This window comes from Polyodon spathula, chromosome 23 (genome assembly GCF_017654505.1).
Source record: "Polyodon spathula isolate WHYD16114869_AA chromosome 23, ASM1765450v1, whole genome shotgun sequence".
NCBI classification, from domain to species: domain Eukaryota; kingdom Metazoa; phylum Chordata; class Actinopteri; order Acipenseriformes; family Polyodontidae; genus Polyodon; species Polyodon spathula.
This window is the reverse complement of record NC_054556.1, coordinates 8,238,726-8,382,904: the sequence shown is the minus strand read 5'-3', so window position 1 is coordinate 8,382,904 and position 144,179 is coordinate 8,238,726. Positions and strand designations below refer to the sequence as shown.

The 144,179-nt window shown below is 35.2% G+C and overlaps 1 protein-coding gene across 14 annotated transcripts; it reads right to left on the bottom strand.

Moving 5' to 3' along the window:
• Nucleotides 1-60,237: 60,237 nt before the first annotated feature.
• On the bottom strand, nt 60,238-119,950 carry LOC121298204 (neural cell adhesion molecule L1-like protein). 14 transcript variants are annotated; one of them, XM_041225149.1, is made up of 31 exons: nt 119,790-119,950; nt 87,920-88,119; nt 86,728-86,745; nt 86,350-86,458; nt 85,401-85,591; nt 84,650-84,772; nt 83,819-83,989; nt 83,578-83,619; nt 82,955-83,066; nt 82,309-82,490; nt 81,600-81,731; nt 80,674-80,802; nt 79,269-79,380; nt 78,603-78,769; nt 77,685-77,850; nt 76,826-76,950; nt 76,174-76,275; nt 75,559-75,756; nt 75,129-75,199; nt 73,781-74,003; nt 72,838-72,953; nt 71,725-71,929; nt 71,288-71,410; nt 68,703-68,882; nt 67,545-67,586; nt 66,818-66,889; nt 65,028-65,141; nt 64,174-64,335; nt 63,164-63,295; nt 62,891-62,963; nt 60,238-62,036 (listed from the first exon to the last, which is right to left on the bottom strand). In XM_041225149.1, exons 2-31 carry the CDS (start codon nt 88,017-88,019, stop codon nt 61,820-61,822), a joined length of 3,909 nt encoding a protein of 1,302 aa, XP_041081083.1. In that variant the 5' UTR covers nt 88,020-88,119; nt 119,790-119,950; the 3' UTR covers nt 60,238-61,819. The 14 variants fall into 14 exon arrangements, with proteins under 14 accessions (XP_041081083.1, XP_041081085.1, XP_041081084.1 ...); XM_041225151.1 differs by having other exon boundaries at nt 67,560-67,586; XM_041225150.1 differs by lacking the exon at nt 119,790-119,950 and adding an exon at nt 98,435-98,521.
• Nucleotides 119,951-144,179: the final 24,229 nt, after the last annotated feature.

The following is a 144,179-nucleotide window of genomic DNA, read 5'->3' as shown; positions in this document are numbered from 1 at the left end:
GCATGAACATATTTGTTGCCTTGTGATTTTTGTAAAACAAGAACATTACTATGTTTCTGTCAAGTGTTATTCATGCAGACTCAATGTTGTTAATAAATTCATCTTTTCACCACAAAAGTGCATGTATTACTAACAGAACTGAATCACAGTTTACTGAGGCATATGCATAATACAGAACAGTTTCTGTACTATATGATGAAAAATCAGTGACCGACTATTAATCTGTGAAACTTTAAGCGAGCATTACAGAATTTGTCTGATATGTTTTTTCTGTCTTGGTATGAGGCCCTCATCATATAGCAGATTGACTGTATATTGGACCCTGGCACCTGTGTGTTGAAATACTACTGTTTAAGCAACGCAAGAAAATATATTTAATAGATGGATGAAAGGTGTATATAATTCACTGAAAAACAAACTCACCTTCCCATCTCAGGAAAACTGATTAAAATGTAATATCTGTATCATTATTTGTAACCAAACGCCTAGTCTTTTCTATAGACATTTCACTTAAACCAAGTCAAACAAACACAACACACCAGTCGTTTTATGCTTAAAGTCTTTTGGGTCTTAAGCATCATACAACATCTGTTGAAGATGACATTAACAAGAACATGTTGTCTTTACCTGACAATTGAGATGGAACTGAAATGACAAAGGTAACAAACATTATGGAAATCTCTGCCCCAAAGTTATTTGCAGCTGCTGCTATTACAAACGTCAGGAAGCCAGTGTACTTCTTCTTTCTTTTGGATACCAACAAAGTTAAATGCCAAACCTGGTTGGCACTGGAAAATTAATGTTGCACTTCTTTCTGTCTGAACTTGTTGTGTTCCAACTTTTTTTTATTTTTTTTAACAAACTCATTTTGCATTAGTGCACTATTTGTACCTTGTGCATTGAGTGAGAAACAAGACACAGAGTAACTTTGCCACAAGACACTTCTTAAAATCAGCCACTGTTTTGTAGTGAAGACAGTACTCTTATCTGTTCTTGTGACAGACTTGGTTACTGATTTAAGTCATCCATGTGCCTCAAAATTGTATGTAATCTATTTTTGTGTGTATTTCACCCCCTTCTACTCAAACACATATATAGTTTATATATTTAATCTCTAACTCTACAGGACACCTAGAACCCAATCAATACAGTGCTTATTAGCAGCATTGATTCATTTAATGGCATAGCCTGTCCTGCAACAATGTCTGATTAGATTTAAAATGTATTCTTTCATGATAGACCCTTTATGACAGATGTTCTCCTACCTCCCATTTTTTATATTGCACATTAGATCCTTGATTGTAAAAAAATAATAATAAAAAGACATAGATGCCGAAAGATACTAGCCAGCTCATCCCAGGTCTTCCCAGAGTAAGCAACTTCTCTGAAGAAAATCAATCTGACTTCCAACTATAAACTTGTAAAAAGCCCTGCTATACATATTATTCATATTCTGATTTTCTGTATGCATTAAAATACATGTCCAGGGAAATCTTAAACCTCCTACTTCTAAAATAATGCCACAGAAGATTTGATTTCATCCTAATGTTCAGTACACTGGAACTAATTTTAGTTGATGCTGTCTGCCAACTGGTAAACGTACATTATGTACAATGTACAAATGTACACTGCTGAGGAGCCTTCAGCCAATCAGATCCATGATATCAACCATATCATATTGAGTTTCTAGAGTTCTTTATTCTCAATATCGATGTGGGTGACATCACCTGCTTTAAGAAATCATATCTGAGGAACCTCTTAGAACTCAACTGTTCACAATTGACTAACTAAATATCGAATATTATTGCATGTAATATTATTCCGTGTCACAGTCATTCCACGGAATTATGCATATGAGCAATAAGCATTCCATTCACATTGGATCTGAAATGGCAAATGTTAATGCATATCGCACACTGAAGAAAAGTGTTTACTGATTAAAGAATGATTCCATCCATCATGCAACAAGTGTGAATAGAGTTTAAAAAAAAAAAAAAAGATTTCCTTTCATTAAGCTTGATTGAATGCCTCATTTTGCAGCTTTATCTCTGTGCTGTTGCCAATTCCTTGCTTGCAAATTAATGTAGGCCACTTACTTGGAAAGGTCAACATGCAATTATCACCAGATTCAATTCACTTTTAAAATATCCCATTTATCACTTAATTAGAAGAAGTCGGAACAGAGTAATTCAGCAAATGCATTCAGAGGCCACAACAATAAACAGTAGGAAGTAATTATAGTCATTTTATAACAACGTAGATGCACCCTTCTATATTTTCTTTAGCTGACTGGGGGTTCTGACAGCACCCAATAGGCATAGTAAAATCAAGTTAATTACATACAAGCTGAGTAAATAACAAAGATGATCAAGGAATGTTTCGAAACTATGGTCCATTTAATAATATCTTAAGAGTAAGAGAAATCTGTTATTAAAAAAAGGGAAAGTTAAGCATAAATCATGCTTGATCTCTAGTACAACCTTTGAACCTTTGCTTTGAAATGTATTTGTCTAACACACATGTTAAACAAATGAAAAGTTTCAACAGTATCATATGACACTAATTGAGCTTGGAACTGGAGCAGAGATTCTCACAATTTTAATGCAAGCAATGTGTTTTTAGTCAAGTTAGTAAGATCGAAGAATTGAACAAGTTACATCAAGCATCAGAGTTGTATTTTAAACAGAGAAGGGTGTTTAAAAATTGCACAGCATGTTTTGTTATGTATTAATTAAGACTCATAATGACCTCCTGCATGGAAGAAACAAACCAGAGACAGACAGACAAGAGAATATGAGTTTTAATTTGAACATTATCAATGGGTTGGAAATAATTCAAATTCTGGAATCCAAGAATTATGCAGATATGAACATACATGCTGTATTATAAATCACATATGAGAAATCAACACATCACTCTTAAGTAAAGTCCATAAGGCCCTCAAAATGTCAAATTATTTTAAAATCTGAAATCAATATATTTTGATTTAACAAAAGTGGAAGTGCGATAATTTTTCTACAAAATACCACCAGAGATGTTATTTTTTATGTGGTTTTAAAAAATACTGTTTGCAGTTCACCGAATAAAGGGTACTCAAGCACATCATCTTATACATAAAATGATGCATTACCCTGTCAAGTGTTGTTTTTCAAACATTACATTTGAAAGCAGTCAAATGCAGCTCAAGTGAATCTGCTGCAAGGAAGCTAAACCTGCCAGATCAGTAATTACCAAAAAGCTTTCAAACCAGGGGCATAGCTAGAAATGGAAATTTGGGTGGGCCCCAACTACGGGTGGATGGGCAAGTACCAAAGGTCTGACGCCAAAGGAAATAGTTTACATTACAAATATGATTTAAATCAATTAAATCTCACAATGCATCAAATATCTCCCAGGGGTTTGAGCAGAGTAAAGAGCCGAGACTGAAAATGTATGATGCTGAGTGAAGCAAGGCGAAAAAATTTCTGCAGCTTATAACAGTAGTTGCATGTATACACTATAAATACAAAGCACATATGCATACAACCTACAGAAACAAATACACTGTGCACAATAATTTCAAAAAACATTTGATTTGACAAAAAAAGTGCAAACAAACAAAAAAAATCCCCAAATAAAAAACTGTATTGCTTTTTTTCTAAGCTGTATTGTAGTCTCTTAGCTATATTGTAATAACTTGATCCCTCTGTAAGTCGCCTTGCATAAGGGTGTCTGTCAAACAAAAACTTAAAATCAGGCTAAGCTCCTGCTGCCTTCAAACCACAACTAAAATCTTAGCTGTGCTGAGAATACCTTGTTTCCAGGTAATTACGAAACAAATACCTTGTTTCGTTTTCACTGCATTTTCTCAGGTACAGCTAAACAAAGGTATTTCTTTGGCTGCAAAAAACGTAACAAGCAAGCAAAAACAGATTTTTTAAAACAACCTTGAGTGACAAATTTAGCAACATTTTCAAGTTCTGTAAACCATTTTAAATGATGTTTACACGCTAATGAAAAGGAACGTGCAATTTCCAAATCCATAGCAAACAACTGGAGAGGTGAATAAATAAATGTTTAGTCATGTAATATATTGAGCAGTTATGGATTAATTTGTGCTGGATCGCACCAGATCCCAGATCTGCTACTTTTTTGTCTGACAGGCTAGAATTATAGCTTTTTGAAATGAGGAACCCTAGGAAAACTAATGGTTTCCTGTTCCATGAATTGAATAACTGAAGTGTGTAAAATCTAGAGAATACGTAAAAAACAATTACAACCCAAATGGCAAAATGCCAAAAAAACAAGTGCTCTTAACAACAGCAGTGTCGTCACACCAGTTCATCAGATTAGAAACATATATGGGAGTGACTGTAAATCAAAGTCTGTACGTTAGGTCTACAAACAAAACCCTCTTCCTTAATTATAAGATAAGGTACCTTTTTGTTAACAAATTAACCCCTGTGAATGGTACTTTATAATAAAATATAAAAATGACAGATCAGTATGTTCACAGTGATGATTTATTTTCATCAAATGTACATTTCTATGACAATCTTTAGTCTATGTTGTAAAAAATGTCAGACGGATAGAAAATTGTAATTACAAATGATTACATTCTAGAAGGGAAGGTGAAGCTACACCAGTACATTTTGCCTAATTACACTTATATAGTACTGTACATAGAATCTAGAAACTAGTACATGACCTACAAAAATAATGTAAAAGGACAGGGGTAATTCTTTATGCAAATGACACAGTGCTACGAGGAGGGTGATATGAATAATGAGGTCTTCTTTTCCCAAACTGCTGATAGAGCGTACGAACTTCCAGCAGTGTGCTTAGAGCTTACAGTACATTATTGATAAATGGGGAGAAAACTAAGTTAATGATGTTTTAGTCAAGGTGGCAAACATAATTTATGAGAAGCCAATACATACTAAAATAATAATATAGTAGACACCTTTGAATGACTTAAAAACTCAATTATCAGACCATATTAATTGATTCCTCTGTGACTATGAAGTGACATAACACAAATTAACTTTTTAGAAAGCTTCATGCAATTGTGTTTATGTGTTCACTAAACCTGGTGATCATTGCATGTGGTCTTGCCTGGCTTAAAATTGCTTTCACATTGTGTATAGATTTAGGTCAGAGCAGGCATACAATGCTTTCAATAATGTATATGAAACCAGTGGAAAAGAGTTAAAAATGGCACCATTAGGTTTGGTACCTTCTGTATTAAAGAGAGTGTTTTTGACAATGTTGTCCTGTACTGTACAATGGGTGTATGGATTTGTGTGTGTTTGTTTATTTATTTATTTATGTATCTATGTACCTCTTGGGGTATATGCTTGAGCCGCAATCTTGCATTCATTAAAATCCAACAACGGAATAACCCTTTGGGAGGTTTTCGGTCATCAGCAACTGTATAGTACATGAATGTTTAGAGGATGCTCTGTATATATTATGTTTGCAAGGTAGGCAACACCTTTTATTTGTATAAAATGGCATATGACGACATAACGTATTTTGCAAAAAAAAAAAAAAAAAAAAAACATGTCCAGAGATCTATGTATAATATGAGCGTTGCAGCTGGTACTAGACAAATGAATCAGTGCCCCATGAATTATTCAATCGTCAGACAGATGGAGGAATCAACGCTAGGCCCTAAAGTTAAAATCAGCAGGCAATTCTACTTGACCTTGTAAACATGACCAATGGTAAGCACCGGAGGGCAAAAAGGCTAATTGCCTAAAAAATTAAAACCCTAATCGAGCTTTCTACTTGAAGAAATGTGTCTGTGCTTTCAGGGCTAAAGGCAGCTGTGACATGTCATGCCTACTGAAGGTGGTACAGTGCTGATTTATTTGAATAATTCATACTGCAGGAGAAAGAAAAAAAATGCCATCATCATAAACCTGAGCATTTACTGAACCCAGGTCTGCACATGGCTCATATTGAAAATATGAAAACAATATTCCTGGCATTTGGTCTGTGTAATATAAATTCTGCATTTCCCTGTTGCAAATCAGCCTTTGATAGAGTGCTGTGTATGTGATTGGTTAACAGGCTTGTCTGTATTCAGGTTTGCACTCAATACTAATGTTTCATGAGAAAGTCCCAGAAGTGATAACTCTATAGGCCTTTCTACAGAACAGAGATCTCTGTAGATTCCCAACCCAGCTTGCCTGAAGGAAAAATAGGAGGTTGTTATTGAAAAAAAAAAAAAAAAAACATGTTGGGATCTTGCTGCCATAAAACACAAACTTTCTCTTTGAAGTTAGATAAATGTCTTTATTCATTGTTTTAGACTTTTTAACTAGAATGATCTGATTAGGGTGGCCATTTTCTTTTGGGTTTATTGATTGGTTTCCACTTGTTCTCTCAAGACCTTATGCCTAGATCCAGATTCATATTTTATGGAAGTCTATTTTTTCTTCCACCTTACAACAGCAATACCACGTACTGCAGCAGAATTAACCTTAAAATGTAAAATAAAACACATTTCCTAACAAGTCTATAAAACAGAAACATTGAACACCTCAGCTTTTTTAATGTCTTAATCTGGTGTATGTTTCTTAAATCCTTGCATATTTAATGGGATAAGGGAGTTTTTGACAGTTGAAAAAGTCTGAAGATGAGCCTGAGGATGTTTTGATGTCAGTTTCAGGGTCATTCAAATGTACTAAGGGGTTTTGACAACACTAGACACTGGTACATCTAATATTACATCTGCTTTTTGTATCTATTTTAGTTGGAATTATTACCGACATTGCCTGAATTTGACAGAAAATCTCCACCAGAGTGACTATGCATGGTAAGCTGGAATGTTTTGGTCATATAATGTCTTTTTCTGTTGCATACTACCTGTTATAGAATAAACAATGGTTAGTGACATGTGTGCTATTAGTATTCAAGTGAAGTCTTTTCACAAGGAGGAGCCAGGCTTTCTTAAAGGATAAAAAATAACATTACACAAAACTGTTAAAATCAATAACCTGTCCAGGCTAAGTAAGACTTGATACTAAACTGTACCAATTAAATAATGATAATATGGCAGAACAAAAATATACATGTACTATGCCTTCTAGTAATTGCACTATACAAGGTGCTAGAAAGTGTCTTAATGGATGCTAATCCATTCAGTCAATAATATTTTACACACTTGGAACAAATAGGTAGGCAGAGGATCATGATGATGAAAGTGTCAATCAAGTTAATCCCAGACATACTCAATTGATTTGGGATACAGAGATTGTACTGGCCATGGAAGATGCCTGAAGTTGCATTATTCAGGCACAGAGCACATTCCACTGGGCAAACATGTTCTATTAAAGTGGCCAGGCATTGTATATAACTACTTTATTATATTTTCACAAATGTGTGTGTTTTTAATGGGTTAAATTCCAGGGCTGAGTTTATATATTCTTCTTCCTCAAGTGAAACAGCATTTGGGGATGATCTTAATGAATGCTCAAAGTAATGGTTATTGAATTGTTAAACTTTAATAGCAAGAGCCAGCTTCACCTCCCAAGACTCCAAATCCATCTTGAAGAAAATGTTTTAGTTTTTTTTTTTTTTCTCTTTCCTCAGCTTTGACAGGCCTCAGATATATCAAGGTAAAGCAAAATGATAACCATCACCTTGGGAAATGTGCCTCCTGTTGTTGTGAGGTTCTGGATCATTTCTAAGATGTTTACTCTTTTTGCTGGGTTCAACTGCAAATAGCTGAGAACTCAGCACACAAGTTTATGAACTATTTACAGCTGAATACTGCTTTATATATTTTGGTAACATGTTTATGTAGGAACACATGTTTTGTTTTTCATAAACTGTAATGGTTTCATGTCATCTTAGAGGTGCCTATGTTTTTTTTGTATTGTCCACATGTTATTTTTTACCTCCATTTTGTGAATCACCTTCTTTCACTTGAGCATGAACTTGGGGTTCATTCATTGTTAATGCTATGTATTCACACTTACTCGCTTGCTTGGATAAAAAGCATTAGGATGACAGTGCTGGTTCACTGTGTTATGTATGAAATATTTATAGCTGATGGGGATGTCCATGAATGGGTTTCCCTCCTTACAGATATGGTCTCTGCTACCTTTAATAGCAATGACACAACAAGCATTCAGAGTGCCAAAATATTGGTTCTGTTTTTATTGGGGTCACTTTGGGGGCCTCTTCACTGAGGGTAATATGGATCAGTTGGGAATGCAGTTATGTTTATTCCATATGCAATACAAGTTTTAAAACCTTCCATAGTGTAATCCAGCACTATACAGCTGACACTAGTTTTACAGACCTTTGTTATTATTAATCTTGGTTTACATGGTTAATTTCATGTTACATTTTTATATTCATGTCCTCTTTTTACAAACCATGTTTGTGTGGTAACACTTTTACAACCCATGATTAGCAAGTGAAATGAGGTAGAATATAAGATATCAGTACTGTCCTTTTGTACAATGGGCAGCAATAATGTACTTTTGTATTGGGATCAGAAGGTAACCAGGTGATGTCATGTCTCTGTATCTGGATGATGCAAACCAACAATCACGTTCTCCCCAATCAAGTAACCGATATTAGGCTATAAAGAGTTCAGAGCAGGCAGTTATATAGTCTAAATGAGCAGTAACATAACTTTTCACCTAAATTCTCAGTGCAAGGGTCAGAATCCGTGACAACAGCTCATCACACACTGTGACGCTTCCACCAGCACCGGGCCAGAATTTGCACCGGGCCAGAATTTGAATTTTTAATAGATGCCACATTCTCAGCATTCATCTCACAACTTTAATTTCTAAAGGGCTTAAAATGTGACATAACATTGATAACATTGTAAGGGTCATCTTCCTGAAATCTCACAGAGGACTTAATTGCTTTCTTTTGTCCACAACTGGCATTTAAAATACATGCTGTGGAAGTCCATCACTAGCATCCACGTTATTATCCTAACTTCTGATAAATCACTCTGACAGTTGTTATGAATTATTTATGTTAAAGAAGCTGTGATTGTCTTCCCAAGAGCTAGTCAGTGATGAGTGAAAAAGAGCTAAATTGATGTAAACAGTAGGAGAGTGACAGAAACATTGTGTGGGAGGTTAACTGGGACACCCTCACACAAAACTGATTTTTGTAGTTGTATTTTTTAGCAATTAAAGCAGATGGTGTGGCCTTAAATAGTTGACTTGTGTCCAGCCTTGAAATCCTTGTAAAGCAAGATGATTTTAACATATTTATCTAAAGCGACCCACTGTTTCACCCAGTACAGAATATCTCAACTGTTCTGCTTATTTAGGGTGTTACAGACTATTTATTAATATTTATTACTGCCATCCTAAAGTTTTAATGGGAGTTAACTGTAATATAAATTTTAATACACAGAGTGTTTAAGGGATTTGTAGAAATACATAACATACAGTAAAACATGATTTAAATGCTGGAATGATACCTGGATACATATACACAGTTAAATCATGTTTAGCACTGATAAACATGTATGGTATAGTACAATACATTTTAAATTAGAAATAAAAGGCAATTTGCACATCAGCAAGTGAAGCAGTAATGACTTACATGCAGTATAAGGTTATATTTACATTGAAATCCAAAACCTTTTTCTAGCAAGACTACCCAATAGGAATATGGTAAGGTTGGTAGCTGTCAAGGACACCATGAAAATATGTACATGTATTTATTTCTATACTGTATGTAGGCTATAAAACTGTCAAGGTTATTTCATTATCTCTGCCGTGACAATTTCTGATGTGTTTTATAAGACTTCGAGGGGAATCCATGACAATAAGACCATGCACTAATCATATATAATGTATAAAAAGCAGAACTGATGTGCATACTTAGAACCAAAAAAAATTAAAATAAATCTGATTTTGTGAACACTGATTTCATAAAAACTGATCCCTTTGGGCAAAATAATGCTTTGCATGAATGACCTATTTTACTGAGGCAACACACTGCTTTACATTCAACAGGAAATCAAATATAATGATGTCACGACACAGCTGTGCATGTAACAGAAATACATGTACAGTATTATTCAATACCTCACTCATAGTTATACCATGTTTGGATTGCATTATTTGAGAAAATAATGTGATCAATTAACTAAGATGAGTGTGTCTTCGAGGCACTATTTATAAATATAAACATTAATTAAGCGATGTTTAATAATGAGATAGTGTTAAGAAAATATATCATTAACTCTTATCTAGAGGCAGAACATTTTAATACTTGCCATTAATGTGCTTTGTTACACGGTATTTAAAAAAGTAATTAGTGTTTTTAAAAAACATGCTTACACAGTCTTAGGGCATCTATTAGCATGTATTATAATATTATCTTTGTAGAGCAAGTGATTGATCAATGTGAAGTTCAGATAAGACTTTGGTGCGTATTTCTCTATATACATCCTGCATCTAGTTGTAATTCTACACAAATGATAGAATATTGTTCTGCAACTTGATCAGTTTCCTCTTTTATTCATTATACTGTGGTTCTTTCAAAGAAACAACACCTCTATTCTGATAAAAAAGTAAGATTTCCCAAACATCTTATAAAGCACAACATGTTGTTTTTTTTACTTCACTCTCCCTTAAGTAATTAGAAACACTTGCTCTGAGGTAACAGATGTCTTTTCATTAACTCTGGTTACCAGCAAAATAGGCAAACAGCTGATTTAATAAACCAATAAAACTAACAACATTTTATTACTGAACCCCAAAGTGGTTTCTCTAGACGGGTTTGCAGGCATGAGACAACAAATAGTAACATGTGAGTAGAGATTTAAAGATACAATATTGATTGATTTTATATTATAAATTATAATGCTCTGTAAAATTATTTTTGTGACTACGGTGAATTGAGATTATACTGATGTCTGTTAACAAGCCTTTTCATGCATGCACAGAAAAACATGTGTGAACTTAAAACCTTAAAAAATATATATGTGTATATATCATTATCTCAACATATATCATTATCTACCACATTGCTACTTGACTGTTTGTTCTGTTACTTCAATGCATTCACTGTTTCTTAATTTCTTTAAGAGAAGCAGAACAAGTAACACAATGTGAGTTATACATTTGAACTTGGGTCCCTGTGAACATGGATCACTGCAGTATATCTGTACTTTAAGTGTAAAAAGTCAGGGCACATACACCTGGTATAATAACAAGACTCCCTACAGAATGAGGATTTATCTTTGCCATCCATTTAAGAACATAAAAATGTTAAAAACCAACAAACAATATCCCCATACATACAAACATTCAGGCATTCAAATATTACACTTAGCCGCTAGGAACATGTCCCTAGAAATCTACACTGGAGCTGATTCAAGAGCTGAACACTACCCAATGATAAACACTTTCTCAAGGGTGCACACATCCAGGTTTTATTGAACTGTATATTCCACATTAGGTATAGTAGCTGACACATCCAAGTTTCTACTATGCCAGTAGTTGTATATACATTATATATGTTCAGGGGTCAGCTTTTCAGAGATAGATTTTGCATCCATTATGGATAGAGATTGCATTTTTTCATTATATAGTTTCTTTTCCTAGTGTGTCCACGTGTGTCATGTAAATGGTTGAACCAACAGCTCAAAAGTATATGCACATGCAATTAATTGTTCTAACATATATAATTATGTAACTCAACAACATAATAAGCAAATTGTATTGAATGATTTAAAATGTCTTGGTCTTTTATGAGAAATTATTTTCACATGCATCAATAAGGATAATTGAAAATATGCTTTAACATCATACTGATAAATGGGAACAGTGGTATCCTGATTTCTTATTTTTGATCACAATGCTGATCCATATATGAATCTGTCTTTTCAAAGACAGCACATAATTTAATCATGAATGAATTAATGTTTTAGTGCAACTGACCTTAAGCATATCACAAAAAGGCCACCATCTGTGAATTGTCCATAATAAAAAAGGTCTTGACATTGCAAGATAATCAACATCAGCTGAAGGAAGCTGATACACACACGCACATGCACATACTATGTGAGTGGGAGGCAACTAGAGGTTTAGAACACTCAACTCAATACAGCTCCAAGGCATTGTGGCGTTGCCACTGGGTTTTAAATATGTAAGAGGAAGTATATCTAGTCAATGCAAATGTTTTAAACAAACTATTATTTAAACTACAAATTAGAGCTGTCATGATAACGAGGCAGGTCCAACATTTGCATTACTGTTATGTAAATTCTTGCAAATAAAAGCATATATGTGTTGTTGTGTTACAATTATTGTAAATACACACTCTGTATCCTGTTTTACTTTCTGTTGATATAATAATACCAAGATAATGAGGCATATGATTAAACAGCATTACAAAAAAAATACATTAAAAAAAAAAAAAATGTAGTGGGAGAAACAGAGCAAATTAACCCTTAGGCAAGTTGGTACAGTTACTGTTTTCATCTCATATATTCAAGTGTATAAAGCAAACACTTTTGTAATAGCATCACCTTAAATTTCTTTACATTATCAGACAACCACCAGTGTTAAAGGATAGTGGGAATTAAGCCAACTGTACCCTGTGCGTTGGGCACATCACTGAGCAGGTTCATTTAACAGCCCTTGTATAAGTGCATCATTTGTAAAACATGCTCTTCTCGTAAAATAGGCTTGACTGATATGCTGAAAGTACAGGTGAAAAAATAACATAACATTTGGTGCAGTAAAATGTAGTGTTCTGGATTCTGGTAATAGCCAATAAAACAAGTTTGCTAAGAGTGTAGTTCTGCGTAAATATGAATTATTTTAAGCCCTGTATTTTATAAATATTGCTGAAAATGAGTTTGATCTCTGTGAGAGACATTGCACCCATTTTATTCTCTACAATATTGTAGTTGGCACATGAATGTGTGACACTGTTAATACTGATAGCAAGGCATAAACAAAACGATAAACAATTCTTAAACTAAGTGGTGTTGGATTTATCCAGAAATGATTAGCTCAATACAACAGTCAGTCAGTTTAATATAATACTTTATTAAACATCAAACATCATTCTTCAAGAATTATTCATTTTGTAACTGTTTTCCAGTATAGTTGGCATCTTCTAATAAACACATTCACAATTCATGCATTCGATACAATACAATCTGAAAAAAATTATATAATACTACAACAGAAGAGTACAAGACCAGCAACCCCCATGTATCATCCCCAAATAAGGAATATGTCCTTAGCAGTAACTTTCCACAAGCTTGCCTTCACATTGCATGTAAGGCAATACACAGACAAAGCATGAAAACATATGGCATAGAAAAATATTACAAAAACAACAAAACCAATAAAACTGTCAACAAATATCCAGTGTGGGGGGGTGGGTGAGGTGTGGCATTCTAATATAATTACTGGGCAGTGGAAAGTGACTCCCATCTGTGCACAGAGAGATACTAACACTCACAATCTGTCATAAGAGTTTGGATTTCAACCTGACAAGCAGTTGGAATTCCGAATCAGGATACTGCGATGCGAAAGGGTCAATACAGTAACACACTAGCAGCTCTTCCCCTAAAAAAATGACCTTTTTTTAGTCAAGTAAACTATAAATCAGGTATTTATTAAATAAATATATCATTGGTCCCTAATCTTTTTAAAGTGTGGGCCAACTTGGTGTTTGCAGTTTCATTCAGACCAGTACCCACACGTATTTATAATGCAAACATATTGTTAAGACTAGAATGCTTCTAGAAAAAAAATAAAAGACCTACAATCTAGTCTGCGTAAGATATTTTAATGAGCAATTCATTTTTACCAAATCCAATCCAACCACTGGCTCATAAATACATTGGTATACATGACCATATAACCTTATAATTTCTGAAATTGTGACTGAATATGGCAAGATGGCTGCCTCTGACCTACCTTCTTATTAATTAGTAAATTAATCAATAAACCTTGGAGGTGAAAGACAATCAAGAAACCTTGAATTAGCTCATCCATTAAGAACTAAATGTCCTATTATATATAGAAGCTGTCATTTGGAGCTGTCCAGCAAGAGCAAACGGCTGCAAAGAATACAGCCATTTACTCTAGATATAATTGAAATCATGCGTTTTTACAATTGTGTGCTATTGCTCACTTTAGTTGGTGAGTTGGTGACCCTGTTACTCCCTGAAAGAAAGAACTGATCTATAGCTCCATTACCTTGACAAATAGACAGCAACTTGCTTCATTACTGCAAACAGAAGACACGAACCGTCAAATACAGAAATGTTTTTTTTTTTTTTTTTTTTTAACAGCATAACATCTCTCCTGTTGTTGATTTCAGTTCCAAGTGGTGCAAAGATGAACCTCATCTGTACAGATATAATCTGATGGGCTCAAGATCCAGACCGACCCAAGAAAATTAACTGTTAAATAAACCTTGGAAGGACCTTGATATGTGTGTCTGTTTTTTAAATCCATTGGTCATTGTGGCAAGGTGAAACAGGGCCTATAATTTTTGCATTCTTGTCTTATATGGTAAATGCCAAGCTGAGTCATAAAATATTGGAAGCGCCACAGGGCTTTAAATGGCCAGCCAGCTAGAGATTTTTTTCAACTCCTTAAAACATTTTAACTGACCGCTGGTGCCAGAGCGAACACCTCTTCTCAGCTTCTTAATACATTCTATTGGACAGCGTCTCTTTGTGCTGAAATAAGCAAAAAAAAAAAAAAAACATGGCTACACTTCATCCTTGGGAACCTCAACAAAAACATAACAAATATACCTGGAAAAGAATATACCTGGAGAAGAATATGCAAAAATAGGAAGACTCATTGTAGCACCAAAGGAGAAGGACCATGGGAACTAATATACAGGAGCAGTATTTCTTGAAAGAACTGGATTTCTTGAAAGAACTGAGAATTTCTGAAGACATTTAGGGAAATGGCAGAACCTGTTAGTACGAATGAACCATGTCTGGGGCTGATACCGATGTTGAAGGATTAGAGAAGCTGCATTTGTGTCACAGAAGGACCAACCTACAGTAAAGACACTGAAGGAAAATATGCTTAAGAAGCTGGATACAGGCTTAACAGTGACCCCAGAGCCAAAGATACAGCGGATATGATGAGGGAAGAGAAGATTTCTGTAGCCATCAAACCATCATAAGACAGCCAGGAAGAATCCTCATCTGGTAGTGAACAATCTAGTTACCAAGTCAACCCTTAACTATCAGTTGTATTTCTAAGATTTTAATTCAGAGCTAAGTTATGTCAGTAAATATATATATATATATATATATATATATATATATATATATATATATATATATATATATATCCCACCAAGGATTGTAATATCAAATTCAAGGTGTCAGTGCATGTGAATATTCTAAGAAATGCATAAGGGTCACTGTCAATCATTATTTTAAAGAAATGCATACGGTTCACGGCTAATCACTATTTAAAAGTAAGTAGCATCTGAAGAATGCTGAATAGTAGTATATACTGGAAAAAAAATAGTTGGTTTCTTGTAAGTTAAAAGTAATTAGAAAACATGTATCTAGGTTGCGCTGTTTATTTGTGCTGCATTATAACAGCTAAGTTGAAAAAGTCCACTGGAAATCTTGACTGGCAGCTTAGCTCATGCAGGAGACAAACAAGCACTTTTCAGACTGTGTAACTCACACATAATATGGTTGTGCCAGGTCAGCCACTTAGACCAATAGCAACAACGTCAGCATCAGAAGGATGTAGGCTGCATTAAAACTGAAGTAACCCAAACTATTAATTGTGATCATCTTCAATATCATTTATTATCCTCCACTAATACTTCAGTACGTTAATTCTCCTAATTGTCCCCTGAAGAAAGTTTTATTTCAAACAACATGGTCTCTGCAAGACAGGAAGACAGCTCAGCCAGAGCAAAAACAGGATTCGGGTTAACAAACATGTCACGATCAGCATAGCATTACAAGTTCAACCCAGCAGGCATTGTTACCCAAGGGCAGTGTACAGTAGAAAAACACCAAGAGAGCCAGAATGGAATTTTGAAGGACAGTCAAGGACACCACAGATAACTTCAGATATAAACAGTGGTCTGTTTGTTAAGCAGAAAAGAAACCCTCTGTGGGCTGTATTAGGCATACCAACACAAACCTCAAGACGGTCCCAGAAAAATGAAATATCTACCTTGTCAAAGGATGCATTGAAATCTAACAGGATAACAAGCCTAATAAACAATGTACAGAGCTTGCTTGATGTTTTAATTGCACTGTTTTTTGCTATATACAATCTAGATGCTATGAAACACAACAAGAAACAACTAATGGTTAGAAATAAACAATTCAAGTTATGTTCTATGTCTGTGGTTGTCTTTGGTGGTGTTATTTTTTTTATTTTTACGCACAAACAGAAAAAAAAGTCCTTTTGTTTTTTGAACTGATTAATTAGTGATACTTATTTCAATAGTTCTATAATTTGACAAGTCATTTAAAATTAGAATATAGTATTATGACAATGACGTATGAATGATTTAACCGTCATAAATGTAATACATGTATTTGGTAGAATAACACTACCAAGCCACTGAGCAATTTAATGCAAGTACAGAAAATAAAGCAAAGCATAATATTGACTTCAACATTATAATTTTATATTGCCTGAATTTATGAATTTATGATGAAAAGATTTTTTCATATTACTAGTTCTAAATCAGAAAGGGCATGCTACACTAACAATAATATATTTGCTTCAGATCTATTTAAATATTTAAGCACAAGGGCAGCTATGGACTTTTTAAGTATAAGGAGATGCAAATTGAATGACCAGGTCCATCTTTTTTTTTTTTTTTTTTTTTTTTTTTTAAAACAGAACATTTTACTTATTTACTCATGCAGACCTTAGGAACTCAAAAGAGAGCATGAATGATGCATCCTCCCCATCTGCAGATGTAATTAAGTGTAAGAAAAAAGAAAGACAAACTAGAGCATCTCATCAAAATATAGCCATTGTTTAAATCTTTAAAATATTGTGCCCAAGTCTCTTAATTGCATTTTTTTTTTTCTGAAAAAGTGGTACAATTCCAGAATTGGGAATATTTAAATATTTAAATGGTGAGGGTATTTCGATCCACTGAACTGATATTCACCAGTCTCCCTTTCTTTATTGATTATTAGCTGAAGTACCCTGTGTTGCCAGGGGAAATTCAATATTTCAATATTTCATGCATGACAAATTGGGGAATAGTAGCCTTATGGTTTCCTATAAGTTACTGATCTTGGGTGTTGCCCAGTGTCACTCTTTCCCTTTTTTTTCCCTTTTTTTTTTTTTTTTTGACTTTCAATTTAATAATTGTTTTGTTCTTTTTATTTATTTTGTTGGTTTTGTGGGTTTCTTTAATTTGAGATACATGGCTACTGTAATGATCCAGCAATGGGGTTACTAAATAAAGCACCCCGAGGGTCAAACCTTTGATTCGACCTTCGACCTTCCCCTGGTGAGGCCACGCGTTCAGTTCCTGCGGACTCCGAATGCTTAAAGGAACAGACAGACAAACAAACTTTCTTCTTTCTTTATTAAGATTCAGCTAGGTTAATGCTGGTGTCTTTGTTGATAATAGTCAATATATTAAAAATCATTATTGATACAAATTATTGAGGCTTGACGTTAGCTTAAATAAACTGGAATTAGTCTAATCAATTTTAATACATTTGCAAAGCTTATTCCCTTGAGTTCCAGTGTTTCACCATTTTTCATACAACTATTTAAAGAAAATGGGTTTCTGTTTGCCTTAGGACAGCGCTGTCATCCTGATTAGGTTCTCTAATATTAGAAAGTAGAAGAACAAATGAGATGTCAGCTTAACAACATTACATGCATGGGCTCCTATGTGAAGGCTTTCTTGTCTGGGGCCCTATACTTTTTTTTTTTTTTTTTAAATGACTGAATTACATTGATTAGAATCTTGCTGCTTTAAAAGGCCATTTTGAACGTATCAGCTCTGTTGATGTTTCATGTTTTATCAGTGTAGCATACAAGCCTTCAGTGGCTTCAGGGGAAAATGTTTGTATCTGCAGCTGAAATGTAGTATAATGGTGAATATAAAAATATAAGTATATATACAGCTGCACAGTTAAGGCAAGAAGCCCATACTACATTTGGGTGGTCTTTAGGACTCAGGGGAAGCCAAAACTGGGAATGAACTGCCCTCAACAATATTAGAAATTGTCACAGCAGGGCAACCATTTTGTCAGGTTGCTTAATTGGAGAACAAAGGACTAGCACCTGTTGACCCTTGTATGCCAATCCAAGGTCCCTGAACGAATTAAGCAAGAATAAAAGCCAGGACGCTGGGTATTTTGTTTTGAACAACTGAGAAGAAGATTGACAAAGAGAAATCGACAAGAAACACAAACGGTGTTTTGTATGTTGGGGAAAAAGTAGCTCCCCTCATTTATTTAGACAGATATGAAGTACATTAGTCAGATACTTCTGAGTTGGTTTGTTTTGGCTATCAGACCATTCATTCTCTTAAGGGCAACAATCCTGAAAATAAAAGTGTACCGCTGTGGCTGAAACTGAATATACAAGACTTATTTTTATTGTTTATTCTCTGAAAGAGCCAGTAACTGCATTCTTTACACTCACCAATGGGGGTGTGATATATATATACACACACACACACACACACACACACACACACAATTTAATTGTATAATGTCATTTTGTAAATCAGTTTGGACTCAAAGGCAGCTCTGCTTCCAAACTTGATTTGCCTCTGCCTAGGGCAGATTTGATAAAAGAGCACACAGGAAAATGACATCACACTGGGGCAACACTATTCTCTATTCCAACATAAGTGTGTCAAAATGCTAATATTGTGTTTTGTAGTCTTGGTATTTTTAAAGTCTAATTGTCAAAATATCAACTGCCAAATCATTTTAAAACACCACAAAGCCAAGACATATGCAGTTTTATATTCTACATCAAAATTAATAATAATAAAAAATAAGAATTCTATAAAGAAATACATCATTTATTTGGTTCATGGTGTAGTAACTAGAAGATGCTACAGATCACATCAGGTCCATTTTAATATTAGTTAAAATTTGGCAGCTTTTGAAACTCAAGAATTTCACAGACCAATAACCTGAAATCTGGGTCCCTTGGATTGGAACTGATGGCTTCTTAATAAAGGGGGTCAAGAACAGTCTAGCATTGAACAAGCAACCTGGCAGACAAAACAGTTAATCTTAGCATTATCAAAAGATTTATCTTATAAAGCTGCAGGGTAATAAAGCCTCAGAAACCTACTCAAAAAACTGTGAACTGCACAGTCAAAAAAAAAGGTCAGTATCATTTGTTGTTGGTTATGTTCCAGTTTGGTACAGTTTAAGGCTACAGTTAAAACGATTTGTCCAGAAAGAAAAAGGCCAGCATGTCTCATTTTAAATGGAAAAGCACCAAGTGTCTGTACTGTATACATAAAAAAAGACATACTATTACTGCATATGTGTAAGGAACATCAGTTGTGTATATTGTACCTGTCGTACAACACTATTCCCCCATCACGCTAATTGGGGAATGGGCCATTGTAAAAGAATCCATGTGTTTATGATTTTTTTTCTTGGTGGTGTTGGTACTGTGTAATTCTAGCCCTGCTTGTTTGTGTTCTGTGTCTCCCCTGTGACTTGGCTTCCTTCTTTTTTTATTTTCCTTTTCATGTTGGTTTCCTTAACTTCACTTCCTTCACTGATGTGACACTATATTACAATTACAAAAGTAGACCATGACATTTTCAATGATAAAAATAACTATAGGTGTAAATTAAGAATATTGTAAAATACTTCATTTGTCAACACACAGAACCAGTATACTTACAGATGTAATAAAGCACAACAATACAGTTAGATAGGGAAGATAAGGACGTGCTTCGCACATGACTGTGGGGAGGAAGAAAATAAGCAGCTTTAAAGTTTGCTAATATGGCTGTATTAGTAACAAACTCAAAAGTAATCAATTAAAACAAGGCAAAACCAAACTTTTGTTTTTTAAATATTTGTCCTAATAGTATTTAAAATTGATTACAGAGATTCCCTTGAGATACTAGTTATAGTTTAGGGTGTGTTACTCACTGCAGACAAAAAAACAGAATTAATTTATGAGCAAAAGTATTCATTTAAAGTTAATATTCTGTATGGTTGTAATTAAAAATGAATTTAGAGTGTATTAAAGCTGCAGCTCATTTACAAAATGGAATGGTATACAATGTTATTGTTATAACGTTTCAAAGGAGAGAAGTTCTGTGAGGTTAGACACTAGAAATCGGTCAGCAGCAAAATCCAGACTTGCGCTGCAGGTAAGTCTTTAACAGTGGACTACAAGGTTTACTTCAGAAAATTGTCACCTGATTGGTTCCCAATATGAACGAACAACAACTAACTATGATTGATATAATATATATATATATATATCTATATATACTATATAAACACGAGCTAAAATATATATATATAATATATTAATATATGCTGATATATATATATATATATATATATGTATAGATATATATATATATATAATATATATAATATAAATATATATATATATATATATATATATATATATTATATATATATAATATATATATATATATAGCGGGAATAATCAAAACAATAAATCACTTAAAGTCATAGCGGGAATAGTTCTTCCCTCACAGCTAAAAGTAATTTGCATCCACCTGCAATTATTTGTAACAATCACATATAATGAATTAATACTTAAACAATGACAGTAATTTGCATCTAATTACAATTAACAATGACATACCATTTCTCTTGTATTTACCATTGATGCAACATTGCAAGTACCGGGGCCTCTTACAACTCTAAAGCCTTCACTTGGATACCAAACCAGCAGAGCTATTCACAGCTTGGGTTTGTTAATTGTAAATCAACCTAAAACCTGCAGACAGTGCATTCCTCATTGTATGATGCTGTTGAGCAGTTACTTCAGCCTTGTCTGCAATTAAAGTTTTCACCCAAAGCTGGTCTTGATCCACCATCTGCAACAGTAAACAAGGCCTGATGTCTCACCTAAAAGAACTTGCCTAGTACAGACAGGTAAATAACTGCATTATTTTTTTCTAATCAGTGAAGTTCTGCCTTAAGTTTTAGAAATGCAATATCAGGCCATTTGTTTTAACAGATTTTGCCAGAGATTTATTTTGTCAAAAACAATTATTTTGTAGTTTTCAATGGAATTTTCAGTTAAAACTGTACTGGCATTCAAGTAATGTATTAGTGTTAATAAATTAACTTAGTGATGAAGAAAGTAAATTATAAAACATCATTTACTTTTTATGTTCTTAGGTACAATTTTCCAACAGCAATTGGTGTGGCTAATGTGTAAGAATTATGGTACGGCAGTGTTGTGATATGCTGAAATATTACAACGGCTTTGGCTGTTATGAGGCATGACACCTTAGGACCATTTGAATTTGGATGGTTCATTGCCACTGTTGAGTAATATTCTTTCTTCATGTCTCGCTTGTCAGTAACTTCTGATGGATACCTTATTTTTTGTGACCCATTACGGACATTATTTACTGTGTTTCAAGCCCAGCTTTGGTGAGAATATGGACAGCACTAGATCATATTGAATGGTTTGTAAACCCGTCACTTTGTTCAGCTTCGACGTCATGAACCAATGTAGTTTATACCCATTTGCTCCAATGAAAAGGTGACGTGGGAGGTGCCAAGGATGTAAATAAAAAGCATATTGGTTTTCAGGTACTTTTGATACAATACTGTATGTATTTTTGTAGTGAAAGTACAGGTTAGAGCAGATTATTAAAGTCCTCATACATCATTTTATTAATTTGTTTGTTTCTGTGTGGGAGTTTTGAGAGATATTTTTTTCATTTAATGTTAGTGTTGTATATGTTGTTCCTGACTGATCTGGTTGTTTTGATCGCAGTGGTTCATGGAGCCCCTATTTTCTTCAATTTTGTGATATCCTTATGTTTGCTTGTTAACAGATTAATATTTGCTAATTAATATTTTCTGATAAGTGTCCACCTGCGGTGATAGTGACATTCTTCAATGACCAATCAGAGAGGAGCATCTCTGCCTGCTGTTTTAGAATGCAGTCTATACACTCAGTAATGCAATTAAGGGCATGACCAAAATATGTTAAACGCTCTGCCAGCAATACGTTCAGTTTGGACTGGTGTTTAAACAGGTTTATGTACATACACAACTGTAAAAACAAAAGTAGTTTTTAATCTAAAGTGAAAGTAACATATGATTTCTCTTGTTTTGTGTGTCACTCGCAGCACAAAATCCAGGTTGAGTACACGCACACACTCACACAAATATAAATTCTTAGTAGTAAAACTTGTACTTAGAAATTATATTTCATATAAGTGTGTGTGTGTGTGTGTGTGTTGGAAAGATAACCAGACAAACAAGTAGCTAATGCACGGCATAATTCAGAATGTGTGCGACAACACGCAAATTCATTTCTGTTGTTAAATGTTTTTATCTTCATGGCAGTGCATGAAGCTCTCCTCATGATATTTAGAGTTGTTCTTTTTCTACTTAGTAAGCAGAAACTGTCATTTAAATGACTGTGAATTAAGTAATCTGCATTGGTACGGATGATTTTCTTTCTTAAATCAGAATTGCATAGCAATGCATTTCCTGAAAACAGGTTGTGAGGAAAACTCTCATGACTTAGGCTATGAACTGTGCATTATATGTAGAGTCACTTACACTAGGACATTGATTTAACATCTCATCCGCAGGATGGAGCACAAGGAGGTTAAGTGACTTGCTCAGGGTCTCATATTGTGTCAGTCAGTGGCAGAGGTGGGATTTGAACCAGTGACCTTCTGGTTATAAGTCCTGGACTTTAACCACTGGACCACACTGCCTCCTTGTACTAATAATTTAGTTTTTGTGACACAATAACAGTCTTGGTCTTGTGTAGGTAATTTGCAGTGCTATTGCACTGTACAACGCATAAAGGTCACTGTGTCCAAATGACTGTTTTATACTTCAATTTGTTATACTCATATTGCAGCAGCAGTGTATGTTGTAGAAGGCCATTGGTGTGGTCTACTTGTGAGTTTAATATAGCACAAAACTGAGGAGCTCCCAAATAGCAGTCCTATACAATGCCAAATACAATCCTCTATCCTTTCTGACTATGAGTAAGTGAATTCCACTCTCAGTCATGTGATAAATATTTCTAAATATCTATTCTTAAGGCATGTTGGATTGGCAGCTATAGATCTTGGAACATTATCTACAAGATGTTCTCTGTATTCCCCAGAACCTGCATTTAAACCTACAGTGCAGTTTCTTCTTCTGTACTTTATCCTGTGACAGGATAATAGCCCTAAGTATTCATTGAAGCTTTGCAAAGGCCGTCAAGGCAAGACGAGAAAGAAAAATGCTAACCTTAATGGAAGAGCGCTCCAGTCACCCATAGAAAATGCCTTGGACTTATTGCACCAAACCACCAGAGAAAGACATGCGTTTAAGAAAATTTGCAGTTACAACGTATGAAAGACAGCTAGGGCAAACCTAAAGGTGCTCCTTTCGTCAGCTTGTTAAAAAATAAAGCAAATACATATTGCAACACTGCATTATAATGTGTTACAAAAAAAAAAATATTTTTTGTTTATATTATTGAACAATACATAATGGAAAAGGTTTTCATTAAGTGTATCTTATAAATAATCAGTGATGTGTTATAAAGGTAGGCATGCACAATATTAAACATTATCAATAATAAAAAATAAGCTAAAGCAAAACCACGTTGTAAATACTGTAACTAATTATAAAAAAAACTGTATTATAACTTCATAACATGGCATTACACATTCTTAAATTCCAAATGACAATACACAGAACTACCAAACCACCATACACATTAGTACCATTTGCATATTTCTCCTTAAGTTGCATAATGTAACACCTTTTGAATAAAACACATTTTACAGTACTGACTTAACATCCAACAGTTGTATGCTTATGAAATATATGATTTGATGGAGGAAGCTGCTGAGAGTTTATTTGTGTAAACAAGGTTGTGTACTCTGTGATGGAATGTAAATCAATAACACAACAGAGTAGAGGTAACCCTACTCATCCTCTGAAAAGGTAGTACTTGTTAAGTCCTCTTGTCAGGTATATGTTAGAATAGTTTGACCTTTCTTCTGTTTCATTTTGTATTCACTGGGGTGGTACAGATGTCAGTTCTGCTAAACTGCAACACTAATCACATATTCACAGGGAGAACCATGTCTTTAATCATTCAAAACCCGGCAGTGCTTTAGCAGAGCACAACGACTGCTGTCACCTAATACATTACCATTACGCTCTTAAGTGGCAGCAACACATTTTCCCAATTTAGCAGGGTTTCCTCTATAATAAAATTACATCAGTGTGCCTGTGTGTGTGTGTGTCTATATATATATATATATATATATATATATGCACGTCTCCTGAACGGCACCTCCTTGCTCATTCCTGTAGGTAGGACTGTTTCATTTTTTTAGTTTTGTCACCTAGCTTGTGGGACTCTCTGCTCTGTTTTTCTTTCTGAGAGGGCATCAACCACTTATTGGTACACATGCCTATTACGCTGTTTCAGGCAATCGAGCTGGCTCAACACATCGAAGTCACTAACTTTAGTTATTAATGCCCGGGTTTCCTCCTTGCTCTAGTGGTTTTGAGTTGAGGGCAAGCACATGTTGTCTTTGGACATAGCTGGGATCGAAAAAAGGGAATTCAGTTACGGACATTTAGTAAGTAGCTCACTTGCTCTTCGTGTTTAACTTTAGCATAGTTTTTACAGCAAGGGTATTCTCAAACAGCTGCTTTAATACTATAACAAGTGTACACCGCAGTTCATGTTAAGTGGTTATATACAGAACTGTAAACCCACAAGAGATATACAACATGACAGGCCAGACACAGCAAAAAAAAAAAAAAAAAAAAAAAGAAAAAAGAAAAAGCCGTCCGCATTATCTTTAAGGTGAACTACATTACTGCTGCCCATCAGCCACTTGCTTGCTGCTGTCTTGGAATCCACAGTAATAACTGATTTGCTCCCTTGCAATATTTACAGTGATATCACTTAAGCATAAACAAGCTCACTAACATTTACATGTGAAATGCGGGTTTCCATGCAAAACTGAGCATGGATTTTCCTGTGTTTGTCATTTATACGAGTAAATGAGATTTACCCCATCCCTCTCTTTTTGGCCGTTTTTGTCCCAAAAGTAATTGTCCCAAACGTGCATGTGCATTGCAATTTCTCGTATAACACATTTCAAATAATTTGAAGCTTCTTACTCTTTAACCTATATTCTTAGGCAACAACAATTTTTTTTTTTTTTTTTTTTTTTTTATCAGCTCAAGCAATTTCTTTTCCTATCCATGCTCATCTTTTCCCAATTTTCCAGTGTCTGATTTCTACAATTCCAGCCAGAACGCCTACAGCCAAAAAAAAAAAAAAAAAAAAACCCTCTTCATCTGCTGTATTCTTTTCACAGCAAGAACAATGGTTTTATTGGGAAACTTCATAGTCAATCCGGACAATGTCATGTTCAATTTCTAGGTTGATTTGCTGCTGGCCCTGTGAAACTGATAAACAGCTTGACACACATACTCAAAAGAATTTAAGAAAAAACACAACAGAATGTTAAAAGTTTTGATGATCAAATAGAAATCCCCAGTCATCATTTTCTGAATTGTCAATTGTCTCTGAAACCGCATGTGCATAAAAAAAGATTCTCTAAACTATGCATGGAGCAGGGATGGCTCTTTTTAAGAGTAGAGAGGTGAAGTATCCCCTCAATAAGAAATCATAAACGCCTGCATTGTCAACAACACAGTACTCTAGTGTTGGCCGTGTTCTGGAAGTCGATGATCAGGTTGATAGCATAGTCAAAATAGTATCGTTAGCAAATTTAAATATATACGACTATGAAATTAAGGCCGCATAAAAGGCATCAAAGGGAAATATTACTTGGTTACATATAAATGAACAACGAATGTATAGGACTTGTTTTTATAAATATATATCTATATATATATATATGGTATATATATATATATATGTATAAATCATAAATTTTTGGTCGGAAAGCCTTTTTGACCATCTGGTCTCTATAACGTCACATTACTAAAAAGCAGTTCTGGTTTTTCATTTTAATAATATAAAAACAGTACTGAAAATCTGCATCCCCTTATTGAGCGTGTGCTGCCTTATATATTTGTGATAAAGCAAAGGGTCTGGTTATAGAGGGTAAATAAGTCAGGGCTGAGGTTTTGATAGCACTTTCTACCATCACAAAATTGCAGTGGGGAAAGGACTACAGGTCACAAAATGGCTACCCACAACACACTACAAATCCCACAATGCAAGGTGCCCAGGGTGTGGTAGCCACAACTGCACCAGGTTAGACATAATCATCCACCTATAAAAGGGCTGGGGTCGCAGCATGGAAGTGAGAGGAGTGCAAGGTGTGTGGGTGGGTGGGAGAGAGAAAAAAAAAAAAAAAGTAAGTGCTGATAAGAGTTTAATTTAACCTAAAAGGGAAAATAAAGAAGACAAAATTTCTGTGTATGATTTGGACTGTTTTGACCACCCTTCTGGTGGATTAATCTGGATTGTATGAGAACCTGAACTGTGTTTGAACCCTATGTTAAGTATCACCTAAAGCTTTGGATTATCTAATAAAAATCCAGGCACCGCCCTGGTAAATCAAACTGACAGCCTAGTGGTTACTGTGGATCTAGAGAGAGGAGTGGGAACGGACTGTGATGTAGTACAGCTACATATTTGATTCACAAAGCCTTACCCATGATTTACTAAAAGATGCAGAGATCAGTTTTTACATTATTTCTAGTCAATAGTTCAATGAATTGGTATTTGAAAAGACCAACAAATCGGAGCAAAATAATTGTGTTTCCCTTGGTTTGTGGAATAACATGCTCCCTATCTGACTTGCGTATTAAAAAATCATGAAAAAGTGACTGATCAGTAGCACATCTGTAAACACAGCCTAACCATGTGAAGTGTTTACAGTAATTTTACAGAACAATGTGTTTACTTGCTGGGGATGATATTGTGGCTGAACTGCGACATAAAATTGAATTTCAAAAACTATTCAGAACCCCAGCTGCTTATTTGTGGTACATTATTGGGTGCCCCTCTCATTTCTGTACTTATGGCAATGTGAAGTTCAAAGCTTTCAGAATCATCCCTATGTATTTAACCACTGGTCATTTTTTTTTTGGCCTTCAACAAGGATCGCTTCTTTATGACACCCTCTGTGATGACCTTTTCATTGCTTTTCTATGCTCTGATTAAAGGAATAGATATAAGTGTCTGAGAATGTCCCAGCTAGCAAGAAGGGCCCCTTAGTGTATCTCTCTATAAAACTGTAATGACAAGAAACTCTCCCTCATTATCTTATGAACAAGGACAGCAAAAATAAGAATTTATCAGAATATATTTATAGGAAATAAAAAGCATAATAAAATACAAATCGAGAGAGATACCTTGATGTTTCAGGGGGTAACCCATTTTACAGAGTTGCAAAGGTGAAACTTGATTAAACACCCCTTGTTCCATAAAGTGTAACCAAGGCAACGTATCAGACAATTGCTTTACAATCAGCAATCCTTTTCTTTTCACATTATTCTTCAATAGAAGTTCACATTTCTTCCATCTCCAGCAATAAACAACTTACAGTATTTTACAAATTTAAACACAGGGATAATATTAATACAGAAAGAAATTGGCATTTTTTTTTATTATTATTATTATTTCATGGAATCTCACAATACAATTCTGGATTTAATCAACTATACTTGACTGAGTTGAAGAGGGAGTGGATGTCATTGACTATCACTTCACTCCATTTAACTATAGGATTTTATTGAATAAATTATACAATGAGCTGTTTAACATTGTGGTTTTATTAGGATTTTCTGAGCCTTGCAGGTAACTGCTATCATAAAATATGAGGTAAAGCTGTGTGATAACAAAAAAAGGGTTTTGTTGTTGATAAGCATTGCTTTTTGGTGCCTTGGAGAACGTATATAACGTATATAAGAACGTAATTTTGAGAGTGGATCAAAGAATAATCCCTTGCAATATAAGAATAACATTCGGTTTTACCCACTAATGCTTTCAATTTAGTTTTGATTTCAGTTTGGATAAAATCATAAATCTGGTATCATTCAAAGGTTATTTTTATATTCTGAATGGCCTAAAAGTAAGACTAAATCAATTTAAATGAAAAGAAATTATTATTGTTTGACAATATCTTTGCTGTTATTTTTCCCTACAGCCATGTACAGCTATGGCCAAAAGTTTAGCATCGCCTAGAATTCTAAAATTGAGACATAACTAAAAAAATAATAATTTAGATCTTTTAAGTCATATTAGTTAATTGTATAGAGTGATGAAAAAATGTTGGTCATAGCTGTATATTATGTTGTCTTGTATTGTTGTACAGATACACAAATAGCAATTATGTCATGAAAGCAATTATGCAGTTGTATTGCTGCAAAAATTATGTTTTTTTTATAATGTTTCAATAAGGGTAGATTTTCAACAGATGCATGGTCTTTTTAAAAGGGTATGTTATGATACTGTGTCAATTTAGCAGGTCTAAATTCCACGCCAACATATACCATACAACACATCATAAACAGATACAGAAAGAGGCAATTTTAGATCAATAGCTTGTGGATTTGCTTCGTTATTTATGTCTTTAACGCATTGAAGAGAAAATTCATAGGCCTTTGAACAGGACTCAGAATATTGATGTTTTGGGATCTCACTTGCAAATCTGTATTCGTGCAAGCTACAGCCTGTCAAGTTAAAAACAGTAGGTTTCTAATATTGGCGAATATATCACAGTTGCTTTCTGCTGTTTCTTCATTGCACTGCCTCTGGGCTTTGCAGGCAACATGTATATTTATATAAAAAATGCAGATCAGTATTTCAGTAGTCTGTGGGGTTTCACAATTAAATTGCACATAGTCTCCAGGGTGTCTAGTATGATCTGCATATGCGAGTACTCTTATTAGCTTCCAATTAGTACTTTTGAGATGAGATTGCATTAATCAGCAGCACCTGGATGAGCACAACAGCCCTTTGGTACTCTTTGTATTTCGGCCGTAATGAGTTTTTTTTTTTTTTTTAACCTTATTTTGAGTTTCCGGTCTTGCTTTATCTCTTCTGTTTTGAAAGATGCCTTTCATAGACCATGTTTTGCATCTCTCATAGTGAAAGTCATCTCAGTCTTCTGTAGTTTGGGCTCTCCATTGCCTACTTGTAAATTCTGAAACACGACTGTATCTCCTGCATGCGTCTGTACCCAGAATGAACTTATCTCCAGCATCCTATTACCCAGAGGTTGCTTTGAACTCTGTGTATTGATCCCCCAAAGGTTGTTCTGACCTCTCCATCTAGATTTGTACGGTTGCAAATTGTATTGTGCAAGTCCTTTGACTCCAGTCAGCAGCCTCCTAGGGTTTTTGAATCCCTCAGATTCCTTGATAGTAAGGTTTTATTCACCTTTAATCTTGACACATCCAGGGGCTTATGGTTTGTATAGGAACAGGCTATGGAGCAATATTTTTTTGCATAACATTACTGCTTAATACATGTTCAAGTGCTGTGGTAAAGGCATGGAAAATTGTTAAGTATTCAGACTAAATTACCACTGCAGGAAAAAATTGGCCACTCATCAAAAATACCTTTAGAAGACTTAATTGGACAATGTATCATCAATTTCAGCCACAGATCTTCGGGATGTTTAAATGTGCTGGAATTTTTCTTTTTATAAACCTTTTTTCAAAGGGAGCCTGTATATCGGAGCAATACAGGAGGATATATGGCTGTACTGACAGTACACTGTATGTGTTTATTTTCATAGTTGCCTTCATTCATCTACCTAAGTACTGTATGTAACGTAATTTTTCCATAAGGAAATCAAAACTTGGTCCTGAAAATCAAGCAGGAGTTAGCTTTTGGTGTATTTCAGTTTACTTTGTAATAATTAAAATAAGTTAGAAAACATTTGTTCTCTGAGATCTCCTTTGGAGGCATTTGCATATAGAACACCTAATGATTGGAATGGTCTACCAGAAAGCATATGAAATGAGTACGACAAACACATTAAAAAGCACTTTATTGAAATATTTAAAAAACCACTTTGTTCGCAGTAAGTGTTGTTGTTTGATTTGCTGTTTTCATATTGCGAGTGACAATGCGTTTGTAATGTCTGCAGTGGCTGTTGTCTCCCTTGTTAACAAAATGTTGCATCTCTAAGGTTATATCCTGCAGAGCAAACTTTTTAAATGAATATATAAATATACTATAAAGCAAAAATAAAAGTAGAGAATGACTTCCCTCTGTGTGTGTTTTAGAAAGCAAGTGTATATAGGTTGGTGCATGTTACTTAATTCATAAATCAGCCAGTATATACATAGGACCAGGACTGCCATAAAAAGTAAAGGATCAAAACCAGAAAAAAAAGATTGTTATCGCCCAGTTATATGATATATTACTGTCACGTCTTGAAAAACAGAATGGTTATGATGGGAAGATGTGCCATATCAGATGCAAGCTGTGACCTTTACAATGCTGCAAGGTATGTGTCTTTTGTACCCAAGTCATTACTTGTCAGGATTAGCTCACCAGTTCCATTTGTAGCTGTCACTTGGAACCCCTGAATTAAGAAATACTGAAAAGATAAAGTTAATGTCTGCAATATTGTTGCTGTATTGATATAACTGAATAGCAGGCTGCAGTTTTGTGTGTAAGGATATCAGACCCTCATCAGAACAGCAACTTTTTAATGTCTATTACAATCATAGATCATCATAAACAACAAAACCTGTTTTAAAAAAAATAGCGTGACTTATCATCACTGAAGTTTAAACTGTGTGACTATATTGTGGGATATTTGTATTCTTTCTGGCAAAGAGGTTGCTCCTGTAAATTAGATTTCTAATCTCTGCAGGCTTTTCCTGTATCCATATGTTTTTGTTTCTTAAATGCAAATAATACATTATGATAAAGCAATCCAAAGCAATCGCTGGCCATTTACTTATTTGAGGAGGAGGGTGATTTTTTGTTACCAAATGACATTTTTTTTCAGTGCTAAGACCAGGTACTTTATTTTCTGCATGGTTAGTTTTTTGGATGTGTATAAGCGTTGGACTAGTTATTAGGTTATCCCACCATTTCTTCGACAGCTTGTAGAGTTCTGATAGAGCTATTTCTTTTTCCACTCTTTACAACAGAGGAGGTTGTATCATTTGACTTTTGAGTCACTCGCTTAACTTCAGAGTCCCAGAATAATCATGATCCATTCGACCAACTCTGTTTCTTTGCCTGGATGGAATTTGAATAGGCAATCTAGCAAACTACAACCCTGAGCTGCAATTGCTCTTAATTACTGTAAATTGTGTGGTGGTTTTTGACAGTGTTGCAGTTATAAACCAAAAAGTTTCTGTTTAGGGGATGTTGCATCTCAGTATGATTTAGATTTTTTAAATACAATAGTTGCGAAGCAATAGTTTAAAATGAGACTGCACTGTCAGTAACAATAAATCCTAATATTGTGGTTTATAACTTGTATTTGTGAGGCTGAAGCATTTTTTTCCTCCTGACCCAGGGCCTCCCTGGAAATGAGATTTATCATGTTAGATGGGTCATTCTCAGTACATATTCTTTACATATTGGGACATCAATTTTGAATGAAAATGTAAAAAAATAAATAGATTTCATGGTTTGGAATCTGATAATGCACGACATATTGAATGTTTAGACAAGCAAAGCATAATCCCAAACCAGTTCGTCATTAAGATTGTCTATGGTGCCAAAATTGTTTACAGGTAACTGAATATTGGTAGTGAAATTTAGACTGTTTGAGCTCTTTATTAACACTAGAACAGCCACGGTAGTAGTCTTGATGTTTTTCACTTTTAACATTTAAATTACTCTGCGTGTGTTAAAGAGCCGCAGTTGTCTGTTTTTGACTTGTCCTAAATACATGTATTAAATATCCTGACAGCGTTTGAAAGTCAGAATTGCAAAAATAAGTTTTATAAGCACTTCTACCTAGAACCGCCAAAAGTAGTCATTTTGACAGCATGTTACAACACATGCTTTTATTGTTAATATAACCTACAATACACTATTTTTTATATGTATACAAGCCAGTTTATCTCTACCTCTGCTGAGTTTACAGAAGTATGTATTTGAATAGAATGTTGCTCTTGAAGTGTAGATATGTGTTATCCAAATATCTATTGTAATCCTATCAATTCCTTGATAACTGCCGTCTTATAATATTACTATTACAAGAATTTTTTGAGTAATCTTGATATTTTTGCATTTTAATTTGAGAGCAACTACAGATATATTTGCCTTGGCATCATACATTTGGAAAGACAATTGAAAACAGCATTGGTTGTTTCAAGCTAAACATAAAACATTACATGGACAAGCAGCTGTTTCTGACAAAAGCATGGTGTCATTGGACAAACAAACCTGTCAAATTTTGGTTTCAAGTTTTGGCAGGTAGTGGACCCTACCCCTACCTGTGCAAAGATGAAACTCGCCCAGTTGGTCAGAGACTGGGTGACTGTGTTAGGCTGATGTATCCGTGTTAGGAAAAGGAATGAATGTTACCAAATACTTTTTTTATTTTGTATTTAACGGTAATTGGCAAAATAGTTGAAGGAAAAAAAAAAAAAACAGCCTGGTTGGAACAGTAAACAAAGCGAAACGAGGGTTTCCACGTAGCCTAGTTCTCTGTGAAAGCAATCACCGGTGTTCAGTTGCTGTATTTTACAATGTACTGGACATGGCAGCCATCAATTCCTTCATTCTGTACAATGAATGCACAGGGGAAAATATCAGTAGGAGAGATCTCTTATGATGCTAGCCACGGAACTTTGGCAGAAACATTTCGATCAGAAAGCTACAAAGCGTCAGAGAAATGCAGCTCAACCTGGATACAGTGTGCATCAATGCAATAAAAATAAAACTTCTGATATCTGTGCCCAGTGTGAAAGAGCAGTATGTGGTAAACACACACAAGTTGATAAGTGTTACATCTATGTGGATTGTGACAATATGGGGGCTACTTTGAAATATGTTTACCTGAATGCGCATTCCCAGTACAGTTTACAGCTGGTTACATTATTTTATTTTGAAATGTTTATTATAGTTTTTTTTTTCATTTTTTGAAGCAGTGCTATGCAGTAGACTAATGTGTAAAAAAGCCTTTTGTGTTATTTTATGTAAATAATTACTTAGTTTTTACAATTTTGTATGTACATATAACAGTTTACACAATATCTTCCTTTGAAATGTTTATTTCATAGTTTTTTCATTCTTTTAAGTCAGCCTTTATGTTTATTTTTTTTTATTTAAATCTGGTGTTTCTGCTATGTCAATGATAGATATGATGTTCATGAATAAAACTTTTCAGTTTTATCTTATAGTTTGTGTTTCATTTTCATATTGAAGCTGTTTAAAACGTACCCTTCAAAATGACTACTGCTGGCGGCTCAAGGCAACAGCATAAACCCGTCGGTTCTAGTGTTAATGGTGTATTATTTCCTAGATGTTTAATGGTTGTTTTGCTGTTCCATTAGAGTTACAGCTGCTGATTCTGCACCAGTAAGCTTCTAAATAATGCATATGCTGAATTTATAGTCACAAAGAGTGGTAAACTCTTTTATCGGGTTTGCTTTCGTTGCCGATTGATCACTACACAACGTACACACTATGTACATTCCCACTAGGAAGAAAAGTTTAAATAAATCAAACACAATTCTAGAGGAGTAATGGCTTTTATTTAAAATTACTTAGCCAGAAACCAACTAACTTCTCATTCAGTCTTGGAGTGCCTTCAGCAATATTACACAAACACAGCAAATATCTTTGAAAGCATACAAATGGCAATGGTGCTTTTAAAAAAGCCAAACACTTTAAACTTTAGTATGAAGAAAGACATTGTTGGTTCATAACTATTTACTACTATGGCTAAAAGAAGACCGCTGTTGATGTTTGGAAACTGTCATGATGCATCTCGTTCCCTGAATAAGGGTATTCTGTATGCTGAAGAGACAGGTAAAATATTTTTTTTTTATTCATAAACAGAGTCTGATGGTCTTTTGTATTGAAAACTGACTTAAATGAAAGTCGTCATCCATCAAGAAGTTTTGTGTGCGTCTCTGAAAAAGCTGCACTCTGCAATTTTTTAAAAGTTTTTAATGAAATGTTTCATTTTGAGACATACTGAAATCATATTCCTTTACACTTGTGAAGTTTCATTGTTCTGTAGTTATTTATTTATTTATTTTTTACACAACAGCAGCTCAAAGACGACTGTAAGTGAGTTTCACCTAGTATGTCACGTAACCCTCTAGTCACATTAGTATCAGAGACATCAGCTAACCAACTGCTATCCTTTTTAATGCCTTCTCTTACATGTGAAATGGACCAATTTGGTTTTATGCTGTGTGTTTCTTGGTATTGGCTATTGGGGAATGTGTTATCCAGGTAGGTGGTTAATCCTTTTGGCTTTGTTACCTTGAGGGGTAATTTCGATCTTGCTGCCCAGTTTCTGTTTTAAAATGTGGAACAGTATTTGTTAATGGTGTTGCTAAAAGTGTTAACTATGCATCACAACCACTTGGACGTGAACATCACAAGAACATGAGCAAACAGTCACTGTTGACTCAACAAACTCATTAGCACTTGATCACCTCACAGTGTATTAGAGTTCTCGTAATACATCAGGTTTTTACAGCACTTGTATAGCACTTTTTTTTTTGCTATCTTGCTTAACAGCTTTTTTTGAAAGATAACTTGCACATGGATATGCAATGTAAATGCAACATGAATACATGCTTTTTTACGAATATTTCCTCATGTGTTTTATTGACCAGTGAAATTAATTCTGGATTTTTTTTATATTACTTTGGATGTTGAAGTCATACAGTGTACAATATGTAAGACAAACAAGCTCCTGTTCTTTACATAACATTGTGCACCTCATGCGTGGATGAACCAGACTTTGATTAAAATATCAAACAGTTACAGCTTGAAAACAATCCATCTTTTGAAATGCTTCATCCTTTTGTAGAACAGTTTTGACATCTAGTTCATTTACACTATGCTTTACGCCAAGAACAATAATTACTAAAAACAATTCAGTAAAAATAATACTCTAATATTAAAAGACACATCTGTTAAATGTATGAGAAATGTGAAATAATGCAATCTGTTTGGTGCATAATTTCACAGTTCTGTTTATATTACAAAGCCTTGTTTCTTAAAAAAAGAACTGACAAAATGAAGAGAATAAAAACATGCAAGCAGTTATCCATGTTTCTTTCTTGGACCTTGATTATCAATTCCTTTTCCATCCTACAACTTTATAAGCTTTTTATGCAAGTCAACTAGCAATTGATTTTGCTTTTGAAATGCTGGAGAACTGCAAGAGCTGCATCTTCTTTGTTGGCCTGTAACCACGAGAACTGTGTTAGCTTTTCATTACACCTCTATCTGTTTTCTGCCAACTTCCTTTATGCATAGTGATTGTACACTGTTGTGACACCAACTCCCATCTTTGTTTCCTTGGTTACAAATACCCCATCTTTTCAAAAATCACTCAATAATGTCTGCTGCTTAATTTCAAACAAATATATATATATATATATATATATATATATATATATATATATATATATATATATATATATATATATATATATAATATATACACACACACACACACACAGCTCTGGAAAAAATTAAGAGACCACTGCAAAATTATCAGTTTCTCTGGTTTTACTATTTATAGGTATGTGTTTGGGTAAAATGAACATTTTTGTTTTATTCTATAAACTACTGACAACATTTCTCCCAAATTCCAAATAAAAATATTGTCATTTAGAGCATTTATTTGCAGAAAATGACAACTGGTCAAAATAACAAAAAAGATGCAGTGTTGTCAGACCTCAAATAATGCAAAGAAAATAAGTTCAGATTCATTTTTAAACAACACAATACTAATGTTTTAACTTAGGAGTTCAGAAATCAATATTTGGTGGAATAACCCTGATTTTCAAGCACAGCTTTCATGCGTCTTGGCATGCTCTCCACCAGTCTTTCACATTGATGTTGGGTGACTTTATGCCACTCCTGGCACACACATTCAAGCAGCTCGGCTTTGTTTGGCTTGTGACCAGCCATCTTCCTCTTGATCACATTCCAGAGGTTTTCAATGGGGTTCAGGTCTGGAGATTGGGCAAGTGGTCATTTAATTTTTTCCAGAGCTATACATATAATATATATAATTGGACCCCCCCCCCCCCCCCCCCCCCCCCCATGTGTTTTTTGTGCTGTGTGTTAATGTTGGTGTATAGTCATTGATAAACTGGTCTGTGTAACACAAGTGTTTAAAATGTATATTTGTAAATTAGGCACGAGGATTGCACAGCACTTCACGTGCAAGTAAAAAGTAATAATATGTGAGTATGGGGGAATTGCACTTTATTAATTCACATGCAGTTGTACCGCGACTCCAATTGAATGATTGATTAGCAATCGAGTCTCGGTAGAGCTGCATAAATGCAGCATGTTTTCACCCACTCGTGGTTGTGTGTTCGGTGAGTGGAGAATGAGGTAATAATTGTGATAATAATAATAATAGTAGTTAAATATCTGCTCACCGTGTTTGTCTGTATAGTCCAATTTGATTGTCTGTTTATTTTGGCCTCACGTGCCGTGTACTGTTTTTGTTACAACCTTTTTATTTACTGTCTGTTCATTCATTAAATGCTGAGCGAAGCCATTTGCTCAGCTCCACCAAACTCCACCTCCCTCTGTCGTTTATTTCCTGGTTCCTGGTTCTGGTCTGACGTCCCCCACTCTGGCTGTCTTTGTGATAATGCATTTGTTTCTCTTTCTCTGTACAGTGCATCTATAACTACACTAATTACCAGGTTATGCAATTAGAAATCATTAGGTTTTGTTTCAAGTCAGGAAATATAATTTAGCATTTTGTTATCGTGTCCCTGTTTTATTTTTATCTGTCATTTCTAATGGCTAGATGCTCCAGGCAGACTGAAACAAGCCCCTTAAAATAGTAACCAATACTTTCAATCAATCTTTATTTATCACAAAGCACTTTACAAGATTCAGTAAAAAAAAAAAAAAAAAAAAAAAAAAAAAAACAACAACATAATACATTAAATACTGAGAGAAAAAAAAAAGTCCAATACATTAAATACAAGGTTAGGATGTGCACATTCTAAAACATTGTGGATGTCATATAGAATCATAAGAAGATGCAGAAAAGATCAGAAGTAGCAGAAGACGCAACACTTTAAAACATGTTTTCTTATACCAAACGCCTTTCCATCTTTACAGCAGGTCTATTCAAAGCAGAAAGTCCAAACCTTGGTTTAGTCTAAAATATATCAAAGGGGTATCACAATCATTAAAACAATACACTGTAATTACTAATACTTTTACTAAATCACACAAGTAGTTACAACTTAGCAACTATGTGACTTTAGCTGCAATTAAAATGCATGTTGCCTAATTACAGATTTTGCCAACTCTGTACCAATTATTTTTAATTGGTGCATCATGTTTATCACTTATATTGGGCATTTTAATCAAGTCAGATGTCACAGGTATTTTGTTATCACCAGTGTGTTGTCCTTGTTTTGAATGGATTATTTTTAGGTTCATCATTTAGATATACTGTGTAAGGCTTACTGCATAAACGGAGTATTAAAAATATACAAGATATAAAAGGTTTAAAAGGAGAGAAAAAAAAGTGAGACATCCGAAAATGACAGATTTTAACCACATGGCATATAATTTAGATTGCCATAGCAATGCATATTTAGACAATTAAACTGTCCCTGGTGCAGCTGTAAAATCTTGATGAGATGTGAAGGGCACTCTATAGACATGCTTGTAAAGAACAAAGTCCTAGCAGCAAAGGGTAAACAGATTATTAAATCAATCATAAATCAAAATTACAGATGGCAGTCCACAATACTTCAGCAGATAAGTAAAGTAATGTTCTTCATAATGCTCTCTGTGCGGCCTATCTCTCTTTATACACCATTGCCTTTTCAATGAATTGGAACATGAATATTCTGGCATGTTTATATATTCCCCATTGCAACAGGCCAAGGCTAAATAATTCTGTTTTACGTAACACGCACTTAATCTAGCCTACATCCCACACTAGAATTATCTGGTTTTGTTTTTAACACATAATATTGATTGCTATATACATGTTATATACATGGTTTATTTATTTTATGTTGCATGAGTTTGCTGATGGATAAGGTGCTAAATTATGTTTTGGAAGTGGTTAAGCAGTACCTACAATTCCATTGTCTGTTTTGTAGCTTTTCACACACAGAGCATTTTAAACCAAAATCCTCAAGCAGTAGAAATGATGTTGCATGCCATGATGACACTAGAGACAATTACAACGGAGGCTACATCTGCTCAATCACCAGAACATTTTGGCTTGTGTTTCTTGAAGGTGGAGTCATTTTTTAGTGGTCTCAGTAAATTCTTAGCCATTAAAATGGCTAAGAATTAGACATTAGCCAAAAAAATTGTGAAATCCAGTCACATATGCGAATAATAACTTGTTCAAACTTCAGTGTGCAATATGTGGCCTGATTTAGAAACACTGCATGCTTGCATGCTTTTATTCAGCAATGTGAAACCCCAATAAAAAATGTTTTAATGAAATCTTGCAACCGAAAAAAAAAAAAAAACGCTATGTTGTGCCTGTAACAGTAAATGAATGAATGTCAAGTTATCGATCATACTTATTTTGTAATTCCTTTTGAATGTTTTAGCGGCATGCGCCAACTACTTAACTTTGTCTATTAAAGGTCTTGAACAAACTAAAGAGACTAATTAGAATGTATATATCTATAGGCAAGTCCTGAACTACAAAATTAACAATACTGTGAGTGAGTCTGCATATTTATACTTACTTTACATAATAAACATAACTCACTCAATATCAAATGTTTTGTATTTTAATCCACTTCTGGTAGTTTTGTCCAAGTGTCCATGTTATATTGTCAATGTCTGATACACAGCTATTGCCAGTCATGGAATTCTAACTAATTTAACAGCTTGTAATTAAAGTTATACATTGTATCATTGATGTTACTTTATGCCACTCCTAGCGCAAAAATTCAAGCAGCTCAGCTTTGTTTGATGGCTTGTGACCTTCTATCTTCCTCTTGATCACATTCCAGAGGTTTTCAATGAGGTTCAGGTCTGGAGATTGGGCTGGCCATGACAGGGTCTTGATCTGGTGGTCCTCCATCCACACCTTGATTGACCTGACTGTGTGGCATGGAGCATTTTGCTGCTGGAAAAACCAATCCTCAGAATTGGGGAACATTGTCAGAGCAGAAGGAAGCAAGTTTTCTTCCAGGACAACCTTGTACTTGGCTTGATTCATGCCAAAGCTGCCCGATTCCAGCCTTGCCGAAGCACCCCCAGATCATCACCTATCCTCCACCACATTTCACAGTAGGTGCGAGACACTGTGACTTGTAGACCTCTCCAGGTCTCTGTCTAACCATTAGATGACCAGGTGTTGGGCAAAGCTGAAAATTGGACTCATCTGGGGGTGCTTCAGCAAGGCTGGAATCGAGCAGATTTGTCTTTGTGAAGGACGTATGAATCAAGCCAAGTACAAGGTTGTCCTGGAAGAAAATTTGCTTCCTTCTGCTCTGACAATATTCCCCAATTCTGAGGATTGGTTTTTCCAGCAGGACAATGCTCCATGCCACACAGTCAGGTCAATCAAGGTGTGGATGGAGGACCACCAGATCAAGACCCTGTCATGGCCAGCCCAATCTCCAGACCTGAACCCCATTGAAAACCTCTGGAATGTGATCAAGAGGAAGATGAATGGTCACAAGCCATCAAACAAAGCTGAACTGCTTGAATTATTGCGCCAGGAGTGGCATAAAGTCACCCAACATCAATGTGAAAGACTGGTGGAGAGCATGCCAAGATGCAGGAAAGCTGTGATTGAAAATCAGGGTTATTCCACCAAATATTGATTTCTGAACTCTTCCTAAGTTAAAACATTAGTATTGTGTTGTTTAAAAATGAATCTGAACTTATTTTCTTTGCATTATTCGAGGTCTGACAACACTGCATCTTTTTTGTTATTTTGACCAGTTGTCATTTTTTGCAAATAAATGCTCTAAATGACAATATTTTTATTTGGAATTTGGGAGAAATGTTGTCAGTAGTTTATAGAATAAAACAAAAATGTTTTTTTTTTTTACCCAAACACATACCTAGAAATAGTAAAACCAGAGAAACTGATCGGGGAAAACGTCTCTTCATAGAGAATTAGAAAAGGTCTCGACACACACATACATTATCGATATATATATATATATAAATATTATATATCATATATTTAATATATATATATATATTATATATGATATCGAATAGGATACCCACTGAACCTTTAGGTCCTCTGAGCTTTTGTGGGAAATTACAGTGAGGAGGGGCAAATATTATTGGACATTGCAAATTGGGGAGAAATATTCAGGGTAAAATAATTGGGAAGTCTAAATAAAAAAATAATTATCATTTTTAAATACAAAAACACCATTTCCTCTTGAAGCTGCTATTTTGACATATATCACTTGAAGTGGGAGTAATGGGATATTCAAATGGGTACTACTTAATTACATTCTGAACTGAGTTAAAAATCACTGTAAACACCTGAAAACTTGTACCTTTTATCATGTGATAATTCAAAATGTGACTGAATGTCCAGGGGAGTAAATTAACATTAACATTACTGCACAGTCATGGTTCTGCCAAGACTCAGTGAAACAAACTGCTCCTGTTTAAATATCTCCATATCAGATGTAGCGACTGTAGTAAGATTCACTATAATGAATGGGAACACCAATAGTTGCCATTTGACACATTTGGAGAAAGCCGACGAGGACACTGATTTAAAAATAGGATATCAAGTAATATAGTTTTCATGGAAGGGGCTGGTTACTGAAAAATGTTGTGCAGATCTTCCACAATCCCAGGTGAAGGAAAAAAAAAAAAAGAAAAAAGAAAACTTGTGAAAAGCTTGATACATCACAATATGGAGAGGCTAGGCAGTCCCTTGCAATAAAACTCACAGGTTAGCTAAAACAGGATTGCAGGTCCAATATTGAAGACTGTGTATGCCTTTAATATCTTGGTGCAACAAAAGTTCAAAGTAAAATGCTGTCATAGTTAATGACCATATGTTTCTAATGAGATTTTTATTGGCCATGACTCAGTAAAGAGTAAAGAATGCCTAAATAATGTAACACATCATTGATCACACTAATTTATATCCTAAGATCATGCAATCACAAGAGTATAAGTATGCTATGTATACCTAAAGTAGGTCAAACAGTCATTTCACACAATGAAACATCAGTAACTAAGGTTACCCAGCAGACACATGCATAACCTTGCCCCACCCTTTTACGCCCACCCACAGCTTATACATTCAATTAGTGACATCCCATCATTTTAGCTCAACACATTGACCTCATTATGTTACAATCAAATTGAAATCAGGTCACTTTACCAGGTTTCTGGCTTATTTAAAAGGCACTGATGAGCCAAAATTTAATTAAAAACTGCCCAAGATAGAAGGTGATGGGCCTTACTGTTTGAATGGATGACAGTGAGAGGATTACTAAGATGGTAACAACTAGAGGGAGTACATAAATGTTTGATTTTACATCACCTTGACACAATTATAATACCAGCAGGCCAAAAGTAGTTTTTTGCTGAATGCTAATATTGTGTTTGAACTAAAATATTTCTGATGAATAAATTCAGATGTTTAGAAGTAGCTGTCACACTGTCAGACAGATCCCAGAATTGATAAGGACTGTTCTTGAGTGACATTTGAGAAAAGCATCTTTGGACTAGTAGACTGATTCCCAGAATACAGAGTCAGACTGTGACAATGCACAGAGATATGGAAACGAAGTGTGGGTCACTAATGTTGTGGAGTAGCAAACTCTTCTGTGGCAAAGAAAATAAATAACAATTCGACCTTGAACATGATGATAAGATCTAATGAACTGGTAATACAAAAGCCTGGCACCTATCCCTCGAATTCAAATATTAAAACATTTAAAACATGCAGAATTGTTTTATTATATATTTATTAACTATAATTCTACAGAAAAATGAAAACATACTACAATACAGTAGGGAGAGATTGAAACACAAATCTGAGATTTTATTCCACCATTGACATTTATATGCATTCCCACAATTAAAAAATAAAGACTTGCAACAGGCACAAGATTCACCTCATTAATGTATCTTTAACTATGGAGGTACACTTATAAAACATACTGCAATACGCTTGAGAGGCATGTAAATAAAAACTTGAGATTTTACTCCAGTAATATATGAATGTATTAATTTAATACAAGATGCTAGAACAGGATTTGGTTCAATATGATTATATTAAACAGCATGAAAGGGATGATCTATTGTATATACTGGTAATTATACAAACCTTATATTTTCAGAATTCCCGAGAAAGGAAATGGACATGAGGAAAAGGCAATCAAATGGCCCACATCTCTGCTATCAATCTTACATGAAACAAGAACTAATTTGTTCCGAAGTCCAGTCTACAAAGACAAGGTTCACAAATCAGATGTCTGTAAATTACTTCTGGGTAGCGATATGCACAGGAAATTATTAAATGCCCTATTTTAATCCTAGCAACACTTCTGTGGTTGTATAGCCACCAGAGATATGCTGCCGATGTTCAGATTAAAATAAGAATAACTGTCTCGGGAGCAGGTTTTTATTCTGTATCATACCAGTTTAATGTGAATCACATAATAGCATTGGCAAACATGGTAATCATACCAAGCCTTTATTTGTTTTCTTTATGTGAACTTTTTGCAGATTTATGTTATTGTTTGGTTTGAATAAATTGTTGCAATTACTTTTATTTGTGAAAGTTTAAGTACAAATGAACACAAATAACATGCTAATTATTACATTTTTTGAATATTACTAAGATAATCACCATAAAACTATTAAGGAATGGTCCCCTTCACTGCGCAAGAACACTTTTTAAATTTGTTTTATTTTTGAGAAACATCATCTCAAAGCGGGGGGGGGGGGGGGGGGGATTTTCTCCCCAACTTTCATTCACTATTAAAAAGGGGCTGTGTGGTCCATGTTTAAAGAAAAAGTGCTTGTAACCAGGGGGTTTCGGGTTAAAACCTGGCTCCCTCACTGTGTGACCCTGAGCAAGTCACTTAACCTCCTTGTGCTCCATCTCTCGGGTGAGACGTTGTTGTAAGTGACTCTGCAGCTGAAGCATTGTTTACACATCCTAGTCTCCTTAAGTCACCTTGGATAAAAGCGTCTGCTAAATAAACAAATAATGCTTATTAACTCTAATAATTTTCTACTATATCCCTGCAAGTATTTGCCTGAATTAATAATGTTACTGTGTATTTACAAGGGCCAGTACATACATAATTATGACAATGATAATGTATATTACTATAGTTTTAAGATATATATATATCCAATGAGATGTAACTAGTTCAAATGCTTGTTATGCTTTACAAAGACTAAAATACCCAGAAAGTATCAGGAAATAGTTCGCAAGCATAAACCAAAACAAACAAGTTTTTTAATCAATGAAGTCTGAACGAAAGAGAGAGAAAGAAAGAAAGATTCAGTGTTACCTTGTATCCATGAATATATGAGAGCTGAATAGTGAATCTAAATGATGTTAAGTTGAAATATGGTAATACAATAAGTCTTGTGTAGTACTGCCCCTTTTAAATACACCTGAACGCATGAAGACAAACCTTCTGACAAACCTCTTCACCATGTTCTTTTGGAAAGTTCTAAATATGGTATTAAGTTGGGTCTTATCCCTGCATCAACATTTGTCCCATGGTGTCAACACAAATCTTTCCATTATTCGCACTTAAACAAACCCTACATGTGTAACCACCTGCATGTAAGCAGTTTGTTGTTGGCACTTGTCCTCTAAAGACAAAATGGATGTGCCACATCTATAACTGTACCACAGTTTCTTTCACCAAAAAAGCTTTGGTTTGTAGTGATAATGGAGTTGTAGTCAGGTTTCAAATTTAAGTAAAGTCACTTGTTGACAATCTGATATGATCTCTGAAATTTGAATAGATTTTTGTTTGTTTAGCATAATTCCTTGCTTAGCAGCTGTCACAATGATTAGGGTATGCATCTGCCAAATAAATAATAAGAATGTGCTTGAAGGTTGGAGAGTTGTGGGTGTGTGTGTAGTAAGTATGCAATAAGTGACTGTTTCTATTACTTCATGATAGTAGCAGGGGGTTAGAAGGGGCTGTGGGGTCAACAATCCCCAGAGGATACTGTTTAAAACCCACAGTACATTTGGATCAAATATGTCCTTACCAAAGAAGTTTGTCTATGTGTAACTACAGGCTTTGACTGTAAACTTTTCAAAAGATTAAAAGCATGAAAAATGTGAGTGGGATGAAACAATATTATCATAAGATGCAAATTAACTTGTCTCTTGCTCTGAAAATCATGATATAGATTATAATGAAAGTTACATTATCTGTCTCATTACATTATCAATCTAGCTACGCCTCTGCAGAATATTATCTGTCTCGGCCAAGAGTGTCAAAAAAGGCAGCATGCTTCATACATTCGGGACACTAATAATAACTCAAACACAATGCCATGCTCCAGTGACGTGACAGCTCATGAAGATCTAGTTGAATTACAAGGCATATTGTTTTGACTTTAGGTGGGATGCTTGTTTATCATTAGTTGCTGGATGGTTTCCATTTTGCTTTACTGTTTAAACACCCTGACAGGATTAATAATCTCTGCATAATGGTGTGCCAGTAGTTAAAGTACAATCGGCTATCTAAATCTGTGTTGGCCACCTAAAAATGTGTTTTCAAGAATGTACAAGCTACAGCTAAGTCCTTACGAGCACAAACAGTCTATGCATTTATATAATGCAAAACAAATACATGTAACTCTGTTCTAAAACAAATTCATTGTTGGATCCAGAAATAATCTTGAAAAACAACATGATCATTTGTCTGTCTTGTCTTTATGCTTTTTTGGGGAGAACTATAATTACATGAATTAACTTTTTGACACAAACATGAAAACCAAGTACATTCTATAAAAATTGAACTACTGACATGTATGCCAAATAAGATTTAGACATACCGGTCAATTCATCATGTTCACTTTTATGTGCTTATATGATGTCCTAAATTATGACAAAATGGCAAATCTATTTGGTTCCTACTGCTGTTGAACTCTAGATCACATCATATAGCAGGCATCTATTTATGTAACCACAGAAAGATAACAGAAAATGAATAACGCATTACCAAGATAAAACTGCAGCCCACAATGTATTAAATGTGTTGCTTGTCCTTGTACCCTGTAGCATAACCTTCAGTTACAGTGTTTCACAATGCTGCTGCTTTAACTACAAAAGAATAATTGCGTATAAATTGCATATTCCATACATAGACTATTTATAACAATTAATAAATGCCCCTAACACAGCCTGCCCTCTTAAACACTATGTATAAATACATACATACCGATAAAATACATTTCGTCTACAATTTATCATAATCCCAACTGTGACTATATGGAAGCAATAATTGCTGAGCCATGAAAGGCATAGATAAAAGATAGCAGCTCAGAGCCACCTAAATTGACAGATCCTTCTAAAGGAATTATTGCTCGTTCACTTTTGTGGTCTGTTGGTGTCCCTTCATTTATTTGCACTAATAAAAGACCAAAACAATTGTCACATCTCATTGTGTAACCTGGATTCAATTTATTTTGTCTGTGGATTGATCTCCAAAGAGCCTTTTAATCACATATGTACAATGCTGGGATCCTGAGACCTATATAATCCAATATTGGTGTATATATTTTCAATCTATGGGTTACATAAATTAAGATACTTTCTGGATTTTTTGGGACATGTGTTTTTTTTTTAGTCTTTTGGGGGGTTTTTTGTATTGATTTTATATGTGCAATATACCTATACTGAATAATATGTATGTATGTGTTAGTCAAGTTTTAAATGAGGGGTGTAGCTAACTCTATCCCATGATGACTAGTTGGGTGTCAGTTCAGTACGTTGAGACAGTTAGGAGAATGTAGTATCAGTATTGGGGTTAAGTAAGTGAAGTTTTGTAAGCTAATTTAGGAGTGGCTATTGATCTACCGTACAGTATGTGGATGGCCAAAATTGTAATATTTACTATGTGAGTTGTTTCACCTTTTATGGAATTACCACAGGGTATTAATGAGCTTAAACTTGTCTATTCCCTTATTGTGCAGCCTACTTGTGCAATTGTACTCCATTTTTTTTCCTACTTCCCATCCATTTTTGTGAGTGCTATCTTTAAACAACGATCACTGTGAGGTATTATACATATTAAAAAAGGATATTGCTTAAAGACTATGGTTTCAATAAATGCTTGTCCTATGGCTGGGTAGTCTTTCGGTTAGTTGATAGGTGAAAACTGCAGTATATGGTATTTTTCAGATATCTAAAATATACAATTCAAACAGGTTTTAAAAATGTGTACAGTTCTTGACATTTGACTGAAATGCAGAGAAGTTTTGTAGCATACCTGTCCATCACTAGGTCTCCCAAGATACTCCATAGGGACGTATAACTTTCTCCCATGGAGGTTTGCTAACTCATTTCGACACATTGACACATTTCTCATAAATCATCCATTCAAATAGTATCCCAGTGATAATACTTTTAATAAGTCCATATGTTTGCAATACAGTGTGGATTAAACTGTGACTATGGCTCAGTGCCTACAAAATGTGTCTACAGAAATTCTTAAAAGAAACTTTTAAACTGACAAGTTTGTAAGTTACATCCCCATTTTGCCCTTACAACTTCAAATATTTTTAAAATGTATTTAAAAAAATGTACATTGTGCTTACCTTGGCCTTTTTATCAAAATTATAAACATAAAGCTTTATTTTAATGCATCCCCTAAATCGATTACAGTAGGAAATGATTCCAGTTATCAAACCACAGCTATTTTGCTCATTTTGTTGCAGATAACTACAATTTACAAAGCGTCGATGCTGGAAAAGCTGGTGCTAGAAAATAACAGGCTGCAGGATGCACAAAATGTTTCATAATGATTTAATTTATGGCACACTGTGATGGAAAGATGAGTTCTGGTGATGAATCTTCCTCCCGACCTGTGAGGGCGCTAAAGAACGGGAGGAGAAGTATCTGGAAGGGCTGGCCTGACAGTTCGTTTCCGGGTCAGGGAAGTGGGTCAGCCTGGAGAGAAGCGCGACTCTGTTGTAAGACCGTAGTGATTTGAAAGGTAAACGAGAGGCAGCTGCAAGTAATAAGGCAGCTGCAACCGTTTACCTCGATATCATGCAGGATTACATATAGGGGCCAGGGTAACGCTGATCTTCTCCTTCGTTTGGGTTAAAGTTAGGAGAGAAGGACTGAGAGAGGAGCTCTCAGAGAGTATTTGTGAAGAGTGTTGTACGTGCTGTGTGTTATTTTCTGTCTGTCTGTAATTGTTTGTCTTTGTCGCACTAACAGACAGTTAAAGCACATCTCCGGAGCTGTCGAAAGGAGAGCACTATCCGGAGCACCACTGCACTGAGCACCTGCACGTTTTCGATCACCCAGGACTGGTGACCGTACCGTTGTTTTTGTTTAGGACTGTGCCCTTGTTTTCATTATCCCTGTGCTTTACACATTGTGTATTGCTGGGGATTTATTATTTTTGACGGTCGCCAGACCTGGAAAAGAGCAATAAAGCACTTATTCACTGAATCACTGTTGTCTGTTCATCACTCCTGCACCGCATCACCGCGACATCTGTTCTCCTTACCAACCACTTTGCCACACGTGGTGTCAGATCCGGGATGGACCGCAACGCACTGGCGGAGCTGCTGCAGGCACTGGAGATCAGACGGGATGCAGAGGAGAGACGGAGGGAGGAGCGCTATACGACGCTCATTGAACGGGTAGGGCTGATCGTTGCTGCAGGAGCGACCCCTACCGGAACATCATTGATGTTGGCCCCGAAAGCACGGGCCATGAAAATGACGGCGGAGGATGATCCGGAGGCATTTTTGGTGGCGTTCGAGCAGCTGGCAACCGCGGTGGGATGGCCTCGGGAGTTCTGGGCAAGCCAGCTGGGACCTTGCCTGGTCGGGGAAGCGCAGGCAGCTTGCCAAGCCCTGAGCGACCAGTACGCCACTGACTATGACCTAGTCAAGCAGGCTATCCTCCGTCGTCTCAACATCACCGCAGAGACCCACCGGACGCGGTTCCACGAATACCGGAGAGCATGGACACATGGTCCATTGGCTGAACCCAGAGAAGAAGACCGCTCAACAAATGGGGGAAGCCATTGTGGTGGAACAATTCTGCCATGTGGTCGGCGCCGAAACTCAGGCGTGAGTACGGCGCCACAACCCTGACACCCTGGAGGAGGCGGTCAAATTGGCCGAACATTTTGAAGACTCTTTGACGTCAGCCCGGGTCGGGATCCTGTCAGCCCCTGCCCTGCTCAGGAACCAACCTCTCCCTCCTTCTCCTCCAACACCACCACCATCACCCTCGGTCCCGGGACCCAGACCTCCCAGACCGCCGACCCCGTTGGGCCCCCTTGCCTCCCCCCCCATGGAGACCGAGGATGGCCCCCAGCTGGGGTAGAGGTGTTGCCCCTGCCCCTTTGCCCTACCAGCAGCGGGACAGATATTTAACCTATGCCCCCTTTGTCCCCCCACTCTGTTTTAGGTGTAACCAGCCAGGACATAGGGCCAGGTCATGCCCCGCTGCTATGGAGTGTGACGTGGCTGCATGCAACTGGACACCTGGAACTGGTAAGCAGGGGGAAAACTGTTGGGAGGGGCCCTGTCTGATTGATGTGGTTTTAGGGAATGTGAAAACCCGCGCGTTGGTGGACACAGGGTGTGAGCAAACCTTGATCAGGACAGCTCTCTTGGGCGGTGTGTCGTGGCGGCCACAAGGTCAGGTGGCCATCTCCTGTATCCATGGAGACACGGCGGCATACCCCACCCTAAAAGTATATTTATCGGTAGGACCGATAAAACCACACCTTGTAGTCGGGGTGGCGGAAAGGTTGCCGCACCCAGTTATTCTGGGCCGAGACTGGCCAAAATTCAAAGAATTGGTGCAAATAATGGCAGTCTCAGCCACACACGTAAACGTGGCAGAAAAAGGGAAAAAGGAACGGATTGGTGATATGTTTCCTTTTCATACTGAAATGTTTTCCCCTCTGTTCCGTCCTAGAAAAACAAATAAGGAGAGACGGACCGCGAAATGGGAGGGAGCGTCTTTGAGACAAGGCTGGGGTCTGGTGGGAGAGTGCTGTAATGGTAACAAACGCCAGTCGAAGGGAGTGGGAACGCAGTGTGACCGAGAGGGCGAGGTTACTGGGCCGACTAGGGCAGAGGTTATTCCAGCCCCTCTCAATATACCGGACCCGTGGTACTCAAGCGCGGACCTAGTGAGGGCCAAAAGAACGACCCGTCACTGGTGCACGCTTGGGGCAGGTCCGGTCCATTGAAGGTAAGAATGTTGATGGCGCTGGGCTGCTAGTATATCCACATTTCAGTATAAAGGGGCAATTACTATATAGGGTAAACCTAGCCGCGGGCACAGGACAGCCTGTAACACAATTATTGGTTCCCCCGTCTTGTCGGACCGAGGTCATGAGGCTGGCGCATGATATCCCTTTTGCGGGGCACCTCGGAGCCGAGAAGACGAGGGAGCGAATATTGGCTCGATTCTATTGGCTCGGTCTTCATACTGATGTGTCGAAATATGTAGCCACATGCCCAGACTGCCAGCGAGTAGCGCCGGGTCGAGTGCGCCCCGCTCCTTTGATCCCACTGCCGATTATTTCCACTCCGTTCGAGCGCATTGCAATGGACATAATGGGCCCTTTGCTACCTTCTGACTCTGGGTATACGCATATATTAGTAGTGGTGGATTATGCAACGCGATACCCAGAGGCAGTTCCATTGAGGTCCACTAGTGCAGCTGCAATAGCCACCGAGTTAGCGCAGATTATGGCTAGAGTAGGGATCCCCAAGGAGATTTTGACTGATCACGGAACCAATTTTTTGTCCAATACGTTACAGCAGGTGTACAAAATATTAAAAATACGTCCCATCAGGACGTCCGTTTATCATCCACAATCGGACGGTTTGGTTGAACGTTTTAATCAGACCTTAAAGTCAATGCTGAGGCGATTTGTAACATAGGAGCAGAAACATTGGGCATCGCTTCTTCCCTACCTCCTTTTTGTGGTGGGAGAAGTGCCGCAGAGTTCAACGGGGTTCTCCCCCTTTGAGCTCCTGTACGGCCGGCAGCCTCGCGGCATTCTCGACCTGCTGAGGGAGGGGTGGGAGGAGCACAAAGGCTCGTCTAAAAATGTAGTGAAGTATGTGCTCCTACTACGAGATCGGCTGGATTTGGTCGGTCGTTTGGCCCAAGACAACCTCAGATCGGCTCAGCACCGACAACAGCAGCATTACAACAAAAATGCACGGATTCGAACCTTTCGACCAGGGGACAAGGTAATGCTGCTACTTCCCTCATCTGAATCGAAACTGTGTGCTAAATGGCAGGGGCTGTATGAGGTGATTCGGGCTATAGGGAAAGTAAATTATGAAATTAGACAGCCCGATCGCCGAAATGAACGTGAAATTTATCAATTTGTTAAAGCCCTGGCAGGCAAGGGAGGTCTTATTTATAGCCCCAGGCAATATGGAGGATGATTTAGGTCCCTGTCCAGAGACCCCGAGCACAAGAGCGATTTCTATGGGGGAACAATTGGTTCCGGATCAGCAAAGAGAGCTGCGTAAGCTTATTGAGGAGTTCAGCGATATTTTTTCTGACGTGCCCGGCAGAACAAACTTAGTTGAATATGACATTATCTCTCCACAAGGTGTCACAGTGCGAGAGAGACCGTACCGGATCCCGGAAAGTCGACGAAGTGGCGTTCGCAAAGAGGTATGGGATATGCTCGAGCTTGGGGTGATTGAGCCTTCCAGGAGTGAGTGGTGCAGTCTGATCGTCATAGTGGCTAAGAAAGACGGCACCAATCGCTTCTGTATGGATTTCAGAAAGGTGAACACTATTGCTAAGTTCGATGCATACCCCATGCCTCGGGTCGACGAACTTTTAGACAGACTGGAAAAAGCGAGGTTTATTTCCACTCTGGACCTGACGAAGGGATACTGGCAAATCCCTTTAACCCGCAGCTCCAGAGAGAAAACCGCATTTTCAACACCAGAAGGGCTGTTCCACTTTAAAACCATGCCGTTTGGGCAACATGGTGCGCCCGCTGCCTTTCAGAGACTGATGGACCAGGTTTTACGCCCACATCATGAATATGCAGCAGCGTATATTGATGACGTGGTGATATACAGCTCCACCTGGCGAGAGCATTTGGCTAGGGTTGCAGCCGTTCTTCAGTCTCTAAGGGCAGCCCAGCTGACAGCTAACTTGAGGAAACGTGCGTTTGCCAAAACAGAGACTCAATATTTGGGATTTTTAATGGGGGATGGAAGGGTGAGACCTGTAGTCACCAAAATCCAGGCTTTGGTTGATGCAGCGATCCCCAAAACCAAGACTCAGGTGAGGTCACTACTGGGCTTAGCCGGTTATTACCGCCGCTTCATCCCCGAGTACGCCACAGTGGTTAACCCGTTAGTCAACCTCACCAAAAAGAGTGATCCAAATTTAATTAAATGGTCAGCTGAGTGTCAGGGAGCGTTTGACACTATTAAGCGTACACTTTGCCAGGCCCCCACTCTTATCACACCGGATTTCACCAAGAGATTCATCCTCCACACCGACGCATCGGATGTAGGTTTGGGTGTAGTCGTGTCCCAAAAAGTAGCTGGAGTAGAACACCCGATATTATACCTCAGTAAAAAAATGTTACCTCAGGAACGCAACTACACCGTAGTCGAAAAAGAGTGTTTGGCCATTAAATGGTCTACTCACTCTTTACAATACTACCTGCTGGGACACTCATTTGATCTGGTCACAGACCACGCCCCACTCAAGTGGTTAAGCACAATGAAGGACAGCAATGCCTGGTTAACTCGGTGGTATCTGGCATTGCAGCCCTTCATGTACCACATGGTACACCGTGCGGGGAAAGACCACCAAAATGCGGATTATTTTTCCCGGGAGGGGGGAGTAATGGGGAAGGTAAATTTAGCCGAGTGTTCCTTCGGCTCCACTCTGAGCGGTGGGATATGTGATGGAAAGATGAGTTCTGGTGATGAACGGGAGGAGAACGGGAGGAGAAGTATCTGGAAGGTCTGGCCTGACAGTTCGTTTCCGGGTCAGGGAAGTGGGTCAGCCTGGAGAGAAGCGCGAATCTGTTGTAAGACCGTAGTGATTTGAAAGGTAAACGAGAGGCAGCTGCAAGTAATAAGGCAGCTGAAACTGTTTACCTCGATATCATGCGGAATTACATATAGGGGCCAGGGTAACGCTGATCTTCTCCTTCGTTTGGGTTAAAGTTAGGAGAGAAGGACTGAGAGAGGAGCTCTCAGAGAGTATTTGTGAAGAGTGTTGTACGTGCTGTGTGTTATTTTCTGTCTGTCTGTAATTGTCTGTCTTTGTCGCACTAATAGACAGTTAACGCACATCTCCGGAGCTGTCGAAAGGAGAACACTATCTGGAGCACCACTGCACTGAGCACCTACACGTTTTCGATCACCCAAGACTGGTGACCGTACCGTTGTTTTTGTTCGGGACTGTGCCCTTGTTTTCATTATCCCCGTGCTTTACACATTGTTGCGTATTGCCGGGGATTTATTATTTTTGACAGTCGCCAGACCTGGAAAAGAGCAATAAAGCACTTATTCACTGAATCACTGTTGTCTGTTCATCACTCCTGCACCGCATCACCGCGACATCTGTTCCCCTTACCAGCCACTTTGCCACACACACCCACACAGTATATATGAATCACTGAATAAGTTCAATTCGCTTAATAAAGTGAAAAATGACGGTACCGTGTGTATCTAGAGATAGATATGGGTTTAACAAAAAAACAGGTTATTGAACAGGTAATGCCTCCTATAAGGCTATTGTAATTACAGTAATCCGTCGCGTATCTGACTGCGGTGGGACCAGAGTAAGGATGGATACGTAAAAAGGCGGATAAATGAATCCTGTTTTAAATACCATTATACACAGATGTAACAATTACTATATTAACACAATTATTGTTTTAAGATTCAGCTTTTATTCATTAAATTCCCTAAATTCCTTGTTTAGAAAGATACAGGGTATTAATGTTTATGATAGAGTAACCGTTTTCCATGTGGGTGCGTGCATTCGCTGCTGAGTGATAGGCAGGAAATCAAGATGGAAGCTGAAGTTGATACGCCCCGCAGGCGAAAAGGATTTATTATTAACTAATCTATTCTGTTCAATAATAAACTAACGTTACTGAAGAGGAAGATCATGGTGGATGAATGGTTAGGGCGGAGATGCGATGGATTATTGTATAACTACACATATTGTTTTGGTGTCTATAAATGTGACTTATATAGACTAATATTTCAAGTTGTCGGTGATCAGGCATTTACCAGTTGCCACTGTACTCTTCTAATTTACGTGGTTAATAATAAATCATCACCTGACATTACCTTCATCTAGCACCAGCACTTGTAATTATGTTGGCTTCTTCACTGGGTCATTTATTGCTGAACAGAGAGCAGGGACACATGATTGACCCTTGAGGGTTGATCAGTATGTTATGCTCCTGTTCAGCATTACCAATTGGTTAGAGCCTTTTATGGTCCCAGTGTTAGAGCATAAAGAAGCATTCATGCAATTTGGCTTCAATGCTTCTCTATGCACTGCTCTAAGTGAAAAATTGAGGAGCATCAATTGGGAGTGCAATACACATGTAATCATTTAAAAACCTACACATTTGTCTGACTTAATTACTCAACATACAGTATTTAAACTATTTGTTGATTCACAGGGGTGGGGATAGAGGTGGGGGCATTATAATTATTGTTATGATATAAAAACCTCATTGTCTGTTTCCTTTGTTCAATCCAAAAAGATTTGTTTTATTTTTTAACCTAAATGCATGTTTTAGTTAGGATCGGTGCCCTCTAGTGGATTTAGCTAAATAGTTTGCATTTACACCAACACATAATTTTACACATGGTTTTTAGGTCTCATGACATGAACCAAATATATAGCCTAATTGTGGAGACTACTTTCTTTGATCTAGCCCTGTTTTAATGACATGAATTAACCAGCACATGGCTTTCTACTAGATTTAATTCACTTAAAATGCAAACTAATGCTATATTTAATCCTTGCAGTGCATCTATATACTGCATAGTTTGATTAATTTAATAATGCATACTTTTTTAATACCTGATATCTTGCTTGTTAAATCTGCTGGCTGATATCAGAACTGGTAATTAGATACATTCATTGAACACTTTTATATAGTCTAAACATTTTACATTTGAGTATAGTAGTTATATCCTTCTTAGACATACAGCAGTCAACAGAGTAATCTAAAATAGTCTAAGACATTGAATTGTGCATCTAAACACCATGTAGTTAAAATATTAAAATATTGAACACGTTGACAAACACATTAATATTGCCTTTCTTTATATAATCAAACTCTGCTGCATTTTTAGTTAAGTCTGGAACATGAAAAGCATAAGAAATGCGTTATTTCTTAAATCTGACTTTTGCTTTTGAACATTTTTTCACAAATACCACAGCAACAGAATGTAATTCTTTTCTTATGAAAACATGTTTTAGCAAGTACTCACTTACAGCTTTGTTCAATACTTATTCTTTAACACTCATCAAAGGAGTTGTTCCCTTCTCTAATGCTAATTTTCAACTTCTGTTTTGTACTACAATAGAATTATGTGGCTAGTTTGCAATTTGCTAAATGGCGTTATTTTGCTTGTAAACAGTATTTCCCAATTACAGTGCTTCATTGTTATTTCACATTTCAATGATTCACAAATTCACTAATGTGTTGAATTGCACTTGTAGTGTTTTACTTTACATGAGCCCCTCAACAATTGACTCTTGAATTTTTCACATGTTTGATATCTACAGTAAGATACTACACTGAAATAATGAGAGAGTACTGTATTAACAGTCAGCATGTCCATTTAAAGATGTACTATTCATATGCATGTCCAATTTTTTGTCTATTATATGTCAAAATAATATTTACATTCAATTGCAGATAATAGCAGCCCCTTGTTTTCCTTCAGTGAATCAACAGGAGAAACCGGATGGAGCATATTTAGAACATTACATTTTATATCCATTAGTGACCACTGAAATGTAAGGACATTATTTAATATTCACAGTCAATAACATATTCATCAAAAAATAAATAAGTAATGGCTGTCTTCCTTTATTGATGCTAAATCCTTCTGTTACCATACTCTATCCACTCAATAAAATTGCCCAACCTTCCATTATTACATTCTGCTGTGCACTGCATCAACCACAAGCATATTAATGGTCCTTTTAAATCATTCTGCAGACAAGAAAGCACCTCAGTCTAACCTATGTTTATTTTTTTAACTGATTTGAATAAGGCATTGTAGTAGACAAGATAGTTGAGTAAAGCACCAACAGGGAGGAATCATGTAAGCAGCTAACTCCTAAATAATTTATTAGTACTTGAAAGTGCCTTTACTTCATTATATTTGTAGCTGTAGGCAGTTATGCATCCTTCACAGCACTGCTCGGCAATGCTTACTACAAGGGGAAAAATACATGCAAGCTCCCAGCAGGACTTTTGAATTGCTTGTAAGTGCTAGAACATTTAAATCAAGAACTCCAGATTAATTTGAAAAGTGCATGTTTTAACATTGTGCAGTACAATAGACCTATTGTTTGTTGTTACATATTTCTCAGAATTTACAACTTGAATAATCAGCTGTAATGTACTTGACCATACAATGTCCCTTTTTCAGATAGTCATACATGGTACTGTAAGTTCCATTCTGATTTTAATGAGAGAGTAGGGCCTTGTGCAACCCAGTTCTCCTTCAGAGCTTGGAAAATAATTCAGTTGCAATGCATCTCTATGTCATAGCCTCGGCCGTGCAACCTTCTTCTATTCAGTCTTCATATTAACCAAACCAACAAAAAAAAATATTTGATTAGAGCATCCAAACCTGAAAGGCTCAGAAATGTGAAGTGCATGTTCCCTGCTTTTCCTTTCTTATAGATGGCTAACTTTTCCAGCAGTTGGTTCGTGGTCCAACACCTTTTTTTTGTCAGGATGCTGCACTTCAGGGTATCAAAATCATGCTTTTCATCTGTTACACTAATACAATGCATCAGAGTAGTTTGCAAGTTGTAAAAGCATGTCAATCATAATTCCAATCCAAATCTTTTGCAAAAATATATGTGTGACACATCAACCTTAATTAAGCAACATTAGCTGGTAACTCAATTGTGCTCTAAGATACATTTAGCTGTATAATGAACTCTACTACACTTTAGAAAGCAGCTAATTTGAAAAAAAAAACAAAACAAAAAAAACAGTATTTCTATGGCCTGCTCAATGTCCTTATCTTAATCAAATTGGACTACACGGAAAAGAAAATGAAAAACCACAAAAGTCTAATGGATGAGATGAAGAAACTCATTTTCCAGTGCTGAGATTATATCTAAATTTTTCAAAAGTATTTTGAATCCAATTCCACTGAGACTGATAGGTTAAAATATATAACCTATTAACCAACAGATAAACTTCATAAAAACACACATTTAAGAATCAAAACTTCTTGTTCAGCGTTTCTAATACTCTAATATAGTTTTCGTATTGGTTTGCATATTGTCAACCATAATGCTGAATCATAAGAAATAAGAGTGCTAGTTGTATGCTTACTGGATAAACAAGACCATTTTGTAACATATTAGCAGGTTCATACAAATAGGAAGTGTCAGATTCACATCTATACTGTCAAACTATCATGGGTCTGCAGGATTTTATGAATCAGTAACTTGCCTACTATTAATCAATAATTCCATAATACATAAGGGCACATATTGTATGAATCTAAAGCGTTTTTTTTTTCTCTCTGAAAAATGAAAACATTACATTGTAACGTGTTTTGGGTTTGAACCATCGAACTGTATTTTCTTTGTTAGCAAGTCAGTAGTATGTGAAGAACTTGTAGAGATTTCATAGCATGTTGACTTTCTGCTCCTTTAGGGGGGTCAAATACATCTCAAATTATTTCTTCTTGACTGGTTTTCAAGTTCATTTATAAAATATCTCATATCCATCTTCCACTACTCCACATCTATCTGCACTCTGAGGGATTCCTTACATCTTTGGCTAACAATATGTATCCTTTAGTGGCTTGTATTCCTGAGCCATGTTGTTCATTTTTAATGTAGCCAAGGAAACAAAGCTATAGTGAAAGAAATATGTAAGTTATCTGTGTTGGGGAGTTAATGGACCAATAAGATGCACAGAACTTATAACATATGGTACTGCTAAACTTAGAAAAATGGGTTAGAAGATCTATACAAACCAATGTTTCCTTCTCTCGAACCAAATTCGTTGATTTTAAGTTATTTAAAGGAACATTCTTACGAAGAACAAACAGTCATATAGAAGGGGTTAAATCTAGACTATAACTATAAGGTAATGGTGGTAATAATAATAATAATAATAAAAATAATAATAATAATAATAATAATAATAAAGGGGTTGCTTACCATTTTAAAATCTTGGATGCTGATCTTCCCAAGTGCATAAGGTACCAGTAACAAGAATTTAAAGATAGGTATTCTAAACCATATACATAATAGAAGACTAAAAAAAACATAAAACGAGCACCGGAAGCATTTACTCCTTAAATAAGGCGGTGGTGAATTAAGCTGTCATATAAAGTTTTAATTGAATGCACAAGAGGCTGCTTTTAAACCGCAGGCCAGAATTAGTAAGATTTACTTTTTAGTATCTGCACTTAAGCTGAGCGACCACCCACTGGAGATGTGGAAATACAGTTTGCATACAGAGTTTGCATATTGCATTTATTTTGAAGGTATCTTCAACTTGAAGTTGTTTTCTGCTATTGAGAGTTAAGAGACAAAGCTTTCTGCTTCTGAACCAGTTTGTCTCAACAGCACTAAATAGCTTAGTTTTGGAGGCCATGTACTGTATCAACATGTTGGACAACACAAATGTATCTTACAATTAATGGTTTACAGACCCAATATATGCATCTGGGAACTTTATTAATAAACTATTAAAATAACATAATACAATATGCAAAAAACACATATACAGGCTTGCAACCTATTGTCTATCAAGTCTGCTTCATGCTTATAACTATCATATTGTACTGGCTGCTGTAAATAGAAACTGGCAAACAAGTGGCAAATATGAATTGGGATGCTATTATTCACAACTATTGGATACCACGGTACAATATCAAACATATTCTTTTTTCATTTGCTGATTCCTTTAATACCAAGATATGCCAAAAATACCAAATTCTAAAAACAGGTCAATGTTAAACTTGATACAAGTAATGTAAGAAAAACGTATTGTACAAGTAGGATTAAAAAAAAAAAGGTTCAACAATAACCATTTTTTCCACTGATGTAAGGGTGTGCAATGTCATTTTTAACTACAAAACAGGTGCCTTGTACAGTTAATGAAACCTAATTCTGTTCTTTTGATTACTTGCCAGGACAGATCAAAGTATTATTTACTAAATCCAACCCACAAAAAGATTATTCCAAAATTTAATGTATGAAACTACCTCTGACTGGGGAAATGACTGAAAATGCATGACCAAGTTCAAACAGTATTCGAGGGGTGTCTTCAAAAAACCCACAATACCGGATTCAGCCCATTCTGATTAATACTATCATCAACATGTATTTTCTGGAGAATTAAAAAATAAATAAAAAAAAAAAAGGTGTAGTGGGGGGAAAAAAAAAAATAACAACAACCAATAAAACCTACAGATTTCTGAAAGGTGTATTTGGTTTTAAAAAGAAGCATGCAATTATTCATTTTAATGTTGATTGGCCAGCATCCAGTTTCAGTGCTTAATATAGATTCTAAACAGCAGGGACTAGCGTAATGTTTTGTAAAGGCAGCTTTCAAAAAATAGTAGGCTACTGCCACAATAAAATCAGATAATGTATTTTGTGTAAGCTAACACAAGCAATTTTGGTTATACAAGATAATGATTATATAACGACACACCATCTCAGATTTCACAAATTATCTGTCCTCTGCTACCCAAAATAACACTGTCCAGTTGTGTTGAATCTCAACTGCTTGCACACCCATACCATAGAGGGAGAAAAGAAACGGCACAACCCGGCAACATAGGATTCAGTATTTTAAGGGTTAGTCATTTAGAGAAGCTGTTTCTTGTCAAAATCTGTCAAGATAAACTTTTTCTAAAATGAATACATGACATCTGTAAATGCCAATTGGGTTTTCTGCAATGAATATCACAATTGACAAATTTACAAATTTTTTAAATCTGTCACACTTAACAAAAGATAAAGTAGTTGTACTTAAAACCAAGCTGTACATGTTCAACAAGTGCCATGCATTTTGATAAAGGCTTCACAGAATAGAAATATACACTGCACAGCTTGACCTGTTGAGCAGATTTGTTGAAATTTCATGCCCCTGAATGTCACAGCTTGTTTTCTTTTTACCAGCAGACACAAGCTAGGCAGCTGTTTCAACTTAACACAGAACCATAAAATATAATACACTCTCTATTTTCTGTGTATCCACTTTTTTATATTGAATGAGATTGCAGCCTTTTGAACAAGAATCTGTGTTTGCAAGTACATTAGGTCCCCGATTTTAGGGACGTGACAATACTAAAAACACAAATTAAAACCCTGGAAGCTTTCAGTGATTTGTTTTATGGCATAACTTTGAAATTAACCTGTGTGTGTGTGTGTGTGTGTGTGTGTGTGTGTGTATATGTATATATATATATATACACACAAACACACACACACACACACACATATATACACTTTTTTTTTTTCCAAAGGATGGGAACCAGGGCTGTGAGGGAGTGTTTTGCAACTTAGGATTCGGCCTCTAGAGCAGGGGAGAGACAGAGAGAGAGAAAAGGACGGGCAGACTCCAATCGAGAGAGCCCTCCCTATGGCCAGCCTCGATTCCATATCGGCCTCAGAGCCCCTGAAAACAGAGTCCTCAGACCTTCTCGGAGAGTCATTATAGGCCCGGCCTCGCGATCTGGGTCCCAGTTAGCGACCGGGTTCGACTCTCAGAGGACGGAACGGCTCATACGAAGCCTTGACATAAAGAAGAAAAGAGAATATGAAAGAACACAAATAATTGTTAGTTATGGGACTCGAGCACTAAGAGTATGAGAACCATGTCCCAGGAGGATAAAGAAGGAAGTAAGACCGAGCCTTCTTTCATGAGGCCAGAGAAAGCACATGAGCTGTGAAAGAATAGTGTGGTCCCTTCTGACTGCACGATGAACCTGTGAAGTTATGGGAACGCTAGGTCAGGGGAGTGAGAATCACTATCCCCCTAGAGGGGAGCAACACAGAGGCATATGAAAAAAGTGAGGAGGAGGAGGGAAAAATTAAAGCAGAAGAAAGAGCTGAGCTGGGATTGGTTTAAATCGGGAGTCAATGACGATAATTAGGAAATTACAAAGCCCTGGTTCCCGACCCCTGAATTTCACAAAAGTTACCATATATATTTTGATTTTCTTTTTTTTCTTTTTCTTTTTTTTTTTTTTAAACATACTGTTAGGGTTCAAATAAATATTATCTGCCTTTTGACACTAATACATTTGAGTAGCTTCTAAAGTCTAAACACTTGTAACTTTAAATAGTTAATATGAAATTACTTTTTCAATCAAAACATGAAATCTAGACTTCATTTCTGAACTACTGGCATGCATGTTTAAGTCTCAGATTTAAGGGGTTCTTTTAATTTTTCTTTTAGTTTTTTACTACAGTGCATGAGTTACAGTAGTATGTATCGTACACACAATTGCCAATAACACATTTCTTTATCTAATCAGGGTTCTTTTACATAATATTACATTTCTGCTGCAAGTGATCAATATTGTCTTCATATCTAGTGATGCACATGTAACTGCTATGTATAGGCATTGGATTATACATGTAGAGCTTCATAAAATATTCAGCTACATATAACATTGACAGTAGAAGGTTACACATGCATTTCTCACTTTAGTCATATGTCAACTGACAGAAGATAGCACAGTTTCTTTTAAGATCAAAATATGAAGTGTTGCGTTTTCAAAAACAGTGGAAGCAAAGTACTTTATATTTCATCAGACAATGTAGAAAACGAACCACAAATGTATAAATTTGAAAACAATTATGCCAAGTCTCATACAGTATGCAGGCACTTGCCATCCAGTGAACTTGAAATGGCAGTGTGACATACAATAGTACTATTCAAGATTTCTCATTCGAAATTGTGCTTCAGAGAATATGTTTTACCCTCCCGTTCACTATACTGTATTGTCTACAGTTGTGACACAAAATAATTGTTGTGTCCATTTCCTTATGCAGTAACTTGATGTAATCCTTTTGAGTTTCCATTCACCCCCACTGGCCCTTTGTTCGTGTGTGCAGCATACTCTCCAATAAAAGAGCCGTCTTCATTGAACTGGTCATGCTCTCCGTCTCCATAACCAGCAAGACTGTCACCACTCTCTGCAGCTTTTATTTCTCCATCCAGCGACTGAAGGCTTCCCTTTAGTGGTTTTTCATCATTGTCACTTAATGTATAAGTGCGAAAAACAATGAAGAGTGTTATTTTTCTAAGCATGATTTTTTTAAATCTTTTTTTTATTTCTAAGCCTTATTGTAATTTTACACTTCACACAATGTTTGTTTTCTTTTTACATCTCGGAAGATGTTGGCCCTTTTTTAGTATACAAAGATGCCAACAGTGTTTGGATTGTATCATATAGAAATATTATATCATGTGGTAAGTTTTTTTTTTTTTAAATAAGAAACCTACAGTAAAAACACAACTTGAATCTTGAATGAAATATTCACTCTGATGACACAGACTTTACTTTGACTCTGCCGGATTTGATAAACTAAAGCATAAGTTGACTCTTTGATCTACTGGCTGAGCTAAGAGAGAATGCTGCTCCCTGGAGGTCCACGACTACACATGTAAACTTATACCCATTTATGGTTTAATAAAATGACATTCGATATGATGACCCCTAAAAAATTCTCAAATGAACAATACATATTTACAGTACTAAGATGCAGCTGCTTGCCATTCAATGGTATAGATTTATACTAGCTAATATTGACTACAATACACACAATAACACACATGACAGCTTTACTGAAACATAAACAACAAGTTTATCATTATCAATTGTTGTTTACTACCTACAATCAACAGTTACCTAGATGATAATGTGGCTGGAGTATGGATGTGTGTGATTATCCTTATAAAACTCTTATGTAAGGTTTGCTTTCAAAATAACAGAAATATGTAAGAACACTATGCAACCAATTAACATGCATAAACAATGCATAGTGTTAATGTTACACAGAAAACACAATTCAAGGCTAAATAAAACTCAAGTTCAAGAAAATATAGATTTACCTGTATTCACAGAAAGTATCATCGTTAATTCCTTGGGATTCTAAGTCTGGATGTAAATCTTCTTTTTCTTTCACTGAAATAGAAAATGTTTTGTAATTTTGGCACACTTTCTTTTGAATTTGTGTTTAACCCTTAAAGTAAATTTTGGCACAGTTTTTCCAGCTGTATTACTGAGACAAAAATAACCTAAAGATATTCAAATAAATACTTTTTTTTCAGCATACTTGTCACAGTTTGCCATACAAAATACCAAATTGAAAAGTTTGCACATACCTGAATATTTCCCGCCTTTATTCCTCTGTACAAAGCAGGCAATGAGCATAGTTAGGGTAAGAAGAGCTACAGCACACATCACGCCAATGAACCATCCTTGTGTGGAAATCCCATCATAAATACCTGCATAAGCTGTTGGATGCAACATACCATGATTAATATTTCAACTTTATTAATAAATAATATGTATAACTTCTTTGTATTTGAATGCTGACAAAATATTGTAATTAAATGTCAACATGTGGTATAAAATAAATAGCATCCTCATATAATCAATAAGACAATTCATTCTTACTTGAGTTCTTTGTAACTATGAACTTCAACAACCTGGGTGGAAGCTTTAATGATAGCTTCTTTCTCATAAAAGTTATTATTATTATTATTATTATTATTATTATTATTATTATTATTATTATTTATTATTATTTTAAATAGTGTCACTCAAAGGGTTTCGCTGTATATATAAGCCAAGCCACCAAAGTGAAGACCATAAGCAAGTCATTGAAAAGTGGATTTTGGTTAGAATAAACATAAGCACCAGAACAGTGAAGGGAAAACAAAAAGATCACCATAACACCTAAAAAGAATTACGCAATGTAATGAAGTGTTTTCAGACAGTAGTGTGTCATAGTAAATCCAGCCAAAAAGCACCTACATAAACAACTCTGGCAAAAGGGATGTTGTTCTACAGCACAGTACAGAACTGGAATCTAGTCTATTTTGGCAAATTCGTTTTCAACTTGTCAGTATAAGGTTTACAAAAATGTAACCATGTTCCAGTCCAAGGTAAACTTTATACAATTAAAAGATTAATATTAATGGGGAAAATCAATTATCATTAATATACTACACTGTGTTTTTAAAATAAATAAATAAATAAATAAATAAGATAATCTTGTAAATGTTTATACTTCAAATATCTAGTATCTAGTTCATTGTTGTTTTTTTTTATTACTAAGGTACTGATCATTTCTCTAAAAATGCCTTTTTAAACGTGGTTAACTCCTCACCTTTCCCCCTGGTCTCGACCACATCTTCAAAAATACTAGTATTATCAACCCAGTTCTTAGTCATAAGACGGATTGTATATTCAGATCCAGGATCAAGCCCCTCAATGATGTGGAAATTTTGTGAAATATTTACTGCTTCTGAAATCTTCCAGTTACCTTTACCTACAGCATGAAAGGTGCATAACCAATTAAATAGTAAATAGTTGTTATTTTTGCATTGTTAAAGTTCAAAATCCAGCAAGCGTACTAACGGCCAAGGAAGCACTGAATGTTTAGTGATTATTACAGTATTCATATATGTTTTCTCATGCTCACATTATGTGCTTGTTTGCTAGATATTATGGTAATGGTACCAAACTTACAAACTCTTCCATTCCCTAGATGTTGTTTATCAGAAATAAATCAAATGGAGAGAGTTTCAAAGAGCATTGCTCTACCATTCAGTCAAGAAAGCCACAGTGTGAAAGTATGAAAACAAAGATGAGACTCTGTTTTAAAAACATACAAACACTATTGCTCCTTGCTCTGTAATATGACATTCCAAAAGATTTTATTATCATTATAATGAATTACTTTTTTGGCCACGAAAACTAAAATCCATTTGAGTGGCTAATAAATGTATTAATAGGATAAATGTTCAGTTTATTCAATACATCATACAATGGGTCATGCTTGATGCATGTCAGATTATTCCAGAATACTTTTACAAATACAACTGAGTGTATGTGTATATATATATATATATATATATATATATATATATTAATATATATAGATTATATATATATATATTATATATATCGAGAATAATAGGAAGTGGAAAGACAATGAAGTGGAAAGTAGCAGTGGCTTACGGTTATTCATATATGCAATGAAAAACTCAGATTCCTTTTGTGCCATTCCAGTAATCCAGCTAATGTTAGCTTTGGTGTCACTGACAGAAGAACTAATGTTCAGTAAGGTTGGTTCTAATGAACAAGAAGGAAAGAGGAGAATCGAAAGTGTTAATAGATTATCGTTAGTAGGAAAGTTAAGACAGTTATGGTTCAATTATGCAATGCGAACAGCAGGATCTTTAATTACCATACAATTATATAAAAGTTAGGAAATACATGCCTGCTGGTTCATAGAAAATTATAGTCAGATAGCAAGATTAAACAGGTTTAATGCAATATTATGTTAATAATTAGTGCTTTTTGATATTACGTCATAATAGAATACAAGCTGAAATATAAAGGTACTGTACTTCAGAAATAAATGATACATGCTTTAATTAACAGCATTTGTAGTGTTGTAATAGGTATATTCTGCCAAGCCCAAATGGAGTGGATTGGAAGACATGTTTTGAAATGATATGGACAAATGTCTGTTTTCATTGACCAATACCAGCAAATTGGTGATCATGACCAGTCTTTGAACTATGTATTGGAAATATTTACTCTTCAGTTGCTGTATTCAGGGAAAGACATAGATATTCCTATGCGATTCAAATCACTTCAGCATACGGATTGTGTTTTTCATACACATAATAATAATAATAATAATAATAATAATAATAATAATAATAATAATAATACTGTAATACTCATACTGTATGGTGTTGTTTACCAGTATTTTATATTAAATCACTTTACAGGTGCAGCACACAATGACATGAGATTTAAACTGAAAATATGCAGCCCTCAGCAAGTGTTTATCATCTTCCTGTTTTCGCTGATATTAAATCATGCTGAAAGCTGCTACTGCCATAGCAGGATGCTTTATCAGGAAGAGACATCAGAAAAGATGTTAGTTTTCAGAGCAAAGCAATCTGACAAGTAGGAGAGTTATATCTACTGTATCAACACAATCTTTTGAAGTCTCTACTTAAATGAGGTTTGCTCCTTTAAACAATAAAAATGGTATCATGTTCTTCAATGTTACCTTATATAGCATCAGAAAACACAAATACAAAGCTACTAAAACATAGCACTTTAGCACTGCAGTGAAATGGGGCCCTGTGGAACATGGAATGAACGTTTTTCTTTGTTGTTTGAGTATTTGTATTTGAATGTAGTGATTTTATTTTTTGCATTTGTTATAAAAAAAAAACAAAAATGTGTGTGGTGTGTGTGTGTATATATATAATTTAAGTTTGTAATTTACAAATGAAGTCCTTTAGTTTATGATAGCACTGCAGTATTGCCTATATAATCTAGGATATCCTTGTACTTGGTGGTGGTTCCTCAACCAAAACTACTTCATCTATGTATCAATTCTACCAAGTCGTATGTGACATTTGCAACATGAGAGCTCTAGTCTGAGGCTTCCCCACATGGGTTACTGATTTAGGGATTGTGTTTATAAATCTCAGGTCATTACCAGGTAACATACAAATCTTGACGTCAAATACAGCAAAACAGGTCATTACCAGCAGAGTGCATACACAGAATAATAAAGCATACTGGATGGCTGAACAAACAATTTGATCCTTGGCCTTGCAGTGTTTGATCTGATACAAACCCCTTTATTAGCTTACTTGAGCCAGTCAGTGTTAAAAAGGTAGTCATTTTACAACTATAGCCTGAATAAGCAGTATGGTATCTTTTTTTTTTTTTTTTCATCAGAACAAACAATTTAGGGAAGTTTGGAAATAATTGAATACCTATGGAAGACAGAGAGACATTGGCAACTGGGGAAAGAGTGGTAGTTGGAATTGAAAGAGTGGTGATGTGCCCTGAAAAAAAGCAGAGATAGACTTTTGAGCATATGCATTCAGTGTCAGGTTAGAAGGAATATTAGTACCCAAGGAAGCTACATCAGATAGTATTCATTAGTAGCTTTTTCTGTGCATACGAGCTCTATATTAGTGTTTTATACTGCAATACACTTAGAATTACTGTACACTCGCAAATAACACTGCATAAAATAATGTATTGCAACTTCATAAACAAAATAGTTTGAAGGACAAATGAATCATTATTATGCATATAATATTATGCATATGCTGTACTTATTACTAGTAGTGTGTGCTGTATAACATATGACCAGACTTAAACTCTGGTTAAAATATGTAATTGCCTATTGTACAGCTCATCTTTCATTTAGTGCTAGACAGCTACAGTCTTGTTTTGAAAGACACGTTTAAATTGAATATGGTTATTATGTTTTAATTATACCATCAGGCCTCTAATGATGATGATATTGCATTACACGGAGACACAGTTTGCTTTTTGGAGTTTTCTAGAGGATAATGGCTACTGCTTATATCATTATTATTGTCATGTTTGAAGCTTGAGGGTACTAACACAAAGAGGTTAGTTAACGCTAATATGTGAAAGTGGGAGTCATTTTGTTATTTTCTACTGCTAAAGAAACTGAAAACGACATACTGAAGTTTGTATCACCTGTCGCCGCTGCAGATGAAGTAAAATCTTTTAAAAGAAACAAAGGTAAGCGTAATACATTCTGATGTAAGCAGGTTGAAAGTTAATATTTGAGTTCATACCACCGCTACACTGTATACCATGCATTTATTGCAACAGGTTAAAAGAAAGAAATATGAAGTACAAGAAACATGCCGTAAAGAGAGATAATAGTGGCCTAAAATGATTAGCAAAACCCATCTGCTATATATGTTTAAACAAGATTACGATATTGTCTGCGAAAGGATTTTATCATTCAAAAAAGTATATTACTAAGGGTGTGAAGGGTATTACACTAGGGGTCAAATGTTTCAACATGCCTTTTTCTGAAAATAATAAAACTAAATGACTGCATTTTCAAGTACAGTACAAGTGGCAATCATTTAGCAATATCTAAATGAAAAATAATAATAAAAAAAAGATGGTGCAGTTTCAAAACCAGGATTATTCAACAAAAATAAATACATAAATACATAAATAAATGAATAGTTAATGTCTACGGACATCTTAAAAATAAACCAACGCATGTTTTGAGTTGTATCGACTGTACTGTACAGTGTGTGTATGGAACCTAAACGATTCCTGCTGAACAGTGTCACAAAGCAGAACCAACATTTCAGTTTATATTTAAGATTACTAACCCCAATGTAACCCCTAATCCTACAATGAATGCTGGCCCTGAACCTTAAACATCCTCAGTTTAATAAACTACAATGCAAGTCATCAAGCTTAACATAGTGTACACCAGTTAATGGATACAACAAATATTCGTTGCATTGCAGAAATTTAATATATAGGACAGAAATCAGGTGAGAAAAAGCTTGATATGCAATCTTTAAAAAAAGGTTTGAAAGCCCTCTTAATTTTGATACAGAACAAGGCAGCTGTAACATTGACAAAGCTTTCTTACATACAGTTATGAACTACAGTTTCTACTCGAAGTATGTGCTTTGTTCCAAACCGAGTATTTCTGCATTAAGTTTTCACTGTCAATTCAATACATAGTTGTACATTTATCAAAATGATAAATGGCACACCCAGCATGACATGCCTATGAATATAGTGGTACAATGATGGAAATATGACAAGCTTGGCAGCTTTTGTTCTTCCCTTCTTTCCTTTTACCTCCTTCCATGGTGGTTATCCCTTCTTCTGTAATTGGTTTTCCACAGCCCACCCTGGTACAGGCACTCATATAGAACTTGTACTTGCTGTTCGTCTCCAAGCCCCCAACCTTCCACCTGGTCACTGTGAGGTCTGAGATGGTGATATTGTGCAGGTTGCCTAGCTCTTCCATGTCATTAACTGAAATAAAGGAGAAAAGGAACATATTAGCACCCACTGTAGTTTTTTGTTGTTGTATTTTATATCATTGCATATTATGAAATCATTGGAAGAGGAGGCAGAAGAAGATGGCAATTAAGGAACATATCTAGACAAAGATTGCATTAGCAGCTATTGGTCAATTTTTGAGGAAAGTCATTATTTTGATTTGGTCTGTAAATTATTACAGGAATTAAGGACTCAGAGTGCAGGAAACCTTTGCACTGAGGTATAAAAAGATGTAAGACCCCAGTACCATCACTACCATTAACACATGATGTGGTTTAATGGGGATTCTTAACAGCAGTGCTAAGTAACCAAACTATGCTGTAGCTGTAGATGTTCAATAGCCAGTTGTTGATAAGTACTGAACACATCATATACTTTTTACTTTTCCCACAAGACAATAGAAGTGCATCTTAGAAACAATGCAGTTTTTATTATTTTTCCCATACCATATTTCCATTGTCTTTTAATATTTTCCAACTCTGATTAGTCTTTCATCAAGCACTTCATATGATGCTTGAAAATGATTATTTCACTAATGGAGCAGGGTGCTCGGACCATTACTGTTCTATATAGCTAGGACTTCCCAAGCAGTACGTCTTTACACCAAACCACTTGTTTTGTGTAAGGAAAGTTTAACTGACTGTTTTTATCTGGTAGGTGAATAGACTTCATTGTAGTTCACAGAACTGTGAAAATATGTTAAAATATGTTATGCTGTATATTTCATGTTTAAACTTATTTGATTTCATAGGGTTCATATAGCATAAAATAAACCTTGCCTGTAAGCTAGTTGTCCAGTAGGATTCAAGCATACTTCTGTCATTGACTATACGATTGTCAATAGCTAATTTAAGTGATGTAGCAAACTAATGCATGAGTCAGTTTTACTATGGTAAATGCGTAACAAAGTATTGTGAAATGATGGTAAATCATCAGCAAACATGGAAAATGACAGAAAAACACAAAGCACTGTAAAAATAAATAAGGTAAATGCAAATATGGTAAACTGTAAAATGCCCCAAACCAAAGAAGAATACAGGCAAAATAAATAACCATTAGCCACTATAGAAAAAAAAAGTAAACATGCAAACCTTTTGTTCACCTGTTTTATCAATGGAAACCTGAAGACAGAATTACCCCCTTCAGCTAACAACTCCTTGAAGTGTATTAACACTGCTTTTACACATAAAGATCTGTAAAGCATATACTACACAATCATGTGATTATATATTTTTCTACCACGCTTTTTTTCCCATGCTTTCAGCTGTTCGGTCTAGTCATTCAGCAGCTGGGAGTATCCATCAAATTCCTCTGGTGCACATAACATATGTCCTGCTTTATAAGCAGTTTAAATGTGCATATCTAACATACATTGGAATCCACAGAGTAACACTAGTTGGTGAAAGTACTAGCATAAATCAAAAAGGAATAGAAAAGGGTGTCTATGCAAAAAAATTGTAAACTAAGTACTGTAATTTACAAACAAATCTATTCATATAGAAGAAAAGAAAGCCAAACTGAATAAAATGGGTTTTTTTGTGTGTTTCCTTCTCTTCCAAGAGCGTCTGGTCTATGTCTATTTAACTAGTCTGTCCCATTCTAACAGGCTTATTGAAAAGAAAATCCAGAAACACTGCACGTGTGTGCCCTGTTATTTTTTAACATTCCCTGAAGCTGTGCTGATGCCATTGCTCTTGATCTCAAGGGACAGCCTCAGCATTTGGCATGCTGCCCTACAGGGTAGAACTGATGTGCTCATAGAGCCTGAAACAGCCTACTGTAGCTTGCTGCATATGATGCAGTTCTTGTTTTGATCAGAATCAGAAATTGACAAAACTTCAACTATTTCAGCTCTGTCTCACTGGTATCTATTTTTGCCTTGAAGACATTTCAAAAGAAATCTATATGAAATACACTCCTGGGAAACACAACAAAGTGTTGTTTTGTTTTATTTTTCAGTTTGTTTTTTTGCTGGAGTGGTATTTGGTCTGTTTCAGCCCATCTGCCCATCTGTAAGGATGGGCTTTTATTTGTATGGTCTATCGTTCAATTATGTTTATACTATGCGTTAATAAAACAATACTAATAATAAATATAATGTTACATTCCCAAAGTGGTTTATATTATGCTGGGAACAGCTGGTGGAAGGGAAGTCTCAAGAGATATCAGATGCTGTGGAGGTTAAAATCTGGGTTAATGACTGGGTTTAATCATCACACTACAATAAAAAGTAATACCCAAATACTTAGATTGGTTAATCCTGTCATCATTTTACTGCCTAATTCACCAGCGATGTAATACTGAGCAAACCATTTACTTATGTTAGTTAATCCCACCTTATACATAGACTGGATGTGAACATTTTAACTTGTACTTACTTAGTTGGTATTGCAATATGTGTCCTGTGAGGATGCCATTTGGTTCCAGTGGTGGTACCCATAACAGAGTTATTGAATCCTTATTGAAACTTGCAACTCTCAATAAAGCAGGATGTTCTGGAACTGGAACGCATTAAACAGATGTCTTTTAGAAACACGCTTGTAATCATGTAATGGGTAGATATAGTACAGTATGTGAAGGGGTTTTGTAACCCCTCAAAAATAGTTTCTATCCAGTTGCATCTTGCACACAGATGGTTATTGTTTCACATTTGTGTATGTGTGCATTTCTCCAATATATGCACACTAAATATATTATTATTTTTGTATGTATTAATGTATTTAATAGTGTTTTTTGTTTTTTTTTAATAATGTGTTCAACAATATATTATCTCAAGGTAATTTTTTGTTTATAGAATGTGAACATTTTTTCCTACCTCCTTCTGGGGTTTTAAATGTGAAGGGCTCACTTGCTGGTCCATTTCCTCTCCCATTAAAAGCCATAACGATTAGACTGTATTCAGAGAAAGGTTTCAGTCCTGGCACCATTCCATGGTTTCTGTCCCCAGGGAATATCAAAGAATGTTTTTCGCTATGCCCTCTCTTCACCTCCAGCAAGCTTCTCACCTTCCACCAGTGAACCTGTAACAAGATATGCTCAAAGTGTCCAGTATTTAGTTAAAAAAAAATGTCTTGCTACAAGCGGGTTAATGTGGAATGTTCAATAAGGGTGAGGAAAATGTTAATCTGAATAGGTTATACCTGTCTGTCCTAGTATCTATAGTATTTAAATAGGTGGTGCAATTTCCATTATAAATCATGGATGGTAGTTTGTTTTGCTGCTTGGACTTTACTTTTTCTAGGTCACACATATAACATCTACTAAATAGGTCAAACAAATATCATGAATGTATTCCCTGAGGGAAGTGACATGGGAAAGTGTCATAGTCCTGCAGCTGTCCACTCTCCCAAAATATGCAAGGACCATGCAATGCTCAAAACCAAAGGTTGATTATTATCGTCAGCTGTTGGTCATGTTTTGTTCACCAGGGGGCAACATTTTTCCACTACAAGTCATTGTTTTTTTTTTTTTTTATTAAACTCATAAGTAGTATCAATAAAACAGGTATTTCAAGATATTCCACAACTAAACATAATATTTATTAAAGCAGAAAAAAACAGTGCTGTCACATTAAAAATGTATAATTTTCTCTAGAGTTATTGCACAACAAATGGTTCTAAATATTTAAGCGATTACCTGAAAAACAGCAAATGCTAACTGGCTAAATATTTTTTATTTATTTATTTTTATGCCCACCTTTTAAAGACATTCTATTTTCACTGCCACCATTGGTGAAATATAAACAAATAAATAAATAACAAGAGACACGTGAACTGTTCTCTTCTTGTACTGGACAGAGCGATCTTTAGCAGTATTTCCGATCTTTAATGCAGCTGCTATCTTTTTCATTGACATTTTTAAGAAATCGTGCAGTGTGTTCAATCATTTACCAGTTAAGTAATTTAAAAAACAGAAAACTAAAACCCACCCTATATCCCCCAAGATGGCCACGGATATTCTCCTGTGGAACTCTTAACCAGTTGACCTTGATTACTGTGCTGTTGATGATCTCCACAGCTACATTTTGAGGAGCAGATTCTGGGACTGAAAAACAGCAGAATGAAAACGGTGATAGTCATTATCAGATGGTCTCATAAATCTTCAATACAATATCGAATATGTATTCTTCAGTGATCCTAATAGTTTCACCAGCTAAAGAAGTGAAAGTAGTGATACAAGGGATCTGCATTTCACAGTGTGATTAGGGGAGTGGTTGCATAAGCGATGCAAAGTGAATTTGTATATAATTGGCAGTGACGGCTCCATGCACATAAACAGGTAAACGTGAGCTAGTGGGAAGCCTGGAGCAAGCGGTCCTCACAGTCTACAGAAGAGTGTGAAATGTCGGCTGTAAAACCTAATTATTGTTAAAGGGGATGAATGCTACTTTAATTGTGGTTTATGTGTAGAGTATAATCTATAACTACTTAACATTACAGTGCTGAATTTAGAAATACAAAAATAAATTACAACTAAAATGTATGACATCGAAAAAATGCCATACATTTTTTTTTTTTTTTTCCTATACCATTTGGTTGTTGTGACTCAACATCCTCAGCATTGTTTACTGTCCTGTATTCCACTATATGATATGAGGGAATTGGTAAACTCATTTACTTTTGTTATTAAGATCATATACAGTACTGTTCAAATCGTTGTTCCTTGCTTACTCGATATCATGTTCTGATAAAATGAACCTGGGTTGCCATGATTATGGCAGTAAAAGAGGAATATTTCTGCAAGACCGTTCTTCAATCGGAAACATTTATAACACTTAAACAGATGACATTTCAATATCCTATGTGAAAACTATGTGGGTCATTCCACCTATTTACTACACTCTGAAATGATTACAATTCAAATACACTCACAATCCTCTCCTGAATATCCAGTCACCACTTTTGGCCTAGGACCAAAGCCAAGATGATTTACCGCTTGGATTTGAATCTCGTATGGTTCAAATGTCGGAGTGTTACGTATAAAGAAGGAATGCCTTTTTACTATTTCTTCATTCCAGTTATCCTCAACTCCTTTTCGTCTCCAGCTTACTTTGTACTCCAGTCCAGGACCATTCTGTTCAATGGGCTTCAGAGGCTGGAATGAGGTTAAAATGAACACTTAGACACAAACATAAAGGTCACACAACATTTACAAAATATTAGGACCGATTTCTGAACTTCTGCCCAGCTTTTCTCATTTAGAATCTGCATTAGGTTGTCTCTAAACCTTTCAGCACTCTTGAACCTTCTTGTTTTTACTTGGCTTCTACTTGCTCTTGCAGTTGATGCCAAATGTATGTTGCTGCTATGATCTATACAAATTTCTCCTGTAATCTCTTAAATGTGATTAAGATAAACATTTCAAAGTGTAGAAAAGCATTGTGAAGTGTTTTATGCTTGAGAGAAATATGTCAATTATAATGCAATTAACAGAAAACAATTCTATTAATTAAAATCCAATTAACGTCATCAAAACTAAAAGCAAACAAAAAAAATACTTTGAAGGTTGCTCTTATTTTGAGAACAGCAAACGGTATAATGTATGCAGCTGAGCCTTATTTAAAAACAACCAATTATTGTATTTTCCTTGTACCCTCAGTGACTGCATTAGATTTGAGTTGAAAAAATAAGTAGTTTTACTTGAATATATTGGATTGCACTATTGCATGGCAACCTGCTGAATTGAAAGCAAAATCTGACTCAAAAGAACTATATATATATAGTATGATCGTTTGGTGTGCTTCACACTGTGGGATACCTGAGAAAACAGCAGAAAATACAATTACAGGCCATAAAACTGGGGGCATTAATGATGACAGATTCAACATATTCTGTAACCTCTTTGATGTCACTGTAGGCTTTTAAGTTAGAAGAAACAGAACACATGTATGGTTACCCTTCTTTTGTTATTATTCTTTTATGAAATCACAGAAACTTTTACACACGCTCTTCTTACACAGGGTCTAATTATGCCACAACAGAACATACTTTTGAGTTTAATGGTATGAAAACACTTCAGTTACTGATTGCCATCACACACCATTTCTATACTTTGCTATTTATATTTTGAGAGTACTTTTCTTTTACTGTAGCTGTATTTATTATACTGCAATTTTTAATATTTCTACTGACTAAAAAGTGTGCACATACACATGTGTACCATGTTAGCAGACCCCCCCCCAAAAATGCATACATTAAGTGCATGTATATGCTTCCTTACCTCCCATTTAATATGAATTTCATTAGGCAAATTTCCTTCCATTACTATACCACCTGGATTGTTTTCTGGCGCTTTTAAAAAGAAACATTGCATTATTCGAACAGATCATCTATGCTTATTTACTGCAGAGTATTACTATTAAACAGATAATACACAAGCAAAAGAGGGTACAAATGTCAGGATTTGTCAATCCTCTTGAGGTGAATATATCAGAATAAAGAGATATAATATGAAAATAACTGTTATTTAAGGTTAAAACTAAAAGACCAACAAGGTGTACAGAAAGCACGATTACAACATCATGTTTCACCTTTTTAAATGAAATAAGTCATACCTTATCACTGCAGCACAGCATTGAGCACACTCATTGTGATGCAATGGTTCTAAATAGCATGCAGCTCAGACAATGACAGTATCCATTAAAACAAACCTCTGGGTAGAGTTTTGTATCTGTCTGAAGGGTCACTGGGTTGGCTTCTTCCAATTTCATTAACTGCTGAGACACGGAACTGGTAGTTTACATGGCCATGTAGCTTCAGAAGTGCTGAAGTGTGATTCCCAGGAACTCTGACCAATTCATGCCAATCCCTTGGCTTCCATCTGGATTCTTCATATTCAACAATAAACTCTATTTAAAGAGTGACACACACATTATGTTAGGTCCCCATAATTGTAACAAAAGCAAGGTTTGCAGACAGAATTAGAAAAAAAATGAAGCATGGTGACACCAGTGTAGCATATATTGTAGCAGTCCCCTGTATGATGCTGTTTAGAAGCTGTGAAGATATGCCTGGAACTGTGAAGAATTAGGTTATTACACTGATGTTGTCATTCTTGATTCTAAGCATGGATACATGTGGATTTGAGATTTTAGAGAGAGAGTGTAGTCTTAACAGTAGCACTACTGTGTTGAATCAACATAGTGCTCAAGAGTGAACTTAATTAGTGAGGATGTTATACACAGTAGGTGTTCTGTAATGCTTTTAATGTGTTCAGTAGCGGGTGTTGAGGAGCATGATGTGCACTTGTAATGGCCTTGATGTACCAATTATTGGCTTGTTATGACTGTTCCCAGGGGTCCAGTTCAGTCTCACACTTGTGTTTTTAGGTTCAGAGAGTTTCAGGTCTTCGGGTGGGTCAGGCACATCTAGAAATATAATAAAGTACACCTTGTTTTAAAAAAAAAGAAATTAAAATAAAAAAAAAGTAGAATATGCATTTATAATGTAATATAGAAACCAATGTTTAGCAATTAGTAATTTTCCTGAATATTGCAATAGTTATATTTAAATCCTGAATGTTCTGTGTAATGAATGTTTTATTCCTACTGTGCCTGTTCCTTCAATACTGCTACAAACAAGTTAAAGTAAGCAAATGTTTTACAATTTTTTTTTTATTCAATGCCTTTTTTTTCACATGGGAAGAATATAATATTTAAATGTAGCGGTACAGATAACAATATCATGATCTTTTTTAACCTGCACAGTAATATAAAATAAAAGTTCTGTGGACTGGGTTTTATCAACTACAATTAATTATTATTATTTTATTTTAAAATGTTTATTTATATCCACTTTATAATAGTGTGCTGTTGTGACTGGTGCAATGTTATACAGATACAACCCTATAACTACTTTCTGATCACACTATCACAACTACAAACTAATATCAAATGCTTGAAGTGTATAAAACCTTACCCAAGACAATAAGCACTGCTGTTTCCTGGGCTTGGTCTAAGGCAGTGCTAGCTACACAAGTGTAATTTCCTTCATCCTCAGTACTCACATTGATTATTTGCAACACACCATCTTCAACATAAAATCTGAATTTAAGAACAGAAAAACATATAAAACAAAGTATAACATATAGGACAATTAATGGTAACCATTCGTGTATTTCTTAATTGTATTATAAATAATTCTGTATGTATGTTTTAAAGACCTATTTTCAGCAATGAGAAAAAACATCAAAGAGTATCATTTCGTTACACCAGTGTGGCCCTGCTGTGCCAGGTGCAGACGAAGCAGCAGTGTGCTTCCTTTGAGACTAAGACCTGTCGTTTTCCACTCCTCTTCATTAAACAACCGAGCAGAAAGTGGCAAGAAATCTTTAATAACATCTTGATTTTGAATCTCTTCCCTGGAGAGCGGCCCATCAGCCCAGCTGAGGAACGTGTGAGCAGCTGCCATGTCTGATTGAAATCCACAAACTAGCTTTGTCTCAGCCGTGGAGAGCCTGGTTCAACACTGCAGCACACTGGTGTTCTGTGTCAACTCATAGTTTGGAAACGCAGTTGAAGTTTCACAAAAACATTAGGAATGAGCTGGAGAAAATGACACACTTTACATGTTCTTTTAATCAAAGCTCTAGCCCTATTTTAAAACCTGGTGCCTGTAGGTTTTCAAAGGGAAACATGCCTGATAGCTGAAGTACAGAATGTGTTTATAGACAAGAGAGAGGAATGTGCATTAAACATAAATATACTGTAAATAAACCACATGTACCACACAAATAATACCTGTAATTATGAGTTACATAAGCTGTGGTTGTTATTACCTGCTCTTGTCTGTGTGGATAAAAGTTATGTCCTTGTTATCTTTATTCCATGAAACCTGGAAGTCATTTGCAGAAGCAGAGTCATACTTTGCTCCACATGTGAATTGAGCTGTGCTTCCCCTTAGAACCTTTATATTTTCTGGAGGTTCCACAATTTGTGTAGCATCTAGAGAATACCAACAAGAAAACAAAAAAACAGCTTTATTATGCAGTTTTGTACTGCTTGTGAAAAGAAAGTTGATGATAATAATAATAATAATAATAATAATAATAATAATAATAATAATAATAATAATAATAATAATGAGGTTATCCTACAGTACAGTGCCATCATTGCCCACCCCCAGGCTGCTCCAGTAAGTGTTACTATTACAGTCATTGCTTTGTTATTCAATCATGTTTACCCACACAAAATGACGGCCACACTAATGCACATACATGCGTTAAAACAATAATTATCTTGTATTTTCTTCAGGTATACAACGCATGTCATAGCCAGACAATACACAATTGCAATATCTGAAATCCATTCAGAGATGTGTGTTCATTTGTAAATAAAAAAACCATCCCAACTCATGCTTAAAATAGTATTTGGGGAGTATAGGAAATTTACTAAAACACTTTTTTGCAAACACATTAGTATCTGTTATTAATATAACTGAGCTATTAAAAACTGTATCACTGTATAACATTACCTGAAGCTTAGTGTTATTATGTGTTTCTAATAAACTGTTATCCCTTGTTAATAATCAAGATTAAACCTATTTATAAGCACACATTTAGTTTGTTTTTTTTTTTTTTTTTACAAATGGATACTTAAACTAAAGTGAAACCTTCTTTAAAAAAAAAAAAAAAGTTTGCCATATTTCACCAATACTGGAAGAGTATAAAAACTTTTGTTGCCAAGATTCAAAATACCTCTTATATCTAATATGGCAGTGATTGCAGCTTTTCCTTCTGTGTTTCCAGTCAAACAGGTATACAGCCCAGAATCTTCCTTTACAGTATTCTTTATGTTCAAGGAACCATTTTCATATATTGAATACTTTGGACCTTGAACAGGGGAGGCTGAGTCTTCTCTGTCCCTGTTGATAAGCACATCAGAATAAACAATGTCAGGAGATGACTGTCAGATGTTAATTGAAGGATTATCCTTGGAATGCAGCAGATTATTTTAAAAGATTTCAGTTACAGTACAGATTTAAATGTAGATGTCAATGTAATATGATTCATAAAAAGGTGATAGCTACATTAATGTTGACAGAAATGTCTACAGCAAGTTGAGCTATATTAAAATAGCATGAGCAGCATACATAAACATAGCATAAATTTTGGCCCATTGACTAAGAACTGATATCACGTGTCACATACGATATTGCTGATGTTAAGGCATACAGTCATGCCTTGCAAGTTCAAGATACATTTCCTAGCCACTGACATATTTGTAGAGAAGCTTTAAAGAACTTATATAGTTTCCAGTATGTTTTTATGATCACCATTTTTGCCGTATCGTTAATTCTTCATCCTTATATTGCATACAGTATACAATAAGCCAACAAGCATAACAAGCACGCTATCCTTTACCATTCAACTACAGGGTGTGGTGATCCAAACACTTTGCAGTCCAGGAGAACATCTTTCCCTTCCACTGTTGCATATTCCAGATTATTATCAGTAAGTAACATTGGAGGAAGATCTGTGAAGAAAGTCAATACACTGAAAACAGCAGGTTGCATGTCACCCCACATTAGAATAGGGTAAATAATAATTCCTTAAAGAGGAGAAAATTATATACTGAGGTTGCTATTTTTTATTATTATTATTATTGCTATTATTATGATCCAGATTTTAACATAAGAATATAGCCTAGGGAATTGATAAGCTTCAGTATGCACACACGAACCCTGCAGGTTTATGGAAACAACTGATTGTTATTGAGTAAGATGTGTCCTCATGGTGGGAGAAGATAAACTGCAGGACTGACTGTGAATCCTATCTGGAAGTGGCAGAAAACCCACAAACAAAGTCACGCTGGCAGCTGTTACCAGCTTGAAGCACCACACGTTTACAATTAATATTTGTTTGTAAAGAAAACTGATCTATTGACATGTTCCCTGTCTCTGCAGAAGAAAACTGAATCTCCAGGGTAACCAAAAGGCTGTGTAAGCATACTGTGATTTTCCCTTTGGGGTAATATTAACTTTAAAGAAAGCTTTTATTTGCAGTAAACCCGATAAACAGCAGATATTTAAAATAATGAATACCTATTGTTTTGTCATTTTAAATAAAAGCAACAGATGTTCAACATCATTTAGACACAATGGGCAAGTTTTATTTTTTTTCATTAAGAGCCTAAACATCTGGACAGACAGAAGGACAAGCAATAAAAGCAGTGCTATAAAACTCTAAATAGATATACTGTAAGATGTTGACCTTGGTGTACCAAGAAGAACTGTCAAAGACTATGTAACTGTTATTTTGTAGCGGTACAATTTTGATAGGAGGCAAAGATCTGTTGGGGGCTGTTGGAGTGTTTCAGTAAGATGTTAAGTCCAGTCTGGAGCCTATTTTAAAAGGTTTAACCTTTTGGATTTCTATTACCACAACAACATGCTGGTGAAACTGGTCACAGGCTGTGCATAAACCATAGACTGCATACTCCTTAAGCAAGCATCTTAACCACTGTGAAGAAGAGCTAAGCTACTTTACAAGAGCAGTTACAAGGAATTTAACACCCAGTGCATTGCAAAATTGAAACCCCACTCCTCCCACAGCAGATTGGCTAGTTTGCAAAATGCACAGTTTCTGAGGGGCGTGATTGGCTGGGGGTGGAATGAATCAAGTTTTGTTGTTGTTGTTTTTGTTTTTTTGGCATCAGCAATTGTGCATCTGCCATTTATCAGTCTGAATCTTGGGAACTTCACATTGGGATTGATTTGCAATGGATACTTATTAAGATGTAGATATCTGTATAGTTTGGGATACTTACTCATTACCAGGATGTTAGCACTGGCAAGAATAGTGCCACGCTTGTTGGAAGCTTCACACTGATAAACTGCGCTGTCATTTATTTTTACATCCCTGCGCACAATTTGATTGTCAGTGGAGACCGGCATATCTTGAAAAAAAATATTTAAAGGAATTAATAGCAGAGTAATTCGATTCATGAAATATCCAGAGAATGGGCAAAGTTGATTAATTAGGAAACATTAGAAAACAGAACTGTACTGAAGAGTATTGATAATGGAGTAATATGGAGCACTTACAGTACAATTGGTAGGTAAAGATTATATTATTTAATATTAGAACTGGTAGGATAATAATAAACACCTATACAGTAATCCGTCACGTATCTGACTGGGATGGGACCAGAGTAAGGGTGGATATGTAAGAAGTCGGTTAAATGAATCCTGTTTTAAATACCATTATACACAGTTGTAACAATTGCTATATGCACACAATTATGGTTTTGAGATTCAGCTTTTGTTAGGGAGCTGCTCTAAATCCCTTGTTTAGAAAGATACAGGGTATTAATGCTTGTAACAGAGTAGCCGTCTGCCGTGTGGGTGCGTGCATTCCATGCTGAGTGACAGGCAGGAGATCGAGATGGAGGTTGAAGTTGATACGCCCCCTGCAGGCGAACAGGATTTATTTACATATCAACACACTGAACACTCACATGACACTACCAGCAATGGCAGCGCACAGAGCGCATACAACACAGTGTACGAAAAACTTTGGTAGGGTCTACAATCTTTGAACTAATCTTCTCTGTTCAATAATGAACTAACGTTGCTGATGAGATTGATCATGGCAGTGAGCGGTTAGGGCAAATGTGTGACGGGTGGATATGCGACGGATTAGTGTATTATCAATGGCAAGCATTTTGTTTATGTTTTGTGATGTACTTCTTACTTCTGAGAGGCACTCCATTAACTTTCCATTGTATTGTTGGCTCTGGCTTGCCAGCAGCTTTGCAATCTAATGTAACATCTGATCCAATTGTATATATCATACTTTCAGGCTTAGATAACCATCGAGGAGGCTCTGGAAGATGAAATGTATTATTAATACACCATTAAAACTGTACACCACTATACAAATGCTAAGGATACAATACTAAATCCATTAACATTATGAAGTCCATTATGAATTCTGCTAATTTAGCTCAGTAAACAAGTCACTTAAAAAAAATTGAAACATTTTGCTAATTAATATTTTTAACTACAATAACTGTATTTACTGAACTGCATGACATCATTATTCATGCAGCATTAATTTGACATTAATTTATAATGCATACATCTTCATAAATTGATGGCACATATTAGCATAGCTGAACCTGGTATTATTGATACTGATATTCAACACTCAGCAGCACAATGCAGAGGGAAAAAAAAAATGGTGCCTGTGTTGTCTTCCATTGCTCAGTGTTAAAGGAAGGTGATGCAGTAATAATAACATCCACTAGATGGAGCATTTCACTTTTAAATCATTCTCCTGTGTAATTATCAGTCAAACAACACAAAGAAATAACACCTACTAAAAATTGCAATACTTGGTGTTGATTGCATGTGAAATGTAAAGTGGCATTATTTAAATGTTGTGAACATTGCTTTGTTACCTTCAACTGTAACTTGGAAGTTATGTGGTACCTTCCCCAAAGCATTGGCAGCGTTGCACTGATATAAGCCATTTTCAGCTTCTGTGACTTCAGGTATTTCAAGTAGTTTTCCCAGGTTTTGAAACGCAGCTCTTTTTGGAAGGTCTCCATCCAGCCGGGTCCATTCGATTTTAGGAGTTGGGCTAGTAATACATAAAATAATCCAAAACAGAATGAATCATACTATTTCAATACAAGTGAGGCACATTTTCAGAAAAGAAAACTGTGGTTTTAAATTTTAAAAAATTCCCTGCAACTAAGTTGCTATTTTTAACAAATTAAGCTGCAGTGGTAATATTCATCAAAAACACTCAAATAGATTTTTTTAAAGAAATGAAGTCAAGTAAACACATTTTTCAGATAGTTATCATGATGCTGCTGATAAAGGCACTTGCCCAAGCAATTGTCTACTTTTACACATGTTTTGTAAATTGTCATTAACAGACTAAAGTGTCGAAGAACCATTACCGGCCCCACTGAAACACTGCTCCTAACGGATGTAAGAAATACGAAATACATCCAGAATCCCAGAGTAAACTGAAGAAGACTGTTGTGGCAGAGGGTGATGGTAAAGGGATATATTGTTATAGTAAAGAAATATACTGACAGTCCTTCTGCAATGCACTCCAGCTGAAGTGTGTCTCCTTTCACAATGCTTATTGTAGAATGACCACCAGAGGGTGTCAGAAGCTTGGGTCTTCTCTGCAGAATAGAGTTTGCTGTACAGAGAGGTAGTGTTCATATAAAAACTGTAATATGGAACCTTATTAGATCAGCAGCAGTCTTTAAATACATGATGAATTAAATACATAAAAAAAAAATATTTCTAGAAAATATAACTGTAACTATAACACCAGTTAACATTTACAAATTGCAATCAGTTAATTAAAACACAGAGATGGTATGACACAAACCTTAAACAGCAATGGTTACAATGTTCCTGATTGGCGAATTAATTAATTTTAAGATTAACAAAATAAAAAATACAACAGGTATGATAAATTCTGTATTATCCTGTCTGGCATTAGTATTATGATCCCTACAAGAATCATATAGCAATACAAGTATTATTTTATTATGTCCGGTAGGGTACTGCACGTGTATGTGCAATGCAAGCCTACACTATATATATATATATATATATATATATATATATATATATATATATATATATATATATATATATATATATATAATCATAAACATGGCCCAGCTTGATTAATCACTCACCCCCAGAGGTAACAGATGATTCTGTGTCACTGAAAGATTGAACTGAAATAAAAATATGGAAATGATAACGTGCAACAAAAAGTCAAAAAAACAAACAATATAACGATCATGAAAGCATGGTTCTATAAAAAAAATAAACAATACAAAAAATGAAAATAATATTTAATAAAGAATAAAAAAAATCAATTAAATGTATTTTGTTTATGAGTATACAATGCATATTCACCATAATAAAACTTACTTCTATTGACAATCAAGGTCATTGGTGTCTTCTGCACAATAGTTCGGATTCGTGGAAAAGCTGCAAAACAGCAATAGTCTCTCCGACTGTCCTTTTCCAGGACATTCGAGAAATACAGATCTCCATTGAGCCCCACAGAAACCCTTTCATCTTGATCAATATGCTGCAGACCTGTTCAGGACGGAGATATTTATACACACAAATCTATTTCTGATAACTCAAAAAGTCCAATATGGCCTACATTAGGAATCATCACTACATAGGTAAATAATACCTAATCCTTAAAACACGAATTGAAACAAAGTTGCATCTGAATATTAGGTCACATAATGCAAAACACACAAGGGTTTTTTCAGGGCCAAGGTTTTTTGAACGAGAATGGTGAAAGGGGTGCCAGAGAAACATGGAAGACATTTATAATAACTATGTAAAAAAGATGACACTAGTAATCACATTCTATCTCTGAAATATTCCAATCACAGATGGAAGCCACTGCAGACAATAGCCAGACTGCACTACATCTTAACCAGCACATGGCTTCTTTCACTGAAATGCATACTGTAAATTTGTTTCCCCAACAACCAGCTACTGATGTAGGGGTGCAGCAATCCAGAGTGGTTGCAGATTTGTAAGGACACAACACATACACTTTTTTAATACAAACATTAAATACTATATAGATGCATTATCTGTCCTTAAGGGTAAAATTACCACAGTATAATGAATTGTGTTGTTTTATGTTAGACGTTATTAATTTGGCTATGTTGTTTTGTAACCTAATGACACCTTCAAACACAATTTAGAAATAACAGTGTGAAAGGTAATATTTACCAATTGTCATCCAGTGTATTTTTAAGGGAGGGATTCCTTTAGGAGGGTTGCACTGCAGAACAACAGCATTTCCTTCTTCAACTGTTATTGGAGGATTTTTTTCTTTAGGAAACTTTGGGATGGCTGCAAAAGAAGCAATAATATGTTGTTTTAAATAGTGTGGTAATCATTTAAAAATTATTCAATCTATAAATATTAGGTCCGAGAATGCCAGAAGTCAGCAATTTGAAAAACATATTTACTTGAAATGCAGTGCAAACACACCACTAGGTGGAAGTTGCTTCATGTTGCTGAGCTGCAACATCTAACAACATGCAGAAAAAAGATAAGCAAGCCGGACCGCATTACATACTATGTAGGACTATCTATAAAGACATTATTTAGAAAATAAATCTGCATTTATGTGGAATATAAGCCTATATACATTTTTGGGAATAACATTACCAAAAGTGTGTGTGTGTGTGTGTGTGTGTGTGTGTCTATATATTTTCCCTTGGAAACAACTCCTGTATGTGTGGGTTTACAGTTCAATGAACACCAGCCTTTATAAGTAAAATCTGTCTACTGTGAGTCATGGAATGTAATATTATTTAGGGCACAGTTCAATTGGCCTAACAAAATAAAATACAAATACAAGTAATAAGCTGAGAAAATTTGGAGCAACTTTTATTTTGAATCAATTAACAGATGATAAATAATAATAATACTAATGTGACATTATTAGGAAAATACAGAAGTCCTTCTCACTTACTTGGTATTATGATTTCAATCTCTTCTGAAATGGCTGTTCCCAGTTTGTTCGTGGCTGAACAGCGATAAACACCCTGGAACTCTGATATGTTTCCATTGTTTCCGATTATAAATGTTCCTGAATTTTCAACTATAGTCACCCTTGGGTCATCTGAGGGATCGAAAGGTTGACCGTCCTTAGTCCATTTAAATCTAAATAAAAAAATAATACATTGTCGGACACCACTTGGGACTTTAGAAGCACATTTTAAGAATACATGGTGGTTACAAAACCATATAGCCTCTGCAGTGATGAGGAAACAAACAAAAAAAAAAACACACCATCCGTGATGGCAGCCCTCTTCAAGCATTGCAGACAGCAAAAAACAAAAATCTTTCTCTGTTAAAATGAAACTCGATGCTGTGGACAGAGTAAGAAAAGGTGAAACTCAAGTAATTTTTAAAATATATAAATGTTGTAGAATCTACATTGTGTGGATGGCTAAAAAACAAAGAAAAAATAAGATTTTTTTTGATGATTGACTCCAAAAAGGACTGCTCTAGGAAAAAAAATGTGCTGCGCTAGAGTGAGACAAGCTGTTGTGTGAATGAACCTCAAAATTTACAGTATAATCGTAAATCTCGAAAAACTACTCACTTCTAAATCTTTTGTAGTCATTTTTGTATTACTTTAGTATAAATACATGTTAATTTGGATTCATATGTTGTTTTTTTCTGACGAAAAGACACAAAAGCTCCCGTTTTCTCATTGGAAATAGTGATATTTCAAAATATCACTGTCCTGGTCACAAAAGCAAAGTTTGTGGGGAATAATAGCCATTTTCTATACTTTTGAGGCACAAGCAATTAGGAAATAACACTTACTACCCAGGAATAAAAATTGTGTTACATAGTGTCATCAGTCTGCATGACCAAAGTCATCCCCCAAGAAAGGTGACTTAAGAACTCACTCTGGGTGCGGATTCCCTTTTGCTTCGCATTTAATTGTAAACTTTTCATCAAAGGGAAACGCTACTTGAGAGGTCGGTGACTGCTCTGTGATCGTTGGAAGTTGTTCAACTGGGTAAAAAAACAAAAAAAAAAAGGATGCTCATCAAACAGTTGACTAGGAAGTAATTAATACAGCATACAAATGTCAAATTATATATTCACATTGTAAAAATGTGTTGTGCACAATACATACATATTACAAGAATTTTTTTTTTTATATGAAGAATGACACATGATCACCAATGTAGACCTCTTTGATAATACCACTAAAGTGCATTATACAGTATTGCGTTTCATTCTGTATTGGTGATTTCACATTAGGATACTGGAACACTTACTGTTTGTATGACCTAAGGCTAGGAATCCAGGTGAGCAGAGAGGCAAGACATGAGAAAATAAACAGGTGAACAGGATGCATTTCATTTTTAACATTTAAGAAAATTCGACTTCATTGTATAATGTGCATCAGTAACTGGAAGAATATATTGAATTGAATACATAGTTATGAATTGTTAATGGCTAGTGAATAATAAATCCATAAATTAAAACATGTCTTAACAATCAAAGCAATAATAAGAACACAACAGCACCAACACCAGAACAGTTTTTTTTTTTTCACCAGAAGAGTGATTTTTAATTAAATCTCGGTACACCCTAGAGGCTGTAGTTGATGTGATGAAGTAAAACCACACCAGCTCAACAGTAAGACAGTATTAGTATTCAAGTATCATTTTACCAATTTCCTTGTTTGTCTGGTTTCATTTAGAGCATTACCACAGTTGTATTATTATATTTTGCTAAACCTATGAATGTAGAGCATATCTGAAAAGAGGTTATCAAGTCAAAGACCAGACTTGGTTGCACCTGCCAAACGCATGAATGAATGCACTGTTTTAAAATACAATATTAACATACTGCAGCCAGGTTATGATTGAAACTGGGGAAAGGGTTATGACGATAATTATTCATATATGATAAATATGCCTGAAATGACTTTAGTTTAGAATAAGTTACAAGTTATGCAATTATTGAGATACGAAGTTGAAAAAGATGTACAGATTCTGCCCATTTCTGTTATTATTAGATAAAATATAACACAAAATGTAATTTAATAAAAAGCTAGACAATAGCGTGGTAAGAAAAAAAACAAGTATGTTGTTAACACTGTACATCCCCCCACCACAGCCAGTAAACACTAATGTATCTACTGTATGTACATTTAATACTCATATAGACTGACAGACATCTCCTTATATCCATGGCCTTCGATATCCCCCATAACTGGTAAAGAATATAGTTTTATACACACACACACACACACACACACACACACACACACACACACACACACACACACACACACACACACACAAAAAAAAAAAAACTCTGACATAGTGTTTACATATGAGTGCCTCAACTATACCCCTGTCACCAAGATATGCATCTCCAGGGACAATAGTAAAATAATGAATGAATGACAGAGTTAATTGAAACCAAAAGGCAGTATGCAGTACATGAAATTGAACTTACCCTCAAGTGGTATGTCTAGGGCTGCTGTCCAGTGTAATAAGCATAGTGTTGCGGACAAGGAAAATGAGAATGAAACACCTGCATTCCGTAGCGTCTTCATCACTTTGCAGCTGAAGCACGTTGCAAATCCCTTTAAAAAAATGCTGATCCTTTGTCTTTTCCAGCTTCAGTTAATCTCAGTAAATGGAATGGCTGAAGAACTGGAAATAAACAATACGAAACACATATTAATCTTCCCACGCTACAAGAAAAGTAAATTGAAGAAATCTCAAGTGGTTGTAAGCTTTCATGTTATATATTTGGAATATTGTTTTCCTTACAGAAAGTAGATTATGTTAGTATTTTTTTTGTTAGTATTGTATTTTTTGGGGGTATTTTTTATGATAGTATTATATTTTTTTTGGGGGGGAGGGGATACGTTGACATTGTTTTAGACATTTAAACAGAATATACAAATGCCTGCAAATTGTAGCAGCTACTGCATGTCTCATTAATTGGTAATGAAAATGAAATCCTTGTGTGTTCTGGGCAAAAATGTTGGCCAGACCTATGCTTCCATATTCCGGACTGCATAAATGACCAATGTTTGACAAGAAATAGCCTCAAAAGCAACGGATATATGGATCGTTATATAGAGCAGACTTTCCTGAAGCAATTAGAGGTCTCTAATAATTGACTAATGGTCATTTATTCCATCAGAACAATAAAAACATCTTGAGACCAGTTACGTCTTGGTTGCCCTTGGTGGACAAACATCCATTTTGACAAACATCCATTTTGACAAACATCCATTTTTCAGTGTTATGAATGAGGTTTCAAATTTTGTTTAATCCAAATACATATTAACATAGTTTGTTTATCATATTAAGTTGACCATTTGCATTTCTAAAATACAAAGAAACATGAAGTTTGTACACAGCTAACCCTAAAATAAGAACAACCAATGCTAGTCACTTGTCCTTTAATCATTTGTATTAAATGTTGTATGCAAAAACCATGAAAAGACTTCTATTGTACCAGTACACGATTGACGTGTTTGAGACTAAAGTTTAAATTTTATCATGGTTTGTCTTTAAGACATATCATCAATCCTAAAGTTTAGATGCTTGCTGATATCCATTACTGGTATTATACAGAATAATGAATTGTTAGTAAGCCAACCACTGAGCTGGGGAAGTTTGTGCAAGATCTTTTTTGAGAGGACAACATGTTTCAAGAAGCTTGATTAAATTCACATCCTGCCTCTGTTGGTTAGGTTAGGTTCATCTTTAAATAGTCTGTATCACAGAAATAAATAAATAAATAAATGACCACGATCTTGACGATATTGGTCTGCAGTGTTTTGGTTGGATTCTACTGTAGAAATGCAAGTACACAATTTGACACACAATTTCTCAAAGCTATTAATGTAAATATGAGATATTTAATTCGGTAAGGGTTTCAGTTTTTCGTTTAGCCACAATACAAAAGGTTATTTCGAAGTCTAACCACTTAAACAAAAGGACAAGTCAATCTCACATGAGATTGAAAATATATAAATATATGGCTGGTTTCACAGATTATCTTGGACTAACAAATGTTATTTTAGGTAAATTAGTCCCAGACTAGTGCCTGACCTCTGTAACCACTGAGATTCAATTCTTATGCATGTTTAGCATAAATTCAAGCATACACCTTTAAAGTACCATGCACCTTATGCTGTAGTAGTTTTAAACGCAAGCCTTTAACAGGATTAGCAGGTCCTGTCCCGTTAGGGAAGATACAATACAAGAAACTGTGTTCTATTCAATTGCAAGCAAGTAAAAAAAAAATTAAAATGTAATGAACAAAGCCTTGGACAGTATATGTACAAATGGTTTTCATTAGTAGACATGATTGGTAGATTATTACCTTAACATAACATAAAACACTACTGCCTTCAGTAGTAAGGCAAGAAGTAAGAAAGTGAAGAAACAAGAATAGGCTTCCCTCTGGGGGGCATTTGTATACTGACCTCCAGGTTATTGTGGTTATAGATCTGATACACTATAAAGACATGAAGAGCACTGCATTAAATAATAATGAATGCTTGTAGAATCTGTTGTCAGCTTACATCCAGTACAAGTTTATTACACTAGAATCAAAGTCCACCAGTCATAACAATACAAGAGCATACCCAGATAAAGAGATTATAACATTCAAGCGATGTTTAAAAAAAAAAAAAAAAAAAAAAACCTCAGTTAATTGTCATTTGTTTTCATATCTCCTTTTTACACAAAGGCAGCTGAACAGCTCAGTGATGGAAGCATGAACATTGCATGGGTCTGTTCTTGGTGCTCAGAAGTTTCAACTTTGGTTATAAAAGCATTGACTCCAATTTAGCATTTGGGGTGAGGATGAATGAACTGTTCTAAAAAATGTAATCAAGTAAGCCATATTATGATTTTCTATGTGAGTTTTTCAAAATGTCTTGAATACATACATTCACTCAAAATGTTCCCCTATTTATCTACACACAATGTAAATAGCTGAATTCAAATTATGTTATAAGTCCAACCATATTTATACTAAGTAAAACAAAAATACCAGTTGACAAAATAATGAAGTGCAGTGGGTTTGTCTGTAAAAATCTTGAAAGACAGCTTTGCGTCCAATGTTACTACAGTGATAGGTTTGTATGTCCGTATGTTGCGGAAAGTCTACAGTCTTGTACATGTAGAATAGGGGTTCATTTTAATTTCTGTAAGAGTACAGTATGTATGTACTATACATGTGTGTTTAATAATGAGTCTTCCATCACACCGATCTCATCAACTTCAACCAATAAAACATGTCTAAAACCTGTTCAACCTAGCTAAAGAGGTATTAAAATCTTCAGCCAGTGTAAATACACAAACATAGTTTGTATTGTGGTTTAATAGAAGACCTATGACTGTGTCACTCAAGTGAGAATTAATAGGCACATGCATGGACTTTTATTTGGTACAATTCGGTTCTACCTGACCAGATAAAAAAAAAAAAAAAAAAACAATAATATGACACTAATTCTGGGATTGGTGGCCAAGAACATAAATGCATCTACTAAGCTTAAATAATGTAAAGAGTGAAAGTCATTTCAAGAAAACTGTAAAGCTAGAAAATACTTAAATTCAGTGGCAAAGAAAAATACTTTGAGTCAAAAAGTTTGTGATTGAATAACATTTTCTTTCAGTATTTCTAATTTCAACACTTTTGAGTGTTTTACTAGGTACGGGTAACTTGTATAGGAATGATACCTAGGATCCTATCAATGATAACAGGATGGCATGTATGGTGACGTCAGACCCGGAAAAAACACTCAGTACTGCCAGGTGAAATGTGAATTGCGCTGTTGCACAGTTTAATCAATAAACAGAAAATAAAAGGTTGCAAGACAAAAAAAAAAAAACACAGGACATGGCACTGGTAGCCAAAACAAAGAGATGAAACAAAACGGACTAACACTAAACAAACAGTGGACTAACAGACAAACAAACACAGTGAGTCAAGACAGGTCTAACTACGTTATTATACTTTGTTTACTCTCCTTCTCCACACCCATTCTCCACTCACCGAACACACAACCCCGGGTTAGTATAAAAATGCTGCTTTTATGCAGCTGTACCGAGACTCGATTGCTAATCAGTCATTCAATTGGAGTCTCGGTACAACTGCACGTGAATTAATAAAGTGCAATTCCCTGTGCTCACATATTATTACATTTTACCTGCACGTGAAGTGCTGTGCAATCCTCGTGCCTAAATACAAATATACATTTTCAACACTTGTGCTCGTAACCCATATTATATCCCATGTACCAATGACTATACACCAACATTAACATACTACACGTAACACATAACACAAATAAATAGCCCAGGGGCGGGGCACTTTGCCACACTCCATTAATAAGATGATTTGATACAACGTGTTTGCTAACTTGTGCATTGCACCTACAGATGTCATTTTGTAGAGGTAGGTATATAAATCTGGCGAGGCATGCCAAAGGTTATGTATTTAGAAAATGGTGTCTTAAGCAAGCTTTCTGTGCACTTAAACTGAGAATTTTGCACTATAAGTGAACTTAGTTTATTTGACAGTTGACAAATCAGTAGAGAGATCAGGGTTCAACGGGAAGGGAAAGTGACACTATACATCTAGGCATTGTTGTCCTTCTTGGTGTCTTATTAGTCAGCCTTTACAAAGTATTCAGAAATTCAGTTAAATACGTGACAGCATACTTAAAAAACTTCCAAACCTGAGGTACAAGCTTATATACTGAAGAACTAAAACATGGCCTGCCCTTGAACAGAAACAGTGCAGTGTGTGAATGTGTCATCCTTTCATAAAATTGCACAGAAGCAGAACATTGTGTTACTTTAGAATTGATCCAAGGCAGCTATTTAAGCATAAATGAGTGACATGGAGGTTTCTAACTGGCAGATTGTGTCTTTGCTTAGTATTTACTCTAAAAAGACGATACTTGCGTGGATTGACTTTAAATTTGATTCACAGTTGATGCTGCGACGTAGCAGTGAGCATATATCGTCTTATATTAGCCACACTACAGCTGGAAGCGGATTGGCTGAGGTACTGAATGTTTTTCTTATTTTCAGTCTTTGCAGAATGACTAATTTATGATTCACCGATGGAAGTCATATGCAGAGTTAACAGAACAACAGTAAAGATTACGTTCAGAGGTCAGGGAAAGAGATTCTGCAGTTTCGCTGAATAGTTGCCATGGTGATTGGGAATTCTGCTTTGTTCAGTGACAAGCTGATGAAGAACAGATGGAACAACACATACTTTGACCTGTAGGCCAAACTGATTTATTTAAAATAAGTAAAAGTACTAGTTATGGACACAAGTCTCCTCAGCAGCTAGAAGAGAGTTTGTATATTTTACTTTGTGTGTGTGTGTGTGTGTGTGTGTGTGTGTGTGTGTGTGTGTATATATATATATATATATATATATATATATATATATATATATATATATATATATATATATATATATATTCCATTGATGTTTAACTTGATTTTCTAGGGGTTTTATAGCCAGTCCATAGCTTCTGTCACATTATAGACATCTCTTGGAATAATTCCTTCAAGGCTGAAAGGTTTCAGGGAAAGGGATTTTTTTTACACTGGAAAACAATCATCTTAGACCAACTTGAGACAGAGGATACTAACTGATGTTATTGGTTTAATCAAATGTAGGCACCAGTGGGTTGTGATGGATGATATGGCAAATCTAAACAGATTTTGCCTGTATGATATCCTTTGTTTTCATTGTTTGAATGATTGGTTGATTGATTACTATACTATTATACAATAATAACAATCACTACATAGTACCAACTTTAAAAATAAAACTTGACAGCACTGATTCCCAATAGGAAATAACATCTCTTTCATAACTTTATATCTGATTACATTTACATTATTTTAGGGGCAGTTCAATAGAGAATATCTTTCTTCAGTCCCTTAATGTGCTGCATATTTCGTTAGCTTATGCACCATATGAACATATCTAATGTGCCACGTGGACAGCTATAAATCAGATAAATTATGCTGTCAAAAAAGAGAGAAAGCTTTCATAAAACTGAATTTGATAAATAATTTGATTTCATTGTTCCAAAATGCATCCTTCAGTGTCAGAAAAATGCACCACAGATGACATGTGCTTTGAATTTTCTCTCTGAATATACATGTCATCATTTCAGTATTTTATTTTTTCCTCATGAAAGAAAATGCATCATGCAAAACACGTCGGGTGATTAAACTGTACTCTGGCCATTTAAAATAATACCCTAGTTTATCATTAGCTCCAGAGTCAACTTCTGAAGCTGTGCAATGATGCTTGCTGGTACCCTAAAGCCTTGAACATATAAGAGAAGTTTTGCATTTGGATCCGTTTGCTTCATTAAAAAAGATTTTACAAAGGTGGATGTCAAACTAAAAGTCACATACTTTGTGAAAGCTTTCTTTATATTATGTATATATATATATATATATATATATATATATATATATATATATATATATATATATATATATATATATTAAACCTATATAATACATATTCTTGTTCTGGGTCACCTCACACAAATATAAGTATGACACTTGTAAACATGAATTAGTGACTAAATAAGAAGGCTTATTAGTGTTTATACTATAAAAACAGTGACATCTGTAGCTAGTTATCATTTCTGATAAAAATGATAAACCTGTAAGGCTTTGTGGCCTACAGTTTAGCAAGGATAGATAAGACATCTGATATTTAAATCAGAGCTAGCTCAGGCTTATTGTAACTTCATGGTGATTTAAACATTAAGCTTGGATTTTGATGTCTGTAATGCAGGTTGCATGTGATCAAAACCCTAGCTCTCCTCTGTGTTCTCTCCAATCCAAATCTGGTTATCTAAACACTGCCCAAGTCTAACCACTGGTGTAAATGATTTCTGGAGTCTGCACTGGAGGGTACAGAAGCAAGCTGCCAATGTGACCCTCAGTATGTAGAAACTGTGAATGCACAAGAAAACCCATAATTATGCCCCAGTTTCAGTGTCATGGCATCTCACCTTTTTTACACAGAAACATACATATATCATCCTGCTACAAAATTGTAACAGCTCAACCCCTGTATATTGACGTTGTTTGCGTCTTTCAATGTAAACCAAAATGTAGGCTTTAAAGATGTGGGTGGATTCAATCAGGAAATATGGTCTTTATTCAAGTATTTTTTTTAAAAAAGGGCTTTTCAAAAGTCACCACACATGTTTTGAACCTTTGCTTGTGTGTACAATAGGTGTGCTTGGAATGTTTTAATTCAATAGAGTAGGAACATGACCCAGGTCAAAAAGCCTATCTGTATTTATTTTCTTTCACCATAGCTGTCAAGGTAATTAAAATAGTCCAGACCAACCATAGAAGAGAAATGCTCCAAGTAATACTCTTAATCAACATTACTACAATATACTTCAATACAATGCAGTAATATGGTAAAAACATTTTCTATAACAAGAATGACTTTCATAGAACTGATAAGATTCGCCAAGTTGAAAAGATAAAAAAAAGTGTATACACTTAAAAGATGTGCTTCAAACCCATTTGTTTTCCCAAGAAATAACATTGATCTCATTCCAGTGGGAGCTGATGGGGCCTTTCACAGAGCTCCAGCTAAAGGACTGTACAGCACTGAAACCCTCAGTCAACTGATCCCATCAATAATATCAAGACAGGAAATATTGCATCTTAAAAATTCAAGCTGATAAAAGGATTAACAGTGTCCCTTGAGAAAATCGTGTTTGAATGGGTTGATGTGGGAGCGCAGTAACATTTCACAGTCTGCAAGATTACATATCTGCAACCTGACGACCCACACGGTACTATCGTTTCCCACAGAGAGCTGAGCACAAACTGTCAGGAACATGTTATCTCCAGTTTAACTGAAGAAGATGAATCTGCCAAACAATCTAATTCCCCGCAAATAAATCAAACATGCCCTACCCCACCTCTTTTTCTTAAGGTGTATTGCTATTTCTTGGCAGATTGAGCTGACTGCATTAAACACAATGGCTGATTTCTCTTTACAAGCAATCTTAAAACCTTTACAATCACAGCATTTGTTGCGCAGTTAAAAACTGCTAGCTAAATATAATAATACAAATATTTCACAGAAGATCTTGTGCCACGCCAGGCTGTACATTTCTACAGAGGGGTGCAGTGGTCATCTATACTATTAACAGTTAAACATTAGCATATAGACAACCCATGCACTAATACATTGACATGATGCATTGTATTCCATTGGTAATAACAAGCTTGCCTTACTAAAAGACATGCATTCATAACAATAGATAATGCAACCTAAGCAACAGCAATCCTAGCAGAACAACCACAAGGAGAAAAGAGTTAAAGTTGCAGTTTATCCTACACCCAATGTTAGCAAAATAATACATGTTTTCACACCTGGGAATTGCTGTCCCTAACTTTAGTTTTGTAGGTGTAATTTAAACCCAGCCTGATTTTATGGGGCATTGCAGTGAGTGGAAACATGTTTAAAAAAACTACATCAAATTGAATCCATACATCATCCTTAGCCCAATGTAATAGATTAATAAAATATCAATATCTAGTCTAGCCTAGTCTAAACTGAATGAGTGAGCACGTGCATTTTGCTCAGTGATAAAAAGAGAGTACCCTGCATATGCAAGATTACATCAACTCTTTACTTTAAACTGGTGTCTGCAAAATTGCAGTCTGCTTTACAGTTGTATTAATCAGATGGTGTAACATGTAACTACTGTACATGTACCAATGTAATATATATCTTTGAAATGTAAGCTAAACAAGGCACACCAATTGATTAACATAGTACCACATAGGTACAGGGATTGAAAAAAAATATATAGATATAAAAATAAATATACCTCCTTGGTTGCTCATAGTGACCCATCCTTTTGACACTTATACCTCCAATGAACACGAAAAAAACACATACTACAGAAGGAGAACTTTTACCAAGCTTTTGAGAGATAAAAAAGTAAATACATTACCAATGAGGAGTTTTCTGCACCGTGGAAACAGTTTTCTTTCCTTTTCTGTGCTAAAGGCAGCCAGCTGCTTTACCTTCCTATAGCTATGGATGAGTATGGAATAGGTGCAGGCAAATGCCTATAACATCTTTTAATTGGCATACAATGCAAAAGTATCTTCGTATTGCATGCTGTTAATTACGCAAAGCACAGTTACAGTATTATTTTTTTTTCCCCCAGGGTGGAGTATGAATGGATTGCACAACAAGTAAAAAAAAAAGTAAATTTAAAGGATAGACAACTTTGTATTTCTTGTGTATTCACTTGGAATGTGAATAAGTATATCTAATCTATCAGGATTATGTTTAAAAATATAATTCTGTGATACGGACAACACATGGCACAACAAATGTAATGTAATGTTTCTTCTTGTAATGCAGTAACCACTGCAGGGGGTTCTGAAATACTTTAATTAGGGTTCAAATCAGAAGCTGAGCACGTCACAATTTTCTGCAACGTCCCATCTCCTTCTTATGAACTACTGCTGAAGGCAAATCAATCTAGTAGCTACAGTAAAGTTAAGCAAGATGATTTCAGTGTCTACAGTGTGAAAGCTAACCGTAAAACAATGACAGCATGTTTCAAAATCAAATCCTTTCCTATAAACGCCAGGCCTGCTATTCGCATAACAGTAACAACAGAATGCATGTCTACAATTAAAAAACATACTAACGATATATACATGGGTTTTCGTACAGAATCTCATTTTAGATTTTTAAAATCATTTAAAAGTAGAAATTGACCTCTTGCATGTAAATGTATGGACTGTATCCATAGCAACTCAGCCGCTATTTTCTACATTTAAAATGAAAATGTGAAGAGCTGCAACTCCCCAGTCCTGTAGTTCCTGTATTTTTCATAATCATTTCAACCCAATTAACCAGCTGAAAGACTGTATAAGCATGTTTAGTCCTGGTATCTAAAATTCAAGCGTCTCACATTTCAAAGGCAAACAGGGATCAAAGTGGTATGTACTGTACAGTCCTCCTGGGGTTCACAAAGTCATCTCTAAGAACAAGGACCTATTTTATTCATTAATGACATATTTTATACAAAATGCCATAGAAACTTGTTAGAAATCCTTTGCTGTGTTTTTTGTACATCTCAAAATAGTGGGCCACCGCAGAGCAATGAAAAGTACAAGTATAAAATACACCAAATGCTGGACAACAAGATTCTTTGAATGGGTTATAAAGGGTTTACTTACAACTGCACACTTACTTGCTGTATTAATATAGACACCACGATGTTAAAAAGCAGAATGCAGCAATTCCAGACAGACACACATAATCCTCCAAATCAGTATTTTGTCCCCACAGCTGCAAAGTTGACAAGTTTCTTAATTACCCTTCATATGAATTAATTGTAGCCAGTAGCAACTGAATCATCCAGTTTATACTGCATTGTTTGTTCTATATTGTATATTGAATCAAAGTAATGAAGAAAAATAGTATTGGACAAATACCAGTTGCCATGCAGGCAACCCCCTCTACGTCTATGAGTAACCTAGTAGCTGGATCAAGACAAGGATTGTTATTTTATATATTGAGCTAAATGTATATCATTTTAAATACAGATTGCCAAAATCCACCCAAGCTGAATTACATGAATTGACAAGTCCATACTGAACTGTACTAACAAAATGAGCCTAGCTTATTCTACAATCACACAGCACATGCAAAGCTGAGCACAATATGATGTCATCCTACTGTTAAAATTGTCTAGTCATACAACACCACACGAATCTTTACCAATCACTCTGATTTGCCATGTACAACTTTACTGAAATAAATCATGGTAAAAGCATTGTAAAGCACAACTGAAGATTAGTATAGACAATCATACAGTGAATGCCCTTTTATCTATACTCTCTAGAAATGCAATGCAATGGTGAAGTCAGAAGTTGCAGGTATACTCACTATAAAAATTGCTGTGGCTTTGATAGAAAAATTGCAAGTACTTTGATAGATTTCATTCTTCTTCAAGGAAAGTTGCTGCCAAATAAGAAAGGAATATAATTTCCAAGAATAAACATATTATTTCCACCCACACACTATTGCTTCAGGCTTGGTTGCCTAGACAGGCAGTCAAAGTATATAAGCAGCAATGCAATCCAGGGAAACGCCTGAACTTGTGTCTTTTTTACACAACAATTAGCATAATGTAGCCACATAGTTGCAGACATTAGTTTGTTACAACTGTGCCTTGTTAAAAACTGCCTCCTGACATTTTTTAAATTAGGAAATTCATTCTGATTAGATGGCAATTTGCTGGCTTTCCTTCAAAGCTCAGCAAGCACAACAGAAACATGCCTGTATTGTACATATTACACCCTTATACTGCTGGTGCACTGTACATGTTTGGGCAGCTCAGTGGAACCGCAATTTACAAGAATTATGATAATCATGATACTGCATACCAATGTAATATTAGATAATTGTTATGCAGTGATATATATATATATAGATAGATAGATATTACTATAAATCTTAACCAATTTTTTAAATCTATTTGTTTACACAACTTCCTCCTGTCAATATTTGCTAGATAAATGTCAAGTAGTTCAAAGCTATATTGCTACAACCCTTTTTTTCTCAATTGTTGAAAGTAAATACTGCTTTTAGCAGAATGTACGTGATGGCAACATATGTTCTTTCGCTAATCAGCATTAGCATTCAATTTACTGACAATGTTGGGTGGATTAATGTCACTGATCTAATTAGTATTACACAACATTATCCTACAGTGTAGCATAAATATACTTTAAATCAATTTCACAGGAACATTTTTCTTGCATTCCTTGCTTGTCAGATATCTGTTTTAGTCAGTGATAAACTGCAGTGTACCATTCATCCACTCTACTACTTTGATATACCAGTACCTTTTTACTTTTATTGTAGATACACTAAAGTTATTATGTTGTGTGTAGGGGGTCTCTTATTGTTGAACAGGGTTGTTATTAGAGCTACTGTATGTCGAATATTCTATGCAGAGGGCGACATCTCTACACAGGATGTATTGGGATTTATACAAATCCTTAACAATGATTGGTTGATTTCTCATATGTGATTTATAATTCAAAATAAAGGGACTACACTGTATGTTTGAAGTGCATGCACTAAATATCAGCACATATATATATATATATATATATATATATATATATATATATATATATATATATATATATATATATATATATATATATATACACTGTATAACTACACTTATTTTATGTGCCTGTTGTTTTGAAGTGTATCGAAGTGATATAAAAAATTATATTCTTTATTGCTACGCTCTTTAGAAATATCTGTATCACTTGAATGGGGAAATGGTGTATGTCAGCAAAAGGTATAAAAGAAAAAAGGCAAGAGCTGACAAAAATGGGTTAGATCCCAAGGTAAATGTATTTATGTTAATCACAGATGCTTGGAACATTGTAATATCTGGAGAATTTTTAAACCAAAAAGTCTCTTTCATAGTACAATTTGATTATCTTGACACCCTCTTTTCAGCGGCCACTGGAAAATTATAATACCCAGACTTAAAAGGGTGTCAGACTTAATACCAAGAAAGTACTCAGGAGTTGTTTGAAGAAGTCTCTGTTTAGCTCGGCTTTGATTCACATTGTCCATTGAAACATGAAACTCTACTTGCCTCGTATTTGTGGCATTTCTTTTTTTTTCTGAGAAGCTAGCCATCGATTGATGGGAAAAAAGAAAAATGCTGTGAAACACCCACACGAGTAGGATAATACACTTTACTCCATTCTGTAATAAGCTGTCAAAGTGATTGATTCAAGAAGACTGTTTTTAGCTGCAGGTGCTCATTATTCCTTTGCTCATATCTGCTGCACCAGAACCAAAAAAAAAAGACTAGTATTTGCATTTTAAAAGATGAGTGTTAGTACATTTTATATTAACCCTCATTTACCTACCCAGTAAGTATACAAATATAGGATTACATGGAAATAGGAATAATGCCTTCATTGCACATTGTATGTAAAACAGTGGGATAGTTTTGGTTGAGCTATAAGACACAAGGATGATGAGACTTTCAACTTGTGTAGGACATTCCAAAATGGACCTGCTCTTGACACATTGTTGAAGGTGACAAATTAGTTTTAGTTGTAGTTCTGACATTGTAACCCCCTCCCCCATCTTTAAAGAACAGGGCACAGACCACCAGGTCAGGCCATATTCCAAATACATCTTGAAAGGTTGCCAGACAGAAATTACTTCATAAATTGCAGATGCCAACCTAGGTCAAAGAGACAGAAGACAGGCCTGGTAATGGGACAACAACAGCACTGCACTTCCTTCCCTTTTGATGCCTGAAAGTGTAATTTTTTGTGCTTTAAATGACTAAGATTGGCAGAACTATTATTTATTTATTTTTTTTTTTACAATAACTCTCTTTTGATCCAAATAAGACTGCAGCAGTAACTGTGTTGATCATGGCTTTTAATAGCCCCTGACAAGGAATAATTGCTTTCGGATGCCTGCTCTTACAGTCCCTGGATCTTTGTACTCATTAGTTTGATCAACATATATCCTCCAGACAACTACTTATTCTCTCATTAAAGCATAAAAATGAGGGGAACCAAAATTGGATTTATACCCAGTAACTGCCTGGAGTCATGTCATCAGCACCTGTTTCAGTTTTGGAGAAAGATCTGCTCCAGTAGTGTTTCTCCCAAAAAACACAGATGGCCACAGCCTTATGGTGCAATTATCTGCATTCAACCAAAAATCTGTCATCTAGAAGAACCTGGCCTTTTTTGTAATATATATAAAAATTAGTTAACTTTTTTTTATTATTATTATTTTAACATTCAGCCTCTTGAATTGAGTTGCATTTCATGATTTCTGTTATGATAAAACAGGAAAAAGATTCTAGATTTGAAGCTGCCAACTTAAAAAAAACTTTGTGTGAGCAAATGAGTTTGCCTAAGTCAAAACCCTGAAACTCGTCCTAGCATGTGCTGCAATAACTGCTGTCTCCTAAACACGTTCTACTTGGCCACGAGCTCTTTCAGTACATTCTAAGCATATCATTAGATCTGGTGTTGGCAGAATGTAGCAACAATCCAGAGTCTGAAGAGCCCTACAAGGAACACTTACACATGAACAATTCTGCTAAAGATCTTTACATTTGTAATTAAGTCTAAATACCCTGACCTGTTCCAACTACAAATTGCATAATTTAATTTCCACCTGTTAAATTTGCTTATTTTTATGGGGATACATCACAAGCTCTCTAATGTCTGTCTTACCGTTGAGACTGAACACTAAAAGTACACCAATGATTAGACAGCCGTTGTCCCCTCATTGTTCACTCATGTAAGTAATTCATCTCGCTGAGGTTGTTGGGAAAGATTCCTGGGCCTCTATAACAATCCAATGTAAAATGCATTCGTAAATCATGCAAAGATAATATGCAAATAATCCCAGCTACTTTTTAAAATTTTGTTAATTGACCAAAATGTATTAATTCCAGTTTAATTTAGGGGATCATTCTAAAATACCAGCTTCTACACCAACCGCGATTGCTATGCTTAAACAGCAAGTAGCCTCAAATGCCTTTTCATTTATTTGTTCAGCATTTGCTTTGCAATCATGAAGTGGTGGATGCTCCAATATAGACTTATAATATTTCTTTGTCTATTTTTGAGTTTGCTTTGAGCAGAATTCTGAACTGCACTGAACAAACTTCCTTGGTCATTCAAACCATGTGACAATGTGACCTTTCAAACTACAGTAAAACCTGTTTAGCCAGCCCCCCTACATACCAGCATTCTGTATAATCCTGAATTCTATGAATCACTATGGAAATGAATGGTGTGGTACCCTTTAAAACCTAGAACCTGTCTATTCTGGAATCTGGCATTATTTTTAAGTCTCTTCTGCATAAATTCAATTTAAATCTGACTGTGCAGTTCATGTAACTTGTCTTCTGTAAATGTAAAACTAGTACAAAAAACAAAAACAAAGAAATAAAAACAAGATGTTGCGTATATACTCGCATGACCTGCCGGCGCCATTCTGAATTCCACAGTTATCGAACAGCAAATACATGTCTAAACGTCCACAATGTCTTGAACGAACAATGTGTGCTTTTCAAAACCAACACTTAAAGAGCTGAGTGAAAATTTCTAGATTGCAAGGCAAACTGTTTAACACATTCTCAAAAGAAAAGATGTCTACTTAAAAGCAACATGGAAAAAATCTGAATGCCTACAGAAAGCATGGGACTCCTACATGCAGGTACAGTACAAGCAAGTGAACGTCTGCAGGTACAGTATAAGCCATTTCTCTGGGAATGGTTTAAACAGGCTTATGCTAATAATTAGTAAAGATGTTGTTGAGGTATTGTGTTTAAAGTTTGCTGAGATATATTATTGTGCTTATTATGCTCTATGTACATTCAAATAGCGATTTCACCTTTTTTAGGTACAGTATTAGTCACATGATTTGAACAGAATGAGGTGAGTCTATTCAGTCCTATGCAGTTTGAATTTTAAAGACAAGCTCACATAAAAAATGATAATCATTCAGTATTTAACCAAGAACCCAGAACTACTCAATATAATTGCAAACATCATGAAATATCAAGGAAAAGGTGACAAAAAAAAAAGAACCTGAGATTTTACAATAATATGCACACTCGGTAAAGTTACTATGCAGTTACTGTACAGTGCTTTACCAAACTGTGATTAACCATGCTTAAACTTCCCTGAACTATACTTTTCCCATTGCATATTAAAGCAAACCTGGAGCAAATGACGTATTTATGCAATGTGCTATTAGTACTCGTTGCAGACACAGATGAGACATTAACCTCAACGTAAATTTGGTTGAGTTTATGTTATAACCATATTTGACCTACAAATAAAAATGGATTCAAAGTACCTAAAGAAGTGCATAAAAACAGCCTTATTTACCGTATATAATGCTCAGGCATGCGCATGTACACAAACTCGCTGCTGCCATTATGGTTCATTAGCTATGGCGTGACATGGGAGCCCCTATAAAAAGTGTTAAGAGCCAGAAGCATTAGCATTTTGGAAGCAGATGAATGAAAGCATTTGTTCTCTCCTCTGTTCCCTGCTGAATGAGTCTATTAATGAGTGTTTTGCAGTTATTTCTCCTTTGCTCATATTAAAATTGAGATAGCAGACGAGAAAGAAAGTTGTAGTGGAAAACTTACTTCAGTCTCTTACAGAAGGAATTTACATTTTCAGAAAAAAAAAAAAAAAATAGGAAAATTCATTTTTTTAAGTCTCATGATTTCTCATAAATAATATGTTTATCAACATGTTTTGAACCTAAAGTTATTTTTTGAGTTCTTATTAATTTAATTAATACTGAGATAAACACTGATGATCTCTTTCCAAAGTTGCAACCTGAGTGTTTGTTTTAATTTCCTGTCTGTGGAAATATGTAGGTAAGTACACCCATGTGTATATAGTAATTATTTTGAAATACAGGCCAATAACAGTCAAAGATGAAAAGTAGATTCATGTATCGTGTTTTACATGAGCAATTTCCACGAGCTTTTTAAAGCTTTTCATTGCAGCCAGTACTGACCTCAATGTTTTATTCTGTACCAGGAGCACATCCTTAGGATGATGGGTTCTTTTGATCTATTATTTACAACAGATTATTAACAGCGTTACAATTAAAGACATCTGCTGCTTGCTTGTTAACTAACCGACTACACATTTTAGAACTTCTGCACATCTGTGTGCAAAAGTCAAGTTTAACTGTGAACTATTTCTACTAAGAATGCATATATTTGGATATCCCTTAAAGTAAGTGTTCATAAGTAATTAACAGTACTGTATATACTCCATAGAATGTAATGTTGTCAAGTGAAGGACTCAGTACTGTATCATGCAATGATATTGTTATTTATATGAATTCGATATATTAGAATATGCAATACACTGTAACTTAAAAATGTAAGTATCGATAATAATTATACACTATTTGCATTTATTTTTGAAGATGCTCAAATGATGGCACTGGGGTTTAGAGATTTCATTATTTATTTATTTTTTTTAAATGAATCGCCTGCTGTAGATCATTGTTTGTTTAATATGATAAACCAATACACAGGTGCTACTTACTGAGAGCACAGCGGATTGCACTTGTACTTTTAAATTTACTTTGATGCCAAGTGTAGACCTGAATTGTAATTTATTTTTCTGTGATATAAAATAAATGAAGCGCAGAAGATTTCTAAAGGTACACAACCTTCAGCCATTCCTTTACTGAACCTATCATAGGCACTGAATTGAGTCGCTGTTAATGAAAAGAATCATTTCCATTTTGTCCCCAGATAACCTGTGATTATCTCCTCTTTTTTAATTCAGTGTGCCATTGAGTTAAGGTTTATATGATGTGTCACTGAGGGGAAAGAACCAAAAATGAAGTCAAGGTTAACAACATGGATCAATTTTGTAAGTGACCTTTTACAGTATCATTCTGGCATGTCTTAAGACTACATCCTTTTTTAATGCTACAACAGGGGCCCTAAGTATTACCCCAAAGGTTAATTTTAAATAAATCATTATACAACATTTTGAAGTTTTACGAGTCCGCTTCCCAACATCTCACAATGCCTCTTCTTCCTCAAGGCAGCATGTGTCTGGAACCAAAGATTTTAAATCTAAAGCTATTTGCACTGAAATGGTAATAATATAGACAATATGCTTTGCTAGGTTTCTTGGTGATATATAACTAGTATTCCAGTTGTTTTTAAATGGCTGAGCATGACTTTCAAAATAACAACAGGACGTAGGGAAATAGGTAACTGGGGACAAGCTTCATTTGGAGGTGTCAACCTGATGACCTTGCGTTCTCAAGACATGAATCATTTAGTGGAAGAATTAAAGAATTACACATTGGGAAATATTTTGTAGGTTTTTTCTCTTTTGCAAAGCGTATACTAATATTTTGTTGAAGGAAAAAAAATACAGGGCCGATATAAAGTTAGCGCTGATAGATTTTGTAACGTTGATAGTACTAACAGTATACAGATATGGATAGTTCCTGCAAACCACAACTGATAGTTAGCTTGGGTTTACTTATTTTTATATTGTATAAGACACTTTTACATTACCATTTAAATAATGTAATATAACTTTAGATAATGTAATATTACGTGTGGGGACTGGACAGCATGGTTTCTGTTTGTTTTGTTTATTTTAATCATTTGAAAATGTTGTGAAGCACTGCACGTATAACAGGTGAATGTTCTTTATGTAGTTAGTTTAATTAGGAGCCTGGGGACACCTACATCACCAGTGGGTTTCCAAGGTCCAACTGCATCCTTAATATAGTCTCAGACCTAATATTGGAATCTGGAAACAAAACCATTTTTATTCTATGGATTGCTCATTTTTAACCACAAATGAAGATAAATGACAAGAGGCAAAAATTAGGATCCAGTCCTATGGGAGACATGTGAGAAAAGGGCTAAATTGGGTTTCTCTCATTTATAGAACACTATAAAATGCATCTGCTGTTTAAAAGTGATTCTGTGACATCCATGCCCAATATGTTCTATATATTTAATATAATTGTTCAGCCAGTGTCAAGTAGTTTAGCTTGTATGTAAACCATACACAGTGCATTCTTCTTCTTCACACATTGTCATTTGGGGTTGGAAGCTGTTGACAGGATTTTGAATAATATTTTCAGTGAAAAAATAAGTTATTTCAGAGATCAGTGCATTAATAAATGTGCCTTTGAAGTTGCACTGACAGCAACATAATACAATGCACCATTAATCTAGTGCTGCTGTCTGAGGTCAGGCTGCTGTTGTGAAAATCATTCTTTTCCCTCAACTCCCTGTCATGTGTGGTGCATCGCTAATGACACCCTGAAAGTATGCAGGGTTGTACTTTACTCTGTAAAAAAAAGAACGAAAGGGGTCATCACTAAGAAACTTGAAAATGGAGAACAGTCATAGTGTGCGACCAAATCTTTCAATATGATTGGCTGATTCAGTTCTTCAACATATTTTAGCATAATTGCACTCCTGGCTATTGCCTTGGGTCTTACTGTTTCCCTGGTTTATTACTCTAGTGCAACTCGAAGTAGATTTAGGAGGTTTCAGATTCCTAAAATTCTACAGTTCCACAGGTGTTATTTTAAGACAAATATAAGCTTCAGTATTTTACAAATCCATATTTTTCTAAATGTACTCCATATAAAAATTGTAATACTGAGATAGAACATCCACGTTCTAGATTGGATATAGACAAAGTATTGTGTTGTGCAAATGTACTAAAACAATATTTAACATGATTTAGTAATGCTTCAGTGTTCTGTAATCAAAGCGGTATGCATCTGCACAGTTAATTAATATAAATACAAGCATCTCTATCCATTATCTGCAGAGAATAACATTACTTGAATTGATAAATGAATACCTGAGACAATGCAATTTCTCTTGTTTATGAGGCAGCAACTGTTCAGTCTAATTTACTTTTCTAGAGGCTAGCATTCACTTTGGTTAACTGCCATTTCCAGCAAAAAAGATTGCAAAAAATGTTTAGTGTACAGTTCAGTAATTGTTTCCCAACACTGAAAATGCAGTGCACTGAAGCAAATGCAATAACCCAGAGATGTTCATATGCTGTCAAACTTGATTCGCTACTTTTTCTAAGGGAAACAGTGAGGGCCAAATTTTCATATATTTCAAGTTTACTGCAGTCTTTAATTACTGCAACTTTTTTTGAAAGGAGAAAAACATATTGACTTTACAATGCTACTTTCAAACATCTAAGTAATGTGCAGTAATAGAAGGTCTCTTAAGCACTCTCAAGTTTTGTTTCTCAGTTTTGGACATTAGTGTTGAATTTTCCCCTGGAGTACACATTTTGAAAATATGGCCCAGAGTGCTCTGTTTTGATCTCATTTTCCACTGACTGTAGTGAAACATGGCCATGTTCACTTGAGGGAATCCCAACTATTTACTAATGATGAAGAAGAGCCCAGCTGAGAGTCCTTGCTAATTAGCAGAAACCAACACAGCGGCTTCCTTTTACAATTTGCAGTACAATTTGCCTTTTCTGTGCCTTTCAATTATATTTGCAATCATTGAGAGGGGTTCTGGGTTTTTATGCTGCTTTGTTTGTATATATATATATTTTTTTTGTATCTGTTTTTACCTGGCTATAAGCTTGCATTGAGCTTGTTTGGAGACTCCATGATCTTTCAACTCTTCTGACCAAACCTACTTTACATATACTGTATACAGAGGCCGTTCTGTGACATGACTTAAATGAAATGAGAAAAGTCTGTTCAGTCTTAGGCAGCTCAAAAATGGCTAAGGACAAAAATCTTGAGAAACCGATTTAAAATAAAACATGTTTAATAACTCTTAGCTCATAGAATCAATTGCTTGCTCTGACTATCCTTTTAAATGCCAATCGCGTGACTTGGTGTGATCTATCGGAAGTGCATCCGGAAATGTGTTTTTGTTCATTACTTGCTATAAAAAAATATATCAATTAAACCAAATATATATGACCTTTCATATATGTAAATGTGAGATTTATGAATTGGTAGTAATACAGATTAAGATTTATTAAAACTGGTATGTTATCTTTATGTAATGCCTGTCAAGAATTATATTATATTGTAGAGGGAGGTATTATTGGCATAATGACACTTGCTAAGTCCCAGCAGGTGAGGTAGACTGCTGCTGTTTTTTACATTTGCTCCCATCGGCAGATAATGAATGTTCATGAAATAAGCTGGAAACTGGGATAGTAACAACAGTGGGACACGCAACAAGATAGAATTAAAGGCCAATGTAAACAACAGGACTCATAATTGACCTTTAGAGTCCAGGTACATTTTAAAATAGAACACATAATGGGCATCCGAGAGTGATGGGATTTATAATAAAAGAGATACTTCTCTCTCATTATTGTACCAAGCTCCAGAGACACCAGGAATTGAAGCCTGCGGACACAGGTTTCTGTGTAACGTTTGTCGGTGCCAGACGCAGAGCAAATCCCACAAGAGTCATGTTGCCAGTGGAAACCAGTCCTGCTTAAACTGGTGAAACTTTGAAAAGAAGCTTTATAAAGACAGTTCAATCTTCCATTTTAAAAACATGGGGGGAGGCCAGGTAGGGACAAAATCTGAGAAGAATATAACCAAAACTAGATTTAAAAAAAAATAATAAAAAATTAACGTTTCCAGTTGTAAACCACACCCCACATTCCCTGAGTTGTGTTATCCAATTCATCTAGAACCTTTCTTTCAAAAAACCCACAGTATTTAATAATTCAACAAATTCATATCTGAGCTATCTGAAATTAAAAGCTCAAAGGCCACTTCTGTTGCTTTCATAGTTTTTTAGGAACATGGTAGAACCACAGTGTACTAGGCAATTTGTACATTAACGATTGCATGATGTCTTTGTCTGACCACTGGTAATCTCTAGCTTGTCTTTATTATTTAAACAGCAAGGAGGGGCAAGCTGAAGCAATACCTGCTGTGTGTATGACAGAACCTGTCTCGCACACAATTTTAAAATATTGTGCTTTTTGTACCTGTGGCAGAGCAAAGCTCTGCCCTTTTTAAATTGGCAGGGATGGGGTTAATTTCCCCTACCTGCCTGGGTTTATTATGTTCAGGTGGCTGGGGTTGATTAGTTGATTAGGTTAATTAACGATCAATCAGCGCCCAGCCACCTGACATAAAAGGAGGCCTCCGCTTCTCATTTGGGAGGAGGGAGCTAAGGAAGCAGGTTGGTGTTTTGTTGGTTGTGATTTTTCAATTTTCTAAATCCAGTGAAGGCATTGCCCAGCCTGGAAACCTTTATTTTGTACATTTTGCTTTTTATCTTTCTTTTTGTGTTTCAATCCCTTTGTTTTGGCCCTTGTGCCTTTTTATTTTTGTATATTTATAATAAAAGTATATTTTTTTGAACTGCAGTCTGTCTCTGGGCCTCTATCCACTCGCCAGCCTGCCACAGTACCATATGTGCAGTACATTCTTATGCGTATAATGTGCATATACAGTCATACACATTGATAGGTCATTGCAGTTATTTAAGATTTAAATGCAATTTCTCAAATATATCAAGTACTCTCAGATTTCTTTATTCTTCTCAGGTGTAATTATATATATATATATATATATATATATATATATATATATATATATATATATATATATATATACTTCACAGTCGTGTCTGACTGCTCTTTGTAAATCACCACCAATCCCCTTAAATCTAAAATATCAATGCAAAAATATAATAACGAATGACATTCAAAAATGTCTAGTAAAGCTACAATCCAACCTTGTAAATGAAGGTCATTCCATACTAATTATTTACAACTGCCCTGAATTCTGTACAGTCATATTGACAAAATTGTTCTGTAGGTCTCCAAAAATGCTGCAGACGTATTGCCCGCCCTAACCTTTACCATCTCTATTAACCGGTACACAATAAAAGCTTTTTTACTGCAAATCTATCTATAAGTGTAGTTTAAAGCAAATTGTATTATTATTATTATTATTATTATTATTATTATTATTATTATTATTATTATTATTTTAGGGCTGAAAATGAATTTGGTGTCTTTACTCCTGCTATAATGAACATTTATATAATTAGATATAAACGAGCCATACAACATAAGAAATTCAAAAACAATTCAGTGAAATGAATTGGGAAAGTACAGGATGAGAATGTACATTGCTCTGTAAGGGTTGACTCAAAGAGTCAATTCTATCAAAAGCATTCCTTTATCACTGTAGTTCTCATTAGTTTTGACTTCAAAGCATAGTTTCTGTAGGATATCTTCCATTGTATATTGATTGTAATGGAAAGGCCTGAAGCTATTAAGAACTCTAAAGGCTCTGCCATTTCTATTATATATATATAAAATTAAAAATCCTTACAGTTAAGGACAAATATTTGTGGCCATGTATTATGTTGCACTAGTTCTTTTTTTTGACATAGTGACATTTTCTGTCCAAGTCCGAGTCTATAATTCCCTATTGCTTCTCATTTTTCCTCTGCAGAAACACTGGTTCCCTTCAAATAATCCATAGTTCAAATAAAGCCACAAAAAAAGTTACATGCGCTTGTTTAACCCAGTTTGCTTTGAAGAAAAACCATAGGCGATCAACACTCATTATACTGGAACTGCAAAAATCTAGTGAGGGGAGTTCCAAACTGCAAATTATTATTTTATAATTAGTCACCATATCCTGTCAGTGGTAGCACATTTCATGTACAAATTATGAAGATGTTCTGAAATCACAAGTTAAAATATGTCCCCTGATATGCTTTATCCTCAGAGCCAGCCAAACGATGGCAAGATATGATTGACACAGGTCACCTCAAATAAAACATGCTTATTAGGCAAAGAAAAAACATGAGGGACTGTTGGCTCTCCTGTCCAAAGTCATGGGCATTTTAGAAGGAGAGAGAACAAAGAAAGAAACGCAATAAAGTCCAATTAAAGTTTAAAACAAAAACCTTGTACGGTATACGACTGCAACATGTTCATTAGCATTGCTGCCTCCTGAAGGGACTTATTTATTTTGTTTGATATTTACATGTTCTTCACCCTGACATTGTTCAAAGCTGATGTCCATCACTGATCAGATCAGTCTGTAAACTAAGCAATCACATAATATGCACATAGTAATAAAATACATTTGTAAAATTCAGAACAGATGATCACGTCCAGGGGGAGTATTGCGTGGCAACTACACAGTACAGCCCGGAATCTGGGAGTCAAAGTGACTATCAAACTAGGACAACAAAAGTAATGGAAGAGAATATTAAGAAATACATATTTAAAATGAAACATCATTACTAAACATGCAGTGGAATGCAACACTGATTCCATCATCAGACCAGACCCGGATTGGCAAAATGGAACCATGTTAATTGAACACGACACAAGCTATTTAAATACTGCCACCGCTGCTCCTTGCTGTTCCCCTCCACAGGAGTGATTCTACAGAACAGTTAATTAAAATCGTTAATTGATATTTATTAACAAAAGAAAACCTTGTTCTTTAGCAAATTGTTTTTACATCAACCATCTCAATACAGGTGGTATGATCAGGAACATGTGGACGGAAGCTTTATAATTCAAACCAATCTCTCCAATTCAACTCAAAATCCTCTTCAAGAGAAAGAGCAAAAACATTTCGAAACAAATAGCTTCATTACACTTCAAGTTCCTAATCTTTCAAACCTATTATCTGTTTCATTGATAAGCTAATGCAGTTAGACATTGCTAGTAATATAAGTGGTCTCATTTATCTTTTATTAAGTTTCATTTATTATTAAATTAATTAGGTAGCAGTACATTATGTTTAATTCAATAAGTTCATTTGTATTCATTAAATTCATTTAAATAATTCTTATTTTTCTTGGGAAAGTAAGTCAGTCTTTTGGCTAATTTATACTTTGTTCCACAAGGGGAAATGCTATTTTAAACCTAGTATGTGTTTTACACATACTGTAGTGTGCAGTTCTTTAGTAAATGCTCATAACACTTTATCTAGCAAGCAAGATGCTTCAGTTTAGTCTTAGCAAGTTAAACAGATACAGTACAAGAAATGAACACCCAGGTTTCTAAATTGATTTACATTAAATATTAAAATCTTAACCGTTGCTCTCTGGCATAATAGGAGCTGCAAAAGCTTCAATTTGGCAGAAAGAAAATCTGATATGGATGCCTGCATCCCGTGGTAAAATCAACAATGGAGCAGTTGCAGTATTTGCACATTTTGAGCAGAGGCGTTCAATATTTCTCATTTTACTGAATTACATGGTAACTAATATGCACAACAGCCCCAAAAGGCTGATCTTTCATTGCTTCATAGCCAAAGCTACATTGCTGTATTGAAAATTGATCTCCAGTGGACTGGAGACTTCAAATTCTGTGTGCCGCCTTAGCGTTGGTTTGATTTGTGGAAAGGACAACTTTTGTTCCCTCACAAAAGGCAAAACACTTCCGCTTAATAATGGTCCTCCAATTGCGTGGTTCCTTAGCATTAAATTGGTTACAAAAAACTGATTCTCAAATCTAGTGTGCATCGGTGCAGATTTAAAATGAGAAACAATACCACTGAGCCAGTTTTGAATGCCTTTAGAAATCAATAAATTAGCCTACTTACCTGTATTAATAGGAAAGAAATAATAAGGTGATGTCAAGGAGAAATAATGCTAATGCAGTGAAGCATAACTGCCATAAATCTCAGTCTCAGGAAAAATGATTTGTGTTTTACCAGTGGTTACCAATGTTAGTTGCCATGTACCTTTTATTATACCGTATTGTAGTGCACATTATATAGTGTACTGTACTATGCATTTGTTTTATGCAGCAGAATGCCAGTACTGTGTGTGGTTTATATATTGAAGAAACGTTGTCAAGCCTTACCTACTGTGTTCATATGAATAAAAAAACAACTGGAGCAGAGAGTTATCATTAGCCTGCTTTAATAAAGCTTCTCTCACAGTGTGCCGGGGCTGTTGGTTCTTAATTTTGAATCAGGAACTGAATTATTTGTGTGTCTTTAAGCAGTCTCCTTTTCACTGCCCGATGACCAGATATTATATTCATACTTACAATAAAAAGTGCCCAGCAATTGACATTTTCAGAAAGAAATAACATTGCATTTGATCCATGTAAGATTGGTCAACATTCTCTCTGGTTGGTTCGGAATGTTTTCACCACTGGAGTATTAGCTATGTGTAAGATGCTGCGCTTTATCAAGACAGACTTCAAAATCCAGAACATTACTATTTAGCTTATGGAACTGTATGTTCTCTGAATGGTCTATGCATTGTTTTCTGGTTGAAAATAACACGCTTTTCTTGAAGATGGGTATTCCATTCTACTGATCACTGTATAATTCCTTTAACAAAACGCAATAATGATCACGTATGAAACAAAGACGAATGATATCATTTGGTTGTAATGTAGATGCATAACTTGCAATGAAATTTGTGCTGGAGTAAGAAGGGTTGAGCAGTATCTGAAACATCATTTATCCAATAAGCCAGCCTGTCAGCATACTGTGGCAGCAGGGCTGCCAAACAGTCTGTTCATGGCACCCAAAGGAGCAACAAACACCTTAATGAGATCCCAAAGGAGTTCACTACTCGGACCTTCTGTTATTTAGACTGCTGTGTACAAAACTCTAGTTCTGATATGTTACCTTTTTTAATGCGTTCTTATTAAATGTTGCTGTTTTAAAAAAACGAAGCTGAAAAAATGTACACTGCATAATTTCAACAAAACCATTTTTCTATGTCAAGGCTTCCTATAATGTGAATTGTCTATCTGGCCTACATTGTAAGTTGCTTCAATTATGCTTCAATAGAAAAGGCTAAAGTATGAATATAATCTTTGATTGAGCTGTTACATAACACAGCATGTGCTTTAAATTCTAATAAAAGCTTTACACTTAGTTGAAGTTATATTGCCATAAACAACTGACCTCAAATGTTTCGAAAATTATTTTAGAGATCGTTGCTTTAACAGCTCATCATAATGTTTTTGATCATTATATTTCACCAGTCCCCACCAGAAATGGTCCTTCACCCCTATTTTTATTCAAATTCATTATCCGTGTAGGATTAATTTAATGATAATTAAAAAAAAAAAAAAAAAAAAAAAATCTGACTTTTTCACTGTTATGCTCTGTTAAATCATGAATCATAGGGTCAAAATCCCAATCGATTCACAGCTCTGTCTCAGTGCCATACTTTCTCTCTAAAAAAGGACAGTGGTAATAGTTAGTCTGTATTAAAATATCACTAAAAAAAGACCGCAGAGATCCAACAGTGTTGCATTATTCATATCTTCTCTATTTCCCAACTGAAAAAAAAAAAAAAAAAAAAACATTCAGGGAAAATAGAGATGAGGTTATAGAAATATGCAAATTTAAAATTGAATTATTCTTCTACCCCCAACACATACCCATATTTATTTCACCAGTTATACCAAGTGTGTGTGTGTCTATATATATACAGCTCTGGAAAAAATTAAGAGACCACTACAAAATTATCAGTTTCTCTGGTTTTACTATTTATAGGTATGAGTTTGAGTAAAATGAACATTTTTGTTTTATTCTATAAACTGCTAACAACATTTCTCCCAAATTCCAAATAAAAATATTGTCATTTAGAGCATTTATTTGCAGAAAATGACAACTGGTCAAAATAACAAAAAAGATGCAGTGTTGCCAGACCTCGAATAATGCAAAGAAAATAAGTTCAGATTCATTGTTAAACAACACAATACTAATGTTTTAACTTAGGAAGAGTTCAGGAATCAATATTTGGTGGAATTACCCTGATTTTCAATCACAGCTTTCCGGCATCTTGGCATGCTCTCCACCAGTCTTTCACATTGATGTTGGGTGACTTTATGCCACTCCTGGTGCAAAAATTCAAGCAGCTCGGCTTTGTTTGATGGCTTGTGACCATCCATCTTCCTCTTGATCACATTCCAGAGGTTTTTTAATGGGGTTCAGGTCTGGAGATTGGGCTGGCCATGACAGGGTCCTCCATCCACACCTTGATTGACCTGGCTGTGTGGCATGGAGCATTGTCCTGCTGGAAAAACCAATCCTCAGAGTTGGGGAACATTGTCAGAGCAGAAGGAAGCAAGTTTTCTTCCAGGAAAACCTTGTACTTGGCTTGATTCATGCCAAAGCTGCCCGATTCCAGCCTTGCTGAAGCACCCCCAGATCATCACCGATCCTCCACCACATTTCACAGTGGGTGCGAGACACTGTGGCTTGTAGGCCTCTCCAGGTCTCCGTCTAACCATTAGACGACCAGGTGTTGGGCAAAGCTGAAAATTGGACTCATCTGGGGTGCTTCAGCAAGGCTGGAATCGGGCAGATTTGTCTTTGTGAAGGACGCATGAATCAAGCCAAGTACAAGGTTGTCCTGGAAGAAAACTTGCTTCCTTCTGCTCTGACAATGTTCCCCAACTCTGAGGACTGAAATCAGATGAATTGTGCTATCTTACAGGGAAAAGATGGAACATTCCCCACTGAGTAATCACTGCCAACTCAAGTCAAGGTTATCTGGCAGTCCTGCATAGCATGGAAAATGAAGATACACTTCATTGATTTCCTAATGGAAATGGGTACTACCAAGCTGAAAATGCCTTTCTCTAGAGGGGTTGGTCTGATTGGAAGAACACAGCCAGATCTGTCTCACCTCTCTTGACCTGCCCAGTTGCCAGACCTCAATCCAATTAAGTCTTTATGGGGTGAATTTGACCTACTTCCTCTAAGCAAAGCAACCACATCCTGCACACTGTTTGAGGCTTTGGAAGATGAATTGTACCTATACCTGAGACCTTACATGTTGTAGTCCAAGCTGTTATTGCCTCTGGGTGTGGACCTTGCTAAAAAAAAAAACAGTGATATACACCAGGTTTGTAGCACATGTACAGCAGCATAAAGAAGATCAAAGCCATGTATCTTATTTTAATTTATATATTCCTGAACACTGTTCTGATATCACCACCTGTCTCTCGTATGTGCAGTACAGCAGTCATTTACTGTTTTATATGTGTTATATTTCTTCTATCCAGGAAAAAACCCTTGAGCTGATCCATCTAGTTTTCAAGCAAGATAATGAATATTTTGACATTTTTTCAATATATTTTGTTATCTGAAACTATTTTACCAATGAAAATTGCCTGCCACACGTTCAACTACGTTTTAAGAGGTGTAGAAGAGAAAATAAATGTATAAACATATACACTGTTTATCTTTGCAGCACTAAAATCAAAATATGGTTCCCATAAAGGGAAGATTATAACTCCCAATTCTAAACCTAAATACATTTCCTGACAATAAAGATGATCTTACTACTGCTGCTGTTTCACAAAGGACAGTCATGATTAATGATCCGTGTAACATCATTATGGGTTATACTGAACCAAGCAATATATATAATTCATCAAACATAGCTTATTTTTTCATTACTGATACCATTCCCTTTTTCATCAGGACTTAATGTAGGCTACTCAATATTAATCCTTATATTGTATTTTATCATTCGCGACAACAATGCTTACATGTGTATCTTTTCACAATTAAAATCATATATTACCATATGCTATTATATATACTCAGGACTGGCTGTTATATTGAATCAGTTGTTATGATAATTCCTTCATATGAAAGCTGTCCTATGTATAAACATGTCACAATTCACAAAGTGACAGATAATATTTAACTCCTTTGTTTGACATAGAATACTGGTAGGTTATGTAATTTTGTGTTTTTTTGTGTTTTTTTTTTTTATTTTATTAGTATTTATATAGATATTGGGTTTATCTTTACTATAGCCATAAAAAAAATACTAAAGATACTGAAAGGCACCTAACATCAGATCATACATTTCTAAAGCAATGTGCTTCAGGTGATTTTCTACTGAGGTCATTCTCTGTGGTACACTTGAAATGTCCTCAACTCATGCTCCAGCAGAACGCAGAGCTACTGTATGGTTGAGAACAAAAGAGTCTGTTCAGTGCTTTTTGTGCTCCTATTTTACAATAGGTTAAGACGTTATCTAAATGAGTAAGATATCAAACCAGACAACATTTAAACAGCACACAATTACTCATTTGTAACATGATTTATTTCATCTTTCTCTATGTCTGCGCTATTTATGCGGTCAGTGAACTACTGTAGCCAACACATTGTCCTCTACCCCTTCAAAATTCTTAGCATAAAGAGACAGAGCAGGAAGAACCCTGTAATGTGAATGTGAAAATACATAATGATGCAAGTTCAAAAATGAATTAGAAAAACAAAATGTTGTGGTTAAGCATCTACCAAGTTTTCTCCAATATATTTGTAATTCATTGGTTGTCCATTGATTAGTATTGCTTTTCTTTGAAATAAAGGGTGTATTATCCAACAGATGACTTACTGATCATTGCATTTACTCAGTAAATGTCATAAAAGTAATTTTAAAAGAATGATATGCTTCTTGGAATTTTTTTTTTTTATTAAACAGTCACTAACATGTCATGAACAATTCACAACTTGAATGTGTCTGTGGTTCAACAATATTTTGTTCTACAATGGCACCACAAAGTAATTACTGTTTTAACACAAATAAATAAGGTATTGGCACTTCTTCATGTATCAATTTAGTACAGAATTCTGTGTCCTCTAAAGTACTTGAGCTCTTCTTATATTTCTATTTTAATTTTGCATGAGAGATTTCTTGCAATAAAATGTTACATTTATGTGCCATTTTTCTCACTGGAAGGTACTAACAGAAATACAATAATAAAAGAAATTCCCCATGTGTAGTTGTTCATCAGCAATACATTGATTCCCAAGGTTATTATTGAAAGTACCAATAGTTGCTCTGTCAGTGATCCTTAACATGAATCTGCTGACAACACCAGTGGTATCCTTCTGGATTTGCTATTTTCTGCTCACATTCTATGTTGTAAGGACTTTCACAGAGAACTACTGTATTGACGGAAGCCTGTTTCTGGATATTATTTTAAGTGAATGAAAGATGGAAGTTATCTGTTATAACCTGCTATGGTGCTCTGACTGTAACAGGGAAATGTAGTCAAATACAGATTTGGATGGAAGGAACACAGTTATGCTGTGAAAGATTTACACATTTTACATATACTGTAATTTTTTTTTTTCAATTAACTGGTACCAATTGTTGGTGCAGGCAGAGACACTGTTACAAACAACCCCAGGGGTATTTGATAGCTAATAATCCAAGGCGACCAGTATTTGTTAACCTGCAACCACAGATGCTTTGAAAACCCAAGAGAGCCTGGGCTGTGTGTTGCAATATAATACGTTTCACTTTTTGTTTATCAGAATGTCTGATATAGGGGCATAAGAAGAACAATGACATTAACAGTATTTGACTCTGTAAAATCTTCAGTAAAAGGTCTATTTATTTTAACACTGGCAGCAGCAAAGCTGGCCTTCGTTCCACTGAGGGAGTTTTGAAATGCTCAGCCATGGCTAATGTCTCATTATTCCAGAAATTATGCAAATAGAATTGTTACAATCTACCCTTGTCACATACACTGGGCATCAGTGTACATACAACATACAAAAATACAACAAGCTCTGAACTACCTGCTATACACCCTACAGAACAGGATACAACATAACAAATCCTTTTCTGTTGCATAGTACAGTATATAGGAAAACCTTATTATATTCTTTGCTTATTTGTATGTGTTATACACATGTCTATCTCCATATATTAATAGGATCAAAACAGTTCAATATTCTACATGTGAAGTGGTGCCCTGCCAAAGATAAGTGGGGGGTGGTACTCCCCCACGACCCCCCAACACTACACCTCTGACTTCAGCTATAAAAACACTTTGCTTACTTCCTGAGGGGTGCTCAATTTTTTTAATCCTTCATTTTAAGAATTATATAAATAAATATGAAGGATTAAAAAAAATGTTATGTTTCATATACGTGCACAGTGTAGTTAGCAAAACTGAATTAAAGAAACCGCACCCAACTTAGGTTCTGTGTAGGTACTTGTTTGTGATGGGAAAAGCACAATGAGGTTGCTCACATGATTGCACAAGCACTGCACTACATTTGAAGGTTAGGTTTGAAGTTGCGTGCCAAAATTGAGTGGAAGTACTACTTGCTAGTACCAGTATACAGTACTTTGTGCACTATTAAAATGTATTGGACCAGACAATGTCTAAGCTCTTGTTTAAATACAGAAAACACGGTCAAGGCACAAGCAGTGTTGCTATGCAACAAATATCTCCACTTCCACATGCCTTTGGAACTGTACTGTGTATTCCTTGTGCACCAAAACACACCTTTAAGTGAGTTTCTTTCCCTGCAGTTATTTAAATAAAGCCATACATGTAATACTTCTACAGAACTCTCCATTGCATGCATGTGTAATACAATGTAACTAATTATGATAGACTCTTTATTTTAATCGTCCAGAGATACAATGATACCCAGCATAACCGTGTTCAACCCAGAACATTTTCATAAGGCATTTTTATTTTTAAAACTCTACATTCCACTTCTTGGTATTTTAATTGTTTACAAATATAAAGAAAACAAAACGACTATGTGTGCTGCCATAGACACATATTATTAAACAACAGTCAACTTTTTTCACCCAACATCACCCTAATCAGCAATAAATAAAAAAAAAAAAAAAAAAAAAAAAAAAACTGCAAAAACAATATAGATTTAATACTACCTTTAGCACACGTTAATTCCACCGCAGCAGCTGAAAATGAAATCAGGCTTGACACTTCTCTGTTCTCTCTAGCAGCAGGAAACTAGTAAAGTACGAAACAAAATGCATACAATTGGCCAGGAGGAGCTATGACACATGAATGTATCGCTCCCTAAATGCAGTGACTCCAGTGCAAAAAAAAAAAAAAAAAAAAAAAAAAAAAAATCAGTTTTCCACTACGAAGACGTTAAGAGGAAGGACACCATTCGTGACCAGCATCGAGAGCTTCACAGAATCCATGGCAACAAGACAAACCCTGAAAAATTCCAACGCAGAAAAAGACTTCACGACTGAGATGATTAACACTCCCCAAAACAGCGGCGTGGTATTCAACTGATAGAGAAGAAAAGGTGTAGAATCACACATATGTCGAGGCTTTGCACTGGGAAAACATTTGAGTTCAATTATTATTTAAGCGTCTACCTCATTACTATTGCTCCCACTTCAAACTAATTGTAATATATGCTAGAATGTGGGTATATATTTATTATATTATTTATTAGTTTGTTTCTTTCATTTTGATCAAGGGTAGTTTTATTTTATTTTTTTTCTACTTCACCAAATGGTCAGTTCCATGTGCCATATAATTGTGGCAGTGTTCATTTTTCTCAATAGATTTTATTTATGTATCTACTTATTTATGCATTTATTTATTTGTTTTTGGGTCAGAGCTAGTAGTTTCTTTTTTTTTTCTGGCTTTCTAGTGGTCATGGTGGTTGAACAGACCAGATACCCATGTAAGTATTGGTAAGCTGGTTCAAATGATCAATTTAAAGTCCTTATCTACTTGAAATTTCTAAAGCCACTTGATTGTAGATTACGCTCCTCAAGGAATCTTTTTGCTGTAAACCTGAGCTTCATATAGAGTACCTGTTGTGTATCGAGTTGTAAATCAGTAACTATTTGTTCCAGTTGACTCCTGCTAGTCACCAGCTCAGCAATAGCTGAGATACCAAATTGATTCTATGATATTGTCAGATTGAACCTCCTTGTCGGATAACACATCCAAATGAAATGGAAAGCAAAAAAAAAAAAAAAAACTATGATCTGGAAAGTTACATGTTGTGTCTTGCTGTAGATGTCAGTGATAATAACCTTCTATTGGTATTTGGATGTCACCAATGCTCCATTTAAATAACAGATACCTGAGCAGCTGATCAGGGCTCAGTTTGCATTTTGATTTTTCACAGCTAGATGCATCTTTTTACAGTCCATATTTTTTTTTTAAGCCAATGTGAAATGCTTTGCAGGTTTGCATATTGAAAATGGACAATGGAACTCTCGGACATGGTCTTGCTGTTATTTTACTATGCTGAAATGTGCTGTGTAATAACAGAATTTAAAATCTCATTGCTTTCTAACAAGTCTTCTTTAATGTTATTGTCATATAATTGATGAAGTATTCACCAGCAAAACATGCTTCCAGACCTTGATGATATTGATCAACATGAATTACAGCCTGTAGGGAATTAGTTGGTCTTTTCTACCAGTTTTATATACAGTAGATACAGTAGTTGGTAAAATAATTAGAAGTCATCATCTAAGAGCTGTAGATTTAGCCTGTTTCTTTTATTTCCTCAAGAACTTAAGCACCTGTATCTTCTACCAAGCATGTTCAAGTTTATTGAAATCATATCTGAAAATTGTATGTAACAAATTCATAGAAATCTTCTAACCTTAAGCGAGGACCTGGTAATTAAAGCAATGTATTTAATTGAGTACATTGCCTCCGGGAGATTTGGGAAAGGTTTTTATTAGCTATTTAAAATTTCCTTTTGTCATGTATTTTACATTGTAAGGCATTGTTTAGATCGGGTCTTCTCAAACTCGATCCTGGGGACCCCCTGTCGCTGCTGGTTTTCTTTCCAACTGAGCTCTCAGTTATTTAACTAGACCCTTAATTTGCTTGATCAGACCTTTTTACTTGTTTTTAGCTCATAAACAGTTGCAGTTCAAGTTACTTAGAAAATGTTACAGCTAACTTGACATATGGAACTGTTCAAGAGCTGAAAACAAGTAAAAAGGTCTAATTAAGCAATTTATCTGTACATTTAAGGGTCTAGTGGAGTTATAGAGAGCTCGGTTGGAATGAAAACCAGCAGCCACAGGCGGTCCCCAGGACCGAGTTTGAGAAACCCTGGTTTAGCTAGCCACCCATTCCAACTTCTTAAGTAGTTAAGTTTGCTACTTAAGTTTGGATATGTAAATGTGGTCAGTTTCATTTGGAGCTGTATATGAACTTATCTTACAGAATAGTATGAGAAATATACTTTTACAGAATAGTATGAGAAAAATATTTAATATATATATTATATATATATATATATATATATATATATATATATATATATATATATATATATATATATATATATATATATTATATATATATATATAGATGGATGTATGGTCAATATATAACAATCAATGTGATTTTTATACTAACATGCCAACACTCATTTGTACTGTATATATGTACTTATATGTCTAAAATATTTTACATTGAGATCAATTAATATAATATAATCCATTTAAATGCAGCCTGGTCTACATCACCAGCAAGAATACTGCCTTCTGGTTTTTATTTGGGGTTGATTAGTTCTTGCAGTCAAAACAGAAGGCAGCTGCATTATATAGAACATGTGCAGTATACCAATACAAAATATAATTGACTTTTCATTATTTTGTATCGTAGAGAAACAGTGGAATGCCTCATGAGCGTGCTGTGTTCCAGAAAGTCTGTATGAGATGCAATCTGCTATTGTGCATTTAATTTATAAAAGGTACGCTGCTCCAGGGCTTGAATGTTTTATGCCACAAAAATATTGCAAAACTATAAAATGCAGGTAGTCAGGAGTTACTATTATTGTTCTAAAATGGATATACAGACAGCCTCCATTTACTCCCACGTTATGATACAAACCATGAGTTGTGGTATAGAAAGCAGGTCTCCACTATCTTTCTGATTGCTGGTGATGTACACATCATCACCAGTAGGGGATGTAATGTCCTTTTAATAGAAATGTTATTGGCATCACATTGTTTGTATGAGATGGTAATGACTGCACATTAAAATTAGCTGTAACTGTACATTATATGGATAAAATGTGTCATACTCATACTGTATACTTCCAGTTTCTTATTTACTTTCGATAACTTGTACTAAAGATTGCCATTACAAGTTGCATCCTCAACTATATACTGTACTCCTCACCTAATTCCCATACAGCTCATATTCTGATAAAGTAAACCTTTTGAGTTTTTCTATTGGACAATGATCAGGTAGATTGTGTTGAACACAGTTAATACCAGGGTGTTTCTATTGATCATAGAACAGCTATAGACATGTTATTAACAGTGTTGACAATTACTAACACATAACAGTAGTTTATTATAGTATCTGTCCTGCCTTGTTGTAACATCGTTATTTTAATGTTTTAAGGTTTCTTATAATGGTCGAGTTACATGTTTTATAACACCTATATTCCATAACCTGTTTTTTTTTTTTTTTTTTTTTTTTTTAATAGTCTATTATTTTTAACCTCCTTTTAATACAATTGTGGAATTATTTAAATGATGTACCATTATTTTTAGTAATAGTACTGTATTTGTAAATATGAATTCTAAAATTTAGGAATATCAATGATAAATATCTGTAAAGCATGTATTAATAAAATGTATATCCTGATAATCTGCTAAAATAAAAAAAGATTTTCCCTTTTGTCATTAAACGCTTTTTCCCATCAACTGCACCGGTCTGTAAGCTATATTATGATGTGACAACCAAAATAAAAAAAAAATAAATAAATAAAAACTTAAAGTAAGGCATATTACATTTCTGATCCTGTTTCAGGTCTGTTATGCACTGGTAAGCAATATAATTAAGTTAAAGGGACTGTCATGTAGCATATGTTGTTAAATGTGCTGGAAGCTATATTCCTGAAATGTTATTTATTTTTTCAAGTTTTGTACAATATAGGACCGCTTCCAATTAATTCATTCAGTCTATTCTAACTGACAATAAATATAGATTTTTAGGTTCAAATAAATACAAAGTTGTAGGACTCCAATCAGGAATGATAGTAATAATCATCATCATAATCCTAGTATATGAATCCATAATCAGAAAAGAATACATTATGATCAAGGTGTTTATTATGATTCCCCTAAATGGAAGTTTGTAAATTGAGAATGGAGAAAATTGTCTCCCTACCAAAGCTATTTATCCATTTGTGTATATGAGCAAAGGAAATGGTGGCAATGATATAGAGACGTGTTATGATTAGACATGTTGAATTACTGCTAGCAATATCAAGTGCTTAATGAGGCAGATGGGAATGGGAATGATAGCAATATTGTCCTAAGCTCCATTCCAGTATCCTACTCTCTCTCTCCTTGAATACTCTCTCACACAGTTATTTGACTACTGTTTATTTAAGTCATTTATCTCACACTTAAATGCTCCATTTCAACATCTGAACCCATACAGTATAGATACAACTGTGGACTGAATTCAAAGCCACCCTGAACATAGCTTTTGTGAATTATTGACGATCAATTTAATATGTTTAATCATACAATGGCACAATGTTAATGTGTCTTTAACAGCCCACAGTTTAGAATAAAATAATTAAAAAAAGCTCTTCAATATAACAAAATGAAGTTTGCGGTAGCATAGATCAAAAGAGGCCAAGCTATTCTAAACAATTAGCATGCAGCTTCAGCAGCAATATTTAATAATGAAAGGAAAGCTCTGTAAGACTAGCTGCCTCAGCTTATTCATCTGGCTTATGTACTTAAATGTGAACTGCCTAACAAATTATCATATGGTGATTATTTTTCCCTGCAAGTGAAATAGTTCCAGGTGTTATTGTTCTCTTATCTCATATGGTATATCTACAAATGGGATTTTATGCTTAATACAACACCCACAGGCTCAGTCACTCAGAGTGCACCTAACCAGCCATGTTAAAGGTGAAAGTAAAAATGGTCACAGTGCTTGATTCATTGCTAAGAACAGTCATTAGCACATTGATTTCAATGGAAATACATATACCAATAATGAAGTAAATCTACTATTTTATTCAATGCAAAAAACTAATTCAATGCAAAAAACTAATTAAATACACACACATATATATATATATATATATATATATATATATAAATATATATATATATATATATATATATATATATTTAATTAAAATTGCAATTGTACTGTGCACAGTTCACAGTTGGTCTGTTAGCTTTTAAAATGCTGTTACAGACTTGCACTGGTATATGTTTTATGACTCACTGATTTTAATAATTTGCTTTACCTGTCTAAACCAGTGGAATGCATGAACCTAAATAAACTGCAGTAAAGCATACATGTATGGACTTGTACCATGTTGTTTTTTTTTTTTTTTTGTGGGTGTTGTTTTTTATGATTTCTATCCCTGACTGTGTTGAAATATGTTCCTTGCAGTCCCCAGATAAAAATAAATAAATACACAGATTGATTAGATTAATCTAGGAAATTGGCAGCAAAAATGTATTCAGGTAATAAACACCCCCTTACACTACCTGGTTAGGATTTGGTGATAATCAATCTGATACAGTGCGGTTATAGTAATCTCTGCCAATGGCCATGCAATAGCTTCCTTAATGGTTTAAGCACAGGAAAGCCATTGCACATTGTTAATAGCTGTAACATTCTCAAACCAATTTAAAGAAAGTAGAGATCCTATTCTATTTGTGAAATGAACTGTGTACAGCTAAATGGATATACCTACTCCAAATGTGCCAGTGGTGCAATCTCTGCTATAATGCTGTTTTTAATTTTTGACATATCCTACCATGTGGAAAATAACTATCAATAGGTTATGAACTTGTAGAATCACGGAAAGTGGTCACGTCTGGTAGATTACATCACAGTGGCCACCATATTAAGAATGAAGCTAAATAAGGGGGCTATATTTTATGGCACAATGAGCTCTTACAAACATTTAACGAATTCTGTTTCCACACAATAGTGTTGGTCTTGTTGACAGCCAACACATGCTAGCATTAAATAGCAGAAAAAGATGGGCCAAAACTTCATGCAATGATATGTATTTGGCAGCAGAGTGTAATATATCACTTTGTTTAATTAACATTTATATTGTTTCCTTTCTGAACAGGAAAGTGTGTTTGTTTTCTGAAAGGAGTCCGCTTCCATCTATTAGCTAGAGCATGTCATCAACCATTAGGTGATACCTAATTGTCATTGCTTTGTGGGTATCATTGATTAGCTGTCTGCCTGGTAGCCTGCATGTTTCAGTAGGAGGGAGACATTTTGACCTTCCTACTGTATCTCAAAGGCATCTGACGCATACTAGCATTTTAATGTCACCAGGTGCTGGGAGTATGGGCCAAATGATCTCGTACACCTGTGTCTTTCATTTATTCTTTTGGAACATTTAACAAAAAATAAATAAATACATGTTGGTTCATCTTTGTAGGTAAAGACTTATGTACTTATTGTTCCATTAAATACTGTGGCTTACTGCTTCACAGATGTGAATTAACCTAACAGTGGCTCCACCCTTTGAACACATGCAACGACATTCCAAATCAAGATTATTCATTGACCTAATTATTGAGCCTGCCATCTGTGGATTCCTTTCCAGAAATCAGGTTTTCAAACACTCGCAGCAAAAGGGGAATAGAACAGGTAGAGAAAACAAAAAAACAGAATCAGTATACTTTTATCTGTGTTACTGATAATTATAGAGTCTTTAATTGATGTCTATTTACACAGTGGTTACTTAGTAAATACATCTATACTTACACATATTACAATGTTATCATGCAGAACTATGCATATTGCAAAAACATGCACTATATTGGAAATCCCAGGCAATTCTTTCACAGTTGACATCCTTTAGGTGGACTAATGGGAAGAAATCATGTGGAAATAAATATTCATGGCTATTTTCAATGTGGCAGCAGTTTACTAATCTTTGTAAAGACTTTCTGATAACATGATGATATATTTTAGTGCCAAAGGCATCGATACGTCACTATTAATTTCAGGGTAGGGTAAGAAGTTAGAATTTATTAATAACAAAAACATTTATGTTTGAGAGAGATCATTTTACACCTATGTTGTAAGTAGCATACCCATAAAATGTTTTTCATTATATTTATGTGATGCTATCATATTTGATACCTAGGCGATTGATTAATCACACCTGTTTGCTAGTGATATGCAATTGTATTGAAAAATAATTGAGTAATCATTTCTAGTGAGGTCAAATGTCATGCCTAAAAGCAAAAGATAAAAAATACATCTACAACCTAGAATACTGTATTTAATACATCTGTTTTTGGTAAACTGTAAGCTTTACCAAAAACAGAGGTAATTTACTGAGTGCTATTTGATTTAGGTTAGCTGAAGAGAAATGTAATTTATTAAGTACAGTTTAGTTAGCTGAGGAAAAAGTACATTATAGCGGTTAATGTTCTGATACTGTTTAAAACAAATATGTTGAATAAAAAGGGAAAAAATCAGCTTACTTGTGACTAAGATGATACAGTAAAGTTGTTGAATGTTGAAAGCTGCAGTCTTTTTTTTTCTTCATTCTGAGATATTGTGAAATATTGGGTATACCTTCCAGTTGCCCTTTTACCAAGGTCTTAAGATTATTTTTTTGCGCACTGATCATTTATTTTTTAATCGATCACAGACCACAGGTGTGATTAATCAATTAATAATTAATTGAAAGTATTCAAACGTATTCTATACGTTTGAATCCCACTCGATTCAGTAGACATCTTGGTTGGACACACAGGCAGCATTTTATCACCCTTGCACTCCCACAGGGTTAGGGCAGAGAATTGAAGGATGATCATTTGGTTCCCGCAGCCGTTATTGGTCAGATGCCCAAAGAGTCCTGGCAGAGAGACGTGTTATTACCGATGAGCTTGGTGTGTGTGTGTGTGTGTGTGTGTGTGTGTGTGTGTGTGTGTGTGTGTGTGTGTGTGTGTGTAAACTTTAAAAACATTTGTATACGTCATTTTCTAGGTGTTTTAGGGGGTCCTAAAAAAGGGGGAGCGACTTATACACTGGTATGACCTATAGGCTTCCTGAAATAGTTCTCTAAAAAATTTCATTTTACTGAGCAGGTCACAACTGAAAGAATATTCACAAGAATTATTTTTTTATATATGTTGTATAGTTTTCCTTTGTCAGTCGATACTGCAACAGCAGTTTAAATTCTCATTAACATTATTCGCTAAAGGGTTATCCCATACTTATATATAAAAACAAACAAAAAAAAAACATCTGGTGAGATATTATAATTGACTTTGACAGTGTGGGGATTTTATGTTTGTATAGTTGGGTTAAAATGATGGCCTCAGAGTTTTAATCTAAGGAAGGTAAGAATTCCCAGGGGCAATAATCCAAGGATGATAAAGTTTGTGGATCAGCAAGTGAGCAGAACACAAAAACAAACCATACTTTGACTTTCATACAATGATGCAGTTTGGATGCTGAGCAGAAATCTAGAGTTTAAACAACAGCATCTTAAATCCGTAAATGATTAAATTCCATAAGGTGCCATAACATTACAATCATTATGCTGTGCATTGTAATTAGCTGGCTACTGTTTTCTGTGGATGCTTTTGAAGCTGGCTTTTAAGCCTGAAGGAACATCACTAAGCAGCAGCTTGGATCATGCATTCTGCTCATGAGCCACACTAATCACAGCTGGTTTTAATTCTATGCAAAGCATTGCACATTCTAGAATACAGGTGACTTTTTTCCTAGCTCGTAGCAGTGAACATTTTGGTATTCTTGATATTAAACATTCAAATTCTTCGATAAAATACAATTCTATATAAAAGACAACCTGATATCATCACTCTTAATTTTATTACTAAACATACTATAGACCAAAATAATGGAAACATTATATATTCTGTCACAATTTCAGAAATTGAAGCATCATCTATTTGATACTGTTTCTGCCCATGTTGACTGTAATATCTTATGCTATCATTTACAATAGTGTTCTGTTATAACTGTAATTACATTACGTGTCGTGTCGGTGGGATTACTGAAGAAACACAATTAAATGTGTTCTATCACTTTAATTGTAGTTGACAAGATAGGAAATGATCCATGACTATAAGCCAGCATGATTACATTGCTTATTCACAGTAGGAGAAAAAAAAAAATCAAATTTCATATGTCATAAATCTGTTTTAAAGGATTTAACATAATGTATTTGAGTCAGAATAACAAAGACACCAGGGAAATATGCCTTGCCCTATATTCCAGCCTTTCCAGATTATTTCCAATAGAACCTCACCCCACTCTCTTGACAGGCGGAAAGATTACAAAAAGCCTTTTGTTCCCCTACTGGAACTAGACTGAAAACACTTCCTTTTTTCAGCAACCAGTGTCCACAAACAGTAGTAACACAGGCCAGGGTCACATACTTCTTCCTAAGGCAGTCTACAAAATAATCCACATATATGCTTTTAATATATGCTAGTATCAGTCAACCTCCGTTGTCTGTCCAAACATTGTCTGCCCATACATCTTCATCTAATTATAAATATACACATGGGGCTGTTGTAAATCACAAACAAACATAGCTTCCCTGGTTGTCTATTGTTCTCAGGCCTAATAACTAAATATATTTTCTACAGGCATGTTAAAGCAAAATGAATGTTAAAACAGTGTGTGCTTGTATTTTATCATCGAGGCCACACGTTTTGCACAACTGCCTTATTCACGACTCATGTTGTTAACAAGGATTTCTGCAAAGATCAGATCAGACAATAGGCTCTGTGCAAAAGCAATAGGTTCTGTACATTTGTCATCATTTTTGAATTTCCCCTAGTCGTACCAATAATTTTAGGCCACTATAATAATATATATATATATATATATATATACGTCACTATATATATATATATATATATAATATATATATATATATAGGAATGTGAGTAGTGTGTTTAGATGTAAACAGATAAGTGTACAGATAAGTGTATAGAGTCAACTAGGATCTTTCAGTTTTTCATCAATGATTTCTCCATGATGAAATGAGTATTGTACTATTGCTGGTATGAACTTGTCGGTTGTCGATCTTGTCTGGGGGCAACAAGGAGTAAAGAATTACTATGGCCTTTACGCTCTCATCGCTTGAGCAGGAATACAGTACTGGCATACAGTAGCTCACCTTTGATGGCCAGGTGCCCTAGAAATCCAAAGCATCTTATTTTAGGTTAGTCTCTTGCCTCCAAGGTTCAATGGCTGGGTAAGGTTGCTTTTTGTTCTGGGGGTGAAAACAGAAAACTGGCATGACAGCGCATATGAAGAAGGTCATCCACTGATCTCAACCCTCCTGATAGGTAGCAGTGAGGGGGCATTTTAATTGCCCGTTTCAAATTAGTAGAAAAACAGGTAGAAAATGACAAGCAATTGATTTTATATATATATATATATATATATATATATATATATATATATATATATATATATATATATATATGCACACACACACACACACACACACACACACACATACTAATTGTATACAGTAAATATGATTCTGTATGGTATATTTTGGTACTAAAATGGTGCTATATGCTATATTTTGTTAAGGGTGTTTTGAACTATATAAAAATAACAATTTAAAAATAAATCTTAATTATGCTTATTAAATGCATATTTTTTTTGTGCCCCAAAAGAACACATCTTTCCGGTACAAATTAACAATAACCAAGTTTGCATAAAATTAAAAGCTTGTTATTCATTTAAATATGGTCATGCCACCATGTGCAATGGATTGCATTATTCATAGTTTTCAGATTTTGACTGTTTGAATCAATGTGTTCCCCCAAGGAAAGCTTTACATATTATATTGACAGCCCTGAATAAAAGAGAAACATTAAGATTCCCTTTCTCTAAGAATGGTTTATTTGTATGTTATTCATGTCTTATATTTAGTGGTGGGAAATTGCCCCGGTCACAATGCTTGCATACTCAGCATGCAGAATAAAGCCATGGCATTTTCTTCTACTGTTGTAGCACTCATGTGGAATGTGGTGGAACTTCTTTGCAATCCCTATGCTTTAAAGATTGGCCATTGAATTATAAAATCACACTGTGGCTAATTGAATCAGCAATACTGTGTAACTGTGTATTTTGTAATTAAGATTAAGGGTAAAAGCTGCAGGCGATGCAGTCTTCAGAAATTGTACAGCAGATTATGTTCTGTTTAAAGCTAAAGTTAATGGGTTTTTTTTTAGTTTTTTTTTTTTTAATCTAAATATAAAATTCTGTGTTAGAGATCCAGGAGCAACTACAAAACAATTGCCCAAAGGAAGAAAAACCTAAATTATGTTAAATTTAAATAATAATAATAATAATAATAATAATAATAATAATAATAATAATAATAATAATAATAATAATAATAATAACTGCAGCACAGACACACAGATACAGCACAGACACAGAAATGCAGGTGTAGACCAGTGTGTAGTTCTGACAATAAAACTTGGATTATTAGCCTAATGTACTAATGCCACATTAACATTTATATCTGCACCATGAAACCAGTTAATGAAACTCATTATAAAATATCCACAGCCCTTATATTCTGGCAACTTTTTTTCAGTCCGAGTTTTAAAACCGGCCACTTAACACGAATCACACACAGTCACAAATCTATTTGATCTCGTTCTGTTGTTGATGATAATGAACGAGCTTGAGTTCAAATCGCTCTCAAATCAGTCCCAGTGGCTGACAGTCACCCAAATAAATCCCCCAAAAACGTTCTTTAGTTTTCTGGACCTTGAATAACCAGCCACCTGTCCAGTCCCTTTCAATTCTGGTTACACAGTATTTTTTACAAAACAATTGTCCACATTTTTAGTAATTATCTCAGCTTTATTTATTAATGTTTTTGGAAGAAAAAAACTAAATAATAATAATAATAATAATAATAATAATAATAATAATTCTTCACAGGACAAGATCAAGGGCTGAGTGGAGGAAGAACCTCAGGAACTGGAAAATGAGAAAAGTGCTTTGTGACTTAGAAAAGAGGACAGGGTTTCCCCTTGGCTCTCAGAGAGCCTCTCTGACAGAGGTGAAACTGAACTGATCGCCCTCCAAGGCTGGGAAGCAACCGTTACCAGCTGCACCACAGACATACAGGTACAGCGCACACACACACACACACACACACACACACACACACACACACACACACACACACACACACACACACACACACAATACCAGCTGCAGCACAGAGACACAGATACAGCACACAGACACACACATACACACACACACACACACACACACACACACACACACACACACACACACACATACCACTGACACAGCACACACACACACACACACACACACACACACACACACACACACACACACACACACGCACACAGACACAATACCAACTGCAGCATAGACACACAGACACGGAAATGCAGGTGTAGACCAGTGTGTAGTTCTGACGTGTCTTTTCCTCTGCCTCTCTCTTAGGATTGCAAGAGGAGCCTGTGCTTGTTGAGTCTGGATGATATTGAACAACTGGCAACCTGTATGCTTCACCATGAGGCTGTGGAGTGCATGAAGCTGTCCTTCCAGGACTGAGGAAAATCTTCTGCTCTCCCCCTCCCCTTTCACCTCTCTCTCCTTCCTACGTCATCCTTATCCCCTCTCCCCCTCCCTTTCTGTCTCTGTGTAAAGGAATAGAAGGTCGGCACCCGCGTTTAAAGAATAAAACCTCTGGACACTCCTGCTTGCCCAGTGGCCATGTGATTTAGCCTCTCAAGATGCTATCCACTAGGGGCGTCATTTCCCAGTAATGCTAAATATGTACTGACTATTCTTTAATAGTTTGGACTGGAGCATTGTACATGTTTGGTAAGACAAACCACATGATACACCCTTTCTCGACAAATACTAAGAACTGTATAAAGCAATAAACACATTTTCTATTTTTTTAAATATTTATGCTAAATATAACAGTAATAATAGCAACAACAATAAGAAGCCCTGAAGGGTATATAGACATAAACAATGGAACCCACTAACATGCTTACTCTGTTTATTCTAAATAACCAAGCAATAATCACATGTACAAATACAGAAACATAATATATGACTTTTTTCATACTTTAAACTACTGCTTTAAACCATGTTAAGCCTTTTCATGGTCCTTCATCTGTCCTTGATCATAAAGGTGACATGTTGACAACTAAAGAGCAGTGCTAACTTTGCCTATTTTGGAAGGATTGTCACTCATGTTGTTTCAGCAGTAATAATGAACTCAAAGTAGATTGAATTCAGTAGTAGGGGATATTACACTTTACTTCATAATGGAATGGCAAGAAAAACATTCACATTTTACTTTTTCAGTACAAACAAACTTTGTAAAAAGTAAACCCTACAGGAAGTGGAATTATTTCTGCTGCACAGATTCAGATTATACAGCTTGACCAGGGACCAAATCTATATTTAAAAAAAAAAAAAAGATTTTCTTATGGAAGCCAGCAGTGTTTATATATATATATATATATATATATATATATATATATATAAAATTTAACACTCATAGCATTTACCCTGTTATCTCTGGTATTTACCTCATAGATCTACTGTGCAATAGGTTTGGCTTTGAAATCCCTCTTCTTTCCGGTGGCATGAATCTGTAACTGTACAATAAAATCCATAATTCTCACACAAAGAAATTAACCTCATACACAAAATTAGACTACTAGGTTGTTATAAGGAGCCCAGAGGTGCAGTGGACTAGTTTAACCCATTGTGCCACCTCACTTCTACAGGAAAACTTGCTTTTTCATTGTCTATATAGGACATTATCTAAGTCTTGGCAAATAAAGAAACCAATGCTATTTGAACACCATCCACCAAGGTGGATCAGTACTGCATACTAGGAAGTGTTTGCTTTTTCATTGTCTATGTAGGAAATTATCCAATTCTTGGACCATAAAGGATGGAACCAGTGGGATTTGCACCCAGTCCTCCAAGGATAACAGCATAGCATACTAGTGAATTAGCCCACTGTACCACCTCACTTCCATGGAAAAGTTTGCCTCCAAGGAGAAAAGCAAAATGCCAACTAAGACTTCAATTCATTCTTTGTAAAATACAAAGGGGCAGATTGAGACTAAATAATGTGTCCAAAACACAACGCAAGGCCTAAACCAAAACTCTGATGTCTCTTTATCAGTTTCTTTATTTCTTATCTATTAAGCAGAGAACACCAGTGTTGTGTCTTTGTGTTGTTGTCATGGCGTTTGTTTTGGCGTCATGGCAACCAGAGTTCAGCAGGGTCCTGTGGGAGGAACATTGTTTTTGCATTAAAATGTATTTCCTCCAGCCAAACAGCTGTTTCCTTCCAATGCAATGATTTTTAGAAGGGAGCCCCTCCCAGTGAGCGACATCTTTTTACAGAGGTGGGTAATGAATAAAGTGCAAGATAAAAGTCATAAGTTAGAAAATAATCAAGACAAAAATAGTGATACGCAATCAAAATAAGGGCATGACTTGAGGTTTAAATAGAGAGACTGACAGGAAAGAATGGGGGAGGAGTCCCAGGGAAATTGACAGGAAAGAACAGGGGAGGAGTCCAAGCTACTGCCCCCTGAACCACAAACGGTTACAAAAATAATTGTAATAATTATTATTGTTAGGCTAAGAACTGGAATAAGGAGAACCACAAAAATTATCAAATATAGCAACACAAAATAAAAAGCACCAGGCATAATATAAAATGTTTTCCCCTTGATGGTAGCCTTTTACGAAATATTAATTAAACCTGTAATAATTGGCTCTACTGTAGGTCGGCAGTCAGACAGCTAGAAATATTATATTGACAGCTCATAATAAACAGGGCCCATATAACTCAAACTCACTTTTTTTTTTTTTTTTTTTTTTACAAGAAATAGAGTTTAAAGATTGATTACAGTTGAAGACACTTAGTTACAAGGAAAAGTCTAAAGTATTAGCTGCACTGAACAATAGCTATTTGATACAGAGAGGTTTGTGTAGAACTGAACTGCTTCAAGGCTTGAACCTGAGGTCTGTTTAAGCTGTACGAACGTCAATAGAACCCATACAGTGAATATGCCGCTTTACTGTTACTATAGTGGTTACAAAATGTAACACTCATTATCAAAACATTTTTAGGAGACAGCAATATTGAGACTAGTAGGTAAAAACTCAATAGGAGATGTTATTGATGACGAGCAGGGTTTATTTGTAATACAAGGTGGCATTTAGATACAAAACTTTGCAAGCTTACGCTGGTTCTCACTTACTTAGCAGGTATACTTTAAACTAGAAATTTTCGCTTCTTGAGGTGAAAATAAAAAGGCAGATTGACAAAAAATACGTCAGTCACTAAATATTGACTCAAAATGTAGTGCAAAAATGATAATATATCTCAATTCATGTTAGTTGTTATTAGTTGGATTTCTTGCGATGTGTTAATTCCATAAAAAGAAAACTGATCTATTTAAAATACTGCAAAGACAAAAAACATATGGAAAGGCGAAACACCTCACTGTGAACTATAATGGTCTGTTCTAGTTTCACATGGACATCCAGTATGAATTACAAATGCAGTTTGTTGCATGCTCCCTGGAGCAGACTATTAAGGTGTAATAGAACTGATCTCTGGAGACCTGTAGAGGTGTTATCGTGTCACATTCAATCAAATTAATGTATTGATCTGTCAGATACTAACCACAGACTCAATTACTCCAAGACATATTATTTGAGGATGGGGAGCAAATCTTTTGTAAAACAAAATAAATTATTTAATTGCCTCGTGATCTCTAACTTTTACAATAGCATATAATCCTTTAAAAAAGCACACACATTGGTTAGGACATTAGTTTAAAATCTGGCAATAACATAACAAGTATGGTTCTCCTCAGGGATTGGCACTGATTCTGATTAGAAAGCAGACTTCTTTAACCTTCTGGCCTGGATGGCACTGCACCTGCATGTATAACATGTATACCCATCTATAATTAAACTGTGAAATACATTTAGCGAAAGACGTTATTTATTCAAGCAAGCAAAAAGACAGGCCCATAAACAAACCGGTATGACATTTAAACAGGTGTGATAGATTACACTATGGCATATGAAATAGCACAATGAGATAACATTTGTAGTTGATTACTTTTGCTAATTGCCAGTGTTTTATTAGTCATGTTAACACTACCGTATTATCTCTTACTGGTGTTGTTGCTGAATGTTTGTTTTTATTATGAGTTTATTTTATGGCACCTGTGCTTTTCTTTTTTTGAGCTCCATTTAATATTTTCCCCAGTGTACACAAGCATACACATTGGGGCATCTCCAGCTTAATAAATAAATAAATAAGTGGATGCAGTTTTAATATCAGGGCACTTTGTTTTGAAAATCTGTGAGTCTCTTGCATGTATTTTGTCTGTAACAGAATGCAAATGTTAAGGTTGTGAGTTTAATGATCTTTACAGCAAGACCTAGTTGTTATTACAATTAACATTACATTTATCGGATTTCATTTCATTCTGAAACACAAATAGTATAAAATCCTCCTAGGGCTCGAACCCAGGGTTGCTATCAGCTCTCAACTTGATCAATTCCTTCCCTTGATTCTTTTCAGTGTGTGGTTCAATAGAGCACTGAATCATAAACACAAAAGTTCATTGGGAGTTGCTGAGTAAGAAATAATTTGTTTTTCACCGCCACCAATAACTGCACTGTAGAGTTGTATTATTTTTTGTGATGTTTTTGTTATGGGAATGTAAGAAAATCCAAATGAACTAGCTCATAATGAAGCAAAGGGATGCTTTCTCGTACCTTCTTAAAGCTACAGTATACCTGTTTTTTTTTTTTTTTTTAAATAATTTCCTCTTGACACTGCCAACTTTGTTACTTATGAAATAAAAGCTAGTTTTAACCTGTATAAAACTATTTATTAATCATAAAGTCAGTGCAACACCAGGCAGCTTTCTGGCAACGTATCTTGTTGTTGGGGCTAATTTGTAAGCAATTAACTAAAATCAAGATAGTTTATATTGTGGTTTGAACTATTCACATGGCAAAAAGTGTTTTAAAATGTCGCCTACAAAACGTACAGCAAGTTGCCATAAAAAAAACAAAAAAACATGTTGCTAAGTGTTTTATGGGCTTTAGCCTAGTTTTGACCCAGACCTTGACTTTTGCATCTAGTGTTTTAAGTGACCTCTTGTCCTTTTTCTTAAATGTGTTAAATTAAATTATGGTTGGCAGGAAGTCTTTCCTTCAGGATATATCAATTGGAGGAAGCAAAGCCTGTTTTACATTTGCTTTGGCATCTTTTTTATTACAATTGTGTCTGATTGTTGTTGTTGTTGTTGTTGCTGTTGCTGTTGTGTGTGTTACTAGATTACAGAATGAAACAACAATTTAATTTCCAATTGAATATGTCTGATATTTCTGTAGATATTGTAAATGTCCTTCATATTCTAATATGCCTGGTTTCCATTTTCAAACGTGGCCCGGCCTGCATAAACATGGTTTCCGTCCTGTTAAGACAATTATCACCTCTGAAAGAGTGTATAAAGTGATACCACTCTCAAGAACATGTTTGATTACTCATGTTCCCTGTTACTAGTTACTGTATCACACTTCTGCCCTTTATTTCTGAATTAATGCACTAACATATTAATTCCTTTTGAATTCCATAAAACTAATCATCAATCATGACACAATCCAACCCTTATCTGCCAGTTTGTTCTTTTCTCTAAGCATTTTAACAACTGAGCGAGTTCTCCATTAGAACAGATTCATATTCTTTCTGTTTTGCAGGGCAGCTAAAATCTCAAAATCTGATATAAACAGAGAAGATGGATTCTGTATTCATTTTATATTCACACTCTCTTTCTGTGTTGACAATTTTGCATTCTTTTTGAATGCCAGTTTCAAATGAAATTCACTGCTCTGCAGCTATTGTGAAGTAAACAGCCTACTTGCGTTACCATGGAGACGCACAAAGAATGTTGGACGTTAATTAACAGTCGACTTGCATATCGTTATCTTTCATATCATGGCTGTGTCATACAATGCTATTTACCTATATTTTTTCTTAAAGTTGCATTGGTGACTGAAGCGTCAGCAAACATTAAAATGACCAATATTACTATTTATTAATGGAAACATTAAAAACCTGATTTCTGTGAGCCAAAGTGAAGAGGATGTGAGGGTTGTTAGACTTAAAAGAATGTTAAGTGACCAAAGTCTTTGTCACTGTTGTGAATGCTTTTGGTCTATCCCATTTAAGGCCTTAATGTGGCAATTGTAAATCTCCAATGAAAGATAATCTGGACAGACCACAACTATTTGTCTTCTGATTTGATTCTTTTGCTGAAACCAAAGGGTTATAAAGTGAAAACCTTCACAAGAGACAACCTGTAAATCTGCCAAGGATACAAAGGAGCCCGACATTAAGAATTAAGTGGACACATACAGCGTAAAGCAAGGAGTATGGCATGTGGTTTATGGACGACCAAAAATAATTCTGCCATAAAGCAGAAGCAATTTTTTGGTTCAAACCTTTTTTTGAGTGTCGTACAAGATTCTGTTAAAACCTAGACATTTGTATGGTTCTGATTTACACAATATTCAATATAAATTATATTCTTTAATTCAGACGATTCTTGATCCACCAATACAGTAAGTTATTTCTAGTATTTTTTGTATGTGCTGTATATCTTTTACTTTCTTCTGACAGCATATAGTATGACTTCAGTGTGCAATAACCACTTAAAAACTAGATGAATGCTGGAAACTTGGTTGTGTTTGTGCTATCTCTTGGTATTCGCTCACACTGCCCATGGGGATTATATTAGTCATGTAAACGCAACCATTCATGTCCTCTTACCCCCTGCCCTTTGAGGCACGCTACATTGTTTAGGCTGGACACTTTGAACACTTAGGATTAAGTCACGGCCCCTGCTTGGGTTTAAACCAATGATTTAATCTTAAGATTGATTCTTGTTAATTTAGCATACTATGTTTGATTAAATACATTTGACACGTATATGACTTGCTGTTCCATATACTGTACCATTATAGCATGTGTCAACTATTGCTTAAACTGTTTGTTAAGGTCTTCAATCCAAAGAGCTTTTTTTTTCCAATTTTTATTTACACATATATAAACAAAAAGGCTGATTTTAGGACTCAGAACCATGCAAAATTATCTTTGACATCAAGTAATATGTATATATTTGTGCGGCACTGTATTTACAGTAACCATACTTTAAGAGTATATGAATCAAATAATCTCCAGCAATGGTCCCCGCATCTTATTAAAGGTGTTTAATTTCCCATTATCATGAGGAATTTTGTTCACATATTGAGTACACAGCATTGCATTTTGTGTACACAAGTGTTTTTTTGTTCCAGTTTTTCAAACAGCACTCTTCCATAGTTTAGCCTGTGTGCACTTTTGTTCTTTTGAATGCAGACCTTATTGATTCCTAAATGTCTTTATATTCCCTAAAGGTAGTTTCGGCTGAAGGGACACAGGCTCCTCCACCTCCCCAAAACCTGTCACTGTATCCCCGTGTGAGCCAAACAGACAAGCTCCTGCTGCTATTTCCTGCGGCAGTGTTAGGTTATGAGTGCCATTTCCAAGCTCTGTCATAACTAGGTTGTTTAAAATAGAAAGTGACCACTGCAGCGCCCCCTCTGGTGGGCATCGAACAAAACCTATTCCCTTCAAAAGTTTTGTCCATTAATGACTGCACTGCTGTTATGGAAATAGTATGGATATTCTAAATATAAACTTTAGTCGTTTAAAATAATTAACACATTAGGGCCAGCATGAAATTGAATTAACTTACAATCAGTACAGATCATAGGCCATGATGGGTTGAGTTAAATACAGTCCTGCCTGTCCTTGCTGTACTGCAGCCTCAGATTTAAATACAGAGAAACCATTCTGCATTTTCTTCCCATAAATGATCATGTCTGTTTGACACTGGTGTGCATCTGTCAGAGCAATTTTAAATGATCTCAATCCTATGCACAACCCAAATGCTACCTGACCCAGAAATGCTTTCTGCTATTCTGAACCCTGGAAAAAAATCATCCCAGTTTTAATGAGCTGTCCATGTTAAAGATACTGTAGTTATCTTGTGCGCTAAAGCTTTCCTTAAATTTAATCCAAGGCCCAGTTTGCAAAGCTTCAGCATGTTTGTGAAATCTGCAATGTTTTTTTTTTTTGGTCTGAAAAACACAAGTTGATAATTACAAGTAAGACATGGTATATCATATGACATCACGTATTCAGACAAATCTGGCACACTTTTTTTTTTTATTATTATTATTATTTCGATCAGTCGTATCTAATTTCTAGGCCTGCAATGTTTTCAAATTGTTTTTTTGAACACTAACTTTTCCACACAGGTGTTTTTGAGGAGACTACAGTAGATGAACCATCAACAGAGTTAAAGAGTGAGCACTAATTAGTATTTCAGGACATGCAATGATTTCCTTTCCAGTCAGGGATAGCTTACTGAACAATTGTCATACATACAACATAGTGCCAAAACAAGACACATGACAGAGTGTAATTCATAATACAAAATTAAAACATTGACGCATCCAGTGAGCAAAATAACGCTTCAAAGTGTCATGAAGATTAATACCGAGAACAACAGCTTGGTCTCATTGTGAGAAATCCAGCACTATTATACTCATGTGAAAAATACAAGATGTCAAACAGTATTGCCATGAAAAGGTGCAAAACAAAAAGAAATCTGCCTCTGACATGTTTGGTCTGAAGAATAAATAAATCATCTTTGAACAAGAGACACAGGTGTTTGGTATGCAAAGAGTGTTTTTCACAAGTAAATATCTAGTTTCCCACTGGGTTAGATACATTGTTTACTACAAACAAGCTTAAATTTCCATTAGGAGCTGTTTTGATTTTTTGCCAGCCTGTTTGCATATCATGCTGTTTCAAATCCTTATATTTTTTAAATTAAAAAAAAACAAACAAAAAAAAAACATAAAACCCAAGATGACTAAAAAGGTATGCCTTGTTGGTGGCTGTAAATGCCACTGAATTTTAATATAGGATTATAAACACGAGTTCTGTCCAATTTACAGCCATGGTAACCTTCCTGCCAAGCAGCACTCCCAGGCTGACAATTTGAGAATCTGCGCTTACAAGCAATTAATTGTGTTGTTCCATATCACCAGCAATATAGCATTAAACACTGCAGAGTTTAAAAGGCAGAATTAGCATTGGCAAAGATAGTTAGACTTCCCAACCAAAGGAAAACATAAAACCTTTATTTAAATATAGCAAGCCTGTCTTTAATGGCTGCCAAGCTATAAGTGTTGCTTCTTCTTACACCATAAAAGCATCTGTACATCCCCACAGCAGAGGAAGGAAACTTCAATTCAGCTTTAGGATTTTTTTATTGACATTCTTTAAGTGCAATGTCGCCCCCTAGAGATTCTAATGAAAGATTCTTACTGCATTAAAAATACCAATACATTGCATAGATCAGACTGTTAAGAACCACTTGAGAAAGGGGATGTTAATGTTTCTCCCTTTTAGTTTTTGTAAAATCAATGGCCACACGTGTAGAAAACATGCCTTTCGTCAACTAATACAGGTATTATATAAGTATTAGCTTCTAGGAAATCCGTAGCGATTTTTATTTTGTACTTATGTTGTTTCAGCAGCTCTGATTAGAGGGCAGTACCATCTGTAGATGACCGCATTACCCTACAGACAAGGTCACCAACCAAAGTAACGCCCCACTTGTGTTGCAATGAGAAAATGGTAAACTTCATTGTTATCTTAAACATTTAAAATATCTCATTTTTTATTTACTTTTTCAATGCCCTACTTTTCTCTATCTGGAAGTTTCTTGGTCAGCTAGCGAGTTGCAGTGTCCTGCAATGACTAGTGAGATTTCTGTGTGTATGAATGTTACTTAGCTATCATGCACAACCAACTGATTATATATTTAATTGAACTCGACTTGGTAAATTATATATTTAACCTAATCCAGCTACTGTAATTTCAGTTTGGGGCGATATCAATTATATTAATTTTGTTTTGTAATTATAACTGATACATGGTTTGAGTAGAACATTTCTTGATATGGGTGTGAAAGACCTTTTGAAATGTTTAAGGCTGTTATAGTCTATTAAGGTCACAGATACTAAGCTAAAATTAATTAAATAATTAGGAAAACTGTTATAGAACACCGGTTTGTGAAAATGAAAGGTCAGGTCTTTCCAGTCAAGATATTCTGTGTGCATTGATAGTAAAACATGTACCATTCTTGTGCTGCCATCCAGTGGTAGGCAATGAAATTAGTGTTTCTCACAGATTGTGGAAAAATACTGTTTTTGAAAATCCACACTGTAGAACCATTTTTTTAAAAAATGGAGAAACAATAAATAAGCAACTTCTTAAGTTAAATGAACTGTATTTTTTGGCATACAGTAAATTGTCCTCACACAGTCTGGCTGACAGTTACTAATTTTCAATTAAATATATTCATTTTTTATGTAAAAAAGAAAATAATGAGGGGTTTATCACTGTATTTTAATAATTCACATCATAATTTTAAACCAGATTCTTTGAAATCATCAGAAATTTCAACAGGAATACAAAAGCTAGCTAATTGTATTTCAAATATACAAATTTTATAATTAATTTGTTTTGTAATATACAGCTGTACAAGCGGGATGCCATCTCTATTGCCATCTAGTGGAGAGTACTAGAAGGTGCATGGGGAAGCAAACAGTTGTATAATTTTAGTCTGTTTGATGATACACACATGAAACAGCTTGGAAATGCCAGGATATAGTGCCATACCCAGAAATCTCAACGTACTTTACAGTTAAAGATGGTACAAGATAACAAATGTCTTTAGTTTATACTTAAAAACATTATGAGTTTCAGTTTCTAAAGATCTTGTGTCACAGGGTTTCACAAAGAACCCAGGGCTAAAATAGCAATGATCCTGGGTAGTGTTAGGGATAGGACTAAAACACTGCTTCGAAGACAACGATTGCATAGGGTGTTGATTTTGTAGGAGTGAGATTTTAAGCCCTGGTGGAGAATCACTTTGTCCATCAAGAAATATGTAGTTATTAAATGGTAGGGGTCCACGGTGGACAATGATGATTATAGTAATTGTATTGTATCTATCAGTCTAACCAAACTGTAGAAAATTGGAAAGGGCTACATAACTACTATGAAGATTGTTGATGAATTGTCAACCTATTGAATGACTCACTTCACTACCGGTATTGCTTTATGCCATGAGTTTAGCTTAACTATATTATTTCTGACGATAATAAAAAATAAAATTTAAAACTCAGGAGCAATACATCTTCAAGAGTTCTTACTGTCTAGATTTTAATTCACTGAGTCAATCATTCTTCTTCCATCTTCCTTGAGCTCACTATTAGTTATCCCTGTGTTTCTAGTCTGCGATAAAATGTCATATTTTGTTGGATACTTCTTGTCATTATCCAGTCTCTACCAACAACAAGAGGTCAATGTCCTTCAGAATATCCAGAAATAATATTGTGGTTGTGAGCGTATCTTTGTAATGTCTTAAATGCATGTCTGATTTGTGACAAGACTTCATTGTTATTGGCTTTGGTATCATTAGGTACTCTTTAGGAGAGTTTCAGAATACCTTTATGCAGACAGCAGAGCTGTGGTGCTCTGGTGCCCTGCTATTACAGAATATGCCTCCATGCAGGCGAGACAAGGGTAAAAGCTCAATTACTGTTTGTGACACTTTCATCTCTTGACAATAGAAAAAGGTTAATTTTACATCAACTGCATAATATAATGTTCATGAAAGTCAACCTTATCATTCGCGCAATTTATGACGAAATATTAAATGGTCACTATAAAAACCATTCCACTAACCGCTCTGTGATATTTTAAGTGTGAACCCATTAATACGACATTATGCAAGTACTAATAAACTACTTTTTTATTATTGTCAATTTCATGTCATGAGCTATAGTATAAGTGTGTGGTCATATTTATTCATAGTATCATATATATCAAAGTATATATATATATATATATATATATATATATATATATATATATATATATATATATATATATATATATATATAATAAATTCTGTTTTACAATGTTATTCTGAACAATTATTTTCAATTGTTAAAAATAAACACTGCTTGTTCTACAATTTCTGTTTGTTAAGCCACCATGTATTGTAACAAATAATATACACCAAAACTGATAT

Coding starts and splice junctions, on each gene's coding strand:
- LOC121298204 (XM_041225149.1), bottom strand. CDS start 88,019: ATGAAGACGCTACGGAATGCAGGTGTTTCATTCTCATTTTCCTTGTCC. Junction 72,954..73,780: donor TGGATATTCAGGAGAGGATT/GTGAGTGTATTT, acceptor GCTGTTTTTCAG/TCCCAGAATCTGCTCCTCAA. Junction 67,587..68,702: donor GATAACCACCATGGAAGGAG/GTAAAAGGAAAG, acceptor TTCTTTTAAAAG/ATTTTACTTCATCTGCAGCG.